This window comes from Parambassis ranga, chromosome 22 (genome assembly GCF_900634625.1).
Source record: "Parambassis ranga chromosome 22, fParRan2.1, whole genome shotgun sequence".
In the NCBI taxonomy this organism is placed as follows: domain Eukaryota; kingdom Metazoa; phylum Chordata; class Actinopteri; family Ambassidae; genus Parambassis; species Parambassis ranga.
Window position 1 is genome coordinate 4,122,274 of NC_041042.1, and position 143,310 is coordinate 4,265,583.

The following is a 143,310-nucleotide window of genomic DNA, read 5'->3' on the forward strand; positions in this document are numbered from 1 at the left end:
ATGAGCGGCCATAGAACAGCCACCGAGGCGATAGAAGAGGAGGAGAAGAAAGAGGAGAAAGTGATGGAGGAGGGGGTGGAGGTGCGGGGGTCAACAGTCAGCGCACACCGAGCTAAACACATGGAGGCGATGAAGAAACCAAAAAAAGTTGCAATCATGGTGAGAAGAAATAGTCCCAAGTGTTAGGATGACTCTTTTTTTTTTTTTGAATTCACAAGAAGCACTTCACTTCACTTCAATCTCTCTTTGCTGACTTTAATTCAAAAGAATAACGAGATCACACTGAGGCTAACATTTCTGTTGCTTCACATGTAAATGAAATGAAAATATTTAGAAATAACCTCTGTATCACTTCGCGTGGAAAGCATTGTTGAGTCGGGAGCGCTGAGCGCGCCGTGTCTGTGGGTTCATATTGCACTGCAAGGTCATGGTTCTGCTTTATTTTCCTCTCATTATCATAAGGCATCCATCTCTTTCTTCCATTAGTGACGCTTCACCATGTCGCCAACCCGACCTCTATTTACATGACTAAATGACTTTGTTTCATTCTCCCCCTCTTTTCCTGCGTTTTGTTTCAGAAAGGCTGAATAAAGGATAAAATAATCAAATTAAAGAAAGAAAAGAAATTCAACTAAAAACACACTCTAGTCAAACAATATATCAGGACTGCATTTTTTTTAATACAAAAAAATACTTAGATGTTCATTGATTCTATGGTTGCAGCAATATTTTATTTTTTTTAATATAATATAAATATTTAAAAAAAAAATTAAATATCTCTCTAATTTCCTACCTGTCTTTAATTTATCTGCATTATAAAACAAACTCTAGTGCTATATAGTAATAAGAATGATGATGTTTCTAACATGTATGTCTGTATGTGGTCACCTGCTCTCCATCGCCATGGGCTCCCACACTGATGATATATATATATATATATATTCCCCTCCAATAGTGTCCCAATTTGAATATAGAGTTTTGAAAAATGCATAATGTGCAGACAGCCTGGAAAACAGTTGATGACCTCTCTAGTCTCGGTATATGTGGCCCTCATGTCAGGCAATAATGAAATGCCACCAAGGATTGTATTTATTTTATTATCTTTAAGTGTCCTCAGTCTTCCCCTGATATTCTTTCTGAGTCATATTTTGACTAGACCTGCAAAAGCCTTAAAAAAACTATAATTAAAGCCACAGCAGTAAGTAAAATAGATTGATATGAATCTAAAAAAATTCTGTGTGTGAGTATGTGTGTGTGTGTGTGTATTCCGCCTCCATCATCTGAGATGTAGGTCAACTCACATCTCCATTGCCTACAGCGATTTACAGCTTGAATCATTTGATGCAGCTCTGTGATTATACGAGCAGAAGTGAAGCTCATTATTTAAATGACTAGATGTGCTTTGGGGTTCTTCCTCTTCTTTCTTTCTTTCTTTTTTTTTGTTTAAACTTCAAAAATAGCACAAATAGAAATGTAGTCCATGGAATGACGTCTTTATTGAGACTTTTTTTTTTTGCAGAACAGAAACACAAGCAAAGGCATGATAGTGAAGGAGGTGGGTGGGGGGGGGGTATTTTCTGAGTATGGGTGATCATGGAAATGAGAATTTTGTGCAAAGCCCCAGAGTTTTCTCTGTTTTTTTGTTTTTTTGTTTCTATCTTCCTCTTAGACAGGGCAAGTGCACGCTCATGCGGAAACACACAGACCTTTGAAGTGGCCCTCTGTCACCACATGGCAAATCCCCCCCCCCCACCCCTTAGTGTGATCCCTCTGTCCATTTGGCCCCAGGACCGACACTGGTAGGCTGCCTACGGCTCTGACTGTTTGTGACAGTATGGAAACCAGTATGTATTTATATAAATATATGCTATGTTAAGAGACTGGTGACCATTGGTTACGGTGTCTTTATCTCCTCTCTGCTTTGCTGTTCTGATCTGTACACCTGTCAGTGTTTCTGTAAATTGGCCCTAATGCTTCCTCTCCTGTTAATCTCACAGGGATTGTTGGGAACATCCATCTGTGCAGCTATCAGCTGCCTCTCTCCTGTCCTGCAGCGACTCACCGCCGGTCTCTCAGGTGAGCGAAGACTGTGGCTTCTCTCTTGGCATTCACCGCGTGCCTTAATTGTATTGAAATTAAATCAAGGTCCACTGTGAACACAAAGAGCTCAAACCCAAACTTACAAAAAAAAAACAAAAAAAACTCATCTTCTTATACGCACACATGCTATTTTTGTAATCTCTTCCAGTCCCATCCCTTGTTCTGACTCCCTCCTCCTCTCCTCACCTGTGATCTCTCGTCCCTGTAGGCTCAGAGGCGGCTATGCGGTCCTTTCCAACGTCAAAGTACGTTTGCATGCTAATCCCATACCGACATGCATTCTCCCCTCTTTTTTTTTTTTTTTTTTTTTGTGCAATGAAAATACAGACAGTACAGGAATAACACAAAAAGAAAAAAAGACATACATGATGACATTGTGATTCCTCAGCGCACAGTGTGTAAATGCATGTGGATTTAAATGGTGTCCAGCAACAAATAACAACAACAACAACAACAAAAAATACATCATCAAAGCAGGAAGACATTCTACTACAGCACATCATTAAAAAAGCACCACAGAGAGAGAGAGAGAGAGAGAGAGAGAGGGGGGGAGAGAGAGCACAGAGAAACAGGCAGTGAGATAGAGCGAGCGAGCAAAAGCTACCTTTGTTGCACCATAAAGAGAGCAGCAGCCCAAGCTATACCTGATTGCTACCATTCCTGCAGACCATCTTCTCTCTCTCTCTCTCCCTCTCTCTCTCTCTCTCTCTCTTCAGAGCAAAACAAAAGGATGGCGGCTAGTATATTCATGAGAACGATGCACCGCTGCTACGCCTTCGTCCTCACCCGTGGCACTGCCTTCCACCGCTCCTGGTTAAAGAGCTTGGTGTACTGGTTTAACCAAGACCAAGCAGTTCTTCATTACAGTTAGTAAAGCTGTGTCGTTATCTCCCCCTCCTTACCTTACCCTCCCCTCCCTCCCTCCCTCCTACTCTCCATCTCTACTGTTCTCTCTCTCTTTCGCTCTCTCTGTGCACTCTGCGCATGTAACTATAGCCATAGAAAACAGCATCTAAATAACAACAAATATTAATTTAGCAGAGGAAAAAAAGAGATGAATGGAAAAATTGATGCAAGACTCTCCAAGAAATTTTCCTTTTTTCTATATTTTTCTTTTTTTTTTGCCTATGGTAGCACAAACAGAACAGTTTTTTTTTCAAATATATCCTTCCTGTCAAAAAAAAAAAATAGCAGAGAGAAGCTGCAGAGTATTTCCTCCTTCAGATCCTTTGGTCCTGGTTTTGTTATTGTTGTTGCTGTAGTTGTAGCTGTGACTGCGCAGCTCCATCCTGTGTGAAGGTCCTTGTGGGTTGGAAGGAGGCAAGAAGGGAGCAGGCAGGCAGGAAAGGCAGGCAGGCAGGCAGGCAGGCAGGCAGGGGGTTGGTGGGATGTCGGGCAAAAGGGGGGACTGAAGGGACGGGAGGAAGGCAAGGCAGGCAGGTGTCACACATGCAGTCAAGGGGAGGAAGAGGAGAGGAAAAAGAAGAAGAAGAAGAAGAAAAAAAAACTAAACTCTAACCCAGTCACCACCAACCACCATCATTTAGAAAAAAATCCATCAAGACAAAACCCGTAAAGGAAGACGAAAAAGCCCCGTAAAATATACATATATAAGCCGGCTCGGTATATATGTATAAGGATCCAAGGGAGAAGGAGGAGGAGGAGGAGAGAGATAAGGGATGGACGGACGAAGAGGAACAGGCAACTGGCTCACACACAGACACACTGCGCCGAGGCGAAGGCACGGGCTTCAATTTATGCTTTCTGGTCGACACCACCCCCCACCACACACACACATAGAGTGTCCCGCCCCTATCTGCCCCTGTCCCTGTCCTGTCCCGTACTGGATGCGTGGCCCAGCTGATCAGTGCAGAGGGATTAGCCAACAGGGCCAGCTGGCAGGGATTACACAGGCAAAGTGGGGGGAGGTGTGTGTGTGGTGGGAATGGGAGAGGGTGGGTGGGGGGGATCGGTGAAGGGTGAGGATGGTAGGCCTAATACCGAAGAGGTGGATGGTTGGGTGGGAGGGAGGATGGGTTGGGGGAGGATGAGAGGCCTTGTCTTGTCCTGCACACACACACACACACACAGATGTGCACGGATTTTGGCATACACATTCCATGGCGATGCACACACACACACACACACACACACAGCAGCCTGCACCAGTGCTGGAACACAATGCTTATAAATATGACTTGTGACTTATGCGATGGAGTGTAGACTGCAGCGGCAGCCAGCCAGTAATGCATGCAGCGCATCCTCCGTCCTGGTGAGGCACGGCGACGCGCGGTGTTGATAAATGTATGTAAATGTGCAGAAGGCAGCGGGGGATGGATGGATGTAAGAGTGTGTGTGTGTGTGGGGGAGAGAGGGAGGAAACCCCATGGGAGGGAGCAAGCAGGAGCAGGAGGGGGAGGGGGGGGGGGGTAGGAAAGGGGGGGGGGGGGGTTCTAGGCTGACAATGCAAAGACCCTTGACCCCTCTCCGCTTCATCATCCGCGGCCATCAGCTGATCCCGGGAAATGGACAGCCACACTTATACACCCCCCATCCCTCCTCCTCCTCCTCCTCCTCCTCCTCCTCCTCCTCCTCCTCCTCCTCCTCCTCCACTAACAGTGCTGAATCTACCAGGGCCAGCCTTACTTCTTTTTTTTTCTTCCTCCTTTTCCATCTCTCTCTTCCTCCTCCCGCTTCACTTCACCACTTATCTTATTTCGATATCCCCGCTCCTAACCTCTCTCATTATTTTGAAATGTGTCGACATCTACAACTGTCATATCTGTGCAGGGAGAGATGCGTCCTGTTGGAGTTTTTTTTTATGTGTTCATGTTTTGACTTTTCCCATTGTATTCCACTTTTTTTCTTTTCCCCCCCCCCTTGTAATAGCTGTCTTAGTTTCTCCATGTTTTTTTTTTTTTTTGGAGCTGTTTAGCCCTACGCCATGATGCTGCCATATTTTATCTGCTTTAGCTGTAGGAAAGAAAGAAATTACATCTGGTGCCCACAAAATCACATTTAGATTCAGCAGTTTGAAGTTCGGTCACTGCTGTCAGTCTGTCGGGCTAAAAAAAAAAAAAAAAAAAAAGAAAAAAAAGAAAAACAGGGAGGCTTCATGTCTCCACGGTAGCAATTTGACACACATTTCCTTCACACCCTTTGATCTCCACTTAAGCAAAAGTGTCAAATATCTGTTTTAAATATCACACGGAATGACACACCTTGATGGAATACAACATTCTAGATATTCTTTTAAATAAATACAACTTGCCTGTAGTCCGGCACTGGAAATGCCAGGTGTGTATAAGGCAGAATAATTTAGCTTGGTTATTTTGTGACATAAAGTTTGAGCGCTGTATGAGTGTATGAGACACACACACACACACACACACACACACACACACACAGTCTCAGGAATACAACACACACTAGCAGACATGGAGATTTCTGTAAAATCAAAGAGACGCTTCTCTGGGCCTTGCAGGCAGAGGACGGCGTCAGGGTTTTTATAGTTAATATATAGAATCAGACGCGGCTGATGTGCAACAATTAGTTTAGATGTGTTTACATGTATGCAGCTTGTGGGCTGGAACGGTAGAGGCAGCTTGGCCTTCCGATTGTAAGAGATGGAGAGGAGACAGGTTCGACAAAAATTCCATTTTTGTTTTGTTCTTGTGTAAAACTCTTTGCATATTTTTGATGACATTTCATGCATACTGCAGTATTAAATGTGCATCATCTTTGACACCAGATAGGAGATTTTTTTTATTTTTTTTTTTAAAAAAACATGCTTTTTCATGTCCTCGTCCTCCATTTTAGAAACCAGTGCGGATGAGAGCGGGGCGAACGGTCGTGCAAACCCCACTCTGCAGACACACAGCCAGGAAGATCACAGAGAAGGCAAGAGAAGAACGTTCATCGTACAGAGAAACACAAGCAGAAAGCGATTATACAAAGAGACAGACAGGCAGGACGAGAGAGAGAGAGAGAGAGAGAGAGAGACAGGCCGGGACAAATAGGCAGTGCTCGTCCCTAGTTTGGTAATCTGATGGAGAGATTAGCAAGCAGGCAGCATTTGGGTCGGATTATCGAGTCATTAGAAAAGACTGGTGCTCCAGAGCCTCTCTCATGTGTTAATGTGGCTTTACAGGTCCTCAGTCTGTGCAGATTGTGCTGAGAGTATAGACAGTAGATAGTCTTTCAATATGCAAAACAGGAACACATGAACCCAATACCCCCCCTCAGATTGAATTGTTGTTACACACAGCGTTTAGACAAACTCACACATTATTTAAAATGTTTTTCAAATATTTGATTTCGGTGCGGCAGAAAGTGTTTTCTTCTTTATATAAAAACGCATTTTTTTTTGCATCAGAATCTTTCATTAGGATAATATTTAGAATGAATCTGACCTTCTTTGAATTCATCGTGCATTTCTATTGAAAACTTTATTCTTTTTTTTGTAGCGATTACAAACTGTTATGGAATGTAAGGCTGAGCAGGTGCATCGTCTTCATTACTAGCTAAGCTGTTAAAGGCTGCAGGTCAGTGGGGAACACAGAGGTATATGGCCTTGGTGCATGCATAGTTCACACAGATGAGATGCTCAGTGATGACAGGGTTTAAACAGGATCAGGAAGAAGCCAGAGAGCTTACTAGCGCGTGGGTGCCCGTGCAGGGGAATACATGTATTTACAGTATGTGGATTTTGGGTATTTACCCTGTAAATATTAGCCGCGATACGTGCAGCTCGCCTCTTTAGCTGCGTCAGTGGTGGTGGTGGTGGTGTTGGTGGTGTTGGTGGTGTAGCCAGGCTGTTCATTGATAGCTGATCAATGTTGCTGACACACTCTGTGTCAGTTGTGCTGATATGGTCCAGTGACTGCAATATCAGTTTCTATTTTCACTAGAGTGGGTAATGGAGCCTCTGATGAGTGAGTGTTTTCCTTGTTTTGTGTGTGTGTGTGTGTAGTATGGTTGTTGTTGTTTGTAGTATTTACCAATTAAAAAATACATTATCACATCTTCATCATCTTGTAACTTTACCGCCAGGTCGACCACATCTCACACACACACACACTCTATCTGATCTGTGCTCCTAAAAACCCTTTCGCTGCTGCCTCTGCATACACCATGCCCCAGTTCCCCACCCCCCATCCCTTTTTGTCAAATAAATTGCTATGTGACCTACTTCCCATTTTGCACCATTTCTCTCATGTTCAGATATTATTGTTTGAACATGACTGATTTGCTTTGGGGCATACAGTATCAAAGAAAACAGTGTACAGTATATAATGTGGGGCATACTGTAATGCACAGGGGTAATGAACGGAAAGTGTTTTTTGTTTTTTAATATAGAAACATCAGTGCTGACTGTTTTTTTTTTTTTTATATACCTCCTTTCGACAATTTGGTGTTGTTGCCGCGCGCCGGCTTCTTCTTTAACGTGTGGGCAACACATTATGAAGCTTTTGTTTTTTAAAATTGCCCTTGTATGATTTGTAATTAAAATACATGGTTGACGTATTTTCTGATTAACACATACAATAATACTCATAGCCCTCATAATAACAGGATGTCTTTGTGATGGTCATAGACTGGGGGAAATAAGGTAAATCAATTTTGCAGCCTAGTTAAGCAGAAAGCACAGTGGTAATTTTCAGTAATAAGCATGGCTAATTCATTGGACCACATTGCATTTATAACCCAGTTAGGTCTGCACTAGTTGGCATCCTGGATTCATTTTTTTTTTTTGTTAAACCTCCATGATGGCACTTGTATGTCAATGTAGCTTCATTTATTTTAAAACTTTTTTATTATTATTATTATTTTTTTTTACAAATGTAATTTCTGCTCCATCTGATCTTCTTTTACAAAATAACTCTCATATTGAAAAGTGTGTTTTGTGACTCCCTCCTTGCCTTTTTTTTTCTCAGCTATGGAGAGAGATGGCACCGGAGACCACACTGACCCTGATTTATTGGGATCAGAATCCACATGACAGCAATTAATTTACATCCATTAACTACATCGCTCGCTCTCCCTTTCTTGCTCTCCGTGGACATTTTTTGTTGCACAATCAGTTTGAACATACTTCGTTTTCTGCGCTCGCTCTCTTACTTTTTTTTTTTCCTTTCTCAGCATGTTCCCTCCCCTTTTAATCTCTCACTCTTCCACTCAACTCTCCGTGCTTGTGTACTGGGATTCTATATCCCTAGTATATTTTTTTCAGAACTTTATTGCATCCTTAAATGACATTTGTGTGTGTGTGTGTGTGTGTGTGTGTGTCTTGGTTTGAATCGTGTGAATAATCATTTGCTCTTTTAATAAACGAACAGTGTAATCGGAACAAATGAAACACTGCTCAGCAAATTGGCTGATTATGATTACACAAGGAATTTGACATTAACATCATAAGCTCAGCGTCTTTTGATCATTCGGTGCATCCTCCATGCTGTTTTATCACTGCGTCCAACTCACGCAGGTTCTCTCGTGCTCAAGGGTCTTTCTCTCTTTTCCCCTTACATTAAGGCCCTTTATAACTGGCCTACATCTGTCGCTGCGTTCCTACCTCTCCTTTTCTACCAGTATCTGCCAAATGCTTTTTTTTTCCCCTGGCCTTTCAACTCAAGACAGGAGACTTTGCTTTAGGGAGAATTTGCCATTTATTTCCGGAGACAAAGAAGAAAAAAAAAAAATGGAAAGCAGCTTTAGCGCTTTGTATCTTTCCCCTCTTTTATTTTTTTTTTTTTGTCTCCTTTTCTTTGCACGTCTTTGCTCTCTGCACCATTGTAGCGGTTTCTTCATCCAACTCGGGCCTCCATGCCTTCACTGTGTCCTCAGGCTGAGAGGACCAGAAGAAGAACACGGCTGGCTGAATGTAGTGTGGAGGGAGAGGGGGTGGGGGTGGGGGGGGGGGGACGAGGACAGTAGAGTGGTACAGGATGAATTCTCTCGACTAATTCCCTTGTCATGAACAAGCACTCTCACACAATCGTGATCATGAATATACACACAGTGGGGTCTTTTGCGTGCACGTAAAAGCAAGCGTTCGTTTTTAGCACACGCAAAAAAAAAACAGTTCTTTCCTAATTCCAAATTTATTCTGAAGGGAGAGACAATGAAGAAAAAAAAATCCTTTGCTTGCATCTCCTCACCAGCATAGCTTGGAGACAGGTTCTACCAGTATCTGTTTAAGGATTGGCTGAGGATGCGGTGCGGGAGGAAAAAGTTGCAGTTGGCAGCAGGCGGAAAGACACTGCAAAGGGAGCGGGGGTTCACAATAAAGGATTTTAAACCAAAGCCTCTTTGGTAAAAGAGGAGGGAGGGAGGAAAGAATAGGGATGTGGGGGTGGTGGATAGATACAGGATGACACAAGGTCCAGATTAACCCTAATCTCAGGACTGGTGGTTTAGGTGAGGCTGCAGGGACTGAAGGAAGCGATCCCATGCCAGGTGGTCATGAGGAGGTTAACACTGGGAGAGGGCGGGTGGGTGGGGGGGTTGTGGGGTTACTGAGTGCATGAGGATGGGACAGGGTGTTGCTAGGGAAGATGGAGAAAGCATGTGGTGAATTCGACATCCAGTGAACTAAAATCCAAAATGATAAAAAAAAAAAAAAAACGGAAGATGTTATGGATTGAAGGAATAAGATGGAGCGGACGGGGGGAGGTTGTACCGCTAACAGAACAGCAGGGACTGTGGTGGTGGCTGCAGGGTGATTGGGTGGTTGCTGCATGGTGACAGTGGCACATGCCCTGGTGCATGGGATTAGAGGGACAGTCAGTAATCTGCTGTTTAGGCTGTATGTAGGGCAAGAGTAGCTTAGCCCAGCCACTCTTAGCATGGGTGGAGCGCCAGAGTGAGAGGAAGTGGACTCGCAGCTCACTCAAATCACCTCCTGCTTTCTCTACCTTTCAACACATGCAGTAATTATACATTTATATAGGTCTGAATTTTTCTGTCTTCTTCCCTCACACACACACACACACACACACACACGTTGATGCTTAATGTGCACAGGCGTCTTTGGGATTGTAGTCCATGCTAACACACAGCATCCACTTAATTTGCCTTTATGTTATTTTAGGAGACAAATTGCACAGATAAGGGTTGCTCTTCACTCAGCCTCTCTTCATCTTGTTGTGAGTTTCTTGCATCTATTGACACCACAAATTGCTAGGTACCCAGATATAGAGTACAAGCAGAGGCACACTGACCTTCGTGGCCCCTCCTGGATGCATAAAGTATACATTTGTAGAACAGAATACAAATACATGGGTGCATGTGCATCTTTCTATATACAGCATGGTTATCATCTGTGTTTATATCTGTTCCAAGTGCTAACCCAGTCCATTTCACACTTATGTGTATTGCTGGGTACCCAGTGCAGCATCAAGTTGGTTCCAAAGAGAGGTGTTTGTATTTTAACACTTTTAGACCATTCTCTCTTGCTAAGCCAGTGTTAGAAATGTTATCCAATATTTGTTATATTCCTTCTAATGGTCTTGTGACAGCAAAAAAAATAACACATGCATCTGTAGCTGATGTAATCATGTAAAAAAAATGGCTTCCTATCACTACCTGGTAGACCGTAAGGCCGGGAGTGGTCTTTCCAACAACCTGGTCTCATGATCTGATGACAGCAGCCATTATGATCATATGTTCTGTTAGCATAAACATAACAATGAGTGGGAATGACCAAAATATGCCCTTTGTCTGAGGACATGCTGTAAGGCTGACATGCTACAGCTGTGATTAACCCTAATAATGACACTGTCCGGTGTTTTCCACTTCTGAATGACAGAGGTTCTCTTTCTGCTCTGTGAAGTTGTGAAAGCTCATGGTACTTGTGCACAATTGTGTGGGGGGTGGGGCTTGTGAAGGAGCCCCAAGGTGAGGGGTTGTGTTTGGATGGAACAGCTAGCTTTCCAGAACTCCCAACCTTAGCTTTATGTACAATGACATTTGAGTTAAAAAAACCTCTTTGTGTGTGTGTGTGTGTGTGCAGTAGCTCATTCACTCACTGCAGCTCATTCAACTTACGAACTATACTTTTCCAAGAGTTTAAATCGAGGCAACTGGACTCAAGGATTGTTCTTTGAAGACGTTTCGCCACTCCCCCAAGTGGCTTCTTCAGTTCCGCTACTTTTCTGGTTGGGAATCTGAGTTTTATGTGTTCAGGACCTCTGTGGGTGGATCTTGCAGGACCTCACATGACTAAGATCCCTATAGTTGGTTAATGGTCAGTTAACAACCAGAAACTGTGTCTGGGCCATGTTCCGAACTATACATAACTTTTACTAGACAATAGGGATGTCCCGAACCGATCACGTGATCGGAAATCGGGCCCGATTACGTGATTTCAGACTCGATCGGAATTGGACATTACCTCCCGATCAGGACTCGGATATATATTTATTAGGGCTGTCAAAGTTAATGCCTTCTATGCAGGGTGGCTCTGTGTCTTGTAGTGTAGGGGTATGACAGCTGCTTTTGGTGTGAGAGGTCCTGGGTTCGAGACCTCGATGAGCTGCGTGTGTGAAATCTCCCAGTGCTGCAATGAGTGCCTTTATAGAGAATCCTGAAAGTATCGGATCGGGACTCGGTATCAGCAGATACTCAGAATCAAAGGACTCAGACTCGGACTCGAGGGCAAAAAAACCTGATCGGGACATCCCTACTAGACAATGTGAAGTATTGTTGGATACTGTCAACTGTTTCCATTTATTATCTTACAGTGACAGTCACATCTCAATTAAAGCCAAATTTCTGTATGCATATTCTGCTATAGCTGGTTCTGTTAGCGTTAGCACTGCTCTCTCTGCAAACACTGTGATCAAGGCAGCCACCATCTGAAATTCATTGTGCCTCAAGTGTGTCATTATGTTCAAGGATGACCTCGATGCAGGGCCGAGGTTTAGGCATTGTTAAGGGGACGCAACCACAGCGTCGTGGCAGGTGTACTGCCTAGGACCCAAGGATGTGCAGAGTGGAGTTAGCCTGTTCTGAATGAGCACATTTTAAACAGGGACAAACATCCTAAAGAGATCCAACACTCAATAGTCTGAAGGCTGCGGGTGGCTTTATGAGAAAAAAGTCCCAAATAACAGGCGAGCTCTTCTCTTCACGCTCATTATCTGTAAACAAGTAGCTATTAAACTTAGAATCTAGGCCTCAACAACCCCTGTAATACCGTAATCACAAGAGCTCTCCAGATTTACAACACATGCACGGCTTCCTCTACTACAGTGAACTGAAAAAGCGCTGAACAAATTCAATTTAATTATTCGAACCAGTGAAATAAACAAATGAAAAAAATCACAATAAAATGCTACACGGCTCTAAAGAGTCGCTACAACCTGGCTCTCCTCAGAATCACATCCAAACACGGTGTTACAGTACACAGGCTCAATGACTGTCAAATGGAAAGTGTAGGAATGTACGAAAAAAAAAACAGAGTGCATACAGTTTGTAATCAGTGCAGGAAAGGTTGAGTCAGAGATGCACTTCCTGCCTCACTGTAGAAAGTTGTCACAGTTGTTCTCGAAGCTGACACTTCACAAGAATTCACATCCATCTGTTGTTATGAATAAGCTGGCATGGTATATATTATTCATCAGGAATACATATTTTCTTCTTCTGTGTGTTGTTGTTTTGTTTTGCTGCCATTTGCTAGAACTATTGTTACTAGATTTATTTTTTTTAAATCATCATTGGGGAATAATTGGAATATTCTATGGTTGTTCTTTGTAGACCATATAAGACATCTAAGGACGGCGCTGTGGCTTCTGGGAGGAAAAAAAAATGTCACAAAATTCATCTAAAAATGAAAGAAAATGTGCGTTGCTGTACTTTCTCTGTTTTGTTTTGTGTCACTACAATGACAGACGAGCGGTGAGAGAGGAAGGTCACCCGGCATAACATGACAGGGCCTGTGCAGAAAGTGTATTCACGAAGATGTACACAGCGACCATCTTGGAAAAGGTGGAAAGGTGCGATCCCGCCCTCTGCCTTTCATGTCATTCAAATGTACCCCCGTCTCTTCTTTCCATTTCCCAATGAGCCGAGTGATTTATGTCAAGTGAAGTCAAGCATGGGCCAGCATATGAATCAAAATTTGTCAAGTTCGCTTCCCCCCCCCCACTCGCCTCTATGAATTGATACGCCTTACTTTTTGAATATGAATCCCTAGAGAGCGCCAGCGTTGCTTTTAACTGACTGTAGCTTCAGCAGAGCAATCAAACCCTTTGTTTTTTTCACACCATCCCACAATCCCACCTGCTTCGGCGAGACGATGGAGGGCCCTTTGAAAACAACGAGGCGGCATGATTTATTATTCTAATTAGGCGAAGTGAGACTTTTAGCAAAGCCACAATTACACTAAATCGCCAAAACAGTTTTCTGGTTGGCTGGCTCCCGTTCTGTTCAGATGTTAATCAGAGGCAGCTATTGAGTCGAGGTGCAAACTGCTTGTGAGTCACACGATTGCTTGGTAATATCTTCCACAAACACACAAACAATCAAACAAACAAATGCCGCGGCCTCCCTTGTATTGAATTACAAATAAGTATTGTGGCTTATTAAATAAAATTGTGTTAAACTGACAAGGCTAAGGTACGGCTTCCAAAGCGGCTCCCAGTCAAACTGAAAAAGGGGGGGGGTATGTGTTAAAATGTATTGCAGAGTTTAATTCCAGGTCATTTGGTAATCTCTTTGATACTTTGCTCACATCTGCACATCTCTTCGCTCTCTCTCACTCACTGACAATCAAACAGCTGCAAGCTGCCGCCAAACACACACAAACATGCAATCATCATGCACCCAAGTGTGTGCACATAACAGACATACGGAGGAATGTATGCACACAACACAGTCTCTCTCTCTCTCTCTCTCTCTCTCTCTCTGTAGTTCCCATGCATCCTTCTCTTCACCTTTTCCTCCCCTCTCCTCTTCCTCCTCACACCCCAATCATCCTGCATCAACAGGCATGTGAACCCAGTGTTCGGTTCATCTCTCTCTCTCTCTCCCTCTCTCCCTCACTCTCTGCCTGCTCTATTTTCATCCGTGTGCTTCCACTCTCCTAGCTTTCGGGTAATTACCTGGCATTTGCATTGCAAAGTCCCCTGTGCCGCCCTCAGCTCCTCCGCAGGTGATTGAGCTTCATTTCCCCAGCAGATAAGAGAGAGAGAGGAAGAGAGAGGGAGAGAGAGAGAGAGAGGAAAGGGGGATTGCCAGCAGGGTGTGATGTTATTCTGGCTCGCAGGATATAGGAACAATGCCCTGAATTCTTTGTTATTCTCATTGTCTGCTTTCAGAGTGCGTACGAGAATGTTTTAAGTTCTCACATGCAAATAATCGCTGTCATTACCGTCACATGACTTTGGTCTGCCTCTGGTTGAAGTCAGAACCCAGAGAAGTCTGCTCTGTGACTCTGACATCGTTTTGTAAGGCTTGATCAGCAGGAAAAAAATGTGAAGGCAGAGTGAGAAGGGTGTGGGGCTTCTTTGTGTCTTGGACCACTATAGGTCACTGTATTGTATGACAGCAGTAATATTGCTGGACGTGTTCCCGAGAGGAGGGTGATCAAGGGAGATGTGTGAGATCTGGAACCTCAAGGCCCAAAAACCACACAAAAAAAGTGGTTCTTCAGACAAGAGTGACACAATCGATATAAAACATCAAGAAAACTGTGAAATATCCAGAAATTCTAAACCAAAATAATTCACTTTACACACAAGTCAGGAAACTGCACGGGGCCCCCGGGGGGTAGTCAGGGGCCTCCTAAGGCCGACACACTTTCAAGTTGTTTGAAATGAAAATCAACCATATTCTTAGTGTTGAAAAAACACATATACATAATATTACTTTAACAGATTATTTATAACAATGTGTACTGATACTTCTGATGCTGTAGGATCACCACTGATGATGGGTGTATCCACACACTGTCTTGTACAGTACGCTGTTTTACCTCACCTCTGACTCAGTCGGGTGTGTAACTGCTTATTATGTCACAACATGTAATTTTCTACAGAAAAATACAGCTGTCAGGATTCATAAAATACAACCTGGAGCTGACACATTAATGGATGTCAGAATATTCAAATGACTTCGTGCATAGGTTGATCTGTGGGGACGCGTCCTCTGTTTTCTTTGAGTTCTTAATATATAATATATGAAGCAGAGTCTGAGCAGTTTAATAGTGGACACTTAACCTCAAGCACACATTCCTTAATGTGGAGGAAAAAAAAAAAAACACAAAGGGGAAATCTAACCATCCATCCATCCATCCATCCATATTCCAACCTGGTCCAACCAGAAGCGCCTCCCACAGCATGAGGGCTGATAATTGGTGAGTGCTCATTTGCATGCTGCACGTCGCGGATATTTATTTTAATTTAATTTCGTTCCCGCACACGCTGCTCTGCAGGCTTTTGTGCCAAAGTCATATTAACCCCTTGACTAGTTAATATGCAGCGCACGACGTTGCCCACGCACGATGAATATTCATACTGATGGCGTTTTCGCCGCCGTCTCTCTCCACCCATCCCCCCCGCCCCTCCCGTCGCCGCTGTAAAAACGTCAGGAGCGCGCACACACACGCACCCACGACGCTGCTATGAAGGCATCCCGGAAGACTATCTCCAGCTCTTAAAGTTGTTCAATCCAACACAAACCCACGCCGCGCGGCTGCTTATTCTTCTCACCCATGTGTCGCTCACATCGCTGTGGCTGAAAACAATCACAGATAAGACTCAGATGTCGAGCAGAGACCGCGCTCTGAGAGGGAGGGAGGAGAGAATGGTCGTGTCAGGTAAATAACGCCAAGGAGGGACGCACAGGGGAGAGGTGTCCGTGCGTCATAAACGCACAGTCCATGTGAAAGTAATGACAGAAAACAACGTCATTAATCAAGAGGCATAATTGCAATGGCGTTTAACTGCGCTGCCGTTAAGCTGCCGCTGAGTTATGAAACAATGTGCAGATAGCTGGTTGAATAAAGTCAAAAATACAGATTAAAACCACAGCTGCACGATGACAGACTTCTCCAAACATCTGTTGGCTTTAAAAGCCTTCCGGATTCTGTTGGGCTGAAGCCATGCTGTGCTCCCTCAGCAGAGCGTCTTCCACCCCTTCTATAAAAACAAAGGCCCACAGGCAGATTAATAATCACAGATTAAGGAAATCAGGTACAAAATATTACTTATCAAAGTAAGTTTTTTTTAACTTCTTGACATTATCTTGGAATAACTCAATTTTTTTTTCATCTAATGTTTGAGTCTCTTCTATTAGAGATGGAACGTTTGACACTGAGGCTCCGAAGCCTGTTTTGAAGCAGTCTGATGTAGCAGACTGCTTCAAAACACTGTGTGGAGGCTTGTATCAAATCAAATATGTGTGTTTGAAGCTTCTTACGTCACAATGAAACACCAGAAGTGAGGAGACTGAATTGAATCCTTGGTGCTCGGGGTTCGCTCCCTGCTTCATGGTGTGGCAAGAGACCAATTGCTAGAAAGCTTGTATGGAGATTGTGCATGGAAGACAGTTACGCCGTGTATAGGAAACCCGTCAAGTTTAAGTAGTAACAGGACGTTTTAAATATTTTATTAAGTAAATTCATCTCAAAATATTATAACACGTATATGTGTACTTAGACAGTGATTCTCAGAATGAAAACACAGCTGACATCAGTGCTTTTGTGTTGGCGCTGGAATCACGAAAATGTGCTATGATTGCAGCTAACCACTAGATGTCCCCCCGTAGGGTCGGTCTTTGGCGCTTTAAAGCTTCAAATATTTTTTTTTTTCTCAGTACAATCAGGAATAAGCCTCAAACGCTTCACAAGGTTTCATTTGCCCATCTCTATTGTCTATAGTGCAATTAAACTGGCACATGAACACTAATGTTGAGCTACCATGAACAGACAGCAGCAGCTGCTAGCAATTTCTGACACCTCGTCATATACGTCATATTTGATGCATCCACTGGGGATACAGTGTTATCTAAATTTTATTTTATATCATGCTGATGTCCTATCAAAATACATCAGGGCCTTACAAATTAACATGGTGTCATATTGACTTAAATGAACTGCTGTTGGACCACAAGAAGTACTTTGATTATTTAGTAGGTATATTTAAGTAGTATTTAAGTAAAAGTAGCAATACAGAGTAAAATCCAAAGGTAAGTACGCTAAATATTAGCACTGGTTTGCTCTCTCTAAATATAAATGCCACCATTAGGTTGTTTGCCGATGGCTTTACATCTCGACCTGCGCAGGATGGCTCCAAGGTGGTGTCTGTTTCCAACATGGCAGCGGCCATGACGTTTGACCTCACTTTTGTACAATAGGTGTAAGCGAAGCTGCGTCGTCCATCTTTATTTTACAGTCTTTAAGTCTCCGTCTTGAAATATTTCTCTCTGAATGTGATGCGTACTTTACTTTTTCCTCAGGATTTGTGAGTTTGGATAAGAGTGTGGTGCAATGTGCTGTTGGTGAGGCCTTTCTTTATGCTACTGTCTAAATATATGATGAGAAATGATTAGAATGCCCTACACTGGTTTCCCTTTTTTGGTCCGTGGGAACCTTACTTAAACTTTCAAACCAGGCATTTGCTGTAATACTTCTTGTCTTTGGACATTAATTAAACCCCTGTGTCAACCAGTGCATCTGTAGCAAAAGCCTGTTGGGATATATGGTGGGATTGTCTTACACATAGATGTTGATTAAATCAGGATCTGCATGGATCAAGTTCTCAGAGGAAAAAGCGTACTGGCGTTCGCAGCCAAACGTCTTCGCGCATCATACTACTATCATCGTACTATATTGTGTACGATGATAGGATGGTGCACCTGATGCATCACCTGGTCCAGACAGTAATATCCACAAAGTACACTGTGGGAGCTGGGGTGGTTTGGAGAGTGCATAGGATGAAGCAGTGCCGCAGCGTCCAGGGGCCCATCTGGGCATTATGCGCATGAAGGCCCCGCCCCGTCGTAAGTTCCTTCTCCGTCTGTCGAAGCAGCTCGGAGACACCGCATGGCAGAAATCTGTTCCACCCCTTTCACCGTGGGGGGGCAGTTTAGATTAGGACCGGGTTGTTCTTGTGTGTGTGTGTGTTGGAATAGCATGCTTCTGTGTTTGTCGGTGTGGGCCAGTAAGCATGAGTAATTTAAGGATTGCAAGGACTGTCTCCACATATGCCCTGTGCAGTCCCAGCCTAGTCTGTGTGTGTGTGTTTGTAAGTACACACACTGGTCCTTCACAATGAAGATTTTGAAAGTTGCTTCCAGCCCTCTAGCCTCTTTAAAGAAGCTTGTCGTTCAGACGTCCCGTTGTCCTGCGTTCCCTCCCTCGCTGCCGTCTGTAATGTACTCTGTGACCTTGGCGAGAATGATCCAGTGGCAGATTGCTACATGGTAGGAGCACAGCAGCTATTATTTTGAGTCAGTGCAGGATAGACTGCCAATATTTCTTCCAAACAGGATGGGGGGGGGGGGGGTCAGCTGACCAAAATCAATCTCTGTTCCATGTTTCACTATAACTCTCAGAAGCAGGTTCATGGCGAAGATATATTTCTAGCATTATTTCTCTGGGTACCTTTTGCTTTTTTTGGCTTCACAGGGAGCTTAGTGGGCAAATAAAGGATATGTAGGCATGTAAATGAAGTATACAAACATGAGATAAATAAATGAGAGGGATTTGCGCTGTGGCTCACTGATTACGGCTGGTACCTCGGCGTGGGAATGTAACCTGGAATATGGTTTTCTTCTGGTTTCCATCTCATAGTCAGTCAGGTGAATTGCAGACCCGCAGATTAGCCTAGCATGCGTGTTGGTGTGTAGAAAGATGGATGGATTTGCTTTGGCATATTTGCAGAGGATGTGCATGAAGGCAAATGCATTTTTTTTGGAGCAGGCCCCAACAGGATGTGCCTCCATATTGCTGGAAAAAGATAATGGAGCCAGTCTTTCCATAGCAACTGTTTTTGTTGCTAGGATACAGTATGTATGGAATGTATGACTGGGTGCTCTCCAGAATCTGGACACCTTGCATCCTCATTGGTGCGATCGTTATAAGGCCACGGCAGCATTGTTTTCTTACTTACCTCTTACTGTTTTTTAAAAAATGGACCACCTCCCACCAGTCTTCCCTCCCTACCCCTCCTTTGCCCCACTCTTCCTCGCTCCCTACCCATCCTCCCATACAGCAGAGGGTAGTTGGCACCGGTATAAAGCATCAGCCTCCTCCGACGACTCGTGCCTGACTCCCTGCCAACCTGTGTGAAGCTAGAAAGAGGAGTAGCAAGAGGGAGGGAAGGGGAAGAGAGAGGGAGAGAGAGAGAGAGAGAGAGAGAATGGATTTTTTTGGAAGGAAATAAACAAGAGCAGCCTGGAAATCGACCTTCCATCACCAGTTTTGGCATCCAGCGATAGCACCTCTCTGTGTGAGGAGGCAGCAGCAGCGCTTGGACATCAGTTTTACGGGTGAGAAACGCAAGAACCGGAGGGTAACAAAGACTAAATACCCACCGAAATACAAGTCAAAGTAGACGCTATTAGCCGCTAAATTGTTGACCTTGACCGGTGGTAACCTCGATTGAAACAGAGTGGTAGGGCATCGGGTCCGATGTTTTGGTTCTGGTCCAGCCACCTACAGCCGCCATGCTAAAAGCAACAAAAGCCGACCAAAGTATTCCGCCTTAGTCCAGCTCTACTGTATAGCATGCACTGTGCTTTTCAGATATCCTTGAAAACAAAGACGCACAAAAGAAATTACGCCCATATCTCATCCAAGTTAGGAAAAAAATCCTTTTCATGAATCCTTCCCCCATATTGAGCCTGTTTTCCTCCTTTGTAAGCTCAGTCAGTCACCCTCCCAGCTTGTTTTTTGTCGTCCTCTATTCTTTCTTTTGCCGGCATAGTGAAGCAGCGTACTGAGGGTATTCAGCCAGTTCTTTCTCAGTGCCTGTGTGTGTTAGATGGGGGTAATTCTGGCAGAATGGGGCGTAAGGGGGTTGGTGGTGGGTGGTGGGGGGGCGGTGGTGGTCTGGCAGGAGGGGTAAAGCTGGACCAGGCACGGTGAAAGGAGCCAGACTGGCACCGTCTGGACCTCTGCCAGAAGCTCCATAGGAGAAATACCCACTGCAGAGGTTGGTGCGCGAGCGATTTGTGTGGCCGATTGTGTGCATGCAGGCAGCCGCGCACGTGTTTCGTAAGAGGAGAGTGAGGGATGATGGGAAGGTGGCGTGGAGTGTAAAGTGGAGATGGAGAGGGGCGGGGTTGCTTGGCTCGGAGTTTGCTTCTCTGGACAGTGCTGTGTCGGCATGTTCTTGGCTAACTTCAATCCTACCTCTTTTTTTTTTATTGTTTGTTTATTTGTTTGCTTGTTTGTTTTCTCTGTGTTCTCTCTTGGATGAAGTGCTTGGTCTTTTTATAAAGCGCCCAAAGGCATGGTGGTCCGAAAGCCAAAAGAATCCTTCACAGCCTCTCTGCTACCCTCATCTGTTGCTTCTCACTGGCTATTTACTCCTTTTATTGTTTTGGCAGGCTGATGTCTCTCTTCCTCCCACTTCTCCTCCTCCTCCTCCTCCTCCTCCACACTAGTCTCTCTCTCTCTCTCTCTCACAGTCATTTGGCAACTTCACCACTTTTTATCGCGGCGGCCAGAAACAGAGGGCGAGCGGAGCATAGATGCGATACAGAAGAATGAAGATTTCACCCGTCCTCCTGCCACCTCCAGTCAGCCCATACGAACAGCAGCAGAATATTCATCCAGTGACACAGATAGACTTTGAGTGCAGCTGACTGTGCCCGTGAACATGACCTGGCAGTGCCAAACAACCTGCTGCTAAAAGACAGAACTGTCGCACAACAGGAGGGCAGGAAGAGACTGCCTGAGGGCAGCCAGGCCTCTGTGACATTTTAGTCCTTTATGCCTGTGCAATCTGTTACAGCACAAACAGTTTTGTCAAATATCAAAAAAAAAAAAAGGCGCCACCAAAGACACACTTCAGCTCGAGTGCATCTTTCGCTGTTATCCCTTTAAATAAACTGCAGGTTAGCTGTTGGCCTTTTGTCACAGTTAGAGATCATCCCGGGCCTATCTAGGAAATGAACTATTATGTCTGTATCAGATTAGAGATTGTTTGTATTCAGGTCAATGTCACACATAACATCTCTGAGCAGCCAGAGAGTAATCGCACATTGAACATAGGCACATACCAATAATGAATGCTAGCTCTAAGCTCTTAGTGTACCCTGTGGCCTGTTTATCTGCAGACTAATATTAGTGGTTGCAGTACAAACCAGCCTTGCTTAGTGGAGATTTGCACGCTAAGTCACCTCAGTCTTCTTAAACCCTAATCCTCCTCACACATCTGTGGGGCTACACACACACACACTTCCTTTTTAGCTCTCTAATTCCGTGCAGCACAGTTGGCAGCAGAGTGCCACCTCTCAGCACTCTGGTTTGTTTTACTTATTGGGTATTTTTAACATGACGAAGATTAGGGTGTCGGCCTCTCACCCCGCGTGTGAGGTCATACCCACGAAGTGTCATCATCATCATCATCAGTGTGCTTTGTGGGCACACATGGCGTAGAAGAGAGAGAGAGAGAGGGATCGGTGTGTTTAATTGTGGGCACTGAGGAGAGGACAGCAGGGATAGAATGGCGGTCAAAGCTGTGTAATCCCTTAAATGTCTTCCTGCACAGAATCCTCCGGCTCTGATCCGCTGGCCTGGGTCAGCCTGTAACCAAGTGAAAGACCTATAAGGCTTCTAATGGGCCTCTACTGTCATTTATACTGTTGCACCACAGTGTTGATTTCTACTATCATATTTAGGGCCCGAGCACCGAATGGTGCAAGAGCCCTATTGAAACCCTTAGGATTATTATTTTTCATTTTTTTTTTTTTTCTTCCTTCCCCCCCTTACATCGCATTTTTGGGGGCCTTAACATGCCCAAAAACTCACCAAACTTGGTAGAAAAATTCATTCGCCCGAAAAATTTTGAAATTTGCTGACGTTTGAAACGCACATAGGAAAATGACTCTATAGCGCCCCCAACGCGTAGCCCCTCTGGCCAGTTTGACACAGGATTATGAAAATTAGCACACATATGTATCACCTCAAGACGCACAAAAAAGTCTCTTGGACCCCCCCTCCAAACCCAACAGGAAGTCCGCCATTTTACCTTTTGTGGCCATTTTTGGCGATGTGTGACCCTGCTGCCAAACTTTTCACGCCTCGCATACGTCATCGGATTGAGCTGAAATTCGCCGTGTCCACTCAGGACACCATAGGGAATAGACGCATTCCAAAACTCTTACAAAAGTCTGACGGTGTGGCCGGGGCGTGGCCTCAAAGTTTGACCATTTCTGAGGACACAGAAAGTCTCTATAACTTCTTCGTTTTCTGTCCGATCTGTACGAAATGTCACATGTATGATCAGAGTCTGACCCTAAACACATCTATACAACAATATTGAGGCTTTGACAGAGCGCCACCTACTGGCTACACAAAATGTTGTGTTTTCATAGGTTTTTCTGCCTGCCCCCCTGGCCTGTTTTGAGTAGGGTCATGAAAATTGGTACACATGTGTATCACCCCAAGATGCACAAAAAAGTCTCTTGGACCCCCCCTCCAAACCCAACAGGAAGTCCGCAATTTTGAAATTTCTGTAAATTTTTGGCGATTTGTGACCCTCCTACAAAACTTTTCACGCCTCGCATACTTCATCCAAATGACCTAAAACTCACTGTGTCCACTCAGGACACCATAGGGAATAGACGCATTCCAAAACTCTTACAAAAGTCTGACGGTGTGGCGGGGGCGTGGCCTCAAAGTTGACCATTCGCCATTACAAAGGAACTCACTGTATTTATTGCCCTAACGCGTAGCCCCGCTGGCCAGTTTGACACAGGATCATGAGAATTAGCACACATGTGTATCACCCCAAGACGCACAAAAAAGTCTCTTGGACCCCCCCTCCAAACCCAACAGGAAGTCCACCATTTTGATTTTTTTTTGTAATTTTTACCGTTTTCTGACCCTGCTATAAAACTTTTCATGCCTCGCATACTTCATGCAATTGAGCTGAAAAGGGAATAGACGCATTCCAAAACTCTTTCAAAAGTATTACTGTGTGGTGGGGGAGTGGCCTCAAAGTTGACCATTCGCCATTACAAAGGAACTCGCTGTGTTTTATGCAGTACTACCCATATACTTCATGCAATGTGGACAAAATCTTACAGTACTGCTATGGACCCGAGTCTGAACAGATATATATGCTAATAGGATGATACGGTCATAGCGCCACCTACTGGTAGCAGGAAAGTTTGGTTGTAAACATGTGTTTGTTGTACATCTCTGCAAATGAGAGGAAAAGAGAGCATAGGACAGGAGAGTATAGGAGACAAGAGCATAGGAGAGAAGACAGCAATAGCCCCGCGGATCGCAAGGTGCGCGAGGGCCCGCAATGCTGCTTGCAGCTTTAATTGCATACTGTTCCCCTTCACAGAAAAGCATGCTGTCAATGGGAATCCCACTGTGGAGCCTTTTCCAGAAGGCATGGAGACCATCATGTTTGGTGAGACTGCACCATCACACTTTATAAAAATCAGAAATAGCCCAATATGGAATCTCTCTGTTGCCAGATTGTGACACATTTTTGGTGAAATGTTGGTGGATGGAATCATAACAGAAGGCCTAACCATGTGTGTGTTTGTGTGTGTGTGAAGGAATGGGCTGTTTCTGGGGAGCCGAGAGACTTTTTTGGCGTCTTTCAGGAGTCTTCTCAACGCAGGTGGGCTACAGCGGGGGCTTCACCCCCAACCCCACCTACCACGAGGTCTGCTCAGGTAACGCCACTCGTGCATGTACTCTTTGATTCATATTAACCAATCAGGCTGTGAGGAAGGGAACAGGCTTGGCAGGACATTTCACTGTGCGATCAGTAAGGGTTCAATAGACCCCCCCCCTTTCCAAAAAAATGCAAAAGGATGGAGAAGAAAGATACTGAATTGGAAAGGTTGTTTTAAGTACAGCTCTCTCATCCTCTTGCTCCTTCCCTTCATCTGCAGTCAACTACTCAGAATGCACTGCTCCAGATGGGCTGCACCCCCCCAATCCCCACCCCCACCCCCCCATGACCTACTTGTAAGGATTGGGCTCTGTACTGTGCTGTACTGCGGCGTTTTTTTTTTTTTTGTTGCCAACAGAGGTTACTGTGTATAAAGCAGGCTTCCTTCCCTGAGAGTGCATTTTGGTGAAGCCGATATCTGTGTATTCACTATCAAAGGCGCTAAAAATGTTTGGCTACCTGTCCCGATTTCTGAATTTATCTGTTATTTAGCAGGGAGTTGATGTATGTTTCAAATGAAGATGTCTCACTGCGAAACACTGTGTGTTTGTAGGAGTCATGGGATGGGCACATCATTGCAAGCAGGCATATGTGTGTGTGTGTGTGTGTGTAGGTGCAGGCACAGCGTGGAGGTGGGGTGGGGTGGGTGGCACACGGGAAAGTAGGGGAGGGATGCTCTGGGCTTGGCTGGCAGATTTTCTGAGCAGAGCCCATCACTGGGTTTCTATCTGTCTGCCTCCTGGTCTCTATTTCTGTCAGATCCCTGGCAACAAGATGGTCAGCTATGGAAGAAGATGGAGACAGATGACAGGGGAAAAAAAGAGAGGCTGCAGCAAGTGAGGGAATGAGTAAAATAAACTTTTGAGAAGTGTGAGAAGGAATGGTTACCTGTCCATCGGCTGAGGGAGTGCAGGCGTCGCTCCAGTGGCCATGACGGAGCAGCAACACTGCGACGGCATGAGACCGAGGAGCTGTCAACAGAGCCGGGGCAGGACAGACAGACAGACAGACAGGCAGGCAGGCCGGCAGGCAGGCAGGCAGACGGACAGAAAGAAAAAGGGTTGATGGAACTGTCAGGGGAAGGATAGAAGGACAGGCGGATAGGTGGATGGTCTGACAGACAGCAATAGGAGAGGTTGAGGTGCAGTCAGATTCGTGTTGGGAAGGACAGACACATGCAGAGACAGCTGAGGGTGAAGAGAGGACGATGCTGTTATCAATCAGAATATTTGATCTCATTTACAACACAGCATTCAGGGCTGATTATGTAACATTTAGTCTCTTAGCTTTACAGTGCCAATTCTCACACCAGGCTGACAACATCTTTAATAAAGCCGTGGGATTGTTCCAAAAGTGACTCACTATTGGTAGAAAACAGTACATGGCATGTCTTTGCAAAAGTTCACCAGGTTCATCAGAACTAAAGTAAGCCCTGCTCACACATAAACTCCAGTTACAGTACACAGAATCAGATCCGGTGTGTCCTGTTCACATGTGCAGCTCACAGCAGGATTCTGCCGGTGCCAGGTGCACTGGGGCTGCTCCAGGTGAGCGCGGGCGAGGCACCTCAGCAGAGAGCGCAGCAGGAGAGCACCTGCACAGTGTGTATGAGAGACACTGAACGTGTTTGCCTTTAAAATAATATAAAGAGAATCAAATGTGCAAGCAAAGGACCCACAATTATGTAAACATATTGTTGCAGAATATAGGATCCTGTGTGTATGCTGCCCTGTGCTCATGTGTAGAGTGAGTTAGATGACTTTTAAGTACAACCTTGATGGATTACTGGGTCAGAGCATCTCCAAAACTGCAGCTCTTGTGGAGTTGCTGCTGATAAGTTCATGCTGCTTCTGATAGGTAGGCGTCAGAACACGGTGCATCACAGTTGGATGTCCTGGTGTTATGGCTGATCAGTGTCCATGCTTGTTGTTTTTGTTACATTTTTTTTGAGAACGCAAGCTTTAGCAATGGCTGCTGCAGCAACCTTTGGTACATCATAGCCATCATAGAGATTTTAGTGATGACAATTATTACACTCATGACTGTTGCTTGTTAGAAAAGTGTTCCTAAAGCTACTTTTAAGTATTTGAGTAGGTGTCCAGTGCTGTTTTCAACCCCCCAAAAAAAAAAAAAACGGACAGCAGGACGGCATGCTGATTTGCGGGGCTTTAATCACCCAGACGGCTACTCACCCATGCTGAAGGGTCCTTCAGCCAAACAGTGACGCTCTAGCAGCTTTTTTCTCGGCCTTTCACCCCTTTCAGCTGGGACAAGTCACCTCTTTTCTAACAGTTCTTAACAGCTGCTGTTGCTGCAATTGAATTTTCTGCTTTCTACAAAACTTGTTGACTTTCCTTCACAGCAAAACGTGTGCGGTGTGTTCGTATGCCTATATGTAAACTCCTACACTCTACCAAGTGTTCATTTCTGGCCTGTTTAAACAGCTGAAGTCCTCCGTGTTGATTTGGCATGTGATGATCCTTTGAGTGTCGTTTACAGACAAAGACTGAGTCTCAGACCAGATGCAAGAATTTGGCAGCCAGTCTCCTATTATCTGCAATGCACCTGATGCACATGTGTGTGTGTGTGTGTGTGTGTATGCAGTACAGACAGTGCACCCATGCATAGTCTCTACTGGTGCAACCTCAAGCTGCGTTTGCGACATTACTTTTGCTGCTATAAATGTGTGCCGACGCACCTACATGTGAGACCTACAGCAACCCCCAATTTGAGAATGCCTGCAGGCAGCTTGTTGAAGCTTCAGGGTCCTGGCAGCTGCAGACAGGAGCGAGTGTCTGTGCGCTTTTGGCAACATAAGCTCCAACCTTTCCTGTGCCTTCTCTGTCACCCTCTCACTTTTTTTTGTGTGGAGTGTCCTCTGCCTGCACTCAATGACACACAAATATGCTATTTGTGTTCACTGTTCAGTGTATATTTTGATTAATGCTAACCTCTGATTATCCTCCAGGTCTGACGGGACATACTGAGGTGGTGCGGGTGGTCTTCTCCCCTAAAGACATCAGCCTCAATGAGCTGCTGAAGCGCTTCTGGGAGAGCCACGATCCTACACAAGGTACACACAAACCCCAAAGTCGCCCCCTCGAATAAAACCCGTCCCAAGGGGCGTGGGGTGTACTAGAGCAGAAGGATGATGCCCAGACGCGTGCTTGAGTGAGACAGCGGCAGCAGTGGTGGTAGTGGTGGTGTTGGGGTGGGGGGGGGGGGGGGGGGGGGGGGGGGTGTAAGGGGGTCTCATGGGTGTAAGTCAACGCCAGACAGTGTTAATGTGTCTGAGATCCAGCCATCCATGGAGAGACACACCAGTGTGGTGCAGCCCCAACTGCAAAAAAATACAAAAATTCTTCGCATGGCATGCACTTTATCCACTGTCAACCAGGCTTTTGTCATTCTCCAGGAATGATGAGACTAAATTTGGTGATCCAGTATACTGAAGGCCAGGATCGTCCACTGCTGCAATGGTGGTACACTTCACTTAATTAATGCAAATAGTCCATATACCTACACTACATATTTTATACAGCATGCCACATATGTGCCACCCACACACACACACAGAAACCCCATCCCCCTACAACCTCCCCCCCTCTCTCTCTCTCTCTCTCTCTCTCTCTCTCTCTCTCTCTCTCTCCCTCTCTCTCTCTGCATCTATTCAAGTCTTTTCCTCTCTCTTGTTTTCTGTGCTCACTGGAGGAGGTGATGTAAGAACATTAATGCACCAGGAGGACACATGATGGAGGCTGTGTGCGTGTACGTGTGAGAGCGGAAGGACGTGTACGTAGGCAGGTGCATGACAACTTGAGGAAGAGATGGAACAAAGATTCATAGGCCCGACCTTCAGCCTTAAAACATGCACGCACGCACGCACACACTCCCAGTGTGTGACGCTACCCGCAACACTTTTTTTTTTTTTTTTTTTTTGCATCTGTCATGATTGCTTCCTCATACGCTGTGTGACCTAAATACACTGAAATGTCAGCCATGTTTGTGCATCTACCACATGCAGATGAATACATGCACAAATATGTTTATGCAGTTTTCACTCTCGGTGCAGAGAGGGGTGTGGGGGTTGGGTGGGGGAGAAGAAAGTGACTATTGAGGTTTATCTTTCTGATCAGATAAAATTCTTCTCCTGTTCGCTGTAGCCAAGGGCAGAGACACGTCTTACTACGGGCAAAGGCACAGGCAGAGTCAAGCCGACACACCACGGGCCAAAGGCAGTGAGGCCAGAAGAGTAGTCATGCATTTCCCCTGACTCACTGCCTTGTCTCATCTCATGTTTTATTAATAGCATGCAGCTTATTGTCTATGCACTCCGCTAGTGTGTGTTTTTTTTTTTTTGTCACAGTTAAAACCAGGCGACACATTTCAAAATAAACACAAATGTACTTTTTTCCCCTTTTTTCTTTTTTTAAGAGTGTTCCTGCTTGCGCGTGACTTAAATGCGAATCCCTGCCGTTTTTTTCCTCTCTTCTCCGATTCTGGGTTCACGTGTAGCAGAAATTCCTCTGATTTGACAAATGTAGCGTGGAGTGGTGGAAAGGGGCCCGCTGGCTGTGCCTTCACGCATGCTTAAGCTCCAATTTATTCTGTCCACCTTAGAGCTGGGCTTAAAAGAGAATGGAGAAATTAAGGAAGTTCACTCTTTTCCCTTTTAACTACACAGATTCACCAGAGATCATGTATGGAGACGAGCCCAGGAGCATTATGAATTCTGTTTTACCTCCTGACACGCTTCCACACAGAGCCCATGTTTGTTTATATATCTATATAAACACACTCTGCGTTGGCATGTGTGTATAGAAGTATGTACAGGTGCATATTCACTTGCATGTAATACTTTCCTTTTAATGCATCCTCTGTGTGTGTGTGTGTGTGTGTGTGTGTGCACATATGTGTGTGTTTTGATATCTGTGCCTCTCTGCTTTGCCTCAGTTCAAAAGGGTTTAGTCCCGACAACGTGATGTCGGGCTGCGTCGGCTCCACCAATCCCAGCCTGGATAGCAACATTAGCAGCCAATCAGAAACTCCCAGCAGCCTTTGCTGTGTGCCCTCTTTCCATATTCAGCAACACTAGTCTCAATCTGCTGGGATGTTGCATAAACCCCCCATTCAACACGCTCCCATATTATAAGTTTCTTATGTCTGTGTTGAGACAACTCCTCAGTAGCGTAGCTTCACAGGAGTGAACGGCACAAACTCTCCAAAGTGACGTGTGCACGTCAGAGGGGCAGCATCAGATGTGATTTGATTGAGTGCTGTGATGCGAACGCATCTCACACAAGCATATTGTTGACTTCACATTATGCACAAGTGCTCATTATACTTCATTTGTACATGTGAACAGGCATAACACACACACACACACACACACGTGCACGCAGAGCTGCACAAGTGCCATAATCTGTTAGTTGTTGCAGAGGCCTGCAGGCCCTGTTTCACTCCTGTCCCCTTAACTCCCAGTGCAGGATGGGATATCTGGTCACGCTTCTCCTTTCAGTCTTCTTCCCTCCATCCATGTTTTGCACTTTCTTTCCCAGTTTCTCATCTGTTTCACCTCACCCGTTTCACCTGCACCCGCCTCTCTCTCTCTCCCCCCAAACTTCTGTCCTCTTCGGAGCAGAGGGGCGAGTGAGCGAGCGAGCGGCCCCGGAGCCCCCGTCAGTGCATCCGCAGAACAGCACAGTGAGTCGACCGCTCCCCGAGGCCATCCGCTCATCGCACAAACACACTCCCATCCACTCACTCCTCTTTTATCTCTTAGTCACTCTCCTCTGCCCCCCCCCCTCTTTCCTTATTCTCCCATCTCTACCTCCGTTAGCCCCCCCCCCCCCCCCCCCCCCCCCCCCCCATCCCAACCTCCATCGCCCTTCATCTCTTAACAACCGAGGCTTTTCCCATCCTCATTGTTTCCTCCCTCGTCTCTTCTTTTACTCCCTCCTTTACTTCCTCTTCCCTCCTTCCCTCCATCCTCTCTTTTTTTTGTGGAGGCCATGCAGTATTTATGGTGCTGCCTGCTGCTGCGTCAGTGAACAGGCATTACAGGCATATGCCGATATAGACGCAAAAACACAAGCGAGCTCACTGCTAAAATGGCAGACGCAGCTGTCCTCATTTGGTAACGTCTGCACGTACATGCACGCTAACCCCTGTAGGCGTAGAAAAGACATATATGTTAAGTGTACTTCATAAAGCGTCAGCCAGTTTGATTTTGTCCAAAAATATGGAAGCTTCAGGGTGTTGGAGTGGCATTGTGTCTAACTTTTTTTTTTTTTTTTTTGCTGTCGCACATTTGAGAGGTCAGGTCACAAAATAGACATAAATCAAGCTGTCTTCCATCTGAGTCATGCTGGTGGCAGTTACTCCACCACAATTGAAATGAGCATGAATATTCCTTTATACAACGCCTTCCACCCCAGCTGGCTGCGACACACGCCAATTCCCTGTTGGGGTGCCCTCCCCCATGTCCCCGCTGTGTCACCGCATCCCTCAATTTTTTTTTAGGGGTACCCCTGCCTATCTAAAGGTAACCCCCCCATCCCCCTGAGGAGGTGACCTTGAACCTCTGACCTGTGACCTCTGCCACCACCACCCCCCATCCATCCACCCCTATACACACACACACACACACATACTTCCAAATCTGACCTCATTTCTCTCCTGTAGTTGGCTGAGGATGGCTAGCTCATTACCAGGTGTCAGTTATTACGCCCTCACACACCCTGACGGGGCCTAATTTATGGAGATTGTGGCACGTGTGTGTGCACAGCGTGGGGGGTTGAGTCCTGCACGTCTGTTGGATTATAGTATATTGAAGTTATACATATTGCTGGTTCTTGTGTTTGTAAGATAACTTTTGTGCTGTTTTTCTATTGGAAGGTTGTAGATGTGATTTGACAGTACACACACTTTTTTTTTTTTGCTTGACAATAAGATGTGCACCATTTGAAAAATCAATATTTTTTTTTTTTAAACATGAGGCCTTAAGGGAAGTTTAACTCGCTTCGTTCCTGACAGAAAATTGGATTAGAAAGTGATTTGCATTGATTTCTGAATAATAATTTAGTTATAATAATATAAAAAAAAATGAAATTAAAGAAAATATGTAAATTTGCAGTTAATAGGAGATCAAAATATGAACGGAAATCGCTAACCTGAGCGTTGCCTATAGTAGACGGAGACATTATTTTGCGAAATCCAACAATATGCTCCCATCCGGACTGAATAGAACAGCAGAGCAAGCTCTACTTGTTAGATTTAGATGTGGCTAAAAATAAACAGCTGAGGGCCACAGTCACAGTGCTCTGACAACATGCCCAGCACCATGAAGTGATCATATTAGAGAGCACTGCTCGGTAAAATAGAAACCGAGGAGCGAGATAAAACAGATTTTTTAAAATAGTTGATGATTGGTGCTGCAGTAATCTGCACCTTAGAGTTGTGCACAGTCACAGCGCCGCTGCTGAGGCGTGCACGATTCGGATTTTAAGATTGCCGCCGTGCTGTCAACAGTCAGCAGAGCAGCACTTTCTGTTTTGCTTTGCGTGTGTGTGTGTGTGTGTGTGTATATATATGCTCACTGGGCATACTGTATATATTTATATGTGTATACAGAAGATCATATGTGTGCATGTGTTTGCACGTGCAGGAGATGTGTGTGTGTGTGTCCGCTGGGGATGCTCTCACCATCCCAGCTCTCTACTCTGCCTCTGTCTCCAGCGCGTCAGGAGCAGCTTACATAAGAACAGGGCAAAAATAGCAGCTGAGAGTGGAGAGGAGGAGAGAGCTCTGCTGGCACGCACACAGTCGTAACGGGACCGCGGGGCACGGCACAACCCCGAGTACTATCACACACACACAGGGAAGACTGCAGTTATCAGGCATTATACTTTTTTGTGTATTTTTTTTTCCAGCAGAATAGTAGAAATGACAACTACATCAACACCAAATAATCCCTGTTGGTTTTTCAGCACCAGGCGCAGGGCAGGGCTCTCAGACATCAGAGCTGCGTTGAATGACGGTTTATGGAAAGGTTGATATTAAGAGGTATAAGGGGAAAAAAGGAACTACATTAGATTGTTCATTAGCACTCACTCTGCTGCAGTCTAATTGGTACTCACTGCCAAGTGCAATAATTCAGAATTCACTTCAGATGTTTTTCCTCCACGTTCAGAAACATGCAGAAAGGCACCAATTACGCAGAAACTTCTTAATTGCGGACACTGACAATAGCACGACTGCTGAAATGTTTGTGATTCTTTATTCTCTGTAATCCTTCAAGCATAAAGCATGTACCAATTAGCCTTAATACTATGATCAGCACAGTAACCCTGACCGGTCTGCAGCTACGCGGCCAAATGCAACAAACTGTGTATTTTATATGGCCAGCCATGTTCCCAATGTGCATCAGTGCTTTAGCTGCCAGTGATCCTGTCACTGGTTCAGCCCTTTTCCATCATTGGACTACTTTGCACCCAACAAGAGGTGAAGTTGTGAAGATGCCAACCGTCACAATTTGGCCCCTTATTAAAGTCAGGTTTCCTTATCTTTAGGGACAATATATCCTCATGATGTATCCCGCTGACTTAACAGGTGCCATGGTAACCAGATAATCAGTATTATTGACTTCACCTATCAGGGAACACTGTGTTATGGCTTATCAGTGCATATGAATGTTTTAAAGAGTACAAGGAACGGAAGCTGGAAGGAGGCAAGAAGAAAAGTGAACTGGCGCAAACTGCAAAATGGAGACGGCAAGGTGAAGTTGGATGTCTGAGAAATAGAAGGCTTTTATCTCCAACAGCCAGCAGGGACAAGCTGAGTGGAGCCATGTTTTTTTTTTTCTTTTCTTTTTTTTTTTTGTATCGTGCAAGGGTAAACACTAGAAGAGATTTTACTGAGTTGCAAGAAATCTCAGTGGGTTTCAGTGCAACAACCTAAGTAAGAGTAGGCATACATTTGTGTGCTCAGGTTGGTGCGTCTGTCAGAGAGACAGGGGCCCTCTGAGACTACCTTCTTCCCACTTTGTCTGATTTTGTGGTACGGGGGGGCATATTTGCGGCGGGGCAGATAATTAATATTTTTGGCTTTGTGGGCATAGGTCAATGACCCCCCCCCCCCCCCCCCCAGAGTGACTGCGTGTGCACGTGTGTGTGCGCATGTGTGACCTGTTAGCCCCTCCTCCTCTGTCCACCCCCATTACCCTCCGCTTTCAGAGGCAAGGCTCTCATGCATAATGCAGAGAGAACAGGGAGGCTCTCATTAATAATTACTGCCGCCTTTGATGGATGGAGAAAATAACGAAGGGGGCTGTTAAAAATGGAGAGAGGGGAGAGATTGTGTAGGCGGGAGGGGAGAGTTTTTTTGGGTGGTATTTGTTGCCGTTGTAGTTTCTTTGAGGACTGAAGGCTTATGGGGATGTATTTGGAGTCAGTAGAATCAAAAGCAAAGGCTGGTATTTTGGATGTTGTTAATATTTTGATTAGGGAGCATCTCCTCTTCTGATGGTGGATGGATCTCAGAGGATGAATTTTAATTGTGTTGGAAGCAGTTATCACTCCAGGGTGTTTGTCTCTTGACTTTTCTCTGATATTCCATATCATCAAGCATTTATTTGAGATGAAAACGATTGTTCTGTTCAGCTGTAAAACAGTTCATTATTATATTGTTTCTTGCTAATTGATGATTTTGCACATGCATATTTAAGTGTGGCTTTGCCTGTGTGACTGGTTGGTGTGGTCAGATCCATGGGTCAGCAGGGAAGGTCGGGGGTGGGGGTGCAAGTGCCAGAAAAGCTACAAGACCCCTCCGTAGACAGCCAATCAGAGTAAAGGGTCCTCTGGACAGCCAATGGCAGAGTGACTTGGTGGCCTTTCATGGAGGGCAACCATTAGCCTTGTCACTGAACAACAGTGCTGGGGGCAAGATGGCCGACATCCAGCGCTGCAGATACAGTATGGAGAGGAAAAAGGGAGGCGAATGCGAAGACAGACAATTGAGGATTGAATGGTGGATGATGAAATAAAGTGAAAGATGGCAGAAGTATTGGAGAGTGTTAATTTATGAAATATTTGAATGTGATAATAATTTAAGAATTGTTTTAAATAAGAGGTTAACATTTAAAGAGCTGCGCACACTAACTGCATCCAATTTTTATGCTAAGCTAACCAGTCGGTTTTTTTTTAACCTGTAATCTTATTTAGAGTAAAGCTGGATCCATACTCCGCGAGAACAGAGAACTCCCTTCCCCCTGCAGACGTTACGCGCACAAAATTATGTCATTTTTTATCTCGGCCCGCCCATTGTGCAGCGCTCTCGTACACATGGCCCGGGCTGAACTTTTTCTTTCAAGGCTGTGCGTCAACCATGCGGTGATTGGTCGGAATTTATTGTGGGCGTGATGAATGTGGAGAAGCGCAAGAGCTTCTTCAGATGCAGCTGGAAAACAGCTCCTGGAAGGAGAAACACGGCGCACAGAGGAGAGTGTCTGTCCAAAAGGTGGCGATAAAAACTAATCCCAGTATCGATCACTGCGTTACAGCGGCTCGACGCGCACATTAAACACCGGGAGACGGGATGTATTATTGCAGACAGTCATCCACACGTTCACAGAATTAAACTCACACAGACCAGAGGTCTGCTACAGTCAGCTACACTGATCTTCTATCTATTGTCATGCTGTGCGCCCTCTTCCCTGAACATTATCAGCTCGTTAGGCCAGGTAACCACGACTGTGCTCACAATTTACAATACAATTGCATTGTCAACCTTTTGTGTGTGATGTGCGCTGCGTAGGAGGGCCGTATGAGGAGTTCTACACACACACGGATATTGGTACCTCCGTGCCGAAACAAACTTTTTTTTTTATCTCTCACCACCCGTCGAGCGAGTTCTCTGTTCTCGTAGAGTATGGCCTTAAAGTAAGCCATCTCTCTTGCAGGGCCTACATCTCCCAGTATGCATTGCCTGCAAGCTCCAAAAGCATTAGAGATAGAATCGCTTTTTAAACCTTGCCTTCTATCATGACATTAGCTTGTATGTGGCTAATAATGTTGTAATAACAAAATAAACCCAGTGTTCAGCACTGCTGCATATCTGTCCACAGTAAGGTACTTGTGGGGTTAGTACTAGCAGCAGCATCCAACAAAAATAGCCCACATGGAAATTCAGCAGCAGAAGGATTACATTTTTTATTTGTTTGGCACTGGAGAGAGCAATTCGAGTCACCGCTGGTCAGTGTTTGCCCTCAGCAGCTCACTTTATGGATGGTCTCCACTGGCTTTATCCTTTGGCAATGCTGTGACCTTGATATCTCTCAGCTACACAGAATGAACTGTACTATACTGTAACAATAACCTCGGAACATCCTATGCACACAGAATAAAAGAGGCCATTTTGCTGTTCATATATTCCCAAATACATATATTCTCAAAAAATAGCTTAAGTGTAATCATTCTTTACTGCACAGCACTGGGCTGCCTGCAGCTGAACATGCTAAACACTGTCCCAATCTGTAGGACGGTATATACGTTGTACATTTTTCCTCCACTGCACAGTGTTGTGGTTGGAAGTCAAGCAAATTCTCTGAGGCAGCAACATTACAGAATTTATCTCACTGTGTGCCGGAGAGCAGGCTGCAGTCTGCTTGTCTGCTCTGATTTGAATGAAGACCAGATGAATACTTCTAGCCATTATGTTTGAACAGACTGTGTGGCAGATAGGTTGTGACACTCTATGATGTAAGGTAACATTTAATCTAAAGAGAACAAGATATGCAGATCAGTGTGTCAGGGAGATGTCTGTGCACAGTCAGAGGAAAAATGTAATTCTGCCACAAGTGAATGTTACAGTTGTTTGACAAAATTGAAAATGCAATAAAGCTAACATGCTCAACAAGCCTTATCTACTCTGAAAGACGCACAGATTTCCTACAGCTGTACCACAATACATGACGTGAGTAAAGAAAACACTAAAAATCCACTAATACCTGTCTTTGGTCTGCAGTATGAAACGGTGCAATACCCACAGATATGTATTGGCTCCATCTCTGATCAACAGCAGTGTAAATACTGTTGAGCACAGTCCTTCAGCCATTGTTGGACCAACATCTTAGTCACATCCTAGTCTGAAGGACAAGAGGCTGAAAAAACATCCTGTCGAGTCCTTAACCACCATTTTGCTTGGGATTATCATTGTGGAGTTTGAATGAAAGAGGCCACGTTGAGGCTGTACTATTATTCAGGGGTGCTATGTGTAATCCATGTAGTTGACGATATTAACGATAGCTGGATGAGAGCCATCAATTATTTGTGCAGTTTATAATCTGATTAATCAAATAATCATTTCATTAATTTTAACCCAGTTAATGTTAAAATGAATGAAATAATCATTTCATACATTTTAACATTAACTGGGTACTAAAATATCTGTTAGTTGTGACTGTGACTCTATGCTTTTAGGTCGATTTACCATATTATGTGTAGTATGAAAAGTGTTTCTGAAGTACCAGTCATCCATTATTCAGCGTCTTTCAGCTTGTCGTTTTCTTTTTTTAAATGTTTTGATTGGTCTGTGCCTCATCGAATTTATTTACAGACCTTATAAACCTTTAAGAATTTCTGCACAAAACAAGGATAATGTAAATACTGCCACATTATGACCCTACGTCAGGTTTATAGGGTCATAATGTGGCAGCTGTTGTGTTAACAGCTTGTGTTCTTGCCTTGAAGTGGAGTAAACGGAGTTCTAATAAAAAAATAATTCAAAGGGACAAATAACAAAAGCATGATTAACATTGTGATGGGAGGTGAAGGCAGCTGAATGACACACAGTAGTTCAGCCCATAACAAGGCCAGACATGGAGAAAGACAAGGATGTGGAAAGAATGAAAGTAAACAGAAGAAACAAATGCTGAGTGGGAGGGATAATGACAAGAGAGAACCCTGCCGCTGAGGCGTCCACTGATGCCAGAGCTGCACAGGATTGTAGCATCTGAAAAGCATAGATGTGATGGCAACTGTTTGGCCTCCTAATCAAGGTACACTAGTCCTGGGCCTCCTCCAAAAAAAAACACACTGATGTAAAGCTGATGAAAATTCTGACATATAGATAACAAAGAAGAAGAAAAAAAAACACCCACCTACATGTGCCCGTACACCTACACACCACGAGTCTCCTTAATGAATGCCCCAATCGGCTGTGATCTTTGAATTCATTTGGCTTCATGAATTCAAGATGCTGAGGATGATGACATAATTGTGAAAACCTTTTACATGCAAATGATGCCGTGTCTGCTGAGATTGCGGTACTTATTTGCGATGTGTGTGTTTTTTTTCTTTCTTTCTTTTTTTGTGTGGTTTTTATGCAGGTATGAGGCAGCAGAATGACCGTGGTACTCAGTATCGTTCGGCCATTTACACATCCAACCCAGCTCAGCAGGAGACTGCGCTGAGGAGCAAAGCGGCCTTCCAGCAGGTGTGACACACACACACACACACACACACACACACACACACATCTGAAGGTGTCATTAGCCTGCTACTTTTATACTAAAGCATGTTTTTACATTTAAGCTATGTGTGAAATTAAGCTGCTAATGACATTTTTCTAATTTGGTGCTCAGTCTTAAATCGCATTGTCACAATTTCACACACATGCCATTTAAAAATATTAAAGTGGGTGTTCATATTTTATAATATTTTGTCATGTTGTGAGCAAAACAAGATTAAGCTGGGGAAAACTTTCAGCCGTTAGGCGAGCGTGAGCTGTTTGAAAGACAATTAAAAGCCCACTGTGTGGAGAGGTGACCTCTTATTGTGTTTGGTTAACCAAACCAGCTCCGTTTAGATGACACTTATCTACATCCACTCAGTGAAACCTTATTTCTTTAAGCTGAAATTGAAGGAGGGTCAATGGGTCAGCCACGCGTCCACCTTTTGTTCCTTTCCGATCCATCTGTCCATCCCTGCGTCACTGTTGGTTCCTCTCCATCCATCTAAACAATATTCATTGGCGAGCTGGCAGGGGAGCAAATTATAATCGTCATGGTTACTCTGCGCTCCTGTGGGGTCAGCAGTCATGGGCCACGGGTGGAAGGGGGGGGGGCTGTTACGTTACTCTGGCAACAACCTCCCAACCTTGGCCTTGGGCTGGGGTCAGAGGTGAGAGGGGGGTGGCAGCTGGGACCAGGAAGGTGGATAGGTTGGGGAGTGGGGGGAAGCATAAAAAAAAGAGGCAATCAGATCAGAGCGGCATCTCCTGACAGGCTTTCAACTAAAGGTGACCCCCCACCCTGCGGCTGTCAACTGATGGTGACCCTGCCACAAACACGCACGGGTACAAGCTTGGGTTTTAGGCCATGCTCCCTCAAGGTGTTTGAAGAAAAAATATAAGCTGCACAGGCAGAAGGATGAGGAGAGTCAAGCATGATTTTGTGTCTGCTTTTCTCTGTAAGTACACCATTAAATGTGTTTTTACTTTGTATTTCAGACCTTGGCAAATAAAAATCTGTAGACTCTGGTAGACTTGGAGCTAATAAATATTGAACAATAGATGTTATATATAATGATGTTTGCTCTGCTCTGTTTACCATAGGTCAGCCAGGCCTCTTAGGCTTGAGGCTCAACAAAAGGGTTCTTTTATAGGGATGCGCGCCGGGGCCAAGGAGTCTTCTGACTTTGAATGGCCGCATGTCTAGCTGCTCTTGAGTGTCCTCAGCACACTTACTGCTATTTGAGCCACCTAGGTTTTGTACTTGATGATGGTCTAACATGTTTTGTTGTTGTCTTGGAACACGATGTCTGGCCCCAATGGTTCAGTCACTGGGCATAGTGTCGTCCAAAATGATGTGGTGTCCAAAAACTATTGTCCATCTTACCCATACAAAGCGCAGTGCATGTACACAGCTTGAACAGCAGGGTTTAAGGTAGCATTTGGTGGCCGGTACTTCAGGACCAGATATTATGGGGGGGTTATGATCACCTTTGCTCCTCTTTCTGCTCCTGTAATCCAGAATACTTATTTCATTTCCTTTAATGATCATTTAAAGGTAGGGTAGGAGATTTCATTCTGATGCACTTTTTGTTAAATTAGTGTAACTTCACTTTACAATCCGATAGCAACCGATTAGGTCGGCAGTTTCGCTTTAAAACGAAGAAAATGAATCATCTGTGGAAGCTATAAAACGCTAAAAACATCAGCCAATCCTACGAGGCGCCCCTGCGCATAGTATTGGCTGGTTGTCACTCTCTTCCTGCTCTGCGCGCACCAGAGAGGTACGTGCATGATGGCCGAAGTCACAGACTGGTTGGGAGGCGTGGCTTCGGGGTGAGCTCCGAGAGACAGGGGCGTGTGTTTACTTTCAAAATCTGGCGGACTCTCACTGAGTTTTCAAAATCTCCTACCCTATCTTTAAGAGAACAACCTACACTAGAAAATGTATTATACTTCACCATACACTGCCTGTGCATGGATAGTGTAACCAGAGCGAACACAGCCCAGGGGTCACTGGGTTCATATTACAGTGCAAAAAGCATTTTTACACTAAGCATTATATTTTTGTCACCTTCCTGTCAGGGAAAAGGCCAAAAACCTTAATCCAGCTCTCAGCAGACACTCACAAAACACACACACATTGACGTCAACATCTAGAGGACAAGCAGCACCCTCTCTCCCCACCAACGCTGCTGACACCACCAATCTGTCAGCCTCTTCAGTGGCACACCAGTTTCATCTGATGGGCCACTGGGGCACAAATCTTCTCAAAGCAGCTGACACGCTCTGAACCAAAATGGCAGCTTTCTGCCCTGAAATGGTTGCCTTGCCGCATTGATGCTGAGAACGCCGGGCTTGGAAAATGGCATCTCAACAGAGGAAAGGCTTGCAGTGTGGGTCTGTGTGTGCACGTGTGTGTGTGTGTGTGTGTAATGTTTTATCCTAAAAGGCCAATGCTCTCTGGGAGAGCATCAGGAGAAGTGGATGCATGTTCAGTAGAGTGACAAGAGAGAGTGTGTGGAGGCGATCTAAGACGACCACAGATAAGACAGGAATCACAAAATCCAGATTCCACCCCACTCTGCCAGCTCATGACTCACACACACACACATACACTTGTATGTACGTACAGACACGCACAGACATACATTTGGCACATACAGGCACAGCCCAATGAATAATTAACCCATACGAAGAGTCTCTTCTGCAGGGCTTTCAGTTTCTTAACTTCAGCATTGAGAGGGGGTTGGATGTGTGTGTGTGTGTGTGATGGAGGGTGTGGGGGGGGGGGGGGGGGGGTGAGGCAGAAAAGCTTGTTTAAGCGCGAGAGCAGAGAGAGGAGAGGGAGGTTGGGGTGGGGGGGTGGGAGGGTTGTGAGAGGAGAGAAGGGGGTTCTCTATAATGAAATTTGAAATTTGCAGAACATCAAAGGCTTCTGTAGCCAAGCCGCTGTGGCAGCAGAGCAGAGAGGAGGAGTGCATCTCTTTCTCTCCCTCTTTCTCCCCCATCTCTCTTTCTCTCCATCCCTCCCTCTCTGCTAAAAATTTGTCTCCCTAGAGCTGGGTGAGGGGCGTTGGGGGGCTGTGGTGGTGGTGAGTGGAGGGTGAGAGAGAGAGAGAGAAGGGATGGGAAGAGTTGATTAGGAGGAGAGAAGTGGGGGGTGGGGGGTTTTGGAGAGAAAAATGGATGAACGAGGGATTCTATATATACACGTGTGTGTGTGTGTGTGTGTGCATGTATGTATGAACAATAGGTTTTTATCAAGCCGGCTGGAATATTGTGTGTGTGTGTGTGTGCACATGCATGTGTGTAGGGCCTTGGAGGGGCGAGTGTGTCCTCTGATAAAGCATCCTAACTTAATGAGCTTGAAAAGGGGGATGAAGAGGAGGGGTGCACAGGGGTTGGGATGATGGGTGTGGGGGTGGGGGGGGGGGATCATATGGGGCTAGAAGTCTTGAGGAAGAGCCTGGGGGTTCTTAAAACAGGGCACAGCATCAGCAGGTTTCAGGGTTCTGGATACAGTTTCTTGTTTTAGGAAGTCTTCAAAAGTCAGACTGATGCTCTCATCTGTCAGATCGATCAACGCTTAACAAGGTGTTCTTCTTATTGTAGGTATAAAACATTACTGGTTGTTAAATCCGCCCGTGAGATGTTGTGGATTGCGGCGCTGATCTTCTGCATTTTGGATCTTTAGATACTTGTTGTTTGCCCTAGAAAAAAAAAAAAAAAAAAAAAAAACGTGCATCGCCTCGCTCTGAGACTGAAGTGTGCGCATCCTCTCTCTCTCTCAAAATGTAGGAGTGTTGGCTTCCTCGCTCACAAAATGTAGGAGCGCTCACTGAAGATTAGAGCCCAGCTAAAATGGATGCCTGACCCGCGCTGAGAGAGGGGAAAAACCAGATGAACAGAGCAGGGCACGGGGTGGGGGAATCAGGGGGAATAAATAGCAAATGTACATCCCTCAGCTGTGATCATGGTGTGATGATGAAAGAACACACTGCTTCTGCTGTGTTTTTTTGGGGGGGATTTCAAATTATCCATATTATTAGTGTGTTTTCATTCATCAGTCTGTATATAATCCTTCCTCCTCTTCTTCACCATCTCCATGTCTGTGTTTCTCTCCATCACTCCCACTCTCTCTCTCTCTCTCTGCCTCCCTGAGGTCACTGAGGGCAAGCATGGGTGCCGCGGACTAGTCGATAAGTATCATGTCAGGCTGTTTCATGTGTTTGCAGGCAGCGGCGTTTCAGCGCTGTCTGCAGCACTCGGGAGTGTATTTACATTTTTAAACACGTTGAAGGGCTTTTTTGTGTTTTCCAGAGTTCAGGTGTGCAGCTGCAGTCAAAGTTAAATTGGATTTAGATCCGGTGTGGGCAGGAATCTCATAGTCTTTACGATAAAAAAATTGTTGGGAGTGCTGCTTTAAACAGGTTCCCTGAAATGGCAAAAAAAAGTCACAGAAGTCACAGACAGGAGTGCGGGCGGAAAACCAAAATTGGCGCGGCAAATCAGAGCTGCAGCCGATAAACAGCAGCGACTGTGCAATAGGTTGAAATTAGTGGACAATGCAGAGTTTTTTTTTTTTTTTTTTTTTTTTAAGGCGACACAAACTCTATTCTGCATTTCCAGCAGACAACTCTTGCCCTTTCTCTTCTTTTTTCTTCTGCTGTGTCATGTCGGACAATGGAAAACTTGAACCGATTTGCAAACAGTCTTTGATTACCGATGTTAGTGAAACAGCAGCACAGATGCCAGTGACTGCTGTCTTCTTTTCCTGCAGCCGATGCAGAGCGAACTGTGCGCGAGCACTGCTTCAATAAAGGGACGGATGGAATCTGTGGCAGAGACGGCAAAGAGACGCTTTTATTTAACCACAAAAGGGGACGAAAATTTAAGTTGTCATTTGACCTGGAGTTGACTGTACAACTTTGTTAGTACATACACAAGCAGTGAAGTGTTAGAAAGTCCTCGAAAATCTCTTTATTTGACTTAAATATTTAGATTTTATTCTACACAATATTTCTACATTTTATTTTAAATTTCAAACCAAAGATGAGGTATTAGAGATTTCAACATTATTATAGAAAAACTAAACACCAATATATATACAGTTATTTCATCAAGTATCAAGCTATAAATGATGATAATCCATAACAATCCAATAATATAATACCTGTGCTGTTTTTTGCTGCTGAAATATAATGTAAACGTTAAATATATTGCACTAATTTTTCACCAACACGAGGTAAAGATCTTACCGCTCTCTAATTTATATTTATTTTCCACACCTAATACAAAATATTATAGCAATCATTTTCTTAATTATGTTAATGCCACTAAACCAGGTCTAGAGTAGAGGAAGAAAAATGATTACAAGCGAAGGGTCCGAGAACCAGTGTGAGTAGTGGACTCGGGGATGATTACATAAATCACTGAATTGAGGTCATATCCCTCCTCAAATGTCTTCACCATGAGTCATCGAGTGTCACAAACTCTATGTCAGTGCGTGTCTCTTCCCCACCACTCTGCAGCCGCAGGCCTTCCGAGGCAAGACGACACAGAGAGACAAGACAGTGGGGTAAGGAAGAGAGGAGGAGGAGGAGGAGGTGGAGAGACTATGTCTTCCTTTTCCTCCTCCTCTATCTCCCCTTCCTCCTCAACCATCTCTCTCTCTCTCTCTCTCTCTCGCTCTCTCTCGGGGTGTCACGTCCTATTTGTGTCCCGGGGCCGCCTCTCTGGCGATGGTGATGGCGCAAGGGGGCTCTTTCGCTTGGCTGGCAAGCAGAGAGGACTTGGTAGCACGAAGCGGTGGTCTGTGCTCGCATAAGAGAGAGAGAGAGAGAGAGAGAGAGAGAGAATCAGAAATGGAGGGAGATGGAGAGAGTCAGAGAGGAGGAGAGAGAGAGAGAGAGATGCAGCCATTCAGCCATGTCTTTGACATGGGAGTCTTTCCGACAGGCGTGAAGAAAGGAAGGGCTGACTGGGCTGAGTGGGCTCAGCCCTGGACACACACAAACACATTTTCACCTCTTAGGAGGACATTCCATTGACTTACAGTCATTACCATGAACACTCACTCACCCTATAACCTTTACCAAAACCCACACTAATCCCTAATCTACACTGGTTTTATGAAGTGTGTCCCCATAATGTTGCACTGTGGGATGATTTTTGTCCACAAATTGAGTATTACACATGCGCACTGAGATGTTCTAACATCAAACACATGTATACAAATATATAAATGCACAGATTGGCCAATTTCTGTCCTCATTTTAAGCATCATCAGCATCAAAAGGCTGAACTTGACGACACCTAGTTGACTTTTTCTCTCAGTTCCACCATAGCTGCCATTTTTGCCTCCATATTCTTCCCTCCATTCCTTTGCTGCCGCTGCTGCTGCAGTGAGAGAGCGAGAAAGCAAAGCCACATAAGGTTATACACAGTGGCATGACGCCATGCATTCTGATTTATAGATCTAAAATGGCCGCCGTGTTGTGACTGCCGTGGAAAGCGAAGGAGCAGAGCAGGGGTGTCAGGGTGGAGGTCTCTGTGTGTGTGTGTGTTTGTAGCAGAGCTTTCCTCAGACACTGTGCTGTCTTCACATGTAGCATCCTCATCCCTGGAGGGGGTTCTCTTCACCGGACTGTGGTCTGGGTGGGTGATGACTGATTAATTAGGCCGTGATGTGCAAGAGAGCTCCATGCCCGTGTCGGCTGACTCGTTCCGACGCCTGTGTGATATAAGCAGAGAAAATGGGGTGTTCTGTGTCAGCCCTGCATCTGAATGATAAATACGGTGCGTGCTTGTGAGGCTGGTGTTGTGCGTTGGTGTTGGTGTAGTTTGGCTTTTTTGGACACCACAGGGAGATTAGAGTCCTCACATTGTAGCGGTAGCCACTGAGGACTTAGAGGTCAGCTGCTGCCTCAGCCTCTCTGTGGGGCGCGAAGCTTTGATTTACTGACTCTACTGCATCACATCAAGCACACACAAACACGCAGCTAGTACCACACTGCCTCCATGTGGACAGAACTACACACTACCCAGCTGCATGTCTGACATCAGTCTGTTTTATAGCTTTTACACACTGTCATGTAGAACTTATTCTGTTCTGGCAAGAGCACTTTGATGGACTAATCTACTCTGGATTATGTGATATAGAAGATCAAGGATAACATTTCTGAAACAAATCTAGGAGCAGCCATGTTGACCAAGAGGACTATTTTTTCAGTATTCACTTTCAAAAGTATTAAAATCCCCCCATGAGGGTCAGTTCTTACAATTTCAGGCCCTTTTTTTTGTCTAACCCTGCTGGGACTGTGAGTGGATTCTTTTTTTTTTTTACACATATATTGCATATATAAAGATAAGATGAGACCAATAGCCAGCCTCAAAGGGCCATTTAGCAATTTTTCAATACAGAATTACATTGAAAACCACAACAATATACAGCATCTTAGACAAAGCTGAAGAGGAAGCTTTATTTGCTTTAGCTTGAAAACATTGTTATCAATGTGTTTAAATGATAATTATGTCTTTTATGTCTTTTTTTCTGTCAGGGTGTCTATTCATTTCTACTGTATTTCGACCTTTTAGCCTAATAATCCGAGATTATCTACAGAATGTACAGATCTCACAGTCTTCTTGTATTGCTTTTATGTGCATGGTCTATATAGTTAGGCTTATTTGACAAAAAAACAAGTGAAAACAGATGTCTATAAAGTAATACTAGTAGTAATAAGCGATTGCATATACGTTCTCCCCACAGACAGTTGGTGTGAGTAGTCTCACAATGAGTGAAACCAGAGTATAGAGGCACCTGTGTGCATAACACACACAGCTGCATGCTGCAGGTCTCGGTGTACCTCGGTGTAATACTGTTGTGCCCCACAAGATGGCGCCAAGTATTTTTCTGATACAGTCTAAAAGTCTAAATATCTCCTGGCACAGCTTTAATGCCATTCTGAGGATTGGCTTTATTCCATGTTTGTGCTCTTACACACTAAGAACTTGAGGCACTAGAGTGTGTTTCCTCATACCACACTCACAACGTCTCGGGCTCTGTCTGGATGAAGCAAAAACAGACAAACCGGAGGGAGAAGTGAAACCCATGTGGAAGTGTCAAAAACTGCAGTTCCTCCCACAGCCTCTGAGGGCAACAGTGAGTCAATCCCCACAGACTTCCATGTTAAAAAGTCCAACTTTACAGCAGAAATAAACATGTTTATAGCCAGGAACAAAACAGTTTTGCTCTCTGTTGATACATTTCATTCTTATGAACCTTTAAAATGGGTTTTTGACAAATCCATCATTAATGAATAAAAAGCAAATTATGCAGTTCCTCAATAAAGAGAAATAGTCTGCCGTTTTCAGGCACTATGGACCCATGATGGTGTCTTGCAGGACAGGGCGTATGCAGAACCTGACAAGAACGTTTACAGCCTAGATTCAATATATATAGAGCCTCTGTTTCATGTTGCTCGCTGCTGACGCCCCCGCAAAGCAAAGCAGAGCAGAGCTCCTTAACGCTGCAAACTGTTCTGAGGTGTAACGAGTTACTTGTTGCCCACAGAGAGTCCCGGTGCACCTCCGACTTGTTGTTTTGTCAGCTCTCAGGAGCACTGATCTAGAGAGGACTGAGCGCTGGTATTATTAGATAGAGAAAACCACTCAACACAGCAGGTATACCTTTGATATATCTGTCAGACGTGTTTAGTGTGTGTGTGTGTGTCTAAGGGAAGGAGTGTGCTGTTTGAAGCTTTTTCTCAAGGTGTTTAGAAAAGGCTAAGTGTGAAAGTGTCTTAAGGAGTTCTCAAAGAGAGCGGATACTCTTTGATGCTTTGTCCCGCAGAGAGAGCCACAGAGGCACGCTGCACTACAAAAAGAAAAAAGATGCTCCTTTCTTCTGTCACTCAATCACCCTGCTTTCTAGTCACAAGCTCTTTACTGTATTAGTCAGAGGTATTGGGAGTTCACATCCAATACACTGCAGAATAAAGCAACCATTTAAGAGGTGTGTTCGTTTGGTGGAAGTTGCAGCGATCGGAGAAAGTAGCGCCGAATGTGTGTCATGACTCTGCTGATAGAAGCAGACTGCAGAATCTGAACAGTGTGTACGAGGAATATAGTTCCTCACAGAGGTGTCTTTTAGTCGCTTTAACCCTTATTATCTTATAAATGTGTGTCAATCATCAGCTGAATGTGAACACACCATGCCACAAAGGAATCTCTGCAGATTTGCCCCAATCATTCAGTCATTAAAACTCAGAGGTCAAAGGTTACTTTAGTTGACGTAGGGATGACACTGATGAGTTTTAACTGTAGTGGATGTCTGTTTTTGTTTCCTTTTTTTAGGAGCTGGATAAAAAAGGCCACGGTCCCATCACCACTGAGATTCTGGAGGGGCAGACGTTTTACTATGCTGAGGACTACCACCAGCAATACCTGAAGAAGGTGCCTAAAGGCTACTGTGGCCTCAAAGGGACCGGCGTCTCCTGTCCCATTGGATCCAGGAAGGATGAGCTGTGAAAGATGTGTGGTGAGAAACGGCACACGTTGATGGATGGTTATATATTTAAAGACAAATGTCATATTTGACTGATTTATCACTGCATCTGAGCACAAGAGTAGCTAATTGACTTAGCTTAGCAATTAGCTAAGCCAAGTTTGCTGGGCTCGGTTTTTATTTCTGGTTTAATTCATCAAAATTGCAGCAGCACTTCCTTTGAAAAAATAGAACTTCCATAATTAAAAACCAAAAAATACCGGAAGAGGTAAATATTTGCCCTGTGAAACATACATGTGTAATAATTCTGACAGTTATGAGTTATTAAAGTACATTTCTATCTATAGAAAAAATACACAAAAACATTATAAAATGCATTGAAACAAGCTGTTGCAGTGTTTTTGAACTGCAGTAGCAGGCAGCTTCCATAAGGTGGCGACATTTTACAATAGAGCTCCACAGATCTAGTTGTAAAATAGTCATATAATCATGTAGAAATGTTGTATTGCTCATTGTCACAGGACAATAATTTGTCATATTTTCTTAAATATTGTCAGATACATACAAAACAATAATTTTTTGTGAAATCTTATTCTATTGTCTATCTACTTTGGAAATAAAATGATTCTTCTTCAGCTGCTTGTGTTTATGCAGCGTGTATGCAGATAAGTGCGGATTATTCATCCCTCTTTTTTTTTGCCCCATTTGAGCAGGGACATACCACCACTGTGGGAGCATGACTCACACATTGAAAAGACACTCATCCTGGATCACAGAATGACACACTGGAGGTACTCATGTATGCAATATGATACACACTTTGCTTATAAACCCTTCACTCCTATTCCCGCAAAGCCATAATGAAGAATAAAAGTCTTAATATATATGATACGATTACACATCACACAGGAGCAAGTGCAGACGTTTCATGTGCAGCACTTATCACTGAACTCATCAACCTAAAAATCTATTTAAAAATGAGAATCAAAATACAGCGATGCTATCTTGAAAAAAAAAGAAGCTTTTTGGTCGACCGCAGTAGTGTGATTCACCCTGCTCTTGTTTTTCCCCCTCCCTCTTCTATCTTTCTTTCTCTGTCTGTGTGTATGTGTCACATCCTGACACCTGTGTGTAGGTGTGGACCAGGGCACAGGTGCAGGTGCAACCTCTGAGGGCCTATTTTAGTATTGGGACAGATATTTTTGCATGTGTCTGCATGCAGCAGCCGTGTGTGTGTGTGTGTGTGTCGAGGCATGTGAAGCTGTGGCTTGCTTGATCGAACCGCGCTGAGAGGTATGTGGTCGGGCCAGCTAGCTGTTTTCCAGTGCCTGCCTGTATTTTTGCATTCTGTTTTGTGTTCTCTGTGTGTGTGTGTGAAAAGTGGAGATAACCTTTATAATAAAGGTTTCCCCAGTTTTTGAAGAGGCAAGTCAGTTTTTCCACCATCTGAGATGATATCTGTTAATTTTAGGTGCATAACCTACAAAGCCTAATATGAAGAAGATATTACAAAATGAGTGACATTTAGAAGTAGCTGCCTGAGTGTGTGTGTGTGTGTGTGTTTTCTGTGTATTCCTTTTGTTATTGACTAAAATAGGGCATGGTACTCTCATATACGCATCCATACACAAACACAGTGATGGCAGTGCAGGACAGGAACCAGGCTCTGTGTGTGTGTGTGCCCTTCAGACAGAGCCTATTGTCTGCAGATGGGCCTTTAATGGCCCCACAGCTGGCCACAAAGAGCGTACCGCTCCGGCTTGCTGCTATGCGTCTCACTGGCCTACAACTCAGCTGGCCTGCAGAGAAGAGGTAGCTCAGACATGCATTTGATGAAAAAAAAAAATTTTTTGCACTTGTGATCAGAAGTACCAATGGTTGTTTATCTGACGTACTCTGCACCTTACCCACACGTGTGCGTACCAACCACTACCTCTAACTTCGTCCTGTACTGCTGCCTAATGCAAAAGGCATCGCCCACGCAAAAGAAAAGAACACACCACCTTGCAGAGCTGTGCACCCACACAATTTCTCTTGCGCTCTGATATGCTCTCTATTGTGTCCTCCTTTCACAGCTTATCATTTATCTTCCCCTTGACAGCTTCAACAGATTTTACCATATGTATGTATACATTTCCCTCTGTGTATACATTATTGAAAGTAGTATTTCCTCTTTAGATGCTATGCGGTGACATCATTCATTGTTAAAGACATCAAAATGGCATTGTTTGGTGAGCTGTATAAATAGAACAATAGAGTGGAGTGGTGTATTCTGGTGCGATCTTTCCAGCTGGAGAATTGTTTTGCCTTTACATAATTACGTTTCTAGAGGTGGTAGACACTAAATGTGTGTGTGTGTGTGTGTGTGTGTGTGTGTGTGTGTGTGTGTGGGAGGGGGGGTTGCTGTCTTCTTCTGTGCCTTTGCAAAGGGCAAACAGAGCTTTGCTTTTCTATACATTTTTTCTCATGATGATCTGAGTGGTTGTGTGCAGGGTTTTTTGCAGATGCCAGATGTGTTTGCATCCCCTCCCTAGCTTTCCCTTCCCCTCCCTTTGGTTCCTGCATGGGCGCAGGGTCTCAATCAGAGCATCAGGGCTCCAGGAACCAGAGCACAGCAGCGTCTCTGTGCTTCCCAGAGAAGCGCAGCCTTGTCTGGGTCGATGCATCTGCAGGCCTTGGGGGCGAGCTGGGGGAAGAGGGCAGGCGAGACCCCCGGTGGCCTCTGCACGCTGGGTTTCAGTGGAGGTCGCCTCTGTCGGCGCAACATGACCCTTTAGCTCTGAGATCATGTAACGTATCAGCAGTGGATCAGCACTTAAACCACCAAAGCTTCTTGGAAACGTATGTGTTTTCTAGCAAACAGGTTTGGTGTGTCACATTAAAAATATAACAAAAGAAACGAGGCAAGCTCACGCATGTGCTTCTTTTCTACTGGGGAGTAGTGTTGCATTGAGGGTGGATGGTGTTGGTGGTGGGGTGCACTGGCAGCACGTGCTGCAGGGCCCTAACTGGCCCACAGACTTTCTGGCTGATGGCCCACTCCGTGACACTCTGCACCTGGGAGCCTGTGTGTGTTGTCAGCCATGCTAGCTAGCTCGCACTGCCGCCACATGACACACAGGAAACACAGAAATAACTGCTGTGAGAGTGTCTTCAGCGGTGTACTACTGGGGTGTGCTCGCTGTGTAGCAAAGAGGGGTTAAAGTAAAGGAGAGTTTGGAATGGGACTGATAGCATTAGGAAAGTGAAACACAGCCACCAATGCACATGCACCTGTTCAGCCTTGTGTCAGAGGAAGATTCCACCAGCCCTTGATTCGATATGGTGCAGTGTATCCTGTTTATCATGTCATTTTTATGATCAAGCCACTTCAAAGATAAATTGTGCAACAATCAGAGATTGTCGTTCCACAGCTGAGGCACATGTGTAACAGTTAAATTTCCAAAACATCTCTCTCCCTCTCTCTCATACTCATTTGGTTATCTGCTCTGTCCATCTGTACTCGGAGTCATCTCAGCTTCACCTCACACAGGTGTCTGTGTGTCTGTGTGTGTCTGTGTGTGTGTGTGAGAGCGCCGCAACCAGCCCTCGATTAGAGCTCAGCGCATGAATGTGTTGTGCAACATTCAGGGTTTCGTGCTGGTGATGTGCTGATGTGTCACCATTCCGAGGAAAGAGGACAGAAACGGGACACGCGCACAGACGCGCACACATTGCGTGTTCATTGCAACATGTGCAAACTGTTTTCTGAAGGCTTGCAACAGTCTGCAAATTCCTGTCAACGGTACAGATTTAATCTTTTTTTTTTTTTTTTTTTTTGATAAAGAAAACCCGACATAAGATGATGGTGCGATATTGTCTGTAAAAGAGAAATGAAAAGGAAGAAATGTGAAGGAAATGAGTAGAGATGGAGGGAGAGAAAAGAGAAAAGGGAGAAGAGGTTGGTGCTCGCTGCACCAGGAGGAAGCTGGGTCTGATGCCTCTCCATGCAGCTGCTCCCAAAACACCCACACTCTTCCTGTTGGAGTGTGTCTGTGTGTGTGTGTGTGTGTGTGTGTGTGTGTGACTTTACTTTTTGTGTATAGATAGTGTCTTACTTCCACATAAGGACAGAGGAAGCTGCAACTCAAGAGGCATCATTCTCCAATCTGATGACCTTTTTTTAGGTAGCGACGTCTGTTGTGTTAATTTATTAAGAAATGATAAAAACACACGCATGCGCGCCTCAGGTTCTGTACCGAAGGCGCGGGTTTAGCTCTCTGAGTAGTTTGTGCGTCTTTTCAAAGAAACACTGCCCTCAAAAAACATCCGCCGGTGGAAACATTGGCCTGTCAGTCAGTGAATGGAAAGCTTTTGAGGTGAGAATGTGGCCACAGTGAGGTGTCAGCAGGGTGTGCAATTGTGTATGTGTGTGGCAGTACAATGATTACTGTTGTAAGAAAGCACTTTGTTCCCATTGACCTCTGATACACCTCTGTTCTAGATAGTAGGATCTGAAAACACATTTGCTATTAATATTAAAACATATATTATGGCCATGTGTGATCAGTAATAGTGGCATTATGTTGGACTGGGATAGCGTGATGATCCGATGCTCATCCTTTGCTGCTTAACGGGTACAGAGCAGGATACAGTACATCTGCCTCAGACTCCATAATGATGGGGGGAAGCACTGTGTGTTCAGCACCAAAACTGTGTGATAGACTATTACATTACAGTGGTGCCACTTCAAACTGGATTGCTATTATTGCAAGAAAAGCAGAGAATGGAACATTTATGCCACAATTTTTTTGATCAAGTTTGTTGAGTGAAAGAATAAATTTGGATTCCTCACTATTCAGTGTTGTTTGAAAATGGATCATGTTGAAAAATATTAGTTTTAGTGAATATTTTGTTGTTCCAGTTTGATTGAGGATGCTTTTTTTTGCTATAAATTCATATATGTGGGCCTTTTGCTGTTTGTAGTTTGAAGACGTTGACAGGGACTGTGAGGAAATGTATTTTCAAACTTTTGTTTTAAAAACTGATCAGATATTACTTAGACAATTCATTTCCATCATATATTATATATATATATAAAACATTGCATTGTGGCTGCCTTCTCTGAGATTATATATTAGATATTTGAGAGGAAATACAAGAGCTAAAGTGAATGATTAAGGCAAACTGGAGTATTGTGAAAACCCTTTGACAAATATGCCTTTGTCTTGTTCACTTGCTGTCTGTCAACCCCTCTTCTTCTTCTTCTTCTTCTTCTTCTTCACCTCCTCTTGGGGCCATGTGAGATGAGTACAACACAGGGGAGAGTGTGAGCTGTGGTGAGCCACAGACCAAAATAACTGGTACTTTTTTTTATAAAAACACATGTGCATCCACCCACACATAGAGTCACACATGCGTGTGCTGTCCCACGCACACACATACATACTAGAGGTCCCTTTCACTTGAGGATCCCTGGAGAGAATTGTAGCCGGATGTATTTTGGCAGTGTCAGTAGAGATTTGCTGGAAACTTGACTTCCATAAGGAGTGGATGCTCTGCTTTTTTGAGAAGTTTTTTTTTTTCAACTTGAACATAACCTTCAGGAATAAAGCAGTTGTTTGATTCTTTCAGTTTCCTGCTCTCCCTCTGTCTCACTTTCTCTCTGCTGCCTTTTCTTGTGACAGATCCTGCAGCCTCCCTGTCATGCTGGCATAGTGGCATCATTCTAAAACTGGTATTAGGCATTTCCTGCTGCGTCCGTTGGCGGGTGTAAGGGTGTGTGTGTGTGTGTGTGTGTGTACGTGCGTGTGTGTGTGTGTGTGTGTCGGGGCGGAACGCACCTGGTCCGCGCAGCTGTGGGGATCCTAGCAGGGGGGAGAGAGAGATAGAGGAAGGAGAGAAAGAGAAAGAGAGGGATGGGAGGGGACGAAAAGGGGGCCCTGTGTGCTGTACTGGGGACCTGACAAGTTCAAATAGAAAAAGAGAGAGAGAGAGAGAGATTTAAAGGCTTACACTACATCCATGAGCTGTAAACTTTTCTGGAACTGCTCCTTTAATGTGACAGATTCTGGTTGTTAGGTAAAATTGTAAGCAGCCATGTGTGATAGAGACGGAAATCTGTGTGCCTGCTTTTTCTCTCCGGTAGAGGTTTGACAACCGTCTTAAACACTCCACTTTGTCAAATAAATTGTTCCTGTGTATGTTTTAGACTTCTATAAATAAGATGTCATTATTTATCATTAACAAGAAAGAACAGCCAGAACAAAAAAAAAGCAGAAATATCTCAAAATATGAAGGAAATTCGGCTCAATATTAAATTTGTTGTTCTTTAAATGCACCTGATATGACTGGAAGTTTTGACTAGAGTGCAGTTCTTCTAATCCTCTGCAGAGGGGGCAAGGAATCTGGGGGAAAAAAAGTATGGAGAAGCAATTATAACAACATGGATTTTATTATGCAGAAAATGTGATCAAACACTACGGACTACAAGGAAACACACGTGCAGAGCTACTTCAGGATGTAGCAGAGTTTATTTCACAGCTGGATGACCTAGGAGCGGTCAGCACTCTAAAGGTCAGATGGCCAGGTCAAAGGTCAAGCAACAAGAGGGTTGCAACAGAGGTAAGAAAGGGAACACGAGGGCACACCCTGCATAACACACTCACAGCCGGTGCTGTTGCAACTAGTGACCCTTTGCTCCAGATTTTTTGAAGGAGGTAGAAGGCCTGTAGTCTTGATGACACACACACACTCCCTCCGTCAGCGAGCCGGTCACAGATGAGGTCATTTCGATGAGAAGCCAAGCAGGACATATCTCAGTCAGGCTATAATATGATTATAACCAAATGTTAGCCATGAAATGTAAAGGATTCTGGCACAATGTGTGTTACCGTTTGGGACCAAGCACTTGTGTCACACACCGTTTGTGATAGTACTCACCATGCAGGGAGACTCTTTATAAATACACACCCAGGTTGACTTAATGTGGTTTGACTGGTAGCTGAAGGTGGCTACTCATTATAGCTCTATGACTGACGTTACCATGTCAATAAGCTGCTTTAAGACTCTACAGTTGTCTTTTTAGTGACTTATAATAATGGCTGCTTCTTAATATTTTGGAGATTTTGAGTCACAGCAGGTGAAATATGAGTTGACCAGTTGCAGATTCCAGTAAGTGTTCTAATGAAAGAAAAGTGGATTTAGCAGCTATTCCAATGTGACTGTTGAATAGTTAGACATTTGCATGTGGGCTATGGGTTGGTGTCTCTTCATGTGGCTCTGAAGATAATGTGGCCAGTCTATTTTTAAGAAGGTATGCATGATTTGTGGTCTCTCAACACATCACAATGGTCATATTTGCATTTAGTGTATTTTTAATGACAAGTTGAGCAGTTGTGTTTTGGTGTTTAAATCAAATTGCAGCTATTTAAATGAATAATGCCTTTATCTTTAGTGTAAATCAGTGACACTAAAAAAAGCACTTAACTCTGCCCCTCTGATGTAATGGCTGCCTTGTTTTGTTTACTTCAAATTACCTGCAATACACACACGCGCGCTCACACACATCTTATCAGTGCATTTAGATATGCTAAGTAACGTGCATGGTCAGTGATGCATGTTAGTGACCCTGAGTTCAATTAGCCCTGGCATGCAGCCTGATTTCACAGCTCTGACCCCTGCTGCTGCCGCTGAACAACTCGTCTCTATTGTCTGTCAGTGATCAATGTGTCCTTTGAAGGAAGAACTCATGAGCAACTGCAGGACTCACAAATTGGATGACAGTGGTGCAGGGAGGAGACGTGCAGTATGGGACGAGAGGTGAGGAAGGTGACGTTTCATCCGCGGTTGATGAATGGGTGTTCACGTACACAGATAGTATCTTTAGAGGCTGGATGACCTCTGACCCAACCAATAAGGTTTCACGTGAAGACAACGTTTGGAAGCTAAGATAGGGAGGAGGATGTGTGGGTGTGTGTGTGGAAGACTACTTCAGACTAAATTACACATGGTAATGGTGATGCCTCAGGTGTTAGCAAGTGGGTTCAACGTTATTTGATTAACAATTAAATAATAACAACAAATTGTGTTTTTGTGCAACATAAAAAATAAATAATAATGATACTTTTTTGGTCCTATATATCACAGGGAAACCCCTCATCAGAAAAAAACTACTGGTGATGTCTGTATGGAAAGTTTGTCATGTTTATTTATGACAGTATGTGTTGTACAAGAGGGCGGAAAAAAAAAACAAACCTGCTCGACAACATCAGGCAAATCTAACAAAAATCATAAAAAAACAAAAAAAAGCAGACAGTGAGCGTAGACAGGCCCATGTTTTCATTCTTTAGGCTAACACCTTTAGCACTATGATAACATGAATAACGTTATTAAAAATGACACAAAGCGTGGTAGCAGTTTGGAAAAAATCAAGAAATTAAGGAAAGAATTAACTACAAACTCTTTTTTTGCTTAAGAAAAGAAGCAGGCAAGTATGGAGGTATGGGAGAGCCCTCTGCCCTCTCTGTCTCCAGCTAGTCTGCTTCAACATCTGGAGCTCACATCAGGCCTCTTTAGAGACTGGCACTGCTGGAGAGAGGGATCAGAGGAGAAAATACAGATGAGAGAAGAACAGTGGTGTAGTTGTAATCATATAAAAAAGTAGGATTATAAATGTAGCAAAGGAAAGAAACACGTAAAGAAATAAGAAGGATGGAGAAATAATAGAATTGTCTATGATTTAGATGAGATTAATCATTGCTTTCCTAATATAGAATAACTGCCAAACAGAGCTGAGCAGTAACATGTGTTCATGCATCTGTGTTTGTGGTGTGTGTGTGTGTGTGTGAAAGTTGTTCTGATGATTTTCCAGTGATCATCTTCAATGCAGAGCAGAGAGCAGATGAACACTGGTTAGCTTCTGTGGCGAAACACTGAGTGTGGCAGGAAACAGATCAACCTGTGATCTCTGCAAAAACACTAATGGAAAACTTCACGTCAACTCAGATAGAAAATGTCGCTCTCTGTGTGTGTGTGTGTGAGCGGAGGATGCCTTGCAGTTTTTTAAGAATGAGAATTATTCTCCAGACTACACAGACCAACGTCGGGTTTCCAACAGAACAGTGAATGTCTCACTGATGCCTCACGCTGCTGCTGCTGCTGTTGCAGCAATTAACTTCAGAACCACAGACCTTCCTTTACAGATAACAAGTGAGACTTCCCTTAGATATGTGCGAACCTAACAGACACGTCGCAAACTCTAACCTTTGAATAACATTTAACTGTTTTTTTTTACTATAAAAAGAACTGCAGCCCTACAGATGGGCCATAGCTACTGTAATTGCTGATTTTATACAAGATTAAACAAACTGTCGAAACCGTGTTGCTCACTCAGGTATTGCTGCAGTATTTGAATCAAGCCTGGATCGTACAGTATTTATTATTGTCTGTATACAGTATTTTGTGATATATGAGACATTGTAATATTTTTATCTGCTTTAAGGAAACTGTTAAAAATACATTGTATCTTTGTCTGGAATGGGCAATTTAATATCATTATACAAAGCATAAACCAACGTTAGGAATTGATCCACTACCTCACCATGACTATAGAAGTTATAGCATTACTAATCATGAGACTTGTATAGCAGCAGTTTACCAAGTGAAGAGAGCCTGTTTACCTGAGTGGTAGCGCTCTGTCTCCTGTTGCTGAGCTTCTGAGCCAAAACTCCACTATATGGAAATAGGAGGAATTTGGAATTGGACAGTCAGAGCTTCACCATCTGCAGCTGGTCCAAAACGCAGCGGCTCACCTTCTCGCCGGGACAAAAAAGCGCGAGCACATCACGCCAGTGCTTTCCTCACTTTACTGGCTACCGGTGAAGCACAGAATTGATTTTAAGAAGTGCTTGCATGCATATTTATCAGACCTCTTGGTATTGCATCGGCCCTACAGAGCTCTATAGGTCTGCTAACCAAATGGCTCTGGAGGTCCCCCAATCTCTTTTAAAAACTAGAGGTGACCGGGCCTTCTCAGTCGTGGCTCCCACTCTGTGGAACGCTCTGCCTCTAGCTGTGCGGTTGGCAAATGGCCTCACCACTTTTAAATCTCTACTTAAGACTCACTTGTTCACCTTGGCCTTTGCCTGAGTATTGGCAGCTCTTGAGGATTTTATGTTTTATGATTGTATCCTTGTTTTATTGTATTTTACTGCAGTTTGTTTCTTTTATGTATTTTATCAGTTTGAGTTTATTTTATGTATTTTAATGTTAAGCACTTTGGTGGGCAACGCCCTTATAAATGTACTATATAAATAAAACTGACATTGACATTGATATGTCATCTAATGGAGAGCCTAGCACAGATTCATGGCCTCCTATCCTTCCTTCTTGGGCCCATGGCAACAGCATCATCAGAACCATCATCACATAGGTTGGTTGTTGGATGAGCTCAAAGCTGGACATGAACACTAACTGTTCTGATGTCACTGCATGTTGTCGGCAGCCTTAGCAGTGCTGCTGTTTCTTCTTCTGTCAGACTGAGGACACGCCAGATGTTGAAGGGTGCCTTCACATAAAGCCACTGTGACCCTCTTCATTCCACCTTTGCTCTGCTTGTGCTCTTTCACACAGACTGAAGCAGAGAACTGCTGACGTTGGCTTTCGAAGGTTTGCAGGGATTATGCAATCAATCGTCAATAGTTTTCTGTGGAGCTTTCTACTGTGCTGTTAGAGAAGATTGAAGCAAGGCGTCTGGACTTGTAGAGTTTTCTTGAAGACATTTCGCTGCTCATCCAAGCAGCTTCATCAGTTCTGTTTGGTGGGGAAACATGGTTTATATGTGGTTGCAGACCTCAGTGGGTGGGTCTGGGTAAAACTTTAAAAAACAATAGCACTAAATGTTTCCATACTTACCTGTGATGGTCTGGCTGACTGGGCCAGGTGTGTCGAACAACTGGCTAACGACTATGAAACTGCCAGAGGGGGACTGGTTGACAGCCCTTTGTTCTTACTGTGAGTATGTGCAAACTTCCTGGGAATGGATGGAATCACTGCATTGTATGTGGTAGAAAGATGATGTCTGAGGCCACCACCTCTGTTAAGGGAAGGTTTTTCCAGCTTAACATAGATGGCTTCCTTGACTCCTCTTTCATACCACCTTTCCTCTCTGTCTAAAATGTGAACATTGTTGTCCTCAAAGGAGTGTCCTTTGTCTTTGAGGTGGAGGTGAACAGCTGAGTCTTGTCCTGAGGAGGTGGCTCTCCTGTGCTGAGCCATTCTTCTGTAGAGTGTAGTCCAGACGCCTTGCTTCAATCTTCTCTACGTATGATGACATGGATGACTGAGAATCTTCATCAACATACTGTGCTGGTGTTATGTTGATTTGTGTTAATTAGATCGATCTCCACTACTTAACAGTACTACACTTGCACACTCAGGTGTTTAGAGGATGAGAAGGTTAGACGCTGCGGTCAGTTCACACTACCGGTAGCAATATTTGACAGAACAACGGCTCACTATAGTCTAGTCAATTGACTAGCTAGCCCATACAGTGGTATTATGCAAGGTTACTCATCACAGCTAGGGAGTTAGCGGACAAACTTCAGTAATACACAGATCTCTTTTGCAGACTCTCATGCTTATGTCATCTCATTCTGTATCAATCATCCCAACATGACAGTCATGGGAAATACTTAAGAGTAAAACAAACACTCTTTGTAAAGGTCAAAGAATGCTCTTGTAAATTTATGTTTCCTGTAAATTGATTGCAGCAGGTATTACCCCTCTACTAAAGTCACTTTTGCAGAGGGACTAGAAAAAGACATGACCAGAGTCCCTAATCTGTGTCTTGCTTTTTGAACTTTAACATGAGTAACGTTTCCCTTGAGATTTGAGAGTAAATGTTTCATAGTCATGTCTGTAATGAGGCTTAACTCTCTCATCTCACTGTTAAGGGGAGGTTTAAGTGGGTCATGTTGAACTCAAAGTGACAGGTCTACCAAAATAGGAGGGTGTGTGTGTGTGTATGTGTGTGTGTGCGTGCTGGGGTGGGGTGGGAGGTCACAGGGATGTTCTTGACTGTGTCATCTCCAGCAGCTGTTTCCCCCCCAAACCCTGCCTTGCCCACTCCTCCCCCTCCCACCCCATCGCCTCACAATGAAACCAATACAAAGGAACAGGAAGTGCCTCCCGTTAACTGAGGCCCAATCAAAGCCATCATTATTCCCGTGTCAGATTTTTTACAGGAAATAGCTTCTCAGAAAATATGCCAGCTGTGCAGGGAGTGTGGTATTATTGTCTTTTAGGTCTTGTCTGTTTTGTTGTGTTCCCCCCCCCCCCCCCCCCCCCACCTCCGTTTATCAGTCGCTTCTAACAAAAGGACACATAGACCCGTCTCGACCACGTGCAAGGCACACTGTCACTGCTGTGCGTTCACTAGGCAAGCCAGGCACTGTGTTCTCTGGGGCTGGGGTGGTTATTGTGCGCTCTGTGAAAAGGGCTTTCCTGCTGTGCTCTGCTCCAGCTTCTTTGCTTCCCATCCTGAACCGAGCAATTGTCTTTTAAAGCCCTTGCTAGGGGAGCTGAGCACACAGATGCACATGTATGATCACACACTAAGCTCTGCCTGCTGAAGCCGCATCTGCAAGAGCGCTGCTCAGATTACAGCGTAAACGGTGGGTTCAGGTGAAGCCTAACGTTTGCCAGATGCTGCGGTTAAGTCACCAGGAGGTTAGCCTAACAGTGGAGTGTTGTTGTTGGTCGGGGAGGGTGGAATCATCCGCCTGCCTCCCCCTGACAAGAGGGGCACACATCTGGCCTGAACAGAAAAGTAATTTATGAGCATTATCTTTAAACGAGCGTGAATAACAGCGCTGATGCTTTTGCTCATGTGTGACATTTAAACAGCAGAGGAGTGTAAGCTTGATTTCTGATTTGCCCTAAGGCTGAAAAGAAAGGTACACTCTCCGTTTATCTGATCTCCACATTGTCTTCTGTAATCTTTCAGACGTCTGGAGGACAATAATTAACTCAGTCACTCAAAGCGTTGACACAGGTGAGCACTACTCCAGTTGTTAAACAGCCATTATAAAGCTGTTGATGTGAATGAACACACACACACACACACAGATCTGATTGACCACTAACTTTGCCATTGCTTGTCTGTCACATTAGGCTGAGGCCTATTCAGTTATAATACACCTCTGCTGACTGCATTGACACTGATAAGATAACAAAGGATGAAGCTCCCCACCTTTATCCTTATTTTGATTTTTGTGAATACAATGCAGAGATGTGGTTAGTTAGTTTAATCTTATCCATCACTGTGCTGAGGCCATATGTCTTTATTTATATCTTCACTGTGTGTCGTGCTTTTTTCTTTTGATAGGACAAAACATTAGCACATCACAGGGTTTAATGATTCAACTTTACCAAAGAAAGTTGTAGGTGTCTTGGTGGCAGTTCAGACTAAAAATAGCACAGTAGCTGCACTGACTCTATAGTTCCAGGTTGAGTGATAGTTTTGAGGACTATCATATGATTTGCATGTGTATAAATATATAATATAGATTTTAGCCTAAATGTTAGCTATCCAACCTTTGACATTACACTGTGGTTGACCTTAGGCCCTTTAGCTATGAAAGCTCTGTTAGACAGTAGTGTATAATTTTGTCATAATCAGTGGTGGAATCCTGTATTGTGATGGTACAATGAGTACTATGTGAACATGCCGAGTGAAAACAGTTGACCTTTAATTGCACAACTATGGTGTGTCCTTTGCAAGTGTGCGCCGGCGCTTGCTGCTTTTTAAGTAAGCCAAGGTGAGCACAGGCAAAGTAAATAGGGTGGTTTTATGTTGTAATCTCTGTGACAGTGGCTCCTGAGAATCACCACGAGAGAGGCGTGTGAATTACTATCCCTCCCCCCACCCCCCACCGCCCACCTCTGAGGGTGGAGGAAAACATGCAAGAGACGACTCTCAAAACCTATGCAAGTAAAATTAGAACTACCTACACAGCTAAATGCCACAGAGTCACTCACACAGGCTGTGTGTGTGTGTTTTTTTTTGTTGTTGTTCATTTTGGTTAACCAACCCATCAGTGTGTCTTTATCAGTTTCGTTACATCATTTCACTTGTATCTGTCTTTTTTTAACTTTATGTGCTTCAAGTTTGTGAGAACTTTCTTCCAAACGTCCTCTTTTGGTCATTCTAAACTAAAGGAAGCAACATTTTTAGAAGACTTGCTTTGGCCCTCCACTTTGGCCAGACTCTTAATTTAGTGGTGTGAGGATATTTTCAGTAATTACAGAGGACCAGGGAATGTTAGCAGGAAATGTCCATTATACAATACACACAGGCCAGACATGGCTAAACAGATATAGGAATTTCCTGGTAGTGTTACCCTCTTTAGGACTGACTTATGTTTGTGTTAACTTCTGAATTTGTTCTCAGAAATAACACAGGGTTTGTTTTGTGACAGTTGGAGGACGGTGTCTTGTTTTCTGCAGCAAAAAAAACTGTGTGAAAGGATGGTTTTGTAGGAGCTAATCCAATCAGGAAGAAAATGCTGGAGGTATCAAAGTATATGTCAGGATGAGTGACAGTCCAGTAGTACACCCAGGGTGTGTGAGCTGTTTGATTGGTTACGGAGCTCCGGAGTCTCTGTAAAGGGCTTTTAATCAGGTCACTGAGAGCCCAGACCTCTCTGCTCCCACTCTGCCCCCTTTCGTCTGGAGGGGTCCGTCAGGGGTGACCAGGAGGGGGACCAGTGACCCAGATTAAGAAAGGGTACGTGTGTGTTTGTGATGTGTGTGAAGGAGTGGGGGAAATCAGCTGTGTATCATGTCCCAGTCCGCACTGTTTCAATTCATTAGTAGCACAAGAAACAGACAGGGAGGGGTGGCAAGTGTGTGTGTGTGTGTGTGTGTGTGAAGGGAGGGGTGGGGGGGTAGAAGAGCACAATGTCAGTGACAGAAGGAGAAAGTCACTGCTGTGGTTCATCTTAGATTTCAGGGACCTACTTGACCTAGAAATCCATGACACACACACAGGTGCAGAGATACCCACCAGGGACCTAATGGCCTCTGTGTGCGTGTCTCTGTGAAGCCTGACCAGCTGAACCCCTGCAGCAGCGTGAGACCCCTCTACATCGTTTCTTTCTGTCAATCCCTCTTTCTGTCAGTCGCCCCGGAGTCCACGCTCTCTCCGCTTGTTCTCTCCGCTGGACTTCCTGATCACACAAATTCATTTCCTGTTTGTATCTCTCCATCTTTCTCATGCATTCCGTGTCTTCTCTTTATTAAAGCCACAATTATTTACACACCATTGTCATATGGCATGTGTGTTGTATTAACATAATATCAATATGTTATTTTTTAATATCTTGGCTATTGTCAGTGCTGGTATTAAAAGTCAGTCAACCTTTTTTTCCGTTGCAACTTAACACTGCACTGTAATTGCTTAAAAATACTGAGATTGTTTCCATGTCTGTGTCCTCTTGCAGGCGTCTCCTCTTACTGTCTTGGATGTATTTAAACAAACAGATCATGCAGTCAAGTGGACTTGGTTTTAAACACCCTTTATGTGTTGACCACATTGTATTGGATCTGGTTCAGGGCATAGTTACCTTTACCATAGTGCCTTTACCACAAATATTCCCCTTTGCAACACAGCAGCAATTACACAAGAGCATTTGTAAAAAATAATAATAATAATTATACAGTCATCCTCTGGTAGTAATCTCCAAACTCTGTCTTCTTCTTCCGTCTTCTTTACATGCAGCAAAAAAAAAAAATAGTCATAAATCTCAAAACCTGTTTCAAGTTGGATGGAAGGTGTTGTGACTAATCAGATCACGCTCGCCCACACCAACAGACTCCAACCAACCACAGTCACCAACCGAGTCTGGCCTTGCTTACACAAAGCCAGATGTTTATCCTCATTGGGGCGGCTGCAGAATAAACCAACTGTTCCAGTCAGCTGATGAAAACGACAAAACAATAGTGTGACCAGCACCTGGCGGGCTCTCCACTCGTACAGTCACGCTGAACGTTATGCTCAGCTTGTTTTGGCCTCTTGTGTGTGGTGACCATGGGTTTTATGGCCTTCTGCTGTGGGCGTCCCATCTGCTGTACAGTTCCACGGAGAGACGGCAGGAACATCTTCACGTTCAAGGACATGGACAGAGCCAGCCACCTGACAACATGATAACAAGGGCAGCTCAGTTCCCACAGTGGGCAGTATGATTTATTAGGAATTTTAAAATGCATGCTGGATACACTGTATTTCTGTCAAATATGGTTAGTGGAGCTCTTCTTTATAGGATAACATGTTACCAAATATATTTGGCTTATACTGTACTGGAAAACTGAAAGCCATGTTTAAAGCAGTATAGTAGTAAAAAAGCCATGTTTACTTTTTTGTTCATCTGCTTCTGTTACTCCCTCTGATGCTGGCTCAGAAGCAATAAGAAGCAGTTTACGCGGCGAGGTGCATTACAAGTGCAACAGCACTGCAGCAAACAGGAGGCGTGAATGGGGCCTCTGCACTGCACTGGTCTTGCATTGGCACAATGCAGAGCTTTGCAGATGTACATTTTCCTGTTGTAATTGGTCCTTGTACCATAGCATCAGTCTCAAAAATACAGTGTAACAATTATAGGTGTTTTTGTGTTTGCCACAACAAACATTGGAGTGATACAGAGTGTTGTGTTGATCTCTGTGCTTTTGCTTTGCCGTGCTACTTTGTTGTTACGTCTTTTGTACCAGGTAGCACTCGACTTCTGTAATGTATCCTTACCAAGGGGGACATGCTGTTGCACATAATTGTGTCTCTGTAGCATCTACATCGGCTAAATTCCCATAATCCTTCACTCTGCATAGAGCTATGGACATGGACGCCAACACGATACCATAAATCAGCCTTAATACTGCTGTAAAGTTAGCTATGTTAACATAGTGGCCTATGGCGATTGACTCACTTTTGGCACTAGCCTCAAGTGGCCATTTGAGAAACTGCAGTTTTTGCACTTTTTTGCACTATTTTATCTCTCAGCATTAGAGGTTACAACTAGGCCAAAAATGTGTTGAAGTAAGGTTCAAGCAACGTATATTAAACAGCCATTGTGTCATAGAATAAATTGCTCAAACATAATCCTATGATCCGAGTGTGTGCCCTTCTGCCTCACAACCACAGTGTGGGAGAGTGCATGAATCAATGAGTGGTGAGATAATGAGATAATTTCCTGATACATCAGTTACCCTCTGGTTTACAGATCCAGCAACATCATTACGCACAAGCCTGAACAAGAGAGCCAAACATAAATAACAAGTGACTGATACAGAACAACAGTGTGCATAAAATGTTGTGTCACTGCCTGGGTCACTTGGGACAAAAGCTTGGGATCTGTAGGCCGTTCAAAGCTGACGCAGTGGACTGAAACCTCTTTGATGGAAGACTGGAGAGAAAACGCTGAGCAGAGGAGGAGGAATCCTGCATAACACACATGAGCGCACACACACACACACACACACACACAGGGATACAAAGAATTAAGTTTCACTGTGTGTCTTGCCACTTAATTATCTCCCCATGATGGGCTTGCACTTGTGGATGAAAAAGATACTCTTCTGTATACAACACTGCCTCTCCACATGACAGTGTGGTGGTTCAGCCCTCCTTCTGTCTTTCTCCCTCTCACAAGATGGGCCTCATTACTTTACATCTCAGTCTGTTGTCAGCAGAAGTAAATGGAGACACTTTGTTTATGTTAAGGTGCGCAGAGAGATAAAGAAGTGTGGAGAGGGTTGGACTCTAAACCCCGTGGAAACACAGAAGCACAAGCCATGTTATTATTTTAAGATGTTTTTTTTCCTTCCTTGGTAGTAATTAGCAGTAAATAAAATATAGGCTTGTGGACTTAAATTTAATTGAGACAGAGAGAGGGAGAGAGAGAGAGAGAGAGAAGGAGAGAGGAGGGGGAGCTGCTAATTATGCGTGGCGATTGTTGATGGCTTGATTGTCTGCGTCCAGCTGCACGGAGGAGCAGGGAGAGGGTGAGGGAGGGCGGGGAGAGAGGCAGACTCACTGACGCCGGGCTCGGAATTCTCCCATCCATTGAAAGAGAGACCCGATTGTGTCCGGGGCCTTTCCGACAAGCACCTGATCCCTGCCCAGACACACTAGTGCGTGTGTGTGTGTGTGTGTGTGTGTGTGTGTTCCACACATATTTAGGCATTGAGAGCTCTTGAATCTGCAGACAGGGAACCAGAGGAAAATATGTCTGATGACATTTTCTGACTTCTTGGAAATAGTTCCTAAAAATGAGGTATGAATTTGCCGTCAGTGCCTTCTGTGGATCATTAAACTGCCCATTGGATGTTTGCTTCTGTTCCTACATGGAGGCCTCCCAAATCTCTGTCAAATTCCCAGTCCTGGTAAATTTGCTCACTCACTTTGCTCACACAAACAATTATTTTCCCACAAGACTTGGGAAATTTGAAACAATATTTGTCCTCCCATTGACATGTTTAACAAAGATATTTAAGGTCAAAGTCTTGTTTGGATACTCGGCTCCGCTCACTTAATATATCGTTAAAATAGCACTGGATCGAAGTCTCACGGTTCAATATTATGGTTTGCTCTAAAGTGAGTGACTTGTCATATGAGGTCAATGGAGCGAAGTAGGGGGGTGCAGCGGGGGGACTCCAACATCTGTATAATTGGGAGGATATCTCCAGCCGTGCGCATTTACGCACGAATGTGTCCACAATAAAGATAAGAATCAGTGTTTACCTTGCTCACTTAACCAACTACTACTGTGGTTATTGAGGCAATATGACAAAGTCTCTGAGCCCGTCACTGTAATTTTAATAAAATGGACTTTTCTTTCCTGTGGATGAGGTATTTAAACGCTTCAGCCCTGTTCCTTTTCATGAAGAGATTCGTCTCTGCGCTATGTCATCATTACAAAAGTTGCAGACTATTTGGAAAGATTTTCCTCTAATTTTTCAGAGTCCAACTGTAAACCAAAGCAGAGAGGCGTGAGGTGGGGGGGCGTAGTGCCATGTCCGTGACTGACAGAACAGGTCAGCCAATCCGATCTCCGAGCGCCTCTGCTTCTCTCCCCTCTGCTGGTTCACGGGGGAGGGCGGGCCGTCTGCCAAAGAGGGGAGTGCGCGTCGGGGTGAATGGATGACGTCGGGAGGCTGGCGCCAGCATGTCTGGGACTGGCGCGTTAGATCAACACAGCTGGGCCGGGATAGGACACACAGCTGGCTCAGGCCTGCATTCCTCCACAAAACAGGATTGTGAGAAAAGGGGAAAATAAGTCCCAAATAGGAGCAGAACGGAACGTGCTTTGATGTAAACTAAACGGGAGAACATTTGGAATTGTTAAAACTCCAACTTTTATGAAACACTTTCACCCAAAAGAGTTCATATTTTGCTAGTGATCTGACAGGCAGAGCGCATACAGCCTCATGATGATATATGCCTAAGAGACATTTTAATTGCGCAGACATTTAATGAATTATATTAAAATTTAAGCTACAAATACATAGATGGTCAGCATGTGTAACAATATGAAATGTTTTATCATAACAAAATAAATGATTCATGTAGAAATAATCTGATTTTCCACTGACCTTTTACCTATATTAAGCTTATTATCATCTTCAACTTTCTATTTTTGTTCTGGCATGTTTTTGGTATTGTGTTTTCTCACGTGTAAACTTATAATATTTATTTATATGTACCAAATAGATTCAGAATAATGATGTGATTACAAGGCCTGGGAACTGTTAGAGTATCCCTGAGATGTGCTGCTGTGTGATGATGTGCCAAATCCATGGTGGGATAGAAAGAAGTGAAATCAATAATTTAACAGCCACTTTCCATTATTCCCATATTACCCCCTCAGACTAATCCTCATTCACTGGGAAACCTTCTCTACTCCTAAAGAGGCCTTCTTTGGGAACTTAATCCATCTTAAATAAGTACCACTACCTGAAAAAGATAGCTACCTAATTGATCGACAATCCCCTTCAGGCATCCCTGCCTAATTTCCTCATTCTTTCCAGCCCTTCCACAAGGTGACATCAGCCAATGAGATTGAGCTCGTTCTCCAAACTGGCCAATAAGAATCCGATGCGAGAAAGGAGGCGTGTGCGGGCGCGCAGTGTATAAAGCCCTAACTGTACGTCGCTGTCAGAGCACTGTAGCTGTTCAGGACAGATATCTCAACGAGGAAAGAGCTCATCAAGCAACTCGCATCCAAACGTCAACCTGCGTCGCTTGTTGTTGTCGTCGTTATCATTTCAGCCACTTTTTGTTTTTGTTACCATGAAAGCTATCAGTCCCGTCCGTTCGGTGAGGAGCTGCTACAAGGCCGTGTGCTGTATTTCAGAGCAGAGTCTCGCCATCAACCGGAATAAACACTCGTGTCTGGATGAGCCTGTGAGCGCCCTGTGCGACATGAACGACTGCTACTCTAAGCTGAAGGAGTTGGTTCCGAGCATCCCACAGAACAAGTCCGTGAGCCAGGTGGAGATTCTGCAACATGTTATCGACTACATCTTCGACCTTCAGATCGCGCTGGAGGCGGAGGACGCAGCCGCGCCGGAGATGGTTTTGTCAATAAAGGTGAGGGGAGATGCTGGCTGTAGGGTGGAGGGGTGTTTCTTTGACCAACTGATTTCTCCTTTATACGACATAATGAGCGTAAATCTTGCTGAGTGGATGTTAAATCTCTACCTTTGGGCATGTTTCTGATATTGTATCTGGTGAATCGGTAGCAGTGGATCCCCTCTGAGCCCTCTTTAGCCTCTTACTGTTGTATTAACTAGAATAATATTTCCAGTTTCTAAGACTGCTTCTCTCCTTTCTGTCCAGACTGCGGACCTTACTCGCAATTTCTCCAAAGAAGAAGGTCGTGTGTGCCATTAGGATGTGGATGGCAGTTTATGGTACGTATTTCTCTTTTAACAATCTTAATATGTTACTGATTTATGGAAATAAAAAGGATAAGGTCTTTGCGTAAATACGCACGTTCTCCATCTGCGTCGTGCGCTCGGAATACTCATATCATTTTGACTTTGAGTATGAATAATTTGAAACACAACATAAAAAGAGAGTAAGAAGTAAGAATTCTATGTTAAGAAATGAAAGTAACCTTTTCCTCCACATTCACCATGGCTGCCAATTAGACAGGCCAATGATTGTGTAGCGGATTCATTGCTATCTGCCTGGGGTTAATGAAAGTTCCATGCTAGGCGCCAGTCTGTCTGCTCCCCTCTGCAGGGAGGGAGTGAGGGGAGGGTGAGAGGGAGAGATCTGACTTCACTTTTCTTCCTTTCTCTCCATGCAGGTGCAGGGAAACACATGTCTCCACTTCACTCCGGGCAAGAGGACAAGAGGGGCAGAAAGGGTGGGATAGGTATTTGAGAAAGAGAAGAAGAAGAAGAAGAAGAAGAAGAAGGAGGAGGAGGAGGAGGGTTTGAAGAAAGAAAGAAAGAAAGAAAGAGAAAAAAAGAAAAAGTGGACTGTTTCCTAGATGAGTGGGGATCAACAGTAGTACATGAGCAAGAAAACAGAGACTCATTCTTTGGCCCCTGGACAGACAAATCAACACACCAAAGCAGAAGCCAGGATTGGAAACTGAAAGCGACCAGCAGATTCCTTATAGATAGAAGTAGAAATGTTTGCTACATTAACATTTTATTTCCTTATATTTTTGTGTCACATTCCAAACAAACTTTTTTTTTTTGGTTTTTGTTTTGTGGGCTGCTCTCCATCCTGAAACTATATTTTACACCATGTCTTATATCACCTCATGTAATTATCACCCCCCCAAAAAAATGTTTTCTAATGATCTAGAGAAACATAAGAATGTGTACATATCTGCTGTGGGTATGTGAGGTGTGTGTCAGTTTGGATGTCGTATTTTTTCTTTTTGAATGGGAGTTTGGGTTTTCTTGGGTGTAATCAGAACTCTATACTAGAGTTAATTGTAAATGTTTGTAGGGATTGTGTTATTTCTACAGACAATGTTCTGTGAGTTTCATAAACTCTTTATTATAAAAGTTTGCTTTGTATGTTATGTAATGAAATAAAAAAAAACATGTTGTTAAGCGGTTTGGCAGGTGTGTCGTGTTTTGGTATGAAACAGTGAATGAGATGTGATGCTGACGCGACTTTCTGGTTGGCCCTGGATGACAATGAAATGCTGATACAACAGGATGCATTGAGATGAATCTTGAGGTTGAGTGGTTGGAAATCAAACGAAAGGGGAGTTTCCTGTGAGTGCTTCAAGTTTTTCCAATGAAGAGTTAAAACCAATTTAAAGCAACTGTGCCATATAAATGCTGAGCAGGGAAATCTTGTTTTCTCCATTCATGACATCAGATTAGAACAAATGCAGAAGAGCATCCTCACTTGGGTAGCATTAATTAAAAATATCTAAAGAGCATGCCTCTGAGTCTTTAATAGGTCAAGTGTGTGTGTGTTTGAAGCTTTATTTAGAAGCCATGCTCTAATAATACATTTTACTTACACTTATCTGGTACAAACTGCTCTGCCTTGTGGACTTTCTTGGAATTTCAGGAATTAGATGTTGGCCGTGACCACCAGTGCCTCATCTGGAGCATTACGTGCATTAAAGAGAAGTGTTGTGCTTTTTAACGGCTTGTCTTTTTTATTTATAGTCTTACTAAACCAAAAGAAGCAACAACAAAACAAAAACATCATTCTCTTGTTTATTGCAGTATTGAACAATTTGACCTAGTTGGAATGTTTGGCCTTTGCTGCAAATAATGAAGCTGCAGCTCCATCTAGTGGTCAAAATGAGTCATTATTGGCTCATAGTTGAGACAATATTGTATTGAATTACAATGAATTCTGCCTTTGTAGACAGGCAACGACATATATGTTGGGATGATTAGTGATTCTTAACTGACTGCAGCTGTGCATGTCAGTGGGGGAGTCCTGTAGTTTTCTGCTGGAATAGGTTCCCAGCTCCCAACTGGGTTCTGGTTCAAGGTCTGTGGGCAGCAAATGTACTTTAAAAGTAGAGCGTGCTTTGTTTTATACTGATAACTATACATTGATCAGGTGTTGCATTGTGACCACCTATCTAAAATTGTGTTGGTCCCATTTTTGATGTCAAAACAGCCCTGACCCATTGGGCATAGACTCCACTAGACACCTGAACATGTGCTGTGGTATGTGGCACCAAGATGTTAGCAGCAGATCCTTTAAGTCCCATAAGTTGCAAGTTGTGGGGCCTCCATGGATTGGACGGGTTTTTTCCATTCCATCCTGCAGATGCCTAATTAGATTGATATCTTGAAATTTGGAGGCCAAGTCCACACCTCAAATTTGTTGTGCTCCTCAAACCATTCCTGAACCATTTTCGCTTTGTGTTCACAGCACATCATCCTGCTGAAAGAGGCCACAGCCATCAAGGACTACCATTTCCATGAAAGAGTGTACATGGTCAGCAACAATGTTCAAGTAGATGGTATATGTCAGAGTAACATCCACGTGGATGACTGGACCCAAGGTTTCCCAGCAGAACTTTGCCCAAAGCAGCACACTGCCTCCGCCGGCCTGCCTACTTCCATTAGTGCATCATGGTGCCATGTGTTCCTCAGGTAAGCGACACACACACACACACACACACACACACACTGAGCCATCCACATGAGGTAAAAGAAAATATGATTCATCAGATCGAACCACCTTCTTTCATTGCTTCATGGTCCAGTTCTGATGCTCACGTGCCCATTGTGGTTTTGGCTGTGGACAGGGATCAATGTGGGCACCCTGGCTGGTCTGCAGCTATGCAGCCCCATAAACAACAAACTGCAATGCACTGTATATTTTGACTCCTTCCTATCAGAACCAGCATTGACTTCTTAAGCAATTCGAGCAACATTAGCTTGTCCGGTTGATTGAACCACACAGGCCAGCCTTCACTCCCCACATGAACACTGGCTACCCATGACCCTGACTCCAGTGCACTACTGGTCATTCCTTGGACCACTTTTGATAGATACTGACTACTGCAGACCGGGAACACTCTACAAGAGCTTCAGTTTTGGAGATGCTTTGACCCAGTCATCTAGCCATCACAGTTTAGCTCTTGTTAAACTCATTTAAAATCATTATGAGCATTTTTCCTGCTTCTAACATATCAAATTTGAGGGCAAACTGTTCACTTGCTGCCTAATATATCCCACCAAGCAACACGTGCCATGATGAAGAGACAATCTGTGTTATTGACTTCACATGTTAGTGGTCATCATTTTATGTCTGATCAGTATATAAACTATACACTGCAAATGTGTGTGTGTGTGTGTGTGTCTCAACCATTACTACTTAATTAGTTTACCTAAAGTTGTTTCTGTAAGGCACATCCACATAAGAATGTCAAAATATAATGTTTATCATTATTTATAAATCATAATATAATCATTAGAATTTAGTTTTCAAATGGCAAAATACTGCAGCAGTGGTAGAGCAGGGTTGTCCAATAACCGGAGGGTCGGCGGTTTGACCCCAGCTCTGTAGTCATTGTGTGTCCTTGGGCAAGGCACTTTACCCGCATTGCCTCCAGTGCACTCACTGGTGTATGAATGTGTATGAATGAATCGGCGGTGGTTGGAGAGGCCGTAGGCGCACCTTGGCAGCCACGTCTCCGTCAGTCTCCCCCTGGGGAGCTGTGGCTACCACTGGTAGCTTACCACTGCCACTGTGTGAATGTGGTGTGAAAGAATAATGCATCTCAATGTAAGCGCTTTGAGTGCCTGCCCAACAGAGCAGAAAAGCGCAATATAAGACTAATGCATTATTATTATTATTAAATACCACACAGTGTAGGATGATGTAAAAAAAAAAAAACATTTCTAAGAACACAAAACTGGTTAAAAATATAAATGTATGTTTAGAGCAGAGATGTAAAAAAAATAGTACTGATTATCTGATTCCTCAGATCATCCATCATCCATCAGTGCAGTTTCCCAGCTCTGCCTCTGCTTCAAAGTATGTTACAATGTGTATTGTAAATAAGAAGAACCAGGAGAGAGGTCATTGTAAAGAGCTCAATGGGAGTCATATTGTCTATGTTCGGCGTGACATTGGTGAACAGATGTTTTTGTTCAGGCAGGTAAAACGCAGGCAAAATAGTTAAGGCCCAAAAGTTTGTTAAAGGTCAAATAACCTGTTTTTTGTACATTATTGGGTTTTTTTGTCCCTCATATCAGCTATGCTAATAAGGGAACAGCACTCCACCAACACCTAAATGCACATTACAAGCACAAGCAATGGTATGTAAATGAATTTAAAGAAGTATCAACACCTTATTGACACTCTTACTACTACTACTGCTATTTTCCCATATAAACATATGGGTTCCTTGCCTCCAAGTAACTGGAAGTGAGTGTGCGTGTGTGTCTGCCAGTCCATACCACAAGATGGGGATGTTGCATGAGGACTTATTGTAGCATCATCGTGTGTCCTCTTGACATCTCAGGAATGTATGAATTCTAAACACATGATAAGCTTCTTTTTTAACATAAGGCAGAGCACTGTGCATGCAGGGAAGAGGCATTAGACACAGTATAATCTAAAGACGACTGACTTAGAGGCCATGAACGAGTTTTAACTTGTGGCAACCAACAGCTCCTGTATATATGTGACTGTTTCGTGTTGGTCTAATGTGTGCACATGAGCATGTTAACATATATATAAACTAATGCAAACTTGAATGATCTATTCAGAGGTGAAAGCCGATGATAAACAGTCTTCAAGGGGGGCATATAATCAAAGTATGTTAATAATGCTAATTTCAGCATATTTTCATAGTTTAACATTTGACAATATGAACTTTATACTGCTCATGGGTTCACAGATTTATTGTATTTGTCCTGAAAGCATTATAGTTATAAATCGTCAGCAGTAGTTCCTGACTAAAGCTTTCTAAATGGAGTCCAATCTAATTGAGCAAGCTTGGACTCATGCAATATCCTGAAATTTTGCATGAACAATTCTTTCAATCTGAATAAATCACAACTCTGAAACCCCCATTACTGGAGATTATGCAACAGGGCAAATAAAAAAATGGCAGTGTGGTGTAAAAGAGGAAGAAACAGAAAGTGTGGATGGTTGAAGTTACACTGTGTGGCGATCACTCTGCAGCCTCTAGTTGTATACTGCGTGGTGAACTAAGCAAATTTCTTGTCCAGCTGACAATTAAGAATTATCTTCTGGTCTAATCCAGTGTAATAAGCAGCAAGCCACCGTGTCAGCTTTTCCCCCCCTCACACTTATTCATTGTTCAAAGTCTTGGTGTACAATATTAAGAAAACAGCAAGGATGAATAATGAATTTATGATTTGTTTTATTTTAAATGTAGCTCATATCGAAGGCCTGACAATAGGCTCTGTATGTCTGAGGGTCTACTTTGTCTTGGCCAATGGGGGTCAAGTCATATGGCTTGGGTTTGGTAGCTGTAGATGGGGGAGGGGGTGTTTTCTTTCAATATCTCCTCTGAGCCAATAAGCAAGAGTGGTGCTGGGTGAATCCAATTATCATATACAAACTATCCCCAGCAACACCTTGCAACAGGCTGATATGCACTTTCATCACAATACCCACACAGATAATAAGACAAGTGATTCTTACTACATACATATCCTCCAAAAGGACACTATACATAGTTACTTGTTATCTAAATATATTCATATATTATTTTTACTAACTCTGTTTTTAATAAAGTGCCTACTTTCTAACTCCTCTATTTGAATGGACTGCTCCACTTCTTCACAACGACAAAATTCATTGTTAATACATTAAATATTTGAATTTAATTCAAAAGTGTGTATTGAGAATTATTTTTCTTTGTTTATGGTATTCCAGAAAGTTTTAATACAATTTTTATTGAGTCAAACAACATGCCTAAACAACAAGATAAGTTTTGTATTAATAAACAGGCAAATATTAAGTATTTATTGCTTATAGTTTTTTGTAATATCCAGAAAAAAAAATATACTTCTGTAATGTATGAGTGAATATACAGCCTGGACTGATGCTCATTGTCTCCATAACTAAATTGTTAATAAAGAACATCATGTCTCAAAATCACGCTACTGTCCCTTTAAGGGGAGGGGGGGATCAGCTCCCTTCCTCGTACAACTGTTTTATGCAAATATGACAAGCCGAACGTGCCGGCAGCCAATCCGAAGCGACTTCTAACCGCGGGAGATCTAAATTTCGCGGGACCAAGTTTGGCGCTAAAAAGACTGTTCTTCCCTTCCCCAGCTCTTGTCCTCTTGTATGGAGAGAGGAGCTCTGAGGTGGACGTGCAGGAGGCACACACTGGGTCGGATTCAGCATCAGAGGGAGTCACAGTAGCCGTTCAAAACCTCCAGCTTGAAGCGGATCTCAGGGAGGCCACACTTGTTAACGGACTGTAAATCCTGGACTTTATAAATAGTTTATATATAGGATCAGTTCCTAATAACTGGTAAGACAAGTTTCCTTTGCACTTATGTTATAGGACAAAGGATAACAACAGCGACCCGTCTGCTCTGTGTACTAACGAATATAATCATAAAATACGGTTATATTGCACATATAAGGTGTGCATGTTTGCATTTTATTGGCTATTTTTGCTGCGGGTGTTGTTATTGTTATATTCCTATAGTAACTAGCCGCACCTTGCTATTAGCAGATTTAGCAGGTCAGTGTTTAAAAGCACACTTCTCCCTTCGCTTCACCACTACGGTTACATCTAGTTTACTCAGGAAAAATGATGCGGATGCCCAAAGGCGTCTCGCCGGCATCGGGTCGGTCAGCAGTGGGGCTACCGTGCTCCCAGCAGAAGCTGAAGGTTTTGTCCTCCGGAGGAGTGAAGAACGACTTCTTCCACACGGGATTGTCTAGTCCGCCGATGAACACGGTACCGGCCGGCTATTTCACCCAGATCGGCAACACAGCAGCGGCCGAACAAAGAGCCAACAGCCTGTACTCAACCCCCCACGGACCAGAAGCTAAACCCATCAGATCATCCTCCGGGCGCCTGCCGGTAGGGAATCAAACACACACACATACACACAACAATACACTTCTGTGTTGCTGCTTAATAACTATGTGTCCTGTACAGTGTGTGTGTGTGTCTGTGTGTCGGGGGGAATGAATGCTTCCCAGTGGCATGATCAGGGCGCATTCAAATATGTTTTGACGCGATAAGCCACAGAGGAGTCAGTGTGACTGCTGCATGAAGGCTGTGTGCTCTCATTCTTCGTTGTGTGTCATCTTTCTCCCCGCAGTCCAGCTGTAGCAAGACAAAAACCAGCAGCCATGTGTGTGTTACGTGTGTTTGATGAGGGAGGGGGGGTGCTTGATATTGTATGGGGGGCCCCCATCTTGTAGAAAAAGAATGAGAAGTGTCCCCATGGTGCAGCTTTTTTTTGTTTTTTACAGCAGTCAGTGAGCTGCTGGAAGACGCCTAATGTATACACACACACACACACACACACACACACACACACACAGTCACTGGTAATTTGTGACAGCACCAGCAGACAGCTGCCTCATGTGCACCTGTCACAGGACCTGCGTAACCTGTTCCTGTCACTGTAAGGAGGAGGTTAGGGGTCAGAGGTCATAACCGGACAACTGGTGTGTTTTCCCAGGAGTTTTTTTTTGTGTGTTCAGGTATATATTTACACATTAGTGACTGAGTTTACGTCTTGTTACTGGAGGATTATTAGAAAATCTTGATCTGAGAGGATTGGATCACACTCGGCAGTGTGTTAGCGCCCTGCACACCTGCCGTTGTTTGTGTTCGTTCTGCAGATTTAGTGAATTGCAGCGAGACTAGGGGTTACACTAGTCTAGCTACAAGGTCTCCAAATCTCATGTTTAACCCCCTGCCCTCTGAGCCTGTGTTCACTAATAGACCGTTCAATAGGATTAGTTGGACATAAGTAAAGTGAGGAAGAGGCTGCCACCTGGTTTATCATGTCCAAAGGTGAATCTATATATCCAAGTTGACTTTATGACTTTTATTTAGGCATGTACGCTAACTGGGTCTATGGGTACAGATAAGAGGCCTGTGCGTTGTGTGTTGTCACATTGATAATAGTTTCTGTGGTTGTGACCACAGTTTTTTTTGAGTAAATTTAAGAGAGCTGTCTGTCACAGGTGTACTTTTTTCTTTTACCACCAAATTAAAAGTATAATTGGGAGGAAACATGAGATGACTCGTTAACGGGTGACAAAAATTCTAAAACTTGGTCTGAGGTGCACGGGTGTCATTATGATTATGCTTAAAAGGAGCACATAAGTAGTGCATCTGCCCAGCCGTAGCATATAACATGCAAAATCTATTTGATACGATTACATTATTTTAAATCTTCATGATGTCTCCTTCATGCTCTTGCTGACACAACAGCGTCTGTGAAGCTCAATCATGGGTTCTGTTTACAGGAAATGTTGCCTCTGTATGTTCAGCTCACTTCCTTTAACTTAAACAACATACCAGCAACGCCCGCTGTTTTTTTTTTTTTGTAAGCTGTTTTGACTGGGGGATGATTTGTTTAACATTAAAAGCTTGAGTTCCCAATCTGCTCAAAGTCTGCTCATGTGGCACGTGCTTTCAAAAAGTTAATGTGTCAGTGATTGTTGTTAGCCTTTACTGATTAATCATGGTCACTGTAGTAAAAGGTGTGTATCAGTGAGTTTTAGCCTGTGTGTGTTTTGATAGTGATGTAAATGTATTACAGAAGTCCAGTGAATGAATTGAATGAATCAGTCATTTTTTTTCCTCTGGTTACTGTGAGCTGAGGTCACTACAGCTAAAAGGCAGTTTGGACACATGCTCACCAGAAACAATGTCCCAGTCATTCCCTGCTTATGTCACATGTGCGTGTGCTCAGACTTTTGTGGAATGTGTAGAATCCACCACTCTTTTATTTTAGCTAAAGGAAATGCTTTGCTGAGCTTCTACCTTCTGAGAACCCCCCTCCCACACGTCTCCACTGAGACTGATGCCGGGGTGTGATATTGGTCACATTCCCAACTGCATGCTCTCTTCCTATCATTCACCTTGTTTTACCCTGGCCTCAGGCCAACTCTGGTCCTCATGTCCTCAATAGGGGCAGCTTTGCATTTCAAAGTCCCCCCCTTCCCCCATCAGCCACCCAAATGGGCAGATCCACCCTTCTCTTTTTTAGCTCCTGAGATGCATGTTGACAGTCCTCATGCAGCCATTGTTTTTTTTTTTCTTTTTAAAGGTGTGGTGGCAGTGAAGGGGGTTCTGTTCACAGAGTGGTACATATTTGCAGGCATACTGTAACTTGCCCTTGGCTTGGATAGAGTCCCGTGCAGCCTGACCGGCAGGGTTTGTTGGTTTGAGGAGAGGCCCGGCTGCAGAAGTCCTGCACGTGACCGTGGGACTGTGTGAAATGACAATGTAGAGATTTCAACATCCACAACAGAGATGATGGGAATGAAGCAAAGTATGTACAGCAGAGGGGAGAGGCCATGTGTGGTGCTTGGGTGTAACTGGGCAGGCGGGGTGAGGTTAAAGCAAACGCGAGAGCGATACTGTAAGTCTTTAGAGATAAAGGGCTAATGAGGAGCTGACTCAGGCCTTTCCTGTTTCTCTTTAAAGCAATCGGCCTGCACAAATACATAACTACAATAGACTGGGACAGATTTTAAATCTTTTAAATCGTTTGAACTCTGTTCAGGTGGTCAAACTTAGATCAGGCAACATTCCTGTAACAGGTTGCACTTTTCTTTCCAATAGTTGTAATAGTGTTTGTGTAATATGGTTGACTCACCACAGAAATCCCTCATGCAAAAAGGGGAGCAACCAAAGCCCCCACCCTACCTCATACAGCTGCATGGTAAAACCGTTGCTTCTCTTCTTACAACACGTCGCCCTGCCTGTGGCTCTGACTCAAATTGTAGATGTGAAAATGTCGACATGGTGCAGCTTGATGTGCACATTGAGGTCATGGAAGTTGTGAAGGGACTGTGGAGTTTATCAAAGCCTGACAACTCTCTCTAAACTACAGCTGTTATCGCCTGGAGACAGTCAGTACATCCTCACTCTGACCATCTGTGTGTGACAGCTACTAAAAACTCAACTTTTAATCCCTACAAGATGTCTTATTAAACATTGCCATTTTGTTTTAAAGTAGCTGTCCTGTGGTAGGTTTTCTGGAGGGATTAAATTCTGCCCCTCTGCTAAAAAGCGCAGCTCCAGATGTCGCAAGTCAACAGGTGGATGCGTCAGGGAGCACGCTGGGACAATGGCGGCCTTCATTATGCACTCGTTGACACAGGCACATCCACACAAGTCAATTCACCACTTCTCTGAAGCAGCCAGTTGCCTAAACCTGTTAGCTGAATCAGCTGAAGCGGTGGTGGGGTGTGGGGGGGGGGTTACTGTTGCAGGCAAAAGGAGAGGGTGTGAGACAATAAAGATAGGTGAGTTTTCAGATTACCCACCAGCCTCAAATGTCTGCCTAAAAACCCCCACATCTCAGCAGCTCAGTCACAGTCGCAGTGTTTTTTTTTGTGTGTGGGTGCATTTACACACACAAGGGGAATGATTGACTGCAGGCCCCTCTCAGACCCTGTGACTTTCACTTTTCTAATATAGGCCAGTGCGGAAGGCATTTGAAGATATTTAGTTTATATCGGTGTACAAAGGTTGTGTGTGTGTGTGTGTGTGTGTGTGTGTGATCTGGATTGAAGCTGCCCAAGTGTATGATGCATTGCAGTTAATCATGTGTGTGTGTGGAGTGCCTTAAAGAAAGAAGCACAGAGGAGAGGGGGGAGGAGAGGTCATTGTGAGTGATTGCAGGGACTTCCTGGCGTTTTGAAGGCAATGGGTCGAAAGCCTATTGAGCCCACCCACCCACCCACCCACGGTCACACAAAATCAGCCTTTCTTGAAGTGCTTTGGGAAAGTGTGAGGGTGAGGGTAGGGGGGTGCTTTGTTCCTGCACTTGAGAGTTGTTGGCACATTTACAACGCAGCACTTTTCAACAAACCCTCTTTAAACCTATCTGCCGGCACTGATGTTGCAGTTCCACGCATTGCATTTAAACACTAGCTCATAACTTGTGATTCAGCCAGTAGTTTGGTTTTTAATGAAAACTATTTCTCTCTAGGCTAAAAGGAAGCTGGATCTAGAGGACCCTCTTTACCTCCCAGAGTTCCGCACACCAAAAGGGAAAGCCAGCATAGCAGCAAGGATACCAAGTCCAAGGAGTAAGTACACAGCGTAGATTTAGGAATTAAGAATCTTTATAAAGTTGTGTTCTTATCTAATGTGTCGTATTTGGGTGTCTTTCCCTCTCAGCTCCAAAGTCTCCGGGTGAGCGGACGCGTTATGACACCTCGTTGGGCCTGCTCACCAAGAAATTCGTGGGTCTGATTGCCGAGTCCCCTGACGGTGTTCTCGATCTGAACTGGGCCACTGAAGTCCTGGAGGTGCAGAAGAGACGCATATATGACATCACCAATGTCCTAGAGGGAGTCCAGCTCATCCGAAAGAAGTCCAAGAACAACATCCAGTGGCTGTAAGTCCAAATGCAAATGAGAGAATAGGTTTATTTGAAATAAAATGGGAATCTGTGACAGATCATCACCTACCTGTGCATTAATGTGTTCAGCTCATTAACATATTGACCCTTAAAACTGAGTGCTGAGAATTGTTCCGTTCCAGCAGTGAGGAGACAAAACATGGCACTTCCTCCAGCGGTTAGAGAAACTATAGCCTCTTACAATACAACAGAGGGATGGATGTGGATCACCCCACATAAGACAATTAACAGAAGGCACACCTACTAGCACGCCCTTTGAAAGCACACTCAGGGTGCAGTACATGGCTTGATTTGATTTTGTGAATAGGCAAAGGCAGCGTAATAAAGGGGGCTTTCATAGCATTAGAGTGTTATTATCTGTGTGAAAAGGGCCATATATTTCTTTTACACAGTGGGGAAGAATTAACACATATTTGTTCAGTTTGTAAAATGGCTCTGTAAAAAGATAAGTGCATATATACAAACGATACAAACACTGTGTAATGTATTTTCCACTGTTTTTGAGTTTGAACACCTGTTTAATAATACACATATTATTACACATTAATAAATGTTAAAAGCTGTTCTAGAGAATGGCTATACAGCATGTCAGCATTCTCACAGCTCAGTGTGATTATCCTCACGCCACATAACTGCCCCCTAGTGGCTGTGACCTCCTCTGTACTCCCCCACTGTGTAGAGTGCCTATTGTCTGAGCTCAAAGTTTATTACCAAACTGACATAGACCTATAATATATAATTAACAGAATTTTTTTGTATGTTTCTAGGGTCGGGGATGTATTTGAAGGTGGTGCCAGTGGAGGAGAGAAGGCCTGTGCCTTGAGGAAAGAGCTGGGAGACCTGGAGAGAGCGGAGAGGTCTCTGGATGAACTGATTCAGTCCAGCACATCGCAGCTCAAACAGATGACTGAATATAAAGACAGCCAGAGATATCCTTTACACTCTAGTGCTATGGGTTGTCTTGTCTTTGGCATCTATATGCACACTGCATTATTTCTACTGTTGTTAACCCTTGACCCCCATGCTGCACGTTGGGCTATGTGACGTACCAGGACATCCGTTCCATCGCCAGAGACCAGACGGTCATCGCCGTCAAAGCTCCTGCTGAGACCAAGCTGGAGGTGCCAGATGCGGGAGTGGTGAGGGCACCTCTTCTTTCGCTTCTTCAAGACAGCTTTTTTTTTCTTTTAATGTTCATCAGACAGATGTTTATTTTTTGGATCTTGTTTCTTTCTCTCCTTACAGCAGGGGTCATTACAGATCTATTTAAAGAGTAGAAACGGACCCATAGAAGTCTACCTGTGTCCAGAGGAGGGTCTTGAAGATGCTAGCCCTGTTAAGAGTGCCATCACTCCCAAAAAAGAATTCCCTCAAACCATGGGCTCTCCAGCTGCAAACCCAATGGCACCACCAAGCTACAATGTCAAAGAGGAGCCTGTGGAACGTAAGCTGGGGATTCGTAAGGGTTTTTGTCGTACTGTGGGACCATTATTTTAAATGTATTCGATTACAAACTGACCGCTTTGCAAGATAACAATAAGCAGACAAACTAAAGAAAAATAGCATGAAATAGCATTTTTGCAGTAAGAATTTTACAAACACACCAAATCTAACATGGTCAAATGGTCACAGGATACTATCACTATCCCGTGATAGCAGTGTTACTGCATGAAAACATGCTAAATTAACTTGACTAACCAGCCCAAGTGCATTTTGGGAGTTAAAAGGTTAAGAGCCTTTTTTGACAAAAGAGATCACAGCTTGTTTTGTTTTCTCTGGGCCTTGCAGCACTGATTTCTCTGCAGTAAATATTCACTGTAATATGAATATTAGCAGCAGCAGTAAGCCTCTGTGCTACAAAAACAGAAATCTCACAAATTTCCTTTCACAGCCAACATGTCTGCACCAGCCCCGGCCTCCTCCTCAGCTGCAGCCTCCAGTTCCTCTCTATTAGACGTGGAGGGTCTGCTGGGTTTACCACCTAGCTTGCTCCAGATCACAGAGGACCAGCTTCCCGGCACCTCCTTCACAGCGGACCCCAACACCCCCTTTGTCAGCTTCTCTCCACCTTTGGACCACGACGATTACCTCTGGAGCCTGGAGGATGGCGAGGGAGTGTCGGATTTCTTCGACACCTACGACTTAGGAGATTTGTTGAAGAGCTGAGGTACATGAAGGATGGGGAAGGAAAATGTAGGGTGGCAATATTAACTCAAAATCTGTCTCAAAATGACACTATGAAGCCATCACTTGTTTGTTTTTATCTGTCATGCCAGTTTTAATGTGTTTGATTCCAAAGGAGAAACCTCCTTTTGTTAATTTTAATGAGGTAAAAATCATTTGTACATATTGTAAGATGTGATTTAGAGATGGAGGGTGACTTAGAAACAGTAAAAAAAAAAAACAGGGATTTTGTTTTTATATATATTGTCATACTACGCTACAAAATAAAATCTAGTAGAAAACAGCAGATATTTTTAATATCGTATCATCAGCTAAAGTACTGATGCATTTGGGTGTCAAGCAAATGTTCAGTGTGAAAAAAAAAAAAAACTCAGGAATAATTTTCTTTTACTTATTTAGGCCTGACGGGTCTAAAGTGTTGGTGCCACTCTTTGGCCCATAGGGGGCAGCCTTGTATTATGTCAGCTTTAACTTCTGATCAGCTTTACAGGATTCAATCACTGGATGAGAGTAAGCTAATGCCAGGTTGTAATATTGTCACCATTGACCAAACAAAGCTGTGAAAGAGCATCTGGAACTGGTTTTCTGCTGTCCCTCTGCTTTACACTTCGTGACAGGCCTCGTGCCTGTTTGGTGCTGCTTTGTGTGCCAAAATGTGCAGGGGGTTTGTGCGACCCAGGGCTAATGACCGATAATGGCTACGTTGCGAACATAAACAATCTTGGACTGAGTGGGAGGGTCTCTCTCTCTCTCTCTCTTATTGGTTTGGCAGCTTTGTTTCCAATCCAGTGTCTCCATTTATCCGAGTGTGATAGATGATTCTCATTGATGTTGATGTAGTAGTGTACAACTACTATTGTATTTCCTTGGAAATAGCCCACCACATCTGTGTTGCAGATGTGGTGGATGAGGGGTTAATTGAGGTAATTAGAGGAGCGATTTCTTTCTCCTCTTATTTTGAAAAGAATTATTCTGTTTTTCTAACAGAAACCGGCATTGTTCAGTTTTTAATTTAGACCCACAGTTGGATTTTTCCATGTTATGGTGCATCATTTTTAAGGACATGTGCTTTCGGTTACATGTGACTTTTATTTGTTAAAGCGTTCTTTTTAAAAAAAAAAAAATTTAAATTAGAATTTCATGCTGATGTATTTGTTTTGGCTTTCCCTCTACACTGCAGGAGATAAGCTAAGTGTCCTGTCCTAACAAAACTTGAAAATGTGTGTATGTGTGTGTAAATTTGACAGCTTGGGTAATGGGTGTCACAATGTGTGGTGTGTGTGTGTGTATTTTTTTTTTTACAATATAGATTATAGAATGTGAATTCAGAATTTGTAGTGTTTTTTTAATGAGCATTATTATTTGTTTTGGTATTTGTACATAATTTGTTTTGTATTTATACCTATTTTTCAGAAGATTTTGAGCAGTTTTTGTATGACATGCAGCACTTAATGTTTTGTAATATTGCGTGGTCTGTTTGAAGTTCATAAATAAATACTGAAGCCATGATTTACACTTGTGTAACACTGTTACATGTTTATGTTTATTACTGTTGCTGTTGATCCAAAAAAGTAGGTCGACTCAAAGCTAACTATGACGGGTTTCTGTCTAAAAATAACAAACCACTGCAGCTATTGATCTGATAAAAAGTGACATTCCCATTGAGGGTAAGAGGAAGATCGACAATGACGCTGAAGGAATTATAAACACGTTCAGACAGGTGGACAAAAAAAAAATGCGTGCATCATTCTTTGCAAGCTTGTTGCTTTGGAAACAAGCTTAACAAAAGCAGAGCGGACACCCCGAGGGGTCGAAGTGCACTGGTGTCAATGCATTCTGCTGGAGCAGCAGGAGGAGGAGGGGGTTGATGTGTGGTGCAAGAAAAAAATGTCACAAATATATTGGTCTAAAGAGTTCCTAATATCACACAGGTGCGTTTAAACTGAAACATGCTGCATGTTTATTAACTAAAGTCAGATGTCTGGCAATGCCAAGTTGTGCACAATGGCCTCTGTTTAACAAGAGGTTGTAAACTGAAATGTCACATGCATGAGTGTGTGGTTTATATGCTATCTAAAGAGCAGACCGAAAACACCTTGACACCGACTGCTGTGGCTGATATAAATGCGAGTTTTGAATCCCTAAAATGCCCAAAATATAAATGCCTCTTTGTGCACAAGTGCTGCATAAAATGAGGTGACAGCTCCCCACTGTGTGTCCAAACATTGCATGTCATTGTTGAGGGCTGCCGGGACACTTATTTTTATTAGTAGTTGGAGCAATTTGTCAACTATGGTAAATTCAGGACCTGGAAGTGTGATGTTGTGTTTACCACCTCAGCATGGGAGGTCTGTTTTTCGAAATCGAGAGAAATGTTTTCAGGTTTCAAATCCAGACGCATCAAATGACGCTGTGAGTTTCTGAATCGAATTATTTGTATGAATCACAAACAAGTTGTACTGCCTGTGATTAAATCTGGATAACTTCTTGTTGTTGCCATGCCGACTGACTAACAACGGGCCTGAGGGTGGGGTTTGTGGGCAGGTATACCCAAATGTTGCTGTGCATGCTCATGTCAGTGATTGAATGATGCTGAACGTGTTCCTTTTGAAGCAGGTAGATTAAATAGGGACCATGCATTGTTGAGTGTGCTTATTCCTGTAGGAAACTGAGGTCCTGTGTTAATAAATCAACCCCCCCCCTTTCTCCTCCCTTCCAATCCTCCTATTTTCAGTCATCCGTGTCGGCCAGGAGAGGGGGTATTTTACGGTAAGCCTAGCCTGGGCCTCTTGCCTTTGACAGAGGTAGTAAATTGATAGCAGGACTAGTGGAGCTGAGTCAACAAGCAGAGAGATGAGGGAGACTATTTGGTAGGAGGGGGACGGTGGGGTGGGGGGTGGGGGGTTGTTGGAGGTTCTTGTGCTACTCGTCTATTCTGCTGGGAAGCAGCGAGGAAATCCTGGCAGCTGTAACCTTTACTGGAAGATGTCTGTGCGTCAGAGTGAAAGGGAGAGAAGCTGTACCCCTTGTTCCTCAAAACTGAAGGCTCCAGAATTCATTGTGAAGTGATAAAGTTATGAGTGATAGGAGAGTTGTGATATGGGAATAGGTGCAGTATGTGGTGTTTAGGAAGGAAAAGGGTGGAGAGAAGGGGGGGGGGAGAAAAGCATTAAATGAGTCACTTCAGACAATGTTTCGTCTCCTTCCCCCGCTCTGTCATTTCACCTTTTGTCTTCCTCCGTGCACGGTGCATCCTCCCCGCCTCACTCTCTCCGTCATTATCCCCAGCCGCCCCTCCCTGTCCTTGGACTTCTTCACTATATGAACAGGCCTGAACAGACTGGTTTGCTCAGTTTTACAAAGGCTGGCAGAAGCACAAAGGCTCTGCTTCTTTACTAGCGGCTGCAAAAGAAACTGAAGGAGGGGTATTGTTGGGGATGCAGGAAAAGCATTACATCAGCCCAGACATGCATGCAAAATAAGCACACAGATGCACATATATCACTATTACTATATATATCTGATTTGGTCTTTTTCACTGCACAGGCTACAGAAACAATGAGTAAATGAGGCCCCAGTAAAATGGGTCACCAAACCTATTTATGTGGATGTGTTTGTCGCCTGCCCTCACTTCTCATAACGATTAATGGGCTAAGGAAAGAGTTTCACTGCTTTTTTCCTATGGAGACTTCAGTCCACAATCTTCCCTTCAGATGAACATGTTTGATCGGCACTCCTTTGGATGTGGATGTGTGTGTGTGTGTGTGACTACAACACAACAATGATATCAGACAAGTCACAAGAGTTATTTCTAAATGAAAAGACTTGCAACACAAAAGCAGCTTGTCTATCGTCGTGAATATAAACACGGCACCACATCCGTTCTGAGCTAATTCACTGGGAAGTTGTGTAGAAGCACAAATTGAGTCTGTTTTTCCTCGCATGAATGTGGTCCACGTAACCTCAAGTCGCCTGCTGTGCAGGGCCTAAGCCAGTGTTTTCCTTTATAACACTAATGTAGGCAAATATGTGGTTTTGTGGTAAAAGGAGCAACTGTATTTGACACGTTTCTTAAAAATCACCCATCTGCACTTGTAATAAATGGCTGCTCACCCCCCTCCCCAGAGGCGAGGTTCACTGATACACCTCCTTTCTTTGAGATGACGGCCTTCACAATACCAGGTATGTGGGACTTATGCTGCATACACACAACTCTTGCCATTTTCCCACCACTCTCTGTCTCTCTCATCTCTCTCTGGTGCAGACCTCCCTGTCTTATTTTCTTTCAGATGGTTTCAGGAAATGTCAATGTGGTGGGACTTCCCTCAATGAAAAATGAGGGTTTTTTTTTCCACGAGATAAAAAGAAGGAGCTAAGAGCCAAGAGGATCAAGGTGCAAAAAAAATAGGCCCCCCTAAACTCCTGATTAAAGGGCAGTGCACATGAAACTGTCTCCGTTTACAAGCTGTCCCCTCATGCCAGCTGTAACTTTTGGTTTTCATTTATGGCAAAGGTTTAATCATAACCATTCACCTTTTTTTTTCCTGCAGCTCATAGCTCGTCCATTGAAATCCTTCTCCTTCAGTTTAGTTTAGTTTAGTGAATGAGGCATTCTGCATATCCATGGCGACCACGCTCCAGACTCGCAGGAGTTTGCATAGAAATGAGAAGTATTAATGAAAGAGGGCAAAGACACACACATACTCTCTCTCTCTCTCTCTCCTCTCAGTGTGCCAGAAATCACAAACATTCCCACGTGATGATGGAGTTTGCTCCCTCCCTCGCTGGACACACAATAGCGCGCGCTCTGGTGCACCTCCATGCGCACACACACTCTCTCTCTCTCTCTCTCAGTCAGGAGAACTTAGTTCTGGTTTCACTCAGCTCTTCGCTTTAATTGTTTTAAGGAAGCCGCACTGAGGAATACTGTTTCTGCAGCCTCTCCACAAACACGCCAGAGAAAGAAAGAGAGAAGTCTTCGCTGCTTTTTTTTTTTTTTCTTCAAATGGGAGTTACATGCGCTTGTGAAACTTTGGCACACTTTTCTCCCCCTCAGTGACTGTCGAAGACGCTTCGTTTGAAACATGCCGGAGCGCATAAGCATTTCGGACTTTGTGGTCCTGACTAACGAGGATTTGTCTTCGCCGGGAACTTCGAGTTTTCAGGCTAAAATGAGCGACTGTCGGAACACAGTTTCAACCGTGGAGGAGGTGAGCTGGGTGGAGGAGGTGGAGGTAGGGGGAGGGAGGCGCAGAGAGACGTGCACCTTTATCTGTTGTTTACCTGTGTAGGAATGGCTCATGTGCGGCCTGTTGCCTGAAGGGTGCCTTCAGTGTGTTGATAAAAAGTCTGGAACGATAGGGGGCAAACATCATCATTGTGGCGATAAATACAAAGAAATGGTGTCATATTTATTTGTAGTGAAAATCTGGCAATATTTATGTGTGGTCACTGTAGTTGTAGTCAATTGAAACATGGTAGTTGTGATTGAAGTTTGCTGACCTGTGCAGTGACTACATGTACCAGGATGCAGGTTGGCTCTGGGTGCGGGACTAGTGCCACCACTCAGGGACACAGAAAGAACAACTTAAACTGAACACCCCTAAGTCTCCCTATACAATATATCTGCGTCACAGACACACACACAAAGTTACATGTTATGAATCATCACATTGATGCATCTTGGTTGTGTTTTCTAGTTCATTTTTGTGATCCTGAAGAAGGTAGCAACACATCTGTCCCCAAATGAGAGGAAAATGTGCTCATCTTCATTGGTTCATCCTCACCCACAGCACCATGGCAGGCTGAAAGTCATGGCACCAGAATGATTGAGTTACTGTTGGCCTCAGAGAGCAATCTGAGCTCTCAGTAACTCAGTATCTGTATCCAGCACCAGCAGACTGCCCTGGTTAGCTAATACACTTTAAAAAGTATCCTTATCCATAGCATCCTTTGTAAACACAATAAGAGAAGGCATTTTAACTGTGTGTGTGTCCTCTCTGTATGCATTTGTCTTCAGGAGAGGCTGGATGTTCACAGGAAGTCTGTGTACATTTTCCTGCCTCAGCAGAAATGTAAAGGTTGCATGAGGTGATACAGCATAGAGAGAGTATGCTTGGCCTCTGCCTCATGGGAGTGAGACTGTGATGGGACGCAAACAGAACAGGCACAAGGACACCTGCCAGAAAGAGGCATCATTTCGGGATATCGTTTTATAGTATATATAGTTTTATAGTAAGAGTATTGTGTGCCATTTTGTTTTCTGGTTTGAACTGATACTTTTTTGGCTCAAGGCTTGTTTGAGAACTCTCTGTGTGCATTTGTGTTTGTTTGAAATCTCCCAAAGCTCCCCAGGCAAAGGAGGAAACAAAAGGAGGCAGCCATGAACTCTGCCATTAAATAAATAATCGACACACACGAAGTGAATCTTTCCTTGGATTGGTGTTCTGGCGTGACCTCTGTTTTTAATTATATCCGCTTTGAATTTTCCATTTCAAAACCAAAATCCACAGAGAATTTTTTTTCTTAAATAAGATGCATCATGTTGAAAAATGTAATGGTTGGAAGTTTGGATACTTTTAAGTAATGCAGGCTTTGGTTCGTACTAGACAGTTGGAGGGAGATGAGAGGCACTGTCTGGGACCTCTTTGGCATGAAACTGACTGCTAAGCATAGATGGAGAATGCAGAATCCAGTTTTTATAAAGACAACAGTTTTACACAGCTGTCTGATGCATTTATCTTGGGGCTCCTGATTTTTTTTTTTATTTATGGACCTGACACACTGGAAAATACATAGTTGACATAACTGTTTGGGAAGGGTCTTGCCGGAATCCTGCACATGTGCGGACAGGCAGATGTAAGCGCAACAATCTCCTTTTAGATGGATATGGTTATTATGTTTAGTTTGCTCAGCAGGGTCTGGCTTGATTAATGGCTGGTATAATGTGTGGGCATGTGTGTGGTTTATGGCAGAGGAGACAGAGACACCATTTACCCCCCCTCGCCCACACACACACACACACACACACTTGGCTGATTGTTGCCTGTTTCGCCGGATTAGAGGAGACAGAAATAAGGAATGGTTTCAGTTCCTGCAGAAATGAGCCTCAATGGGCTTCGTGTCATTCCCAGCGAGGACAGATCTAGCTTTTTCTTCAAATTGAAATGGAATATTTAGAGATTGTAAGTGTGGTGAGGCAATAATGGATCATATACCACTGTATTTTTCAGCTTTGCTGTACAACCAGAGATTGCTACCGTTTTATTTACGTTATAAAACTGAACAACCTGTTTCATTGACCTGCACCAGCTTGTTTCCACCTTGCTTGCCAAACAGTGGAGCAGCAGCAGCAACAGCAGCAGCAGCAGCAGCATCCATGAGCAACTCCCATCCCTTCTAAATCACGTTCCCACTCATGGGCTGTAGCGTCACATTACACAACACCCACACTGCCTTTTAATTAATGAACCAACACTTAGGGAGTGGACTTGAATGGGAAAGACTGGAGGGTGCAAACAACACCATGTAACAAGGCAGAGTCATTAAAGCTATTCTTGGTGCCACACGGGTGGAGCGCCGCGAGTGTAACAAGTGGCCTGTGTGAGAAGAATAAACAGGATGTAGGTTCAAACATTGTTGGTTTAGAAAAGGTTGCTGAAATACAAAGAAGACGTTTGACTGTCTGCATCGTGGGTCCAGTTTTTTTTTTTCCAGCTGTAATGTCATTTTAGTCGGAGAGAGTTGTCTTTCCAACCTGGAAAGTGACAGGTTAATGACGTCATTTAGGGCTGTACATAACACTGCAAGACAGACAAGTGCTGCTTACTCACCTGTCTGCCTTAGTCACACTCCGTGAGAGAAATAACCAGACACAGTTTCTCAGTTTAATTCCTGTAATATGTATTAATAGCACAGTTCCATTACAAACACTGGTTTACTTTGCAAGGCAGCTTGTACCTGAGCTACAGATGGTGGCACCAGTCGGTGTCCTATGAGGACAGGGCATCCGTGGGCATGTTTTAGGTGTTAAGTGCTAACGGCATTCAAAAATCTCCTTGTGTTTCCTCTTCAGTGCAGCCTTACGATTGTGATTTGGGGGAGTTAGCCCTAAATGGACTGCGATTGACAGACTGTTTATGCAATCACATTCTTTCTGTCCTTTCTATCCTTTTAATTTTAAGCACATTGTTTTGCCTTTCTGTTTTATTGCAGTCTCTGGAGATGGATCACATAACTCTGCAGAGGATGAAGAAGATGATCAAAGCTATTCATACCTCTGGGCTTTGTAAGTGTCTTTAACTTATTTATAAAAATGAATGTATATTTTTTAAACCTGCCATGTTTAAAGCCACAAACGGGACAGTGAGTAAAAAGGGAAACTCCATATAACTGCTCTTTAAGAAGGAACCGTTAATTGCAAAAGTTCTTCAAGTGTATTTACATTGCTAGAAGTGACGGGCTTATAAGAAGTGAAAGTAGCAGCGGGTCAGTCTCAGCAAAATTCACACACAGTGGTTTCTGTCCTGTCAAGTAAAGTATGTCAACTCAACATAAGGTCAACCTCTATTATGGCAGGATGAGCTGTTCTGTGCATAGGGGAGCCTCTACATAATTCATTGTATAAGCCTGCTGCGGATGACATCATCAGACTCGCGTGGGCTGCGGTGTTTATGAGTGAGGCCCCTTGTTATGGGTCCAGTGTGCGTGGGTTGATGGGTGATTGTGTTTATATTAAAAATTCAGAGGTTTTGTGGTGAATGTATGTGTTAAGGTAAATGGCATTCAATTACAATGACCCCCCCCCCCCCTTTGGTGATCTAAAACCCCACTAAATGTTTTCCCAGTTGGTATGTGTCATGTAGAGCATGTAGGGCATAGCTTGCCCTGGATCTGTTAAATATGAGCATGCATAAGATGTGAGTGTTAACCTCAAAAATTGCGCGGGAGAAACAGAGGAACTGCATAACATATCCTGAAGTTGTTTTTCTGAACTTTCATACAAGCCTGCTTCCCATTTAGAGGTTCGTAGGTTTTAGTAAATGTGAGTCAGCGAGACAGCTGCCCAGAATTAGGCAACCAGATGCAGTCAGCAGTGCTCTATGCAGCATCTGCAGAGAAGTGCTCCATCATTATTATTCTCTTTTGGTTCTCCTTCTCTACTCCATCCTCTGTATCTAAGTAAAATCAGATGGGGTTAGTTCCAGTAATGTGACGACGGGAGCTCCCCCCCTCCCCTCTCCTTCATTATGTTGTTGAACCCCATAATCAGCCCTGATGTTAATCATGGATCGACGGTCTGACTCAAAGTTGTACGCCCACTCCTCCCCCATGCTGGTCTGATGGCCATGTCACACATGAAAACACACACACACACACATATACACACACTGAGATATTCTCTTGTTTCGTTCTCGCTTCCCATAAAAGCCAAGTGCCACTTTTCTGCCAAGATGTTGTGGCTTTGCGAGTGTGTGTGTGTTCTGGCAGAGCAGAGTGCGCAGAGATGGCTCTGGTGGTATCTGGCAGTTAAAGGTCAGATGTAAAATCATCCTCAGTGACTCAGCTGTTTGTTGTGTTGCTAGTTGCATGTATGTTGTTTGTTAGAATACTTTTAAAAGACTCATGCAGCCGCAGCGGCTCAGTTTTCTTTATACCTCTTAGGATTTTGTCTTTTCCCTCCTGCGCTGTGTCTGCATTCCTTCCTTAATTCAGAATTTTTTCAGCCATACAAAATGTTCCAATTTTTGTTAGTACAAGTGTCAGTCTACCTCCCTGTTTTATATTTGTCTTGTGGAAACTGCAACAGAAGAGATGTAATCTACTGTAATACCGTGTCCATGAACGAGTATACATGGTCTGCAACAATGCTTAAGTAGACATGTCAAAGTAACATCCACATGGACAGCAGGACCCAAGGTTTCACAGCAGAACATTGCCCAAAGCATTACACTGATCAAAACAACAAAAAACAAAACAACAGATCAGACCACCTTCTTTCATTGCTTCATGGTCCAGTTCTGATGCTCATATCATGTGCCCATTGTGCTTTGGGCTGTGGACAGTGTCCACTCTGACTGGTCTGCAGCCATGCAGCCCCATAGGAAACAATGCACTGTATATTCAGACTCCTTTCTATCAGACTACAAAGTGAAATAATGTACACTTTCTGAATAAAACGTATGTAAAAAATATCTTTGAAAAAGGAAAAAATCTTTGCTTTATTTGCATATGTGGGAAATACTTGAAACAGAAGGAAATATTCATTGGGGCGCAAATAATGTTGTTTCATTACATTGTTGATAGAAAATGATAATTTACATTGCTTTAATTGTATTGATTTGTGTTAGTTTTATGCAGTTGCTGTGTTAACCAAAGTAGTGTTGATACTACTATACATACTTGTACTATACATTCAGACTGAGAGGTCATGACCCTTAGTAAAGGGACCTATAAGCCCATAGTCCATATGTGTTTGCATGTCTCCTGCTCCAGGATGGGTGTAAACCAGTACTAATTTATCCCACATGCTTGTCTTGTTGAATTATTCCCAAGACTACTGGGAATGTCTGTCTGATTTTTCTTTTTGCCACTTTATACTGTCTGCATCTTCGGTCACTCTCTGTCTATATGTGTTGTTTTTTTTTTTAGCACATGTGGAAAACAAGGAGCAGTACATAGAGGTCTTGGAGAACCTGGGAAATAGTCACCTGACCCAGGACAACAACGAAGTCTCCACAGGCTTCCTCAACTTGGCTGTGTTCACCAGAGAGGTCACGGCCCTCTTCAAGAATCTGGTGAGCAAAGAAGCAAAATTTGGTTTGTTTATGTGTGACAGCAGAAGGTGGAAGAAGCCCACATCTGTCACCATAAAATGTTGCATGTACTATATATATGTGTGTGTGTGCTCCATACATGATGCATGGAGGAACAGGGCTTTTCAACAGCTGCATGCTTGCACCTTTTTTGACTGGGTTACTCCGGAACTCTCCCACCGATAGTTTCTATGGCGATGATAATTCATCCCAGACCTCCGTGTGTGTGTGTCAGTACCAGCACACATTCACCATCTCTCTCCCAATGTGTCAGTCAGGGCCTCACAGAGGAGACTTACACATGTGAAAAGTAGCTGTGTCCATAAAAATAGAAGGATTTACTGCACAATCAGTCCCTTGGTGCCATGTTTTTTGTCCTCCTAAGCGTGCGCATGTATTGATCTGTGGGCTGGAATTCCCCTGTGTCAGTAGTCCATGTATTAACTATTAGTTACCTCTGGTGTAACAACCAAAACAACACTACCAGTCTCCAAGCCTCTGTGTCAACATATCAAGGTTAGCTGTGCCGTCAGTTCACGGAAGTGTTGAGACATTATTTATGCTAAGAGCCGACTGCAGCTTGGCTGTATTTCAGCAGAATCCATGGAAAGTTTGCAGTGACATTTACAGTAAAGTCCGGACTGTAAATTAGCACAATGGTCAACTGGAGACAAGTGGAAACGATGAATAATAAGCGCATGTGAAAATAATATGTGATTTACTCCCATACACAGGGGAATTAGTAGGAATATTTACTGTAAAGTGCAACCTGTTAAGAGTCATGCTGTCTGATTCATTCTCTGCAAATCTGAGTCCATTTTATCTCCATCCAAAACCTCAAACAGTTCATTTATTTCATTACATCATTTTGCCCCCCTCAAAAAAAAAAAAAAAAAAAAAAGACGTGTTATTATTGCATGGTGTTTTTATTTCCTGGTGACTCACCACTGTGTGGGTTTCCACTCTCATTCCCAAAATGCGAGTCCATAGGGACGTACAGTAAGAGTGTGTGTTTGCCCACACAGGAGAAGATAAGAGCCACCTGTGTTGTGTAATATGTTAACATTCAGTGTTTGTTTTCCTCCATATTTCAGGTGCAAAACCTTAACAACATCATGGCGTTTCCTCTGGAAAATGTGCTGAAGACAGAACTTCGTGACAGCAGATTAGTGAGTATGGACGTATTTATATATTTGTTTTAGGGCAGACGCCATAAGTTTTGATGGGATCTTTATTATTACTTGAATCTGAATGAAATGTGTGACATGTTTTTTTCTTTCACAGTGCTGTTATTTATATAGCCAAAAAGGAAAAAAAACACCCTGTTCAATACTAAGTGCCCCTTACTGCTTCCATTGGATTTGATAGTGTGAGCTGCAGCAGGTGCTGCTGATCATCTGTCTTTGATGAATTGATCATCAGCAGGTGTGCAGACCTCTGTAAAAACAGACATTTTGTCAGTTCGCTGCTCTGCAGCATCCAGGTGTCTGTTAACACAATGACAAGAGAGAAAGACATAAACAATAGTGTTAGAGAAGCAACTGCACATCAATCTATTTGGAGTTCAATGTTCTACAGTGAGAAAGAGTATTCACAGGTGGAAATATTCAAGACAGCTGTCAATCTTGACAGGACTGGACGTCCCAGAAAATTCACCCCAAGGGCTACAGACCTCACTTAGCATGCTCAGTGTTAATGTGACAGCACAATTAGAAGAAGTACAGTTTGTTTGAGGGGTTACCAGGAGAAAAAGCACACCAAATTCCATCTTAACAACACTTGTGACTCAATGTCCTATTGACAGATAAGACCAAAGTGGAGTTGTTTGTTCTTTATGATCACCACCATGTCCGCTGAAAACCAAACACAGCATTTCAGCAGAAACACCTCATACCTACTGTAAAGCACGGCAGTGTAGGGGTGATGATTTGGGCTTGTTTTGCACAGGTCCTGTTCACCTTACAGTTCGTCTATTCAGCTGAGGTTGTATTTGCAAAATGGCTGCTAAAGAGAGTTAAGGAAGCTCAGTAGCTTTGTTTGTGTATATAATCAGTACTGTCCAAAATTATTAAAATACAACATTGTAAAATCAGTTTCTATTATGGATTCTCCTTCTTAAGAGGATGATGCCGTCTGTCTGTGTTGTAGTCTCTGCTTAGCCTGTTGAGATGCTGGATAATATGAGGTTATTTGTGCAGATTAATGGGTAAGACGGAGCTCCATCCCCGTGCCTAATGTGTGTGTCTTACCCAGTATTTGGCCTTTTGATTTGCCTTGCCAGCAGACTAGTGAGTAATATCAGGCTAATGCTTGTGTAAGCTCCTGTCACTGCCCTGTCTTTTGCACAGCTGATTGGACAGCTGAGCATTGCCACAATGTAACAGTGAGGAGAGGCTGCTGAGATCCTGTTCAGCCAGATAGCAGAGGAGCTGGCATGAGTAATCATGTCTGTGTGTATTATATGTCTGACCTCTATGCAAGGAAGTCTGTAAAATGCAGCTTTATGTGTTTACTATTTTTTTCTCTCACAGGAGTTGAAGAAACATATGGAGAAGAGCTGGAAGGATTACGACATCAAAATGTAATTAACTGCTCTTGGTTTACATTCTTATGGCTGCACAGTGTGTTACTGTAATTATAAGAGTCACATGTTTTTTTCCCCCCACAAATTACTGAGTCACACACGTTTGCCTAATGGGTTAATAGGATCATCCCCCCGAGGCCATTCTCTATTACGCTGCTGTGAAATAAAACCAAGGCACTCGCACTTTACAGCCATCATTTGATCTCATTCTGCCTGTGGTTTAAAGTGTTTTATAATGCTATAAGGAGATTACACCTCTCCCTTTATTGTCTTTCATCCAACTCGTTCTCTCTGCCGCCCTGTCAGAGGGAAGCTAGAGAAGGAGAGAAAGGAGAAGAGCAGGCAGCTGGGGTTGATCAGGACGGAGGGATCGGACGGGGGGGAGGACATGGAGAGAGAGAGGAGGACCTTTCAGCTGCAAATGTGTGAGGTAGGTGGATTAGCGCCAGTCAAAATACCAAACTCCAGACACCTTTTATACACCTGAGCTTGGGTTGATTTAATTCGCAGGGGTGGTCTGAATATCTGGTTTCCATATTCCATCCATGGATGACCAGATTCCAAGTTTTTTTCTTAACATCTCTATAAATCAATAAAAAGGAAAAAGTATATTTATATTTGGTTTAATTGAGTCCTGTAACATTAGAAATGACTGTGTAGTCATTCACACTATTACATACAGGTGGTGTATTACATACAGCTTGTGCACACGTAGCTGAGAAACACACACACACACAAATCCTGAGTGACACCAGCTGTTGAGACAAAGAGGAGCGGCAGGGCAAATGGAATTTCCACTTGTTGCAAGTCCCCCTAAACACTCCATGCTCTACATATAAATTCACATAGAAACCTGCACACAGAAAGCTGCTTCAGAGGGACACAGTCATTTATACTGGGAGTTTATGGAGCAAAGACAATGGAGTCATTCCTTCCACACAGAACTAAAACTCCACAGCTCCATTTTTCCGCCGTTCAAACTCAGAATGTAGACATGATTTTAAGTGTGTAATCCAACTCTAGTCTAAGTTCACTGACTGGCTCAAGTTTTGAAATGACTGCACATGACCTATGAAACCGTCTAGAATAAATATACTGACAAACAGTAGCTTCATACAGTCGTTGTTGTGTGCTTTCAGTATCTCTTGAAGATCCAGGAGCTGAAGGTGCGTCAGGGTCCTGATCTCCTCCAGAGCCTCATCAAATATTTCCAGGCTCAGCTCAGGTCAGTCTCAGCCCAACAGTAACTTTTTTTGTAATCAGAAGACATCCTAAACCTAGAAAACATATTGATTTGATCTTCACCTATGGTTTTGCATAGTAGCTGAGGCTCTTTGGTTTTGCTTTTACGAGCTTTTTTGATTGTTGTTAACCATTTTTCCCTTTTTTTAATCATACGGAGGGTTTCATGTGGGTACGGAGCTGCTTGTACAGCTTTTACACGTGATGTTTTGGTTGGTGGGAAGTAGGGTAATGACTCAGCATGTGTTGCAGTTTCTTTCAGGATGGGCTGAAAGCTGCTGAAAATCTTGCTCCTTTTATCGAGAAGCTGGCTTCTTCTATTCACACGGTAAACACAGCATCTGCTGCCAGTCTGTCTGCATGCATTATCTATGATTAAGAAGGTCTGTTTACGATGTTATCACAAAATGCCCACACATGCAGTTGATCTTAATTCTTTTATGAAAAGTAGGAGCCCCCTCTTTGTGTTTTGGTGAACCCTTTTGATAGAAAGCCTCCCTCACTCACTGCAACCTCCCCCCATCTGAACCCGCAGAATGTTTTTGGAGTCTATTCCCAGAAATTCTTCCCCCTATTTTCAAACGACGAAACTGAAAGCATCCCTCATTTTCATTCCTTCCTTAAGAGCACACCTATTTCTCCAACCGCTGCACTAAATTTCCCTTTTCTGGGTTGAGCACTGGAAACAGGCTGTTGACTGTAATACTGGGAGCGTTAGAGGTTTTTCTGGTTCTTCGCGGGCTGTTCTTAACAGGCCTGTTCAGACACGCCAGACCTCAGTAGAAAATTCAGATAGAATCTGTGTTATTGTTCTCAGAAAAATAAAAATATTTGAGTTCAGCTAGCTTGTGTTGCATGCAAGATTGTTCCCAAAACCTCCCAAAGACTCCCTCCCAAAACCTCCCAAGACTACACGCCCAAATACTCAGCTCTGCTCTGCATTATTTAGACCATTACACAAAGCTCTGATGTGTTCCCGCTCCACACCCAGAACAAATAAAAAGAAAGCATTGTATATGATTTAATGGGGACATGGGAGAACTCATTAAATACTGTTATGTTGTAGGTGCGTCTGGACCAGGACGAGGAGGTGAAGCAGCTCACTCAGCTGAGGGATTCTCTTAGATTACTTCTACAAGTGGAAGGGAAAGAGGTAATGCTTAATTGTTATACTCTTTACAGCAGCCAAATTACTGTGGGTGAGTAAAATGCATCTACATAAGCTTTTCTAGATCTGCAATTTAAGATTTATTTTCAACTAAAGTTGGAAATCTTTGTTTTTTTCCCTCAGGAGTATCTGAATCGGAAAAATTCCGGCAACGGTTACAGCATCCACCAACCACAGGGAAACAAGAAGTATGGGACAGAGAAATCTGGATTCTTGCTGAAGAAGAGCGATGGGTGCGTTAATCTCTTCAGTTCAGTGCACATTTTCAGTTATATTTTTGCTCATTTTTTTGTAAACAAAATGCATTTTTACAGTTGTAATTGCTATAAATAGTCGTGTATTTTAATATATCCCAGTCCATTAGGAGGTGTTTTGTCACTGCAGGACTTGTAGGTTAGTTTTTCTAGCTGCCTCAAAGGCAGAAGTGAGTCCTGCATGCACAAAGAATGGCAAACTTAAACTTTCTCTGCCCCAGCTGGTGTTCATTACTGAGAGATGAAGATTCAAGCAGGGGCCCCTCCTGTGGAACTTATTGGCAGACTTGCTAAGTGAACGGATCCAACATTTGCGTCATGCACACACACACACACACACACACACACACACACATGGGTAGATTACTGTATGATAAAGAGAGGGGATGTGGTTCAGTAGGGCGAATGGGAGGAGGCAGAAGAGTAAACTTTCCCCAGGCCACTGACGCAAAACAGAACAGCTATTTTACCTGATTCAATCAAGATGATGAAAACAGGAGTGGAGTGCTGTGAAGGGGAGTAAACTGAGCCAGCACAGTGTTTAGATCACTGCTTCTCAAACTGAGAATGCAACAGTTACCAATGCAGACTAATAACTGGTGTTGAGAATGTTGCATGAACAGTGTTTCTTCGTCCTACAGGATCAGGAAGGTTTGGCAGAAGAGGAAGTGTGGGGTCAAATTTGGCTGCTTGACTATTTCCCACAGTACGGTGAGGAGTGATGTGATGCATCTATCAGTAAAATCTAAAGCAAACCTCCCATTCATACTGACATGAACTCCTTTGTCTTCAGATCAATCGACCGCCGGCCAAACTGAACCTCCTGACCTGTCAGGTGCGGCCGAACCCAGAAGACAGGAGAACCTTTGACCTAGTCACTCGTAGGTTCATTCTCAACTCCTGACCCTTCAACTTTACTCTCGACAGATCGTCATTAAAGCAGAATCATCTGCAGCACAGCTGTGTGGAAGCTTGCTTCTTTGCTCCCACATTAATTGAAATTAGAATCTGAGACTTTGGCACAAACGTCACACATTCCTTATGATTCATAATAAAAAGCTTTTTCTGTGCCAATTTTAGTCATGCAAATGTCTCCATCTACCAATAATATATAACTACACACTTTTATTTCTTCACAGATAACCGGACGTATCATTTCCAGGCAGAGGATGAGCAGGAATGTGTGATGTAAGCATCTGTACCACCATAGGCTGCATGCTTTCTCACTGCACTGTATAAGTTGTTACATGTCTTTCTAACTTTGTCTTAGCATGGGGGAGAGAAACTCTGCAGAAACAGCCAAGACTGTTCAAGAAAAAAACAACAAAAACAGTGAAATTAGATTAAGTTAAAAATAAGATTAAGATTTGGATGCTGAGAGGAGCTGACAGTGTACACAATACTGCCCTCCCGCTTCCTTGTTCCAGCTGGTTCTGGGTGGGACTTTTCTTTCTGGCCACAAATGGCAAGTGAGGGAACCTTTGTGTGTTCTGAAGTGGTTTTGGATGAAGGGGGGGTTGTATGTGGGGTTTTCTGTCCCATGGCCTTCCCTTGTGTGTGGGCCTCCAGGCGGATTTCTTTGATGCAGTATGCTGTGTGAGTTTTGGGACAAAGAGAGATGAAAATGGTTTGTAGAGAAAAGCACCACAGTTTAAAAAAATGGGGTTTTGAAGTTTAGAAAGTGAGAATGACGATGACTTATTGCAGAATGGCTGAGCAGAAACGTGTTTCAGCACATGTTTTGGGGTCTAGGTTCAAACTCTTGTCTTCACCTCTTGTTAAAAAATGTTAAATAAAGTGTAATAACAATGTTCTACATGTGTGTCTGTGCTTCAGTTGGGTGTCAGTGCTGCAGAATAGTAAAGAGGAGGCCCTGAACACAGCATTGGGTGGAGACCAGCTTCACCTCCAGGACAGCGGGCTCCAGGAACTCTCTCGAGCCATTATCGCTGAGCTGCGACAAATGCCTGGCAACGAGGCCTGTGCAGACTGTGGAGCTCCAGGTCAGCTTGATCCAGGAAGTGAAAGTGAAAATTCATTGACAGCCCGCTGACCTGCTTTTTCCCCCCCCATGTCTCAGATCCAACATGGCTGTCAACCAATCTGGGCATCCTGACCTGTATAGAATGCTCAGGCATCCACAGGGAGCTGGGCGTCCACTACTCCAGGATTCAGTCTCTCACACTGGACCTGCTGAGCACCTCTGAACTGCTGGTACACACACACACACACACAAAAATTCCCAGACACAGTTTTAGATTTTCTGTTGTCATGATTTCCTAATCACAGGCATTATGTAACTTTTTCTTTGAAATGGCTTCATGTGACCGCACTGCGTGTCACTCCAGTTGGCTGTCAGCATTGGCAACACCAGGTTCAATGACATCATGGAGGCAGGCCTTCCAAATGACTCCGTTAAACCACTGCCACAAAGTGACATGTGAGTCCCAGACGTCATTTAAACCCTTAAACTTTACATCATAAAATATCTTAAGGATTTTTGATTAAAACATGTTTCCTTGACAACCAGGAATGCCAGAAAGGAGTACATTGTGGCAAAGTACGCAGAACGTCGGTACGTGCTACGCAGAGATGAAACAAATCCGGGCCGGCTGTATGATGCCGTGCGGAGCCGCGACCTCACTTCGCTTCTGCAGCTGTATGCAGAAGGAGCAGACCTGGCTAAACCACTCACACTTCATGAAGGACAGGTGAGGATGACGAGTCGATTTAACCAACAGGATTACTTCCTGAAAAGTGTTCCAACATTCCCACACATGTCCTGTATTTAGTTTGAATGACGGCTACATCCTGTCATGGCCACCCACCCAGTTTGTTTTTAGCTCAACACACACACATACACACACACTTGTTTCTGACTTCATTTTAGTACTGTGGCTAAAATTGTGGAAAATAAATAAATTCATCTTATTGTTAAAAACAATTTGAAGAATTGTGGGTAGTTACAGCATGGTTTATATATGTGGCTTCACTGAGACCCTCCCATCACTTTTAGCCTCTAATCCAGTCTCCCAGTTTTGTCCCTTATCCTCTCATCTTGCCTTCCCCTCCTCTGCTGTCTCTCCCAACTCCTCGCCTGTGGTGTCTTTAATCATGTTTTACCCTCCTGTCAGCCACTTCCTTCACACAGCCCTCAGCTGCGTGCGTATTGGGGTCAACATCTCAGCGTGTTTATGCGTGTGCTTGTTTGTTTGTGTTGACTGGGTTTTAGTTATTATTTCAGCTTTTAGGTCAGAGCTCACATCTCTGGAGAACAAATGAGAGAGGCTCATTGAATTACACAGGCACTTTCTTCACATAAACAAGTCGTGCTTAAAGCTTTAGGAATGTTTTTTTTTTTTACTTGTAGACACACAAGAGCTGTCACACGATTAGTCTGATATAAGCTTCAGGGACAACTTATATAAAGATGCAAAAATCTGCAACTTCATATCTGTGACTGACAGATTAGTTGCACTCAAGGGAGACAAACTGTGCATATGGAATATCTCTTTATGGGTCAACACTTTGACCTCACTTCATCTTGTTTAAAAGGGGATCAAAGAGACGGCTCTACATCTTGCAGTGCGTTTGGAGGAAAGAAGCTCTCGAGCACTTGTGGACTTTCTCTGTCAGAACAGGTCAGACTTTGACACGTGTTATGCTTTTGCAACTATGGAACAGGATTTTTATATACTGACAGTGATACACTCTACAGCAACTGTCTGGAGAAAAGAACATCAGAAGGAAACACAGCTCTCCACTACAGCGTTCTGCATCACAAGCCTGAATCACTCAAGTTACTGCTCAAAGCAAAGGCAGCCCTTCACACAGGTACATTTAAATATGTTACTTATATTTCTCTGTCACCTTATGAGGAAGAAAAACATTTATTTTGTCTCTTTGTCAGTAAACTCTGGAGGAGAGACGGCTCTGGATATTGCGAGGAGGCTGCAGCACATGCAGTGCGTGGAGCTGGTGAGACCTCAAACTTTTAATTCAAATAAACATGTCAGATGTGCATTCAAGTTCAGTTGAGGAGTCAAGTTGCAATATTAAAATACCCAGCTCCAGACACAAAACAACACAACTTCCACAGCTGGACATACTACCTTGAAAAAACTCCCTCTGCAGCAAAGCTCAGCTAAGGACTCAACTCCCAGGATGAGGAATCCTATCCTCATCAGGTCCCTCTGTGCATCTTTTATAAACTGCTTTTATTTTCTTACCGGCCATCTGCCCTGCTGAGTCAGAGCTGTCTGCAACATCCGTAGTGAACATCCTTGTTCTATGGGTCTGTTTTGAATTTGAAAAACAATACTAGCTTGGATTTAGGTGACGTTTTATCTGCTTTAATTTAATGGACTCAATAGGCTCTAAGAAATATGCACACTTTTCCCCCCATTTATTTTTGTTGTTGTCTTGTTGCATTAAAAAAGTGCTAATTAAATCCACATATTAAAATATGTTGAGCCAAGTAGGTTGATTCATAGCTGCCTCCAATTAAATTAGGTATGTGTGTCTGTCCTCCTGTGTGTGCGTGTGTGTGTGTGTTTTAGTTGGAGCTCGCCCAGAGTGGGAAGTTCAACTCTCAGATCCATGTGGAGTTCACATGGGAGACACAGTCTCAAGAGTTCTATGACAGTGAGGATGACCTGGATGAAAGGGTAAACACACACACACACACACACACACACACACACACACACACACACACACACACACAAACACACACACACACACACACCTCTGTCCCTGTCTTCTAGCCAAAACAAAAAACACACAAAAAAAATTAGAGATGCTATTCATGAATGATTAAAATGAACTGAATAAAAAGTTGAGATCAATAGAAACGTTTTTATCCACCTTCTTCTAGGTGAGCCCTTTACCCAAAAACCGTTCCCCTCTCTCTTCAAACGGAGGTGGTGGATCCTCTTTTGCCCGTTGGAGTAATGGTGCCAATGCCAGCACAGGAACCAGACCGTGTCAGACTTATGAGAATCTCGACTTCTTATACAAAAATCCTCCGGCCAATAGCGCCCCCTCTGGAACATTAATGCCACCACCACCGCTACCAGCGAAATCCATTCAAAGAGGTGAGCTACTGTGTGTATGAATTTGTGTTAGCTCTTGGCATTGTAATGGTTTTTAAATTTGAGTTGTAATCATATAGCGATGTCCCCTTTTGACCTCCACAGGTCGCTCAGACCCTCAGATTTCAGTCACAACACATGAAGCAAACCCCCCATCGAGACGTTGCTCCAACCCTGCCTCCCGCTCGCCGTGTTCCCAGACAAAGTCCAGACACAGTCCTCCTTCACCCAGTACAGAAAACCACAGCCAAGGTGGGAGACCCCCTAAGTCTCCCCATGGACAGGGAGGTCTGCTCAGGTCACAGAGGCAGACCTGTGAGGGCCAACCTGGTACTAGTTCTGGGTCTCAAAGTAGTCCCACACAACCATCCTCTCAGAGTCACATAGGTCCAGTCAGGTGAGGGAAAACCAGCTACGTGTCATGCAAACTGTATTGTTGGTAATGAGGTGGAAGTTAAAGTGGAATTTCCTGCTACTTCTGTGTCATCGTCTAGTTCAGAGAAAACCACGTCATACCGTCGCACCAGCGGTGGAGGAGGCAGCCAGGCAAAGTGTGGTGTTTTGTCTCCGACCTGTGTGGGCAGCCAGGAGGAGCTGTACTGCAGCTTAGTGGGGAATAATAGTGCAGGCTTCCCCTCAGCTCCAGCTCCAGCCCCTTCATCCTCACCTACTGTGACCTGCGCCCCACGGCCTCGCAGAAACGCTATGGTACAAGCACACAGAAACCACTTTGCTTTAGTATTGTAGTTCAAGTCCTCCATGTCACAGTCTTTTATTTAATCTAACCAATGTCTGTATAAAGTTGTGTCTAAGAAGTATTTCGCATGTGTCCTCCAGGTGTCTGGCAGCAGACCGCATCAGAAGCGTGTCCAGGCTTTAGTGGACTGCAGAGCCGTCAGTTCTGAGCAGCTGGCCTTTTTTAAAGATGAAATCATTGTGGTGACAGCCTCTAATGACCCCCACTGGTGGGTAAGTGCAACTACAGATTCTTGATGTCACAAGCTGTCTGCTGTTGTTCAAGTATAACATTAGATTATAAAGTCAGAAATGTCAGACTGTGTACTTGATGATATAGCTCTGGATTGAATCTATTATATATATAAATGAAGCATTATTGCTTATTCTGACAGGTTGGTCACATAGAGGGAGAACCATCCAGGAGCGGGACTTTCCCTGTCAACTATGTACACAAACTGACTGACTGATGGAGAAATACTTTGTCACAAAGAGGAACTCATTCACAGCAGAGGACAGTGTTATCTAACAGTAGCTCCATATGGAGAAATACTGGCAGAGGGGAAACCTGGAGATGACCAGATTAACATTTACTCACTTTAGAAGCCAGACGTTGAAAGGTACACATAAAGCCTGTGTGACAGAGGTACGAATGCTCTGACCATTCAACCGCTAATCCCACATTTGTTTAGCAGATGTTGTCTATAGTGATCTTAGACATGTGTATAGAGGTAACATGTACCTGCAGGGCAGAAAAAAACCCTTTGAAGCATTTTAAACTCCTATAGAGAGTTGGCAGAACTGTAGATGTGTACTGAATGAGGATGTAGGTTCTTTTTTTTATTGAATGGAACCTGCCAGTATACTAAAGGCTCCGACCTGCCCAGCGTCTGCCGCAGCCTGCCCTGGGACGTGCCTGCCAGTCTGTCTCAGACAAAAAAAAAAAACACCAGGCGTCTTGGCAGCTCAGGGGGAGATCTGAAACTTTAGCTCAACTCCCAGCACAGCACGGAGTGTGGAGGATCCAGTTTCCTCCGGCTCCAGGCGTTGGTCTCTAGAGGACCTGGATGGTGCATTAGAAGGGGGGAAAAAAAGACTTTTTCAACCCTACCCGGAAATGGCACTTAAAAAGCTTGTTATTAGCTGCACCCCCACTGCCGTAATTTGTTCAGTGGACATTGAAGACCCACGCCAAATATACATAAGCACACTTGCACTTAATGCACACACATAGGAGCTTCCAGAAAGGAGAGCATGGAGAGGGAGAGGTGTCAATCCTCCACTTGTAACATGTAACACATTTCACAGCTATTACAGAGGCTGTTGTACATATGTCTAAAATTTTTATATATATTCATCTATAGTATATAGATCATCTGTTATGCATTATAAAGGACTATGTCATTACAAAAAGTGTTGCTAATCTTCTGTTTTATTGTGTAAATAAGAGGAGACAGCTCTGAGTATTCTGTTCCGAGAGGACAGTGATGAACAAAGGTGGGCAGGTTTACTTCCTCGTTAAACAAACTGGAGTCTGTTTGCTTCTACTGATATCATCTTACTACACTGTGGATGATTAAGCAAAAAAAGTCACAAGACTTCCTTGTTGGTTATCAGCCTTGTGACTACAGCTGTAAGAAGGAGCTCTGTCTGAATGTAAAGCTCATTTTTGAGTACATTTGTAAAATACATGTGGCATTAAACATGTTAAACTGTAAATAAGGCGATTTTTGTTGTTTTTGTTTTCATCTCCAGTATAGAGGACAATGCCACTGTGTCTTTAATGCTCAATGCCAGCACACACATTACTTGAATTTAGTGAGTTTGAGCACCATAAAAAACCTACTTCCATTTTGATGTCACCTTTGGATAGCAATCAAATGGAATATAATGGCGGCTTATACAGTATCAGTGCTTTCCAACCAGTGGACCACGGCACATTGGTGTGTTGCTAGTGATCATAAGCTGTGTGTGTGTGTGTGGGAAATTATCCAATTTCACTTAATCGGTCAATTTACTGAAAATAATTTCTTTATTCATCTATGCCAGCGAGGTATAGTGACAGGCAATTAAATACCCCCTAGAGTTAGATAAGTGAATGGATCAGTGCTACTGTCTAGTCTGGCAGCACAACCACTAGCTTAACTTAGTGCAGTCAGTGTGTGTGTTTGTCTGTGCATGCATATCGGGGCAAACTCCGTTGTGCGTGACCATGTGGAGGTTCATTTGTTTGATTGGGTTGTCATCTTCCACTGTCAGGACTTGGGCTGACGTTTACACATAAATGTAGAAAATTCTAAAGGGTTCAGAAACTTTCGAGCACCACTGTATGTTATAGACTGTTAAAGTATCTTCTTTTCTGCTCTAAAGACCAAAAAAAGAAGTTGTATGTCTACATTTTAGTAATCATTTTCTGACATTCCCTCTCCCAAACTGAGAGTATATGTATGTCCTTCCTAAAGCCTAATCTCTTCAGCCCTTTCTCTTGGCAGTTTTCCCTGCAGCTTCCAGCCTCATTTAGTCTCCATCCGGACGTCGCTTAGCCCTGACTCTCTGTCCCAGAGCCCAGCCATGATGATGAAATTCCAACCTGTCACTTTACATAACCAGCCACCTCTCTAACAGCCAGGATAATAATGCCACAACTTATTCTGCCAACTGAGTAGCCCATGCTGTACCTCCATGTTAGGCCTGCAGTAATGCACATCTGCATAATGTTACATCATTGCATAATAAATGTATCATCACCATAGCCACATGCATGCACATAACTGAATGTAATATGCACACTCAATATAATAATAATCCATCAAGTGAAGAGTAGAACCTGCACTAATCTGTGGATTTATATGCCACAGAAGTGTGGCCCACATCCATTATTAGCAGTTTTATGCATCAACTTTATATGGGTCCGTAAGCTCAAAAAATAAACAAAACATAAAAGCAGCTTTTCCAACTTTCTAATATCCAACATGCTAAGATGCATACCCATAATGCCTTTCATTAAGTGAGCAACAGCAAAAAACATCAGCTTAATCCTGGCTTGCAAAAATGAGCACTTGGAAGTAGGATGCATTTAGTAATTCTGCACTTTTGAAACACAGGGTGATCTAACCTTCATTTAACCAAGTAATCAGCTGAGAAAGGGCAGTAATGGACAAGCAAATGACACAGTGATAGGATAGAAAATAAGGCAGACTAAATCTGTGCAGCTTTTTTTCACAGTTTGTTCCTTTCAGGCCCTGCAGGATCTTGTTACATCACTGCTGACCAGGCTGCTGCTGCTGCTGCAAGGTGACCCTAATAGATCTCACAACATATTTATGCTGGCAGTATCCAGAAAAGACAACATTTAGTCTAAAAAATGATTCATTAGGTCCATTTATTCTAATAATTCAGCCTATCTTACAAAAAAGAAATATATTTTAATACTTTCTAGTTTTTTTACATTGTAGCTCTGTGCTCAAGTAAATAAGTGTTGAGAAAACTTAATCAGTAGAAGCTAATAAGCATAAGACAGGACATTCATTATTTGTAGCAGAAAGCAAAAGCAGTGTCAGTACATCAGTTACATCAAGGTTTGGAAATTAACCTTCATTTGAGCTAGTTGCTACTCTGCAACTAGCTTTTATTTAACATTAAAAGCACCAAACCTGCATTTACTTAAATTTCTCTAAAGTTGACATTCATACTACATTATACAGCTCTCAGTCAGCATACTTTAAATAAAGGTAATAAACACCTGCTATAGAGAAACAATACGTTCTGTGCTCTTAAACATAAACATATCTCATACCACATTACACATTAACAAACACAAAATATTAAAAAAAAAAAAAAGATCAATAAAAGAAGGTTTTGGACCTGTGGTTAGCAGCCAGCATTTGTGTCAGTAAAGGGCTGTGAGAGCCGCAGGTGTAGTTGGAAGTTTATTCCAGCGGCATTGAAAATACAAAAGCATTAACTGCCAACCACAGGCTCAAAGGAGATATATGTGATTATATAGTCAGGAGAAAAACAACACAAAAACTTGAGTAATTAACAATACATTCAATCTGCAAGTGGGCCCAGAGATCTTTGGGTAATGTAGTCTTTTTTTGTTTTGTTTTTAAAATTCCTATAAAACACAAAAAGGTGCAGTCCAACAGCAGTGTTCTCTTCTTGCTCTGATAAAGATGTGTCTGGATGAGGTTTATGACGGTTGTGAGTTCCCCGTTTTATAAATCCTTAATCATTACCATCATAACTGTAATTGCCAATGCTCAATTACTGCATAAGGCATGTTAAAAGCAAATATATACATAGGACCATGAGTACATGTTTAAGGCCTATATGAGACCTCTGCAAAAGCATTTTTCTAGCAACTATCTGGATATTGTTTGGTATAGATGTGCACAAAGACAGTAAGCAGTTAACTTTGGCCATGTGGAATGCTTATATAGTTGACATTCAATGATAAGGTCATCATAGCGAACAGTGACGAGGACTCTCAGCATCCTAAAAACCCGCCTCTTTCAAGTCCACAGTTTATCATGTGTTGCCTTAAATAATGTTGCTTCCATTACATTAACCTCACAGGTCAGCGTAACTAATATCATGCTCCTATAATTCAAGGTGTTGTTAGCAAAGTTCACAGTATTTTGCACATACAAACACTGTAGCAGTTAGATGTGCTAATTAACAACAGCCATCTTGGATTTTTTTTAGAGTTGGAAATTGGTGTTTTGGTACAAAATCTGCTTAAGATTCTGACTTCCACATTTGGAACACACCATACGCAGATGACATCACTCTATTACATCCTTTTTTTTTCAAGCTAACCCTCCCTGACAGAAACTATAAAACTGACAGACTGTCCCTTTAACTACGCTTCTTAGAAGCTTTGATCATTTAAGCCCTTAATGTCAAAAATGTAAAAATGCCCAAAACTGACCACAACGCCTCATTCTAATTGATTTACATAAAAATAACTTTTGTGATTTCTCCTCTCTTTGTCTGCAGGGCAAGAAATAGCTTTTCCAATATTTCAAATGATTTAGTAACATTTCTCAATTGCAGGAAACTTACTGTAATTGCATGTGAGTATTTTATGGATACAGTCCAATCATGTGCCTCTCTTGTAAACAGCCTTTGTTCTCTGGTGAGGTCTTTTTACGATAGGAGAGCAAACAAAGCACCACCAGGGATTGGGCACTTGCAAGAAATGTCACATTTAAAGTAGTGCACATACATAACATTGCACTCCTTTTTCCTCCATCTATGTGCTGAGATTGAATCTCTGAATCTCTCTCTCTCTCTCTCTCCTTCTCTGCTATAACCTTCAGATGCCAAAAATAGACATCCCTGGTGTATTGGCTGTGCATTCTACGCACACAAATGCAGCTAAAGCAAAGGGATTGGGTGTGGAATAAATGAATGCAGGAGATTGCTTAATCCACGGAGAAAAGAAATGGGAGCAAGGAAGTGAAGAAATAGGGCAAAAAAAATGACTGTGATCTATAAGTATAAAATAGGCCATCTTGTGCTATATAGGACAAAGATGGTGCTGTGCACGAGTGAAAGGATTACAAGCCCTGAATTAAAACACATTTCAGATAATAAGAGTGATACCAGTGAAGCTCTTGTTTTACACACAGTACTCTAAATAGCTTGTCAAAGACACTGTCAGCTAATAGTGGTGGCCTGCCCTAGCTCTGATCGCTGATGCATGCAACAGTAAACAAAGTGAAGCCTCTAATCATCAAATAAATGTCAGTATTTTTTTTTTGACTATACAGCCTGTAGCTCTGATTAATTTTTAAGCAAATGTATTAACTTCACAATCCTTTTCATAGTAACAGCACTCCGCTGGATACATTCTGTATGTTTGTGGAAGCGGATTTGGGATGGAGAGATGAGTGGTTGCTAGGTGACTGGATGAAAAGAGGCCACAGGTGGAATTGTCCCAGCATGAATATCTGTCCTGCTGCCTTGCTTTATTTTTTTTTCCCTTGTTGGTGCTGCCAAAAAAAACAGATGTAGTGTGTTCTCAGAGAAGCCAAGGCACATTTTTCTTTATGTGTATCAGCCAAGTGGGTTCCACAATTTGTGCATGTTTTTTTTTTCTGCATCCATGGGTTTATATAACAGTGCAGTGATCTTTAGCTGTGGTTCTCTTTCACTACCCTTCACTCCTCTCTCTCCTATCAGACCGAAGCGGCAGGTTCTTTAAAGCTGTCTGTCTTTTCAATCATTTTTTTTACTACTCCACTCTCGCTTTTCCTTACTGACAAAAAGGTTACATTACATAATCCCCAATGTGCACTGCTGCATAAGTTACACGATCCCTTGCAGGTCATTCTGACCCTCTCCCTTCCACATCACCTGAAGAATGACTCATGCATGCACCATGGATACCACCTGAATCACTCCTTCATACCAAAGGCAGCAAAGCATCAGTGAAAAACAATCAAGACATAATGACACATTGCACTGCTTCTGGCTTTAAATGGCTTTCAAGCCAGATCATTTCCTCACAAACACACTGAACAGGAAACACTTTACTAGCATCTGTGAATACTGTAGGCACTCTAAAGCCGTGGAGGACCAGCCTCGGGATACAAGAGCAGAAATGTGGAAAACTGGAGAGCAGCGTGTTGATGAGATAGCTAAAGACTGGAGGTCTATTCTCCCGGTCATATTTCTAAAGTGATGGATGAAATGCAAGCTTCTGTTGTCTTATTTGAGCTTCACAGGCCAAGGGAGGCACGTGCGAAGTCCAAGCATGGAGGTAAAGACGATGGTCGGTCGATGCTTCTTGAACCTCATGCCCTTCTTCAACCGTTGGGTGTTCTCCGCCACGTACAGCTCTCCCTGCTGGGCTGTGCTAGATATCCGTGACACTATCTCCCCATGAATCACCACCTCCTGCTCTGAGCGAACGAACATCTCCCTGAGTTCCTCCAACCGCTGCTCCATTTCTCTGATGACACGTTGGCGCTCCTCCACCTCCAGGAGGCGCCGCCGAGCTGCCTCAAACTCCATGCTGGAGCTGGGGGTAACAAGTTTGGAGGAAGGGGCCGTGGCAGAAGTGGATGGGGGCTCTGAACCCGTCAGCAGAGCCCCTGTTACCCTCCGGAAGTCCCCCATGGAAATGGAGCGCCTGGTGGCTGGTGACGCCAGTGCCAGCAGAGCGGAGGCAGATGTAGATGGTGGCATGGCTAATGGAGGAAGAGGGGGAGAAGAAGAAGAGGATGGAGATGGTGAATCCAGTGGAGGAAGATCAGGCTGTGGGTCCGTGCTTTTGATAGCTGCTGCCATATCCTCAGTTGTGTTCTCATCGTGGGTTGCAGTGTGTCTTTGTCGTCCCTTCATAGCCGGGGTTTGTCTCCTCCTGTGCGGCTGCTGTGACTGTTGGCGTTTCCCCCCCTTTTTTTTTTCCCCACTGTCAGAGGAGAGAGCAGCTGAGCAGAGCGCGCTGAGATGTGCAGTGATGCAGCCTGGGAACGGCTCCATTCATTAATAAGATATCTGAGCCAAGCTGGTGCTGTCTCTGCGTCTGAGTGCTTGTGCAGGGGAGGGAGCCTGCTGGCATCTCATTGGCTGCTGAAGTCATAAGCATGTCAGCTGATGATTGGGCAGCCTTCCTCTGTGCTGCTGATGCTGGCAGGCTGTTGTGTCCTCTGCTTGACTGTTTTGCTTTGTCGTCATCATCTGAGGCTCTGCTCAGTCAAGTGAGGCGGAGTGAGGACAGAAGTGTCACGTCTCTTTCTCTCTTCGTGATGGTGTTACACTCATTTTTTTCTCTGCTGCCATCCTTCCTACCAGCTGGTCTCTCCATTCTCACAATTCTTCTATTCTCTCACTCGCATGGTTGCCCCTAGCAACAATGCTTTTACATCAAGCATGAGGGTGGGGTGATGTTACTGCTTCTCTGTCCCTTTATCACCTTGCTGTTCAGCGTTGTCTTTCACAATTCCTCTCTAGTTTGAACATGATGCCCACAGTGCAGTCTTCTTAAAGACATTGGTGTCTGTAGCTGAATTTCGGTTGCACCTGTGAATTGGGAGGCTTTAAATAACATGAAAAACTTTAAACCAGTGTTATTAAAAATAGCCATTTGACTGTATTAGAAACGCCTAATTCAGCAGTAAATCTTAGTTAGCAGTGAAATTAAACACATGTTTTTCAGTACTGACACTATATTTACAGAACTGATTCCATACATGGTATAATATCACATCTTACAGTAATATCCAGCTTGCTCTCCCTGTCTAGACAAGTATTGACTTGCCTTTCCGGCTGCACTGTAGAAGTGATATGCAAAGTAACAGCACAAAACACGCACACATCCACAACTCGTTAATAACCCTGGTGCATTTAGGGCCCTAAAGGAGTGATGCTTTCCCACCAGAGTGGATCGAAACAATAGAAGCTTTTAGCAGGCCAGAGGTGGGGGTGGGGGGGGGTGTTAATATCTATGTGCATGCATATTTAAGTCTTTGCTTTTTGCATTTTATGCCGGGATTGGCGTGGCATTAGCAGTAGCAGCACTTTCTTCCTGCTGCTTTTAGCTTGACTGATCTCCAGAGAGAAGAGAGAGAGAGAGAGAGAGAGAGGGGAAAATGCAGAATGTAGCAAAGGGAAGAGAGAAAGGAGAATGGATTTTATATGCACATTTTTCAAAACAAGCTACATACATGGAACATCCTCCTGCAGCATCATTCTCCTTCTTGAATAAACACATCAGGGATCGACACAAGATGCCTCAGTGTAGTATTTTTTTTTTTAACATGATGCCCATTTTTGGAAGACGCTATTGGTTACATAAAACTCCACATTTGAAAACTACTCACTCTAATCCTGCTCACACAGATGGCCATCAAAATTGGCAAACATCTTGAGCAGCAAGACTTGACCTGCAAGAGTTTTGACATAACAGTCACTGCCCTCTCAACTGCCCCACCACCACCACATACACAGAGAGAGAGAGAGAGAGAAGACCATTTGTTCTTTCATTAACAATGCAGATTTAATTGCATTTTAGGGCTAAATCCTTCCAAACTCCATTATCCCTTACCCAATTCCATTAACCTCTCTTCTCTCTCTTTATAACTAACAGTGCGATGAAAGTTTTTTTTTAGTCTCATGCTGAACTCTCTGCTCCAGATTACTTTAATCTGGGTGGTGTGTTTGTATTTTAGGTTTGCCTATGAACACACATGTGAAAGAGCATCTGTGTGTCTGATTATCCTTTCTGTTGAGGGAAAGTGAGTGTGAGTTTTGGAGATTCTCTTAAAAATAGAGAATTTTATGCTTACAAAAACAAGGTTATATTTCATTATATAAATATATTTTTTCTCTTATTTTAAGAGAAAAAAAACGGTAGAAATTTGTGAAAATTTCAGTGTGAAGATCAGCGTTGCCCAGTATGGCGCAGCCAGGACTCCGACTGGGGACTCTATCAACTTGCTTGGGGGGACTTGAAGACAGTAGGGGTGTGATTGGAAGAAATTGTCTCCCTGAACTGAACCCGAGTGGTGTTTTGTTATTGGACCTACGTGCTATAGCTACAGTCTCTCCATAATGAATGCCACAATTCTGTTTTTTCAGTCTCCAGGTCATGTAACAGTATGGGGGGTTCTTCCAGCTTTTTACAGAGAAATATGTCAGCATAACATAAACAAACACATTTTGTAATTTGGAATGTTAAAAGATTGCTGAAAACAGGTATGGGTGTATACCCTATGGTTTTTCAGTCTGGGGGGTCGAATAACAGTAAGGCCTTTGTTCAGCTTTTTACTAACAAATGTGTCAGCATACAATAAACAAACACATTCTGTAGTTCAGAAAATCCAGAAAAAGTTTTTTGGAATGTCAAAAATTTGAAGAAAAGAAGTAAGAGTATACCCCTATGTTTTTTCAGTCTGAGGCTCATGATCTATGGACTTCTGCTCTTTCAGTTTGTACTTGTATATCCATGCAAAATGTAATTTAATTTATTTGTAATAAATTTTTATTCATATTGGTTTATATGTAATCTACTTGACCCACACTTCCTTAAATAGATATCTGCTCTAATATTCAGCCCTTGACAACCTTTCTTGTACAGCTCAAATCAGACAAGGACACACACAGACACACATTTGCACTGTTAAAAAAAAACAAAAAACACCTCTCCAGCTGATAGGTGCAGTAAAAATGAGGAGACAGCACCAGGAAAAAAGGAGCACAGCGCTTTTTCTACTTCAAGACAGACAAGGGTGATGATGCTAGTTTTCCGCTGTTCCATAATCAATATCAGATGCTGCCTCTTGCTGCTGCAGGCTGAATGGAGTGTGTTAGCAGGAAGGCATTCATCGCAGTGTGAATTACTGGTACATTGTGTGCATCTTCTTAGCATAAATCCTCAGATGTTCAGCATTCCCACAGTGTGTGTGTGTCTTGTTATGTGAGTAAACGCTGCTGTACATTCAAAGGCAGGAGGAGAAATGTGCTGATACTACAAGTTGATACTCACAGCTAAGCTTTATAGCAGCGGACAGCAGTGCACAGGGGGAGGAGGTGAAGCAACCTGACAGCTAAAATGCTACATGCAAGGAGAGCAGATGGGGTCATTTATATATAGATAGTATTAACTGAATCTAGAGTTAAAATGTCGGCATACATCTCTATATTTACCTATAGATTAGATACAAGATTAAAAGACAATTCAAAACTCATTGTCTTGACTTGTCAGACTGCTTTGACAAAACAGCACAGTAGATTGGTGCATAAATTAGAAACTTGGTTCTTATGTCCCTCTAGTGACCATCTGTGGTAGCACACAATGACAGCAATGCAGCAGTCCTTTGCTGTACCTCTGCAAACATCAATTTTCATACCCCGTCTTACAGATAATGTGCCCGATGTGCCCTTTCATTTTTAACACACTGCCTATCTGTGAGAAAGGAATCTTTCTGATTTCATCCCCCTTCTACTCCCCTCTCTTAGTTGTCAATTTACATTTTTGTTTATTTTGACACAATGTCTTAATAATATCATCTTACTGTCAGAATAATTATTTTTGTATGCCGACATTATATTTTTATAGTGCCCTAATAGCTGTTAAGTTATTATAGAAGTGTGAATTAAATGACATTGACTATAACGTGACATTGATTGGACTGGTCAGAACTTGCGTAAACGACGTACAGTGAGACCATAACCACCATCATGCACCATGCATTTTTCCCACCATACATATTGATGAATTATAGCTCTAATTTTCATAGTATCAGTGGTACATTTTTCCCCAAGATGTATTTATTTCTCATCAGATTCTGAGGAGGATCAGCTTACCTTGGCCCAGACATGGCCTGATGTATGAGATAAGATCATTCAGACAATCCATAACCCCCACACTCACACACATATAATCTTCTCTTTCTTCAGATTTTTCCTATTTCATGATCACCTTAAATAGCCATTTTGACCTCGTAGGCTATATTTTAAAAGTGTAGGACACAGCACTTTATATTTATCGGACCATTCACCTGGTAGAATTGTTCTTGATTGCTCTTTACTGTATGTGTATAGTGAAAATCTTGTAGAATATCGCATCATAAAAGAATATTTTTAATTTGAATATTTAGAAGAATACCATGGCAGGGGGGGTCAAATTATGAAATAAAAGGAAAAAAAAGACAAAAATTGTCATAGCAACTCAATTTAATATTGTAAGATATAAAAATCTTTATCTTTATCATACAATAACATCTCACCATAAATTTAATCAAAGGAGGGAGACCGTTGCCACCAAACAAGAATTATAATATAACTTTGATCCCTTTTGAGGTAAGACAGCTGGTTCAGAGATTATTCAGCCACACAGGTCTTTCCTTCTACACATGTACAATATCTTATGTTTTGTTTTGTTTTTTTAAATCATGTGTTAACCATGCAAGACATTCTGCCTCACCTGTAGGCCTAGGCACTGAGCTGAAAGCAGGACCTGTGAAGCAACTTACACTGACACATTAAATCTTCTTTTTGGAGGATTTAAATTTAGAAAATGTAAACAAGGAAAGATGTCAGAAATGAAAAAAAGAAAAAGAAAATCAGGTCTATGTGATAATATTAACTAGTAACTGGACAAGTTTAAGAAAGAAAGTTACATTTTCAAAACAGAAGGACAGACCTGTGCGGCATCAAGTCCACAGGCTCTGGTGTGCTCAGCATGTCTTTCACTATTTTAAATCACCACTTTCTTTGGACAAAAAAAAAACAAAAGCAAAAAAAAAAAAGGAACAATCAACAACGAAAGCAGCCAACACAGGAAACGGCATTCAATATGCATTATCCAAGAAACACAGTGGAAAGAAAACAGAGAAAACAAAGCAAATATCGAATCTTTAACATGCCACGTTATTCCTTGGGCAGGTTTTCTTTCACAGAAAGCCACCTATTTTTTTTTTTACTAGATTTTTGTAGTAATAAAAAATAATCTCATATGGTTGCCAGCAGATTGACCAAGCAGAGGAAAAAAAAGGAAGGGGGGAGAGAAGCGAAACAAGGAAGCCACATGACATCATCATCACGTCACCAGACCATGCACATGACTCTGCAGCATCCCGCGAGACAGTACAGATACACCCTGCAAGTCATGCAACGGACACACACATACACACACACACATACACACATACACACATAAACACACCCTCTCTGTAAATGACAATGAATCAAAAGGTTTCCCAGAATCCACATATTCTGGGCTGTACCAAAGCCTAATAGGCATATATGGCAACAAATGTGTAATATTCATATTCATAATGAAAAAACATTTAACAGCAGTCGGACAGTACTGTGGTTGATTTGGCAGCACGACTGGTAAATATAAAGCTCATCATCTCTACGAATAAGAAACAGGAAGACGGACGACAAAACAAGCAGACGGAAAGGCGTGCAGCGAGAATGACAACCCATTACAGCGACGATGAGGATCAAAAAAAAAAAAAAAAAAAACATGGCTGCATCCACTCCGAGGCAGGTCATGCACGAACACGCTCACACACTCGCACATACACTCACACAGCACTAATACATCTGCCAAAAACCTGCAACCATTTTTTTTAATAGACTTTGCCCTTCTACCCTCCCCTCATCCATCTTCATGATCATTTTGTCCAAAGGAGATTGGCTAACAGCAGCCCACACGAGGAGGATGACAGCAAGAGCGGGACAACTGATGTCACGAGATGGGGGCAGGACCACAGTCAGTGTTCCTTGGCTGGTGTTGGTGGGTGGACACTAAAAGTCCTACCCACCTGAGCAAGCTGACTGGGTGGTTTGGAGCCAGGAGTAGGTGTCGTGTTGGTCAGACTCCAGTGAGCTGATTGGCTGTTTTTTTAAGTGTCTACAGGGAGGTGGAGGGAAGCTTCTTGACACGCCTCTGAGCCAGGAAGGAGCTCTCAATGGGCTTGAGCTCTGGGGTGGGCTGGGAGTTCTTCAGGGCAGAGTAGGTGGCGGCCATTGCACCCTGTGAGTTAACAGCAGTATGGTGATTTATTATTATTATTATTATTTAGGACATCAGACAATAAGAGGGCTCAACACAGGAGAAGATGCAGTCAAAAAAGTTTTCACACAGTGAATGCTAGTTTTATGTTATGTCTATGTTTACAGGATGCACTGAGATGCGTTACCTTGACCAGCTTAGGGTCCTGGTGTGGGAGCTGGCTGTTAGGCAGTTTATCTCTCTGGACAATCCAGGGGTGCTTGAGAACCTGCCTAGCGGTCAGTCTCTGATGTGGGTCCACATGAAGCATCTTAGAGACCAGATCCTGAAAGAAAAAGTAGCCAAAAAAAAAAAAAACTTGATAAAGAAACCAGCATCATCTCTTGAGGAATAGCAGTGAAGGAGCTGGCAGACAGATCTGGGGCTCTAACCTTGGCAGCATCAGAGACCGTATCCCAGTTGCCTCCTGTCAGGCTGAAATGACCATTGCCTATTCTGTTCAGGATCTCATTCGGGGTGTCCTCTGGCCCGTTGGCGAAAGGAGTGAAGCTGACAGGAGAGACACATGATGAATACAGAGAGCCTGACAAAAGAAAAACCAACAAAGGAAGTTGCTATTTACCCAGCCAGCATGGTGTACAGTAAGACTCCCAGACTCCAGATGTCACATCCCTCATCATAGCCCTGACGCTTCAACACCTGTGACGGACAACATGACACACTTTATTCAAAAAGCCTGGACAATATTAACCCTTACAAGTATGACAATGACTGTATAGTCACCTCAGGAGCTACAAAGTTAGCAGTATAGCACGGGGTCATCAGCAGGCCGTTGTTGGCACGCAGCTGCTTAGCGAAGCCAAAGTCACAGATCCTGATGGACTCAGGATTCCCTGATTCGTCAACATAGAGGATGTTGCTGGGCTTCAGGTCTCTGTGCACCACCTGGGAAACAAAACGCATACATGAATTATTGATGCAAAGATATATGCATTTGATACTGTAATCGCAACGTATTAGTTGTGATCAATATGTCCCCTCCTCACCCCCTGCGAGTGGAGGTACTCCACAGTCCTGGTGATGGTGTGAAGCACGGCGCTGGCCTCTCTTTCCGAGAAGAACTTCTGCTTGAGGATCCGATCCAGCAGCTCTCCTCCACGCATCAGTTCCGTCACCAGGAACACCTGCTTACTGTTGTCATACACCTGAGACAGAGACACACACAAGCTATTATATTCAGCTTTGAACAACCAAGATGGCGACAAGCTGTGTGCGTTTAGACTTACATCCTTCAGCGTTATGATGTTAGGGTGCTGTCCGTATCGAAGCAGAATCTCGATCTCCTCAGAGGGATCTGTGCTGGTCTTGTCAATCATCTGACAATCAGACACATTCAGTTTGAGATCGTTCACTCTCTTGATCTATATATCCTGTGATCATTTGTCTGTGTGTGTGTTCGTACCTTGACAGCATATTCAGTATTGGTGGCCTTGTGAATGCATCGTTTACAGACAGAGAACGAGCCCATGCCGATGTCTTCCTTCAGTATGTAGCCGTCGCTGAACAGCATATTCTTGCCATGTAACTGCTGCATAGGAAGAGTAGAGATTTAGAGAGTGTCGGAGGCGTGACACGCTGACAGTGACAGAGGCGGCGAGGTAGAGGGATGGTTTTCTGGGAAATAACTGAATCTATTTCTAGAGTCTAACACATAGTGAACACCACCTCGGCCAGGCATTAACAGAATCTTGCTCCTGTTTCTTAACCTTACACACACACACACACACACACTCTGGCCTTCTTCCCCTCCTAATGTATCACCAGTGAGAACCAACAGACGCCTCGGAACAACTGAATGAATGTGGCTAACAGCTGACCTGAACCACTGGGTGTGGCGGAGGCTGCACAGGCTCCACCACACCTTCCTCCTCCAACAGGGTCGAAGCAACAAAGCTGAAGCCTCTAAAGAGCTGGTGAGCTCCGGCACTGGGGGGCACACCAGGGGAGTCTTTAAAAATAAGAAAAGAATGTGAAGTATTAGATGTGTATTAAACACTTTGTGTGTCTGCTTTTTATATGAGCACAAATTGAACATTTAAATGGACTTTAATGGTGCTTTGATCACTGATGTGTCTCCTTGAAATAAATAATGCACAGTATTGATTTGTCCTGCACCAATATGAAAGCAAACACAGTTTAAACATGTCTTTGTTTTCAATGCATACATCCTCTAAATAAATAAATCTGCTGTACATATTTAACCATTTGCCTTTTTAAGGCTCTAAATGATGCATTCAAGGGCCACTGGAAAGTTGGCTGATTCTGCAGTTTCTGTATATAATAAATCCTTTTAGAATATTTTAGCAGTTATTGGTTAGGTGGGTAAGGCTAAAAGACACACACTGACTACTCCACCTTCAAATAAACTACAAACTATGGATTCTTCGGACCTTTAGGCGTGCGTGAAGTGAACTCGGAGTCAAAGTAGAAGGTGTCATCCGGACGCGCCACAGCTGGTCTGAAAGGAGGCTTCATTTCTCTTCGGAAGAGTTTCTACAAAGAAAAAATATTGAATAATCAATACTAGAAATAAGATCCTCTCCCTCCTTGTTTTTCTGCTGCATATATTTGAGCTTTCATTACACAGTCTGACACTCACATTCCAGTCTATGGTGGAGAAGAAACTGTGACGCTTAATCTCCTCTGCGCCGTCGGCATTAGATCCTGCAAGAAAAACATCAACATTTAGCAGCAAAAAAAAAAATTACACAAACATGTCATTTGTGAAAGTCATTTGTGCTAACCCAGTCTGTTGGTGGGGTTCCTTTTGAACAAGGCCCGGAGCAGAGACTGGGCTTCTGCACTGAGGAACTGAGGCATTCCTAGACGTGCCCTGCAGGGAGAGACAGACGGCGCACAGATTTTAATTATTACACCAGGCATTTTTGAGTAGCTACAGCATGTGACAACAAGCCTTTTGTGTTGAATTGTTCAAGCACCCAGATGGTACTCACTTCAGAATGAGATTCATAGTTTCCTTGCGGTCCTTCCCTTGAAAAGGCAGCGCTCCTGTCAACATCTCAAACTGAGAGAGAAAACAATCTACTGCTTATGCATGATTATATTAGCACAGAAGAATAACTGACTTCATGTTTTCGTCTTACCATGAGTACACCATATGACCACCAGTCGGCGCTGTGGGTGTGTCCCTGTCTGTTCACAACCTCCGGAGCCATGTACTCCACAGTACCACAGAAGGAATAAGCCTTCTTCTCATGATCAATGGCTTCTTTACACAGGCCAAAATCTATTAAAAAAAAAAATAATCACACGCGTTCACAAACATGCATCTTAACTCACAGACATTAATCTTCGTCAGCACTTGCCCCCTTGATCAGTGTGACTTGTACCGCTTCTCACCTTTGGTTCAATGGCAGCAGGACCCAGGATAAATAAATGGCGGTTATCATGGATGACAATAAGATAAAGTATAATAATTAACTTGGGGGACATGCACAGGCCTGTATACAGAAACCTGGAATCAGTGAGATAAGGCTGTCACCGTGCTGTGAGTAATGAAGGTCAATGAGGGGGGAGGAGAAGAAAGTGTGTGTGTGTGTGTGAGATGGAGAAATAATGTGATATGAGAGACTCACCTGTGAGTTTGATATGTCCCTCCTCATCTAGGAGAATGCTGAAAGAAACCACAGTGTGAACATTTTACTTTGTAGTGTAATGTGTGATGTGTACATGCATAACAGTCAGTGGTCATCAGCAGTAATAATGCACAATAAAAAGCTCAATAATGCAGGGTTTAAACAGCTCCGTAAATTCTAATATAAAAGCACATGCATAATGTACACACCATCTATTTTAATAAGGTATAATGATCTGCAATAACATCACACTAACAACTAAAATGATAGAAAGGCATTGTTAGCATTCCAAGTGCTGACTAAAAACAACATCACTGCTGTCTAGTCTGTTGGCTGATGCATGATTTATAAGTTTAACGCCAAATAAAAATCTCTTCAGAGAGGTCTGCAGCAAGGGAAATGGCCGTTTCAATCAAGCTGCACAAAATGATAATATATCACTGTAATTTAACTGTTTTAGCAGAATGAAGCAACCACTTATTTTAAAGTAAATAATGCAATTACTCATTACTTTTGACTTTTCTAGGAAATTAATTAATTTAAGTCTACTATCCTAGTTTCCTGCTCATGATCTGATGTCGTATGTGAGTGCTGTAAGGTGAATAAGTAATGTCAATCAAAACACAGCAGCATAACCATGAATTATTTTTGCCCACTCAAGATCAATGAACAAATATAAAGCCAACAGAGGTGGCAGAACATGCAGTTCCCCAAATGGCCACTTGAGGCTGTCTCCAAGTGTGAGTCAATCTCCACAGACCTCAAGGTTGACTGCCACAGGAGGATGTGAAGCACAAATAATAATAATAATAATAATAATAAGGGGCAGGGTGTAAAAGCAGCATTGTGTACACAGCATGAGTACATTTTTTTATATAGTATATGTATGCTGATTTGAAGGACACTTAAAGTGACAGGTCTCTCTAGCTAAAGGGTTAAATGAGGTCGGGCATTGCCAACATGTAAACAGCTGGCTCCTCTGCACTCAGCTTTAAAAACACTCTCCATAGAAGGTTTGTCCATAGATACAGTGGATGCAGCTGTGGTGAATGTGAAATTATTATGTGAATTATCTCCTCAATAACAAAACAAAACGATGATGTAAAATGACACCCTTATTGTACTACTGCTTGCTTTTATCATAGAGATGATGAGTACAGTGATAGACACAAGTGAACAGCTGTCCTGTCCCTCGCTGAGTCACAACAACACAAGCAGCAATGCAATACCATGACATTTAATATTCAAATGTTTGCTTGTAAATGACTCCTTTTATATGCAGATAAGTGATAATATCAGATTTGCACAGCACTGCTGGTGCACTGTGTATGTAAATGATGAGTGTCTTCAGTGCGGTTCTTCTTCTGTTCTAGCAGTCTGCACTTACTTTTCAGGTTTGAGGTCCCTGTAAATGATGCCCAGGCTATGGAGGTGGTCTAGTCCCAATGCCAGCTCTGCTAGATAAAACTTCACATCCTCCTCCGTGAACATCACCTGAGAGAAATAATAAAAAATGAGGAATGATACAATGGAAAAAAAATGAGATAAATATTTGACACTGAGGGAGATAAATGAATGGCTCTCACTTCTTTAGAGAGTCGAGTGAAGAGATCGCCTCCTCTGAGAAAGTCCAGGATTAAGTACAACTTCCCTTCAGTCTGGAATGCTAAACACACACAGACACACACACACATTTAGATAAATCAAGAGGTAAAATTTCATGACAAAGTCTAATCCAATAACATTAATAACATTTAGATTGGGGACTAACCGTAGTGCAGCTTGACAACAAATGGGTGGTTGACGTCTGCCAGGATGTCCCTCTCCATCTTTGTCCTTACACGGTCTCTCACTGAAGAAAGAACAGGTGCATTTATGTAAACATCTTTTATGCATAGTGTAGCAAACCGGGGGAAAAAAAACAAAGCTAAAATCTGCACATTATTCTTAAGGACTGTGGGAACAAATCTTCCTAGACCACACCACACCTTGTGTGCAAAGATGGAGAACCCACAGAAAGCTGCAGTGGTCTTGTGGTGCTCACATACAGTGCATGTTTTTAAGTTACAGGAAAAGCACACACCCTTTTATGTGAAACTAAAGGTGCAACCACAAGAAAAAAAATAAACAAATCCAAAAGTGAAAGTTGCACGACTATGATTAACATGATTTTAAGAATGAATCCACAGCTGCTAAAGAACATGTCCACTCCTCTTCTGTGTGCATTAGACGTGGACCTTTTCTACACAGATTACATCGAACAAAACTGAAACTGTCAGTTTTTTCTGTAGATCCGTCCTGTGACAGCTGTAAACAGGAAGTGACCTCACTTGCACATTATAACATATTGCGAGAATCTTTAAAAAAACAAATGAACCCAGACCACATTCTTGCACAATTTGGAGTGCAGCAGGTTGCTGTAACTTTCAAATGTTGCTGGCACGAAGGTCAATTTTACTAAATTGGCAACACAAAATGCCCTCCACCCTCTCACTCTTAATAAAGAAAGTAATGTAACACCTACAACCTGACAAAATCACATTCTTACTGAGAAAAAAACAACCTTTTATAGGTTAATCTAATGTTAGAAATGTGTGACTAACTCAGGAAGGGTGATATGTGACATCCTCAGGTTGATGTTTAGTTTTTTGTTGGTCTGTTTGTTTGATGTGGGCACTTCGATTTTTACTGCAGACAATATTAGAACATATTTGAATATCATGCTGTCTCTTTAAAAAACTTCAATAAAGAGAACTGAAAAAAACAGAATGAATCCACAGCTGCTGCATCACATCCTACAGAAGTCACTGTACCTTTCAGTGTGGCCTTCTTGAGGACCTTCATAGCATAGAGCTGGTTGGCATCAGGAGGGGTCACCTTTCGCACCAGGAACACCTGCACAAACACACACACACACACTCAAAATACAAACTGGCAAGAAGTAGGATCATACTGTATATGTCTGCAGATGGATGCTGTGGTGTGACATTGAGACTATCAAAGGCATAGACTGTACAGCTCCCCAAAAGTGAGGCCAACACATCTGAATTGTCCTCTAGTGGTTGGCAGCAGAATTTAACCCCTGCCTCCTTCATGTCAGCGGATGCATCATGAAACCAACCACAGACCAAAGATATTCTTTTGTACAATGACCAGTGGCAGAATTAGATTATCCATTTTTATATACAGTCTATGGCCCATGTATCTGTGGATGCTCTCATTCATCCAGGCCATAGTCATTTCCAAAAGTTTAAATCGAGGCGACTGGACAATCCTTGAGACAATCCACCTGCCTCGATTTAAACTCTTGGAAAAGTCTATGGCCCATGGATCATTTTGAGGAACAAGAGCTTATATACACATTCAAGCAACAGTTGTTAAATCGGACAGTTTGTTTTTTTTCTGTGTTTTTCTCCTGTTGCCTAGCAGCCTGCAGGTGAGATTTATTTGAGTAAAGTTTACTCTTTAGCTTTACTTCTTTAGTTTACTCTGCAGTAAAGGATCCACCTGATGCATCCTTCATTTAAGAGGCTTCAAATGGGCCGCAGTGACGGACTACAAATACGTCCTTTAAATGCGGGGGTCTCAACTGGGACGCTGCTATAAGTCTTCTCAGGCTCCCCCTCTTCAGTGGAGGTTCAACTGCTGTTGAAAAATGTAAATGCATCTGCACTGGAAATTCACCTGGCATGAATGTAACACATGCTCATTAAAAATCCTGCACTATAGCTTTTTTGCAGGAAGAGGTGCAGAGAGAGCAATAATGAAAAAAAAAGTCTGTTACCTTTCCAAAGGATCCCTGTCCCAGGACTTTAAGAAGCTCAAACTGAGAGGCGTCAGCCTTCTCTGATCCCTCTTTGACCACATGGGTGATGTTGATCTCCTTAATGACTCCATCGTCCTAAAGAGTGACAAAAAAAGTGTAATAAATCAGTCAGAAAACAATAGGCTGAAACAATGGATGATAGAGTGTGTGTTTGTGTAACACTGGAGGTCAAAACTGTCGTGGTTTTGGCGTGGAAGCAGGACAGTTGTAAATAGCGCTATATCAAACAAACAGCTCAGAAAGAGGAAGCTAAAAAGCAAGATGTGCTTGTATATGTATGAGCGATTAGCCTACACCCAGCAAGTACTCGCAGGAGGTTTCAGTAAATGATGGTGACTACAGAATGAAATGGAAGTAACACTAACGATGAACCATAAGTGTTAAAAAAGTGGTTATTCTGTTGCATTCTCTATCTTTTTGACCTTTGAGACAGGGTGGAGCACAGCTGGCAGCTCCAACACATGAAACACTCACAGCTGACCCGGTGTCAACCTCAACCCACAACTCAAAACATCAACAACACAAAACAACAAGTGGATTTCTCAGGTCGGCCCCGAGTTTCACACGACGAGGCGTGAAACGCTTTCTCACAGGAGTCCTTACTATGCACACAGGCACAATATTAAGTGGCCGAAAAGCATGTGAATGTATTCATCAAAACCTTTTACCACCATTATAATTCCTTTTTCAGTATAAACAAAAGATAGAGCACTTTCAAAATGACCTGGCTTTATTTTTTTTTTGGTTTTGACTAAGCAGCCACCACAGACCAAAACAGCCTGGGACCTTTTTTGACAACAGGAAACCAGAGTTGGTTGAACATGCATGTTCTCAGCTGCACCAATTCAAAATACCTGCTGATAACAGTGAAGCCTTATCTGCCTTTTTACAGTCTGTTTAAATCTGTTCAAAATAAATGACAGTAGTGCCAACAGCTTCCTAGAGATGTCAACATGAGGAGATGTCACGTTACCGTCCAGTGGTTCCTCTGTGCAGGTAAAGTGTCAGAGCCCGAAGAAGCTGTTGATCTGCAGCTGTTGCACTGAGTGGGGTCGCCGGCCAGAGATTTGTTCTTTTTGAACAGGTAGAGGAACAGCACGCGGCTCAGGTTGAACTTTCTTTTGTCGTTCTCCATCTCAGCGCTTCCCAAAACGTAGAAAAGTCCTACCTACGTCCATATCAGGGCAAACACACTTCTACCTCACATAAATCATCTCACCACAAGCGCACTTGAGCCTCATTTGTGCACTCATGTTAGGATTAGTTCCGCCTCTGGCCTTTATGCAGGGGCCTCCTGCTACAAATTTTTTTTTTTTTTTTAGTGATGCTTCATCTTCATTTTCTTCTCCATTACATCTCCTGTCCTCCCTTCTCTTTTTGTGTGTCCTCAATGACTGACTTCAGCTGAAGTGAACTGGAACCTAAAGCAAGCAGGAAGGAAGAGCCTACGCTTATTCTCACAGTCCTGCACATAACTTCACACACACACACACACACACTGCGGCTGAGAGAGAGAGAGATTACCAGAAAGAGAGAGAGACAGAGAGAGAGCGAGAGAGAGAGAATCAACCTGAAACTTTACCAACACAAAAAGAAATTTGGAAAATTTGCTAGAGTATCTTTCTTCCTCTAAAAAAAAATTGTCTGCTTTTATCAGGATTGTGTGCTACTTCCCTTTACCCACAATTCAACAGTGTGGAAGCCAGAGGGAAGGGGTGAGGCAGGCAGAGAGAGGATGATGTGTCCCCTCTCAGTGTCAACACATCAGAGACGACTCAGACGACTCACTGCCTGAGGATGACAGAGATTTTCCTGTCTGTGGCCTGGCATGTCACTCTCTTCCCCCTCGTTAAAAAAAAAAAAAAAAAAAAAAAAGTCTATTTCTGATCATCCTGTCTCCTAAAACAGCTCTCGCCCGTCATTAAGTGGCCTCACACTATTGAAATACCTCTTTTGCAATATTACTTTCATTTCTTCAGCACATGGACATCAAAGGATTTTGTGACTGTCAGCACCAGACACTGCTACAAAAAAAGAGCCAACCAGCATGATGGCATTTGATATAAGTACGGTATTAATGCCAGGACCAGGGCTCCAGTCCTAGGGCTCCAGTCCTCAGCATTGCCTGATGCTGGTGGCCATGAGATTCAAGCGCTAGGCTAAAAACAAACCCTGCTCTCATAACTATTTAAGTGATTGACAAGTGATCCATTGACCTGATTGACAAGATGTTAAAGAAAAATAGCTCTTTGTGCAGGTTCTTCTTGGACAATAGGCTAATACCCCATGTAGTAGTAATAAGTGGTAAGATGCAATGGTATAGTCCAAGGCTAGCTGGTTCAGACCATTAAAATGGCTCTTATATGTTACAAATTAGGATAATATATCTAAAGCACCCACACCTAGTGTACTGTTGATATATATATATATATATATATATATATATATATATATATATATATATATATATATATATATATATATATATATATATATATATATATATATATATATATATATATATATATATATATATATATATATATTACATGTAACATGTAACAGGCCAATATAACTGCATCAGTCGGGCTTTATTTTAGAATGTTTTAAAATATGTTTAAACCAAATCTTACGAATAGCTCCTTTAATCTGACAGAGCAGGCCTATAAACACTCTCTCTGTATGAGTCAGCCTCTCTCTTGACCACACAGCAGCATGACTTCAGCAGCTCTCAGCAGCCCTGCTTTCACAAACATCTGATAACGCTGCAGTGCAGCCAGTGCTTCGAAAAGGGAGGGTTTTCTCGGTAATTCTCTAGAAGAGGTCGCAAAAAAGAGTGAAACAGCTGCCATGTCGGAGTAGCGAGGGAGGAGCTTACCTGGAATCTAATATTGGCATGGTCCTTCTCTATCCAGGTGATATGAGACTCGTTCTAGGAGGTGTTTGAATGGAGCATGTGTTAGCATGAGCAGTATAAATGTAATGTATTGTGAAACACACTGGGCCACAAACATACACACACACAGAGAGAATGTGGGGAGAAAAGGGTGACACTGTGAGATGGTTGCCACATTTGTGACAGGAAACTTCTCTTCCCTCACAGTTCTCACTTCCTCTTTTCTTCAGTCAACCTCACTTCCTTCCTGCTCAATAACTCCAGAAACAGAAGGGGGGGGGGGGGGTTTGGCTTTCCCAGCAAAATGTTTTTAGCTGAGACTTTTAGAAACTCAATTAACATATGTCACCGATCACACGTGAAAGCGTCTAGTTTGTAGTCTGCAGACCATGTAAAACTGAAATGAGTTTTGTATTGATGACGGCTTTGCTGAACATCTGTCAACGTATATCAACTATACAGTCATTCAAATCTGGATTAGCACTGTAATTCAGTAACAAAATTTAAGCAGCAATGCGATTTTTCAGGGTTAGGGGAGGTGGGGGATCCTTGAGGATGCGTACACAACTGTGGGTGTCGGCAAGCCTCGCAGAGATAACCCCTTCCTCTCCTCCTAAAATATCACACCCACACAAGCAGCTGCCTAAAGTTTCAGGCAAGTCCCCATCATCATTCACATCCACACTGACACTCCACTGAAGGTTACTACACATGGAAAAAAAAGTGGCCACTTGCCTCGTGTGCACGGGTTTTGGTGCGGAATATGAGCCTCCACATGTTTGTGTCCAGATACTTCCATGTCACCAGCGGAGTCACTGAAACTCTGGTGATTGCTTCTCTCTGTGTCGGTTAGCCAACACTTTCTGTATGCAACACCACAGTGACAACGATGACAAAGTGCACGCAGGCAGGACCAAATGGGAACTAAAGTTACTCAAATGTGAGAAGCAGGCTGAATTGTTGGGGAGGAAAAAGGTCCCACGGTAGCATTACTCTGCATATTTAGCCACTCTGATTATATAAACTTGCAGAGAAGACTAGAAAAGTGCATGCTTGTCTTAAATATGTATTTCATTCAGCATGTCTGAAACTTCTAAGATGTATATCTGAGTCAAACGTTGTGCAATACTCCCTTGTAAACACAAGGGGCCAGTGCAGGTCTGCACCAAAATGCAGCGGCCGGTGCTCCAAAGCAGAGTGTCATAGCCAAGTAAGGACATGCTCACATTGTTAGCTCCATGCCTCATCCAAATCTCAGTGCTGGCTCTGACATCAATTACAACGAGGGAGACACAAAGTGGGACAGAAAGGCAGCGTGTGGGAGGTGACACAGGCTGGAAAAGTGCCCCAAAGCTGTCCAATAGCAGCAGCTAAAAGGTCACGAGCATTTCAGCGATCCCGACATGAGGTTTAGGAAAAGGTCAATAGAAAAGAAAACTGGATGTGGTGAAGAAAAGAAGGGGAAGTTCATTGAGGCTCTTAGCTACTGTTTGTGAAAAACACACAACGTGACAGCCCATAATTACAGTATTTGTCTCTTGCTTCTCTTCTGGCCTGGGAAAAAAAATGGAGCAGCAGCACCTGCATGCTTTCAAAATGTACGACCGCTTGGACAGAAGAGGACAAGAGAGAGAGAGAGAGAGAGAGAGAGAGAGAGTAATGGATGATATGGACGGAGACAGAGCAGTCTAAACATCTATCCAACCAACAGAGGTTCAGTCTCATTACTGTGAAAACAAATATCCTGTGCTAAACTTTGTCTGCAGGCACACAACAGTAACACACACTGCATACATACTGTGCAGGGCTGCTTTCAATATAACTGAGATTTAGTGGTTACATAATTAGAAGTGAAGGGAAGATGAGACTCTTGAAAACACTATAGAGCACTGCAGCATGTCAAAATGTATGTGTTGTATTCTGTAGGAAGCTCTCATGCCAATATGACCCCTGTGAAAATACTTATTTTATCCTATTATTGGTAAAGGAGCCCAAACATTAAGCTTTACAGTGCTGTGAAAGAGAACAAACCATCACAATAAAGATGTGTAAAATGTTGGTAGTTTTCCTTCAAAAATGACTGAAAATAACAATAAAGAAAATGTCCGACTGGATTCAATCACCACTGAATTGAATATAATGTGTTTTTCAGCCTGCCATTTACTGTAGAATCACTACTGAGCTGACCATATTCCAGTACAAGCAGTCAGAAAAGATGCTACAATTACACAATCATAAGAAATCATCTGCTTAATACGCAGCTTTACTTGCTAAATAAATCAATGACTTCAACCAAAATGTTGATTTAAAACAAGATTTTTTTTTTAAGTGATAATATGCAAACCAGTATCCATAGCAGTGGCCAGTTGGCCTGCATATGAGCAGTTTGTTCTACAGATATTATAGATGTTTTCACAGATAGAGGAAACACTGTTGACAATAAGAGACACTGTTGATCAGCCATGTTGGATTGTGAGGTCAGGATTTGGAATTGTGGCTTGAAGAGGCGTTCCAGTTGTAGTTAAGACACAAATTTTAAATTCAAATGGAATGATGCTTTGATCCGCCTTCAATGTGACACTGACAGTTTTTCTTTTTACTTTTACTAAACTCCCACAGGCTGTTATCTGAGAATCCAACATTTAAAAACCATCACCATGTAAATAATCCCCTTAAAACCTGGTTTGCTCAGGGTACCTTGTGCTGGAGGTATGAGACAGGTATGTACTTGAAAGTCTAACTTTCACGATTGACTAAATCCTTTTGTTATTACATATATCGACAAGAACCAATATGACACAAACCTTATTATTATCATTATGAAAGAGAATACTGGAGAATAACATCTATATGATGAAGTGAAATGCTCTACAGTATAGCTGTAAATATGCACTGACGGAGGAATTTCAAGTGTTCCCACAGACGTTTGTGTGTGTGTGTGTGTGTGAGCGTCCAGACATGCCTGCAGAGAGGCGCCCAAATCTGTCTCGTAAGAGACAGGAATGTCTCTCTCTGTTTTTATCAGGCAGAAACTCTGTCTTCTCTCCCCCCTGATTTCTGAAGGTTGGGGGCCAAAGAGAAGAGTGGCAGGATATTTTGGATGGCAGGGCTGACTCATTCACTTTCACCTCCGTTCAATTATCTTTTCTTTGATGAGTAGACTGTTCCTGCTGCAACACACGTTTTTTTTCCCACCTCACAAAGCTGCATCTGTCCTTTCTCCCTGTCCTATTCGTCCTCTCACCTTTTTTTTGTTCTTAGAGCCATGACTGACAAGCAGGGGGAGGTGGAAAGAGAGAGGTAGTGCAGATGGACATTTGGCTCAGCCATCCCTATCTTGGTCTCTGCAAGTGTGGCTGCAGTTATCCAACAGAAAAGATACAGAGCTTCTACAAGGTGACAGAGGTAAACTGAAGAAAAGAGCAATAGTTTTATTTTTAAAACAAAATCTGAGCATTTTGTTACATCACAGACAAAAAAGGAAGAACAACAGTCATTATGTTTTGACCCTTGACCTGTTGATGGAGTGCATATCCTGGGTTAATACACATCCTTCTCCACCATCTGTCCCATCTGCTCACAGCTACACAAACACATATGTGGTTTTGTCTTTTTGTTTGTTTGTTTGTTTTTTTTTAAACCAGCACACTGCACAAAATATCATCAGTGACTGAGAACAGCAGGTGTCTAGTCAGACTGGCACAGAGGCAACTTTTATATTATACCGACCCCATAAATAAGAGGAAGGTGGATGCTGCTGGAAATCTACCAGGATTAGCACGGATGCTACAGGAAATCCTGTGTTCTGGCATCTGGAATATTAATAGAACCAGCAATTGATAGCAGTAAGATGAGAGGCAGGTTCAGCTCTAGGGCCAGTTGACAAGTAATGGCCTTGTGTAAAATCCACTGTGACAGACATGGTCAAAAAAAAAATATAAATAAATATAAAGACAGAAAATGGCAGTAAGACGTATAAGAGGATAAAAGAGAGGGATAAATGGGAGATCAAGTAGGAGAAGAAAGAGCTCATGCTGGTATTATACACAATTAGGTCATTGAGTTAAAGCTAAGCTGGCTGACTGCAGTGATGAAGTGGAGCCCTCTATAGCACCTGCACACACACACACACTCAAACAATTGCCACAACATGTGATTTCTTTGCTATCTCGTAACCATTCCCACTCTCATACTTCAAACTCTTGACACCAGTCACAGCAGTCTAAAAATAGCAAGTTCATATCTTACTAAGCACTTGCTGCTTCCTCTCAACTCTTTCTTTAAATATCATCCAATGCATTAATTAAAAAAAAACATTAAAACACTGTTATATTCATCCTTATTAACCACATATGAAGGCAATTTCTGATGATGAACATATGAAGTCCAGTATTCACTCTTTAAAGCTATATTTCCGTGTCTGAGTTTTTCCACTAGATGGTGACAATATATGATTGACTGACCGACAAAGTGAACTGGCATCTGATTGGACAAATGCTTTCAGAGATCAACATGACTGCTGGTTTCAAAATGTTCTCATTTATATCACCAAAAAGGTCAATGTCTCAGATGATATGAGCCATGCAACTCAAACGTTTGTCTAAATTAGAGAATATTCTTTTTTGTTTGCACAGAGGTTTCAGATGCAGTGAGTCATCTTGATGCAGATGATTTGCATTAAGTAATTTTTTTGTTAGGTTTTTGCTCTTTACATAAACAGCCACTTGTGGGCCGTAAAATCAACAGTGAGCTGACAGAATCTAAAAACTCTGAGAAAACGGGAAGCTTTGCTGAATAACAATGTGACCAATAAAAAAAACAGGAATAATACCCTACCTCACTACTATTGCTTTATCAAGATATGAGTGAGAATTTTCCTTGGCAGTTGAAAAAGTTGAGATTCTGCATCTTTACACTCCGCTCGCAGCCAAGGCGGTGCTACTTGAACTGACGATAACGTGTATTAAAATGAAAATAATAACAGAATTAACAGCTTACAAGAAGTAAATGTTGCATGGCTTCCTCTGGGAAAGATGAGCTGTATAAAACATGCTGCTCTATCTGAATCTTTGCATTTCCTGCATTACTGCTGTCATGGCAACAAGGGTCAAAGGTTACATGCTCCTGGGCGTAACACCTGAACTTGCTGAGAGACAGAAAGAGAATGTAGAGGAAAAGAAAAGTGATAAACCAACAAATGAGAAAAAAATAGAGGTGAGGTTTTATTAAATCAAGAGAGAAAAAAGGGCAGAGCAGAGAACACCATCAATATCCATATTAATGAGAACTATAAAGGATGAGAGCAACTGATCGGAACATTTTCCTTAATCGACCCTGAGAGGGTGAAGCGTGAAACTATGGCAACTGTGTGTTCTCTGTTTCCATCTCCCAGCATCCCCTTTGTAAGACAAGAGGTGGTAAAAGAGACAAGGCCATGCACACGCAGGATATGTATTGTAGATGATGCTTTCAGGTAACATTTGCCGACTTCCATCTTCACAAATAGAGCACTTCTGTGCCTTCACACTCTTCTTCAACGTGCAATCTGATGCCAGAAACCTTTTCTCTCCACATCATCCATGCTGCTGAGTTTATTCCAGAGGTAATATATTATGATGGCCTTTAAAGGGTGGCTATGCAGCCTGTGATGCCAATATCAAGGACCTTTCAGAACACACTGACTATGGCACAGTGTGTACACATACTGGATGATTTATGGGGCTTACTGTCAGGGCTTCTCTGTGTAATCACCAGTCTGCCTATGTTAGAGTGCATACATATTGTTAAATATAAATGATATGTGTGTGTGTGTAGAGACAGAGAGAGAGAGAAATTAAACCCCTATGAGCAGAGCCACAAAGATTTATGTATGTTTGTCTCTATCTATCTATCTATCTATCTATCTATCTATCTATCTATCTATCTATCTATCTATACACACATGTGTGTATATATATATATATATATATACACATATATATATATATATACATATATATATATATATATATATATATATATATATATATATATATATATATATACATATATATATATATATATATATATACACATATACATATATATATATATATATATATATATATATACATATATACATATATATATATATATATATATATACATATATATATATATATATATACATATACATATACATATATACATATATACATATATACATATATATACACACATATATATATACACATGTGTGTGTGTTTTCCTCCTGGCAGTCACAATCAGGGATTAGCGACGCTAAGGGCATAGTAACCATGACAACTAGGGCAAAAGCAGCCATGAATGGATGGAGGAGGGGATGAGTTGAATAGATGGATGGGTGGATCATGTGTCTGATGGACATCTGGTTCAAATGTGGTAGTTTTTCAATCCATTATGTCCATTATGTGTGTGTGTGTGAGTGTACACATACACACACACACACACACACATATATATGTGAATGATGAACAAACAACTACTACTGTGTCAAAATCCTTGGCGGGGGGGGGGGGGGGGGGGGGGAGGGGAGTATTTGGACCCACACGAGAACAGTGACTCAGCAGCTTTTTAGGTATTTACACCAAGATCCACAAGCCAGCCTCTAACCATAAGGCACCATAATATAGAGCAATATAGTTTAGTTTGGCTTAAGGTAGGGTAGGAGATTTCATTCTGATGCACTTTTTGTTAAATTAGCGTAACTTCTCTTTACAATCCGATAGCAACCAATTAGTTCGGCAGTTTCGCGTTAAAAGAAGAATTAATCATCTGTGGAAGCTATAAAATGCTAAAAACATCAGCCAATCCTCCGGGTGGACCCTGTGCGTTTAGTTGGCTGGTTGTCACTCTCTTCCTTCTCTGCGCGCACCAGAGAGGTATGTGCATGATGGCCGAAGTCACAGACTGGTTGGGAGGCGTGGCTTCGGGGTGAGCTCCGAGAGAAAGGGGCGTGTGTTTACTTTCAAAATCTGGCTGACTCTCACTGAGTTTTCAAAATCTCCTACCCTACCTTTAAGGAAAGACTACAACTTGATTTAGGTTTGGGTTAAAATACACCCTCTGCAAAGTTACCCACAGGTCAGAGAGACTTACTGCTGGGTACAAAAGAAAGTGTTGTTTACAGATCGTGCTACACAGCACACAGGTATAGCTACACAGCTCTGAGTGCAAATAGCTTTATTGTCAAAAGAAACATTTCAAATGTTGGCTTGTTTACAACCAAATTTCAGCCTTAAGAGCTACAGTGTGAAAGTGAAGTGAAACCAATGCAAAAGTGCCAAAAACTGCAGGACCTGCCCACACACACACCTTTATACCCTACCTAGCAGAACCAAATTTACAGCCTGATACAAGACACTGCTGTGGTCTCTGACAACATTTTAGGTCCCCACCGATCAAATCTATACCCTTCCTTGTGCAAAAGTAAAATCCCTAACATATTTGAACAAACTCACGTGATAGTATTAGCATGTGAATTAGCATCTCTGTGTCTAATTTTAAGCAAGTTTTTCTACTTTCTCTGCACCTTTTCTCTGGCTCTTCACTGCTCAAACCACAAAGTATAAAGGATTGAGATGTTACAGCATGAGCATCAATGCAAAAAATGATTTAAATGATTAAAAAAAGGACATACTACTAATTAAAAGAGCCACATCATGAAGAATGAATGGATGAGTGACACTTTCCAGTCTTTCATGAGGCTCAACAGTTATTATAAGGCTGCTATCTGTTATGTAACCTAATGACTATGTTGCCTCAGTAAGTAAAACATAGACATTGTTTATCCTGTGTAAATGCACCACAGAGAACACAGGCTGGCGTAATGTTTTAATCACTAGAGGTCCCAATCTAATCCTGCATTAACAGGGCTTATGTTTGGCATCACCGCTTATACTTATTGTTATAACGTCGGACAGCGTTGGATGATGTCACTATGAATTCAGATCTTGTGGAAAACTGAGCTCAGGGCAGAAACTATAAACCAAACCAAAAAAAATAACTTAAATATATTTACTTATATAAACCTCTTTGCTTGTAGCAAAATTAATCCTAAGACATGTTCCAGAAAGCTCTTGATGAAGAGAAAAAGAAGTTTTAACACAGTGTCCCGTGGAAACGGAGAGCTCGGGCCGCAGCTATAGAGCTGATGAGCAAGAACGGGCTGTGAGGAACAGAGGTTATGTTGTGTATAATAGAATCTTATGATTTAGAGCCCCTTTCTAGGACAAAGGAAGGCTGGGTAATTGGGCTACAAACCACATCTACTAAACCATGTGTGTGTGTGTGTCCACCAGCTAAACTGCTACAGCCATCAACATCAGTTTCTACTGATGACGCTTCACTTAAACCGCACAACAAACTGTGCAGAAGCATCACTAATAATTGCTGATTTACTTCCGCCCAGCACTACTGCACATACATTAAAATGCACACACACACACACATATCCCTCCTGGGTCTGCAGAGGCACTTCAAAGAATAAGGAGACATTTTAATTTGTGTTAAAATTTTCTGGAGAGGCTCAATTAACCTGCCGCATAAACACAGAAACTCTATGACTCACACTCGATAAGATGTGGACGATGGTGTGTGTGCATTTTGTCTGCGTGTGCATGCAGATAAGCCTTGATAATATATTTTTTTTTTACTGCACCCAAGATTGTGTGTGTGTCAGCGCAAAGTCCAGCTTGCATAATGAGACTGACGCTCTTGTTAACCGACTAACTTGACACGTAGGAAAAGGAACAGAGTTGTTTATACATAACAGATGAACCAAACAAGGCTCCGACTAGTCACTAAAAAGCTATCGATTTGCCTTTTAATCCCTTTGCGTGACCTTGTTTCATTCACAATCACACAAAAAAGGCTTCCAGCCGACCTCAGATTTGAGTGAGTCCTTGCTTTTTTAGTGACTGACCTCACAGAAAAGAGAGGAAGTTTGACGAAGAAACTTTGCAAGAACAAAAGAGAGCAGGATTAAACAGAGCAGAACAGTCAAGGGCACCTGCTTAACAAATCGTTAAATAGTTGGGCTTTATCGGGACTACACGACATAATGATGAATTGGAGAGGAGGGCTGAGGAGAAGTGATGGAAGATAGGAAGTGGAGAAGAGGATGATGTACTGGAATGTACGGAGCAAAATGATGAGGAAGGCCAAGAAAGAGGGCATCTTCAAGCATCAGTGCATTTTCTCATTTTAGAGGGCTGTGTGTGTGTGTGTGTCCATGTGCGTATGTGTGTGCGTCATCAGGGTTCCCTTCCAGTCATCATCCAGAGATCTGCCGCTAAACCAGACTCACAGAGCCACTTTGACAGACTCCAGAGGCCGTTTACCATGCATTATCATTATTGTCATTATCGCCGTGATTTGTATCGCACGATCAAACACCAATGCAAGGGGTCTGGTTGTTCAAGTGTAATTAAATAAGGCAGACCTTGCTGCCTTTTTAAACTGACACACACACACACAAAAACCCATCATGGCGTAGGATGTCAGAGGCAAAAAGGGAGAAAGCAGCGTAAAAAAAAAAAAAAAGCAGACATATTCAGGACATGCGTCGACACCCAATAGCTTCATAACACTTCAAATCTACACTGCACTCTATGTGCCCTCGGTGGTTGTGTGAGTTCATTTATAGTGCATGTCTATGGTAGGCAAGAAAATAGCAAAAACTTTTTGTTAAGAGCAAATTCACCCAGGATTCATTATTTTACATCGTATGCAATGTTATTAATGGTTCGAGAATGTTTTGGTGCAAGGTTCAGAGGGAGATTTCTTCTTTTTCTCAAAAACAATAAATCTATATGGCAACTTGACTCAACAGTAATGTTGCTGCCCAAGTCCTGACTCAATTAACCATGCATACATGAATAAACAAAAAAAATAGAATAAAATTAAATAAATATCTCCCTAAAAAAACAATAAAAAACACACAAGATGTGCATTTTATTTAAGTACTTGCACAACTGCAGAACTCTATCACAAAGTGCACAAAGGGCAGAGATCTAGACTTCAAATCAGTGTAACATAGTAAAATATTAACTTTTGTCTGAACTGCCCGTTAAAGCTAATTAATTAGCCTTAAACCTAAAGAGTGACAGACAAAAGAGGTAAAAAAAGGAATCAGTAAGGTCAAAACTACTATAAAACTGTGCTTCATGCTGTTTATGTATAATACGTATTGCCAATAGATGTTTAGGCTGTACTGCACAAAAATGTAATAAATAATTCATTCTAATACATAAATCACATTGTATTAAAATGAAATATTTAAAGATAAACGTACCATCTGACTTAATAATCCTTGGATTTTTATTCCATAATCCAGCCTTATTCAACACCCTCTCTCTCATAAAGGTCACTTGTTTTGCAAGAGAAACCCTCGCTCTGCCTCTCAGAGCCTCGAGTTATTATTGACGCTCATCTCATTATCAAATTTACAGATCAGCTTTCAGGATGTGGCTTGTTCATGCAGTAAAGACAGTTGCAGAATACGAGTGTAAAACAACAACAATCTTAATCTGTTTCAAGAGCAGGACTGCGTCTTGAAATGAATGCGATCGATTAGCGATTAGCGATTGACAGCAGATCACAGATTCCCTCGAGACGAACATTTAGATTCCATGCTGGTTTTGTCACAGGTATAACAAAAGCCACCTTGTATAAAAAGGTATAAATAAATAAATAAATAAATAAAATGTTAAAAATAGACACAAATCACTAAACTAAGTCATCAGGCACCTCTCCAGATGAGCATTGTTTAAAGCACTTTTTTCCCCCCCAATCACAGCATGAGCTGCATTAACATCCACACTTATTTTTATTAGAGACAACACCATTAATTAGCATTTCTATGTGTTCACATTCTGTCCTGCGAGAGCAAAGAAGACAGCTGGCCCAATTAATGGATGTTGCTAGAAGTGAAGCCGAGTGAGTGGGGAGTACAAACGTCACATAATAATACAGCACAAAAACATGCCTCCCAAATCAACAGCTGATTAAGTGTGATGAATGAAACAGGAGGACTTCTTTTTTTTACTCTGCTGTATGTGTGTGTGTGTGTGTTGCCTTGATATGTGTGCAGTCCAATGCCAGCCAGTAAATAAAGTTATCACGACTCATCATGCAGCAAAGTGAGTTATAAAATACCGGCTGCTTAGTTTAAGCTCTTGCCAAAAAGAAAAGATGATGGAGAGCATAAGTCTTCTGGGACACTGCTGATTTTCTGGCTGAAGGCAGAAACAGAGCGCGAGTATGAGATCCATCAATCCGAACGCAATCTCTGTCCTAAAAGCAGTTTAAAAGCAACATTATAATGTAGCAATATTACCGTCTTCCAGTTATTTCTTATGTCTTTGGCCTCTCTGAGGACATTTTCTCCTTCTAATGCAGCCTGATGTGACCTCAACACACCTGTGCCTTCAAGTGACATTGGAGCTAATCAGCTGGTGGTTTTTCCGGCATGTATGTGTAATGTCAGGCGTAATTGATTGTGCGCTGTGGTTAATTGTCGAAGTGGGCGACACAGGCTAACTGACGCATGCCTGCGTGTAACAGAAGCGTAGCCTACGGGTGCCATGTGAACACTGTGTATCCCCACACTAAGGAAACTTTTGATACCGCCCAATACATAATACACTTGCTTTACTTGGTCACTAAGGAACAGACAGAAACCACAGGTCATAGCAAGACTGCAAAGAGCGATAAGCTCTGTCAACTCTGAAGCCAGCACATAATCATACACTGGAGGCTTATTAACTCTCTGAGTCATGTTTGAGCGGGAAGACGGTAGAATATTACACATCAAGGTGGCGAGAAAAGATGAGCAATCCAACAGAAACAGACACAAATGATTAATTATTAATATACTACTGCTTTTTCTGTATCTGTGTGCGTGTGTGCTGGAGGCTACCTCCTAAAGTCACAAAGTCTGATCCCAGACAATGCAATTAGGCCTCCAAATGATATAATGACAGGGATGTCAGTAAAACGGCTATAAAAACACAACCCCTGGAGCTCTCACCCTGCACAGGCTGTGTAAGTGTGTGTGTGTGTGTGTGTGTGTGTGCACACAAGTCACATCTGTGATAGGCACAACCAATGTCACCTCTAAGCTGATGCCATCAGCAATTTCCACTATTAAAATATACAACTGGACGTTTTTATGTCCCAGACTGCTGCATCCTGGTCAACCAAAAATAATGTTGGCCACACACACACACAAACACAATGTTGTACAGCTATCTTTGTGAGGACACTCATTGACACAATGCATACCATTTCCTCTGACCCTGACCTGACCCTGGCCTGGCCAAAATGTCCTCACTTCAACAGTCTAACACTCAAACTGGTCTTTTAAAGACAGCTGTATGAGAACACACACACACACACACACACACATATGGATTTACCCACCAACAGCTGGCAGTAAACAACAAAACAGCTGCAAGACGTAACGCTTTATCTGGCAACAGGAAGAATAAACACATGCAAATTGCTTCAAGTTCAACTGATTTCAGTACACACACACACACACACACAGTATGGCTGCACTGTGACTAGACAACAGCACATCAACTCCATTTTAGCCTGAAGTGTTACATCTGTCATATACGTCTCCGCTCTTTGCCCTTCTCCCACATTAATAACCCCTCCCTCTAACCCCTGCAGTGGAATGTGAAGTGTTTAGCTGTGTCGAGCTCCAAGGCGTGCCCGAACCTTGTTAATACAGGCCCACTGCTCACTGGGGATCGCAGCCAAGCAGATGCCGGCGTAACGCATTACTCCTCTGGCAAGATTTCTCTCTCTGTTCGCTCTCTTTCAAGATGGTGGTTGGGTTTTCTAAGAGATGTTAACAGACACTGTCTGTTAAAACTATAAACCTAACTGTAACAAGCTAACAAGCTAGAGCTAAAAGTCGTACCTCATCCTCCTCATCACTATTCCTCCACAAAGTTTTATGGTATCTGTTTAACCTTTATGAAGCTCAGTGCTTGGATGGCCTTCAATATCCTATCATCAATTATCTTTTAAAAAGGAGCCCACTGAGCTGAAAACCAGTACAAATTGAAAAAATATGGAACAAATTTAGACAATATTTTAAAGTTTAAAAGTGAACAGAAATCATAAGTCTTATGATTTGATCAAGAAAGTGTTTGCAAATACTTTTTGGCATTTATTGGTACTTGGAAACAAGGAGAACACAGAACAGATGGTTGAAGACAGTGTCAGGTTATTTAATAAACTCATATTTGTTCCATGTTGCAAGCTTCGACAGTCTCAGATTTGTTGTGAATATAAACAAATCTTGAGGCACAATCACACACCTCTGCTAAGCCATCCTACTGTATACACACGCCTAGTTCTTTAAATCCCATTTACCAAAACCCCAAAGGGAAGGGAAGTAAGTAGAGCAGTTTAAAATGATAGGATGCGTCTCATCAAGAGGTGAAATGCAAACGGCCCCCGCAGGGAGGCGAGCCAAGAGAAAAGGAAACATCTCAATCTAGGAAGAGTGGAGCAGCTCAGAATGTAGAAACACGTCCCCCCCCCCCTTTCTTTCTCTCTATCTTTATGCCCTCTGGCTCAGAGGAGAGTTCAGTGAATTTAGCAGGTTGAAAGGCCTCACAGGAGCAGTAAGTCTACTAAGGAAAATGTGCTCCCCCATAACAGACGGACACAGAGGAAGAAATGGGAGCAGACACGCATGAGGAGACTTCCCCTCAATCTGGTATGACTGAGTAAATATAAATCCATACTCTGACAAGGGAACTACAGTTAGGGGAAAAAATCTTTGGAATTTAAACAAATCATTTTTTTTTCTAACTGTATATCCCCTTTTTTCAAAATTTATAGGCTGGCCAGTCATATTTTTTTTCATGAATTGGGTCGAACTCGCCTTCACAGCCAGTTCCACTCAGAACCAATCCGAACTGTTTATCTAAATTGGGATTGGTCTTTATGCTCTGACTCGCTGCTTGCCTCATTCAAAAATATCTGCAGCATTGCTAATAGCACCGTTGGCTTTTAGGTTTTTTTATAGCAAAATAGACAACAGTCATTCACCGGTGTACCTACTCCACTGCGCGCCATTTTGGATATTTTGTTTGACAGTAGTCTGAAATACTTTATTGATCCCAGGGGGAAATTGTTTGCATTCCAGGTGCTCCATGTATACTCAAAAAAACTGGTTAGAAATATAAAATAAGGTATAATTGTGAGAGTAGCATAAAAATAAAACCTAACAAAATTCTAAACATTAATAAACATTCAAGTTAAATGTGTCACATTGCCTAATTTCTCTGATTGGCTGTATGTCTATCTATGTGCGTTTATTCAGGTGATACCTCCCCCTGGAGATCCAATGTGAACCCACAGAAACCAACCAACTCTTTGTATAGAACAAGAAAAGGAGTTAGGATGGCTGGCCATGCTACAATCTTTATGCTAACTGACCAGTGAGAACAGTTTAAAGTACAACAAAATAGACCAAGATCACTTCCTTCCTAGCTGTCTGCTTTCATAACATATAGGCTATTTCTTCTGGTCCATCTCCATTTGATCCCTTCCCTTCCCTTCTCCTATCTCTGTAATTGTTTTCTTTCAGATGGTTCTTCGCGTAGCGCTCCGATCTCCACCTCATCCAAGACTGCACCACCACTACAGTGTAGACTCTTGGGTTGCCCATATTTGTACCTTCATTATTCCTGAACACATTCTTTGTTCTCCATAATATGTGGTAGGGTGTCAACATGCTATCAATCCATAAGATTGCTCTGCAATAGTGTCTTAGTATCATGTATTACATTATCAGACAACAGTGTGAACATTTTGTTTAGCTTCATTATTTTCTCTCATTCAGTTTCTTTCGTAGTATAGCGTCTCCAACTTCAACAAGAATCTTCTATTCTCTTAATTAATGTGACCAGCAGTCACTTAGCAACCACAACTACTCAACAATAACAAAGAAGCTTGTGTGTTCCACTTACATAAATCCAAGCATAACGCACAGACATACATATAAGTGATGAGCACAGCACATCATCACCATGAAAACACAGAAAGAAGAAGAATGGGAGAGTAAATTCAAATTTCAGACTATGTGTGTGATAAGTGCCTGTAAGTAGAGGGGCAAGCAAAGCTACATAAATCAAGTACAAGGTCAGGTTTGTGAAAGCGAGAGATGCAGCAGTTGCCATGCCTACAACATGCATGTGCAAACACAGAGGCTTTACAGTAACACATGCCACAAGGCTACACAGCCCTTCTCTTTCCCATTTCATCGACTCGTAACCCGCACCGCATCACTCAACAGTAGCCCAGTAGGTCAAAAAGCTCATCATGTAAGCTACAATCCCAGCCTACACACTCTAGCCACTGCTAAATGTTTAATCAGTCTTGGGAACGTTCAACACCATCGCTGTGCTGAGACAATCTTCTGATTAAAGGCAAAGATGAACTGCATGTGAGGGTATAAGCAGATTAGCCACAGGTATTACAACACAAACAGTGTACGTTACACACATCTTCCCCAAGAGTGTCAACTGCTGAAGTATTCATTCACTTCCTCCTTTTTTTGTTCCGAACTGTGTCGACCATAATTGCATCCACAACTGAGGTGCGGCCTGCTGTTTCACCTCCTCCCTGAGCTCCACTCCTGCAGTCCGCCATTGACAATTCCACTCTTGACAATTCCCCCGTCTCTCTCTCTCTCTCTCTCTCTCGCCGCTTCGCTTCGCTGTGCCCTCATGTCACCCGGCCACTGAGGCACAAAT

At 43.0% G+C, this 143,310-nt stretch overlaps 6 protein-coding genes across 11 annotated transcripts in view; 4 read left to right on the forward strand and 2 right to left on the reverse strand.

The window, feature by feature from the left end:
• Positions 1-15,709: 15,709 nt before the first annotated feature.
• On the forward strand, positions 15,710-63,442 carry msrab (methionine sulfoxide reductase Ab). 2 transcript variants are annotated; one of them, XR_003669443.1, is made up of 8 exons: positions 15,710-15,916; positions 23,625-23,693; positions 23,845-23,964; positions 26,935-27,039; positions 37,351-37,457; positions 46,830-47,013; positions 47,694-47,771; positions 48,116-48,195. XR_003669443.1 is itself a non-coding variant. In XM_028395022.1 (7 exons), the coding sequence occupies exons 1-6, from the start codon at positions 15,862-15,864 to the stop codon at positions 47,001-47,003; spliced, it is 630 nt and encodes a 209-aa protein (XP_028250823.1). In that variant the 5' UTR covers positions 15,710-15,861; the 3' UTR covers positions 47,004-47,013; positions 62,741-63,442. The 2 variants fall into 2 exon arrangements, 1 of the variants encoding a protein (XP_028250823.1); XM_028395022.1 differs by lacking the exons at positions 47,694-47,771; positions 48,116-48,195 and adding an exon at positions 62,741-63,442.
• Positions 63,443-67,158: 3,716 nt separating this feature from the next.
• On the forward strand, positions 67,159-69,087 carry id3 (inhibitor of DNA binding 3). The gene is made up of 3 exons (XM_028395023.1): positions 67,159-67,600; positions 67,850-67,923; positions 68,325-69,087. Exons 1-2 carry the CDS (start codon positions 67,301-67,303, stop codon positions 67,901-67,903), a joined length of 354 nt encoding a protein of 117 aa, XP_028250824.1. The 5' UTR covers positions 67,159-67,300; the 3' UTR covers positions 67,904-67,923; positions 68,325-69,087.
• A 5,211-nt stretch (positions 69,088-74,298) lies between these two features.
• Positions 74,299-82,873, forward strand: e2f2 (E2F transcription factor 2). Of its 2 annotated transcripts, XM_028395021.1 has the most exons (8): positions 74,299-74,480; positions 74,752-75,041; positions 79,147-79,246; positions 79,338-79,557; positions 80,349-80,510; positions 80,612-80,720; positions 80,827-81,025; positions 81,473-82,873. In XM_028395021.1, the coding sequence occupies exons 2-8, from the start codon at positions 74,766-74,768 to the stop codon at positions 81,745-81,747; spliced, it is 1,341 nt and encodes a 446-aa protein (XP_028250822.1). In that variant the 5' UTR covers positions 74,299-74,480; positions 74,752-74,765; the 3' UTR covers positions 81,748-82,873. The 2 variants fall into 2 exon arrangements, with proteins under 2 accessions (XP_028250822.1, XP_028250820.1); XM_028395019.1 differs by having other exon boundaries at positions 74,299-75,041.
• A 3,727-nt stretch (positions 82,874-86,600) lies between these two features.
• On the forward strand, positions 86,601-105,374 carry asap3 (ArfGAP with SH3 domain, ankyrin repeat and PH domain 3). Its single transcript, XM_028395127.1, has 26 exons — positions 86,601-86,975; positions 89,980-90,052; positions 92,416-92,561; positions 93,674-93,748; positions 95,111-95,160; positions 95,470-95,593; positions 96,303-96,388; positions 96,658-96,733; positions 97,472-97,558; positions 97,697-97,806; positions 98,469-98,538; positions 98,621-98,708; positions 98,967-99,015; positions 99,664-99,830; positions 99,908-100,041; positions 100,176-100,267; positions 100,358-100,538; positions 101,383-101,468; positions 101,546-101,661; positions 101,738-101,805; positions 102,387-102,494; positions 102,704-102,923; positions 103,026-103,317; positions 103,415-103,628; positions 103,758-103,889; positions 104,051-105,374. The coding sequence occupies exons 1-26, from the start codon at positions 86,850-86,852 to the stop codon at positions 104,123-104,125; spliced, it is 3,045 nt and encodes a 1,014-aa protein (XP_028250928.1). The 5' UTR covers positions 86,601-86,849; the 3' UTR covers positions 104,126-105,374.
• A 4,795-nt stretch (positions 105,375-110,169) lies between these two features.
• LOC114427847 (TMF-regulated nuclear protein 1-like) lies at positions 110,170-111,201 on the reverse strand. The gene has a single exon (XM_028396054.1). The coding sequence runs from the start codon at positions 111,147-111,149 to the stop codon at positions 110,373-110,375; it is 777 nt and encodes a 258-aa protein (XP_028251855.1). The 5' UTR covers positions 111,150-111,201; the 3' UTR covers positions 110,170-110,372.
• Positions 111,202-115,325: 4,124 nt separating this feature from the next.
• rps6ka1 (ribosomal protein S6 kinase a, polypeptide 1) overlaps positions 115,326-143,310 on the reverse strand; it is a 39,443-nt gene continuing 11,458 nt past the window's right edge. The window contains exons 1-22 of one of the 4 annotated variants that reach the window (XM_028396227.1): positions 128,246-128,345; positions 127,493-127,546; positions 124,573-124,689; positions 123,602-123,683; positions 122,560-122,640; positions 122,375-122,454; positions 122,176-122,282; positions 120,789-120,826; positions 120,297-120,439; positions 120,147-120,217; positions 119,937-120,025; positions 119,792-119,856; positions 119,583-119,685; positions 119,010-119,140; positions 118,595-118,720; positions 118,419-118,508; positions 118,179-118,337; positions 117,916-118,077; positions 117,755-117,831; positions 117,564-117,681; positions 117,320-117,457; positions 115,326-117,153 (exon numbers count right to left, since the gene is read on the reverse strand). In XM_028396227.1, coding sequence (XP_028252028.1) covers positions 117,031-117,153; positions 117,320-117,457; positions 117,564-117,681; positions 117,755-117,831; positions 117,916-118,077; positions 118,179-118,337; positions 118,419-118,508; positions 118,595-118,720; positions 119,010-119,140; positions 119,583-119,685; positions 119,792-119,856; positions 119,937-120,025; positions 120,147-120,217; positions 120,297-120,439; positions 120,789-120,826; positions 122,176-122,282; positions 122,375-122,454; positions 122,560-122,640; positions 123,602-123,683; positions 124,573-124,689; positions 127,493-127,546; positions 128,246-128,287 — 2,196 coding nt within the window. In that variant the 5' untranslated portion in view covers positions 128,288-128,345 and the 3' untranslated portion in view covers positions 115,326-117,030. Of the gene's footprint in view, positions 117,154-117,319; positions 117,458-117,563; positions 117,682-117,754; positions 117,832-117,915; positions 118,078-118,178; positions 118,338-118,418; positions 118,509-118,594; positions 118,721-119,009; positions 119,141-119,582; positions 119,686-119,791; positions 119,857-119,936; positions 120,026-120,146; positions 120,218-120,296; positions 120,440-120,788; positions 120,827-122,175; positions 122,283-122,374; positions 122,455-122,559; positions 122,641-123,601; positions 123,684-124,572; positions 124,690-125,587; positions 126,402-127,492; positions 127,547-128,245; positions 128,359-143,310 lie in introns of those variants that run through there. The other 3 variants (XM_028396229.1, XM_028396225.1, XM_028396226.1) reach the window with 3 other exon arrangements.

Coding starts and splice junctions, on each gene's coding strand:
- msrab (XM_028395022.1), top strand. CDS start 15,862: ATGTCGAGCAGAGACCGCGCTCTGAGAGGGAGGGAGGAGAGAATGGTC. Junction 23,694..23,844: donor CATGGAGACCATCATGTTTG/GTGAGACTGCAC, acceptor GTGTGTGTGAAG/GAATGGGCTGTTTCTGGGGA. Junction 37,458..46,829: donor GCAAAGCGGCCTTCCAGCAG/GTGTGACACACA, acceptor TCCTTTTTTTAG/GAGCTGGATAAAAAAGGCCA.
- id3 (XM_028395023.1), top strand. CDS start 67,301: ATGAAAGCTATCAGTCCCGTCCGTTCGGTGAGGAGCTGCTACAAGGCC. Junction 67,601..67,849: donor AGATGGTTTTGTCAATAAAG/GTGAGGGGAGAT, acceptor CTTTCTGTCCAG/ACTGCGGACCTTACTCGCAA.
- e2f2 (XM_028395019.1), top strand. CDS start 74,766: ATGATGCGGATGCCCAAAGGCGTCTCGCCGGCATCGGGTCGGTCAGCA. Junction 79,247..79,337: donor AAGGATACCAAGTCCAAGGA/GTAAGTACACAG, acceptor TTTCCCTCTCAG/CTCCAAAGTCTCCGGGTGAG. Junction 81,026..81,472: donor CAAAGAGGAGCCTGTGGAAC/GTAAGCTGGGGA, acceptor TTCCTTTCACAG/CCAACATGTCTGCACCAGCC.
- asap3 (XM_028395127.1), top strand. CDS start 86,850: ATGCCGGAGCGCATAAGCATTTCGGACTTTGTGGTCCTGACTAACGAG. Junction 93,749..95,110: donor AACTTCGTGACAGCAGATTA/GTGAGTATGGAC, acceptor TTTCTCTCACAG/GAGTTGAAGAAACATATGGA. Junction 97,559..97,696: donor TACAAGTGGAAGGGAAAGAG/GTAATGCTTAAT, acceptor TTTTTCCCTCAG/GAGTATCTGAATCGGAAAAA.
- LOC114427847 (XM_028396054.1), bottom strand. CDS start 111,149: ATGGAGCCGTTCCCAGGCTGCATCACTGCACATCTCAGCGCGCTCTGC.